Below are 129,171 nucleotides of genomic sequence, written 5' to 3'. Positions count from 1 at the left end.
CACTAATGGTACGTAAATGTAACTCGTTGTTCAAACAACTATTCAGAGTTCCTAGAGCTCCTCGTAAGGCTTGTTGGAAAACCCGTTGTTGGACTTGATTAATTGCCCTTTGCTGTTCAAAATGAATCGTTTCGTTTTTGTAATTTTCTAATTGTTCCAAAGTTTTATAAGTTGAATTAATCAAATTCAATTTTTCTCGTGCTATCTCGGAGTATCCATTCACTCGAAACTGCTCAACTGACAACAAATTAAAGGTCATGTTTATGCATTACGTCAAAAGAAAATTGCATAGACTTGCTTAAAAGTTACCTACTTTTGTTATCATTGAGATAAAAACTAAATATACCGAAAGATACACTTTTTATAAGTGCTATTGTATATTTAGAGTCCATTGACATGTTATTTCACAAGTGTTTTTTTTTGAATTTTGCGCCCCTACTTATTTTTAAAGAGCTAGACCTCATATCCTTTTATTTTAATCACGAGATATAATTTGAGAACTTGTATTATATTATATATTTTTTTAAAAGTGATATGTGCCTTAATTTATTGAACTTCTTGCAAAATAACTAAATCAACGGTTCTTTAGCTTCTCTATCTTATAATGATTGAAATAAGATACGCGTATATCACCCTCTTCGATTTTTGCCATATGAAATTATACTGAAGGGTATATTATTGTTGCTATAACAAAACAGGAAAGATACAAATAAGAGAAAAAGAAAGGTTATGGGTCAAAAAGTAGAAAAGCCCAAAGATACACCCACACTCTCGTGGTGTTATGTTCAATTTTAAAATGTTTAGGGGTCAGTAAAGACTCTTTAAGTAGTTTGGGGGCTTGATGGACAAAATCCCAATTTGACAAAGGGCCTAAGTGCAAAATATGAACCATGAGTGGCAAAGTTTGCAATTTTAAGAACAATTTCGGGCTAAACATATAAATTATCCTCCTTTCTAAATTTCAAAATTTCTCAAAAATTTGGCGCCTTTTTGCCTCCATTATCAGAAGCTTCAAACACAATCTTCAACTCAGAAACCCTAGCAGAAGAATAATGGTTCTTCCCCAGAACAAGCAAATCGGTCCACGCAAACGTCCGGCGAAATTGAAAACTGGATTCGTTACTCCGTTTGCTCCGCCCAGCAAAATTCCCAAATCCGCTGTCGCAAACGAGGAAAATGTTCCGCAAACAGCATCGGAATCGGAAGCGCCAAAGTTAAGACAGTCACAAACTGTAAATTCTATTGAGAAAATGATTTCAGTTCTAGCAGATGCCGGCTGTACATTGATCAACCCCTCGGGTCCGCCCTGTCTACCATCTGATCTACATAAGCTTCGGAACCAACTCAACAGTCTCTTCTCATCTGATTCCTCTCTAAAGTCTGAGTTCCTCCTGGGTCTCTCGTCTTACATCAACTCTCCAAGTAACCTTCGGCGGTGAGCATGAAGGACTGCTCTCTTTTCATTAATTCCCTCCTTCCCTCCCATATTACTTGTATATTGCGTTAGTAAGTAAATGTAAAGCATCTTAGAACGTCGGTGGAAACAAAGCATCAGTGGATAAGGTTTAAGCGTGTAAACTAATTTGAAATTTGCATAGATAAGAGTTTACTTTGGATTAAAATTGGACTTAAGTTGGGTCAGAAAGAGCATTATCTTATTTTGTGGGGTGAGAGAGGGGTTGTGTGGACATTTTACTTTTTCAACCTCACAGATATATGAGAGTTGAAAATCAATGAACATTCATAATATTTTGAGCAATGAAAGAGCTTTATGTTGTTTTGTTTTAATTTATGTACGTTTCCTGAGGAACATTGTATTACTTCGCCAAATATATTAGCAACTCTCTTTTTATGCACTTTTGTGTTTAGAATATCAGGAGTCTAAATCACAAGTGAACTCCTTTATCACAACCCAAAAAGATGGTATTACTCTAGCTTTTAACCGCCTACCAGACGTCTCAAGGGTGATACATGGTTTTTGGCTAGGGACTGCGAATCTTCGTATAGGAAATAATGGAAATGATAAATGTAGAATATTATTTCTTACTTGGTCACTTATAACAGATNTGACAAGTGAACTCCTTTATCACAACCCAAAAAGATGGTATTACTCTAGCTTTTAACCGCCTACCAGACGTCTCAAGGGTGATACATGGTTTTTGGCTAGGGACTGCGAATCTTCGAATAGGAAATAATGGAAATGATAAATGTAGAATATTATTTCTTACTTGGTCACTTATAACAGATGGGATTTTAGATTCATTCATGGGAAGCCCTTGTAGGTATCATTTTTATGCTTTCCAATAACTTGATCTTGAATGGTAAATAAAGGCTTTTTGTGGCATCTTGGAAACACGAGATGCAAAATACTTGTGGAACAATAAGTTTATTATTCGTTTTCCAAAATAAGAAAATAATGCTTGAGAAAGCTTCTCATCGGCATGTCTAACTGTTGCAACTATTTGGTTACAACAGCATTTTAACACCTTCAAAACGAGATGGACTTGGATCAGTACGGAGTGACAGCCTGGCAAGAGTACTGCTACTGGTTCCTGCAGTCCAGTCAGACATTCAAAACTTGCTGCTTGAAAAGCTTCCTGAGTACTTTGATGTGGACCCTGCTGGAAATATTGGAGGGAGATCATCTTCTTTATGTCTTGAAGAAGACATAGCAAGGTTGATTATTAACCAATTCAGGTGGCTTGACTTCCTTGTAGATTCAGAAGCATTTACAGAAAAACTGTTTCAAGTATTATCGATTTGCCCGGTTCATTTGAAGAAGGAGATAATTGGGTCCTTGCCCGAGATTATTGGGGAGAAAAACAACAAAACAGTTGTAGATTCGCTTCAGGAGATGCTTCAAGAGGATTCTTCAATTATTGTTCCCATGCTTGATTGTTTCTCTAACCTCCATCTGGATGATATGTTGCAAGAACAGGTTGTTTTGTTGAACATGTATTAAAATCAGTGGCCGATCTACTAAATGTTGACTTTCACCTTAATAACAATTCCTTTTCTTGTGAAACTTGTAAAAGGTCATTACAGTGGCGTTATCTTGTATCCGAACTATTGATGCGGAGCATACGCCCTACCTATTGAGATTCTTACTGCTTTTGGCTACACCAACCAATACTCGTAGGATTATTTCACACATCAGACATCAACTGAAACTTGTTGGAGCATCAAAAGTTTGGACCACACAACAAAGTAAGATGAAGGGAAAGTCAGTCGTCAACAATGCAGAAGCTTCAATACTTGATGCCTTGCGAACAAGTTTTCGATTTAATAAAGTGGGATTTACAATTTCTATTTCCTTATACTTGATAATTTCATTGAGTCATTTGTCAGTAGGCATAAATATTTACATCTGTTCTGCTCTTTATACATGGTGAATTGTTGGTAGGTAATTTGCCAAGAGACATTGAATGAACTGAAAAGCCTAGAGAAAGTTCAGGATCATAAGATCATAGACATATGGTTGCTTACGCTTATATACATGAACAACGAGCCTTTACAAAAGATTGTTGAGAAGTTACTGAAGAAAAAAATTCTTGAGGGCTGTATTGTGGAAACTATGTTTGATCAATGTGTTTCTGGGAATACAGATTTGACTCGGGTATGGTTTACACTTTGGTATCATCGCAGTGCAAAACCTTATATTCCTATTTCTTGTGCAAGCTATATTGGTGCAGTTCTTTGTACTTGACTTATTTTGCTCTATACTAGGATTATCTTCCTACCCTCCTTTCCATTTCTGATTACTTACTGGCTTGCAAAGAAGATAAAGTACGGGAATTCGGCGTTCGCATGTACACAGATCTGTTCAAAAACCTTGTGGATAGTTATTCAAGACAGGAAGTAAGATTGTCTTCTTGAAGCATTTAATAAATAGTTTCTCCTAATTTTGGAAGTAAATGCAAAAGGTTGTATTGCATGCCCCAAGTGTAATTAGCTGTTTTTTATTTGAAGGTCCTTGGAACATTAATTACTCATGTGGGCTCTGGGATAAGTCATGAAGTGAGTTCTGCTATGGATGTGATGGTCCTCCTAGCCTCGAAGTACTCACAGGAGTTGATTCCACTTTCTTCTCATATAAATGGTGTGCTTGTTGGAGCAATATTAATGCTGACTAGAAAATTTTGCCATAAATTTAGTTATATGCTTATCTTTATGCTTCTTTTCAGGCATCCTAGATTACTTGGAGACATTTAGTATTGGAAACCTGCATAAGGTTGGTGAAGACATCGCCGTGCCTCTCTTGGCATCATGACATGAGCCATTTCCTGGCTTGTCTTTGAGAAGCACTTTTTATGTTTCAGGTGTATGAAGTCTTCAGTCTTCTGGCATTTTCTGCTGAAGTGAGTACAGGGCCCTTTGGATCTCCTATTTCAAATGAACTACTAGTGATTGTGAGAAAGCAGGTAAATCTGTAAATGGATAATATGACATTCTCTAGGAATTGTGACAGTATCCTTCTCTTGAGTCACAATGACAACTTATCCTCTTTAAATCTTCTGGCAGTTGAGTCATCCCGATCTTACTTATAAGAAGATGGGCTTAATTGGAACTCTTAAAATAGTATCCTACCTTGGGGATGCAAAAACTACGAAACATCTTCCATCATCTCAGGTAGCCTGCTGATACTTGAGGCAACTTTATCTTATTCCAATTGTTCAAATTAAACAACATGATGTTGCATTATTTTTGAATTATGTATTGTTTGACCTTGTTCCAATCCTTTCATGCTGAAGTTTGTCTTTCTGACTGTTGTTAGTAGCCATATATATCAGTATACACACTAGCTAATCATTCATTTAATACTTATATTGTGTAGTCTTCTCAAAAGGGAGGACTACTAATAGAAACCAGAAGACATACTTCAAAATTATATTCAAAGCATGACCAAAACCCCTTATCTATAGTGAGGCTCAAAATTAATTTGAAATATTCCAACATATACCATTCGTTCTTAAACAGCTTTTTAGAGTTCAAATTCATTTAATTATTCAAAAAATTGAATTTCGATATTATGTTTTCTATGTCAAATTAACTTCCAGCTATTACTATAATATTTTCTTACAATAAAACTAATATAATGGACAAGTTAATTAACGTTTCAAACTTATCTAGTCAACTGGCATTATAAAATGAATCTGAGTACAACTTCTAGTGCCAATAGTAGCAATATGGTTTATGTGAATTCAGTAATGGAGGTCTAGTGGTAGCTAGGACTTATAGGAGAAAGTGGAGGAAATGAAAAGGTACTGACTACATTTGGTTCTACTCAGATACACTGTATTGTGAGATATTGTGCTTTGCTGACTATCTTAAATTTTTCTATTAGTGCTCTAGGTTATGAATGTGATTCAATATCGCTTACGGCGAAAGTCTTTTTATTGGTAGATCTCTTCTATGTTGGTATCACAGTAAATAATTTCCCAGTATGATTACTGGTGAACTTTTTTTTTCTTGAAATGGTAAGTAATATTGATATAGCACAAATGCCCGAGTGCATTCTCCAAAAATCCATACAACCAAATGAGGAAAACTTTAACCTATCTATGTAAGCTTTCTACACACCGTGATAAAGTTTCCACATCATTTACAAAACTCATATTACACCAACCAGAGGAAAATAATACAGTCAGATCTGATCTTCATTATATTGTTGACCTGTCCTTCAAAACATCTTCTGTTCCTTTACTGGTAGACATTTTTATCATCTAAAAATATCATAATCTAATTTCAACACTGTATTTTAGAGCATGACAAGTACATGTATATATCATCATTAAAGTGCTTGGTAATATTCCCTTTTGGCCTTCACAACTTCTGATGATTAATGAGAGTAACTGTGCTGATCGCATTTTAAAACAAAAAACTACTTAGCCATTTGCTATATTTGATATTTCCCTCAAATTACTAGATATCAAGCTGTGTGTTTCTTCACACAGGTTTCAAGAGTTATATGTACTAACNTTGCATTTTAAAACAAAAAACTACTTAGCCATTTGCTATATTTGATATTTCCCACAAATTACTAGATATCAAGCTGTGTGTTTCTTCACACAGGTTTCAAGAGTTATATGTACTAACTTGTCAATGTACACAAATGTTACCTTCCCTCCCAAAAAGAAGAAATTATCTTGTAAAATTTCCGAGATGTCTCCCATTGAGTTGGTTTTTCATGTTGTGTTTCCCTATTTTATTTTTCATGATACTTCAGATATTTGAGCTTCTATTTAAAAATTTCTTGCCATTGTTACTTTGTATGATGCTTCCAACTTATGAGATTTGGTATTTATTGATTTTTGAGATTTGGTTTAGGAGTCAAATCATGAGGAAGCTTTGGAGCTCTTGGAAACATCTATGNTTATGATGCTTCCAACTTATGAGATTTGGTATTTATTGATTTTGAGATTTGGTTTAGGAGTCAAATCATGAGGAAGCTTTGGAGCTCTTGGAAACATCTATGAACTCTTGCAAGCAGCTACCACTACCATTAATTATGTTTTATGATGAACTGGCTTTAACATTGAAGAAAAAAGCACTTCATCCAGCCATAGTGGAATGGTAAGCACATGATTATCCACAAAGATTTACAACACAGTACATAAAATGTGCATTACTCACAGGACAAGCAAACATGTTGGGGACTTCGAATCAAAGTTTTTGTGTGACCTCGATGGTGGGAAGCTTATGGTCAACGACTTATATTGTGGTTTGGAAGGTAAGCTCCACAGGTGCATTCCAGAAACTTACACTAGCAAATTTCCATTAACTAATCATCAATTGAAGTTTTGACCTATGTATGTATGCAGGAGACTTATGGATGAACCTTGACGGAGACATATCTCCTATATGTCTCAATATCTTGCCACTTGTATCCTCTTCTTTGCGGTAATTTTGTAATTCTTCTTCTTCATCTTACTGCTTGAAAAGCTTATACACCCCTATATACTGAATTTCAAGTATGGAAACAAACAAAAATTAAATGAGAGGACACACCTACTTTTATTACCTCACTTTTACTAAATGGCTTGATACTATGAAGCCAGAGAATCACTAACTTATCATGGGAGCTTGAAATTTTGATTATCAGGTTTAGGAATTAAAATTGACAATCTGAAAGGAATTCTTTAGTGCAGAATTATTTCCTGCTCTTAGGCTCTGCTTTACTCAGATATTATCCTGACTATCTTAGGAAAACTGTTATGCTCATCCTTCACTTTTTATGAAATATTATTAAAAGGTTCTAGGAGATATTTTGCTGCACTTCAAGGACATTTCTGAAGTTAGAGGGAACGCTGACCTTTGCAGAAATTGTGGAGCGGTTTTGACTTAACTATATACATCTAGCAGTTAGTCCCACTGCCCTCTTTTAACTTATGAAATGAATTGTGCAAGAACAATGCAGCTAGGAGATGTTTCATTGCACCTTGAAGATGTTGTATGGGCTTGAGGGAAAATTTGACATTTGCACCACACTGTAATCTTGCAGTGTCTATGATAAAAATTTCTCCTAGTATGCCTTTGCTGTTTAAAACTGAATTTCTATCAAATTTCTATCTGATTCAAAATCACCAAAGTAACCTTAGACTTATTGATATATATTTACGTTCTGGTAAGTTTCTGCCTATCAGTGTTGTTATTCTGCATAGATTGTCACATATTATACAACTCATGCAGGGCTGCTTCATCACTGCAAATTCTTCCGGCAAACTTTGTTTTGCTATCTTCAGTAAGTACATAATTCAGTTTTCAAAAAGAATTTCATCCTCTAAATCCTTGAATGTTCTATATTTGATCTCAAATCTTTTGTTAGATTGAGGGGTTGGCAAATCAAGGATCTCTTGCAGGAATTGATGCACTTCTTGGCTGTCCTATACACCTTCCTTCCTCTAAGGTGGGATTCAGTGCCTTCTCAGTTACTCTTACAAACCATCTCAATCACACTCACTGTGAAATTAGTTGGTACATTTGGCTTTACCATTTTGTTCAAGTTTGGAGTGTGGTGATCCTTCACCCTTAAGCTAGAATTATTCGAAAAACAATATTTAGTCACTTGGCAGTTGATGAAACTTGATGGTTCAAACTCTTTCTTCCCATCTGGTGGGAGAGTTGTACTCTTATACCGTGATAATGTTATGCCTGCTGCATGCCTTCCATGTGCTAATTGTGTCTATTATATTTGTATCAGTTCTTCGGTGAACCACTTTGGGGATCTTTAAGTGGAAAGCAGAAGCAAATCATTATTCTATCATTGTACTATGCTGCCAATTGGCTGCGGGAACTGGTAGGTAGTGCTGATAATCTCGCCAGTGATGTTGGTAATCTATATCTGACAACTTGATATGTTTAAGCATGCTATCTGACTTCTTGGGTATATCATGTAGCTCAATGCCTTCTGTACTCAAGCTGTTGATGAGTGTAGTGCAGTCAGTCAAGCAACAAGAGAGGAGATAACTCTTAAACTATTTAAGCGGTTGAGGAACCTTGTGTATGTCCACATGTCCTTTTCTTGTATGGATGCATGATATAACTTTTGACCCCCATAGGTTTTGAGGACCCTTTTGAATCTCCTAACTAGTTGTCAACTCTGTTCATCGTGCATCTGTCACAAACAAATTGTGAAGGATGATTATCTGTTTCTTAGATCCTATACCTAATAACATTTAATGGTAAAAGGAAATGCATTGTCCCGGTATTTTATAGGGAACACCCACTACTTCTGAATTTTCTGTGAGATATCAGAATAAGATAATCACTCTGTACATGGTAATATTTGCTCAACTTATATGGGTCTTCACTAGTTGCAAAGTGATTTGAAGCAGTTCTATAAAATCTTTATTCCTCCAGGTTACAAGGATATACAAATACATAATTATAAAAGTTTCAAATGATTAACTTTCATCTGTATTCATTCTATACTTTGGTTTTACAAATGTCAGACCTGGATGAATGTGTTATCTTGCTATAATACACTTCCTTAATGTGTGTTTTCTCTCTGGCACCTTTACTCTGCAATATGCATATGCATCAGCAACTGTATTATAAATTTGACCACAAGGCAGTTTTATTCTCAATAAAGAATCATGCTGTGACAACAGAACTTCATAAAACTAACAAGTTTACCAATTCAGANAACTTTACTCTGCAATATGCATATGCATCAGCAACTGTATTATAAATTTGACCACAAGGCAGTTTTATCCTCAATAAAGAATCATGCTGTGACAACAGAACTTCATAAAACTAACAAGTTTACCAATTCAGATTTTTGGAGAGCTTGCTAAACATTTCCCTCAAACAATGCTCTTTTTCCTTACCTGAACTCCAACCTCATCTGGAGTCCTTGTCGCCGAACCAACTTGATCATAATAGAGATCAGGAGATGAAGAATGGTAATGGTAATGGTAATGTTGGTCCATCACAAAAGAAGAAGAAAGAGAAGAAGAGCAGCCAAGCATCACTTACTGATGGACAACTTAGGCAGCCAACCATCATGGATGTTTTGAGGAAAGCAGGTGCAGTTCCAAGCCAGGAACCAAGCACCGCTCCTTCTGGAACGTGTTCTAAAGGTAGTGCGCCTGAGCCATCAGTGAACCAACCACGTAATGTTAATATGTCAGCGAATGTAGATGTTTCTACTGCTGTGGAGCATGTCGAAGCACAAAGACACAAATTCAGGCCTCTTTTGCTGGATTGTTTTGCTATTTTAGCTTTTCAGAAGGTAGTGTTTGTGTTTTAATGAGTTCCTTCTTTTCGTTGTCTCAATGGGTTTATCATTTGAACAAGTTAGTGCCTGATGTATATGGGTCTATTTGCTACTGTCACTCTTCCAAATCCTTTTTCCTCAAGTGCACAACCTTCATTTGATTTTCCTTTTCTCCTGGCCATTCTATCTGGATACTGTGGGCTGGGTATTTCTTACATCTCAGGTCTTCTGTATGTTATTTAAAAGATGGGGTAGCAAAAAAGGGTTGACATTGTCTCTCAAACACAATCTAAATCTGCATAATTTAAATTTAAAAAACACAAAATCTTCAAATAGCCACTGAGGTGTTACTTTTCTGGGGGTATCATCTTGATACATATCCTTTGTTTGATTATTGAACTGTATTTTGCTTCTTCAATCATGAGTTAGTCAAACATCTAGATAGTTAAGAAGATAATTGAGAGTTCATTACCATGAGTACACCTCTTAGGCATTTTCGTGATATTTTCCATTTCACAATTTTCTATTGAGCACAAAATGCTTTAAGTAGATAGAGTATTGAACTCTAAGATACCTTTTCAAAAGAAAATAATTAGTTATTTGATTAAAGACTTGGGGATCGTGTGATTTGAATTATTTACCTGATTTCATCAATGTTTATCAAATTCATTAATTGCTTAATATTTGGTTGTCACGCAGGAATGACACCTTATGGACTAACAGCCACAATATTACTCTGATGAAAGTAGTTAATATTGTAGTATTGTACTTATTGTTGAATCAACACATCTAAATAATCATAATTAGTTTCCTAACCAAATGCATATAGGCTTTTGTTCTGATTATGAGTTGATTGATTGTCTACTAACTCAGCCCTTGTGATCACTTGATATGTTTCATTGCTAACTTGCATCTTCCTCTTGTATTGTTTTAACCTTCCCTTGTTATAATTTTTGTAAAGGAAAAGTGACATATCTTTCTTAGGCCATTAGTTTTGAGGTACATCTCGTTCTATTCTGGCAATTTATTCAATTATATTTTCCTTCAATTAAGAGTAGTACAAAAAGAGGAGATTTTTCTGAACTGAGAGAGAGTTCTGATATTAAGTCGACACTTGATATCTTTGCAATTTTGTAAATTCATATAATAGCTGCCAGAAATCATTGCTGGGCCTGTATAGCGTTTCTAACTTGTTTCAGTATGGTTTTTCAATTGCAGACTGAGGATTCCTGCTGTGCAGATCCAGCTTCTGAGGTATTCAGTGAGCTCCTTTAGTCATGCCCTCTTCACTAGTGTATATATGAATCTCTCACACCCGTCTTCAGTTCCTTCTTCCTCTTTAATTGTTCATATTTATAATATTTGGAAATCGGTGCGTAAATTTATATGTACTCGTCTTTAGACTTTAATTTTTGAGAATATCTAACTCCCTGGTTGTACCAGTTGCCCCTTTGTCTTTATTTTCTGAGGGATCTAAACAAAAAGCTGGACTACTTCAGTCCACGAAGGCATATATTGGTTAGACGCATGAGTGTTCCTCCTGCTTTTGGTGAGATGAAAGTAATAGAGTTCATAAGCAAAATTCAGCCACTATTTCCTTCCCTTAGAAGACATTTGGATTCTGCAGTATCTGGTGTTAGAAAAGGTATTACAGCTGACTTTGTCAGATGCCTTGGAAGAAATATTGCCAAATTTTAGAATATCTTACAGGGATTTTATGCAGATACAGACACATGCCCAGATCATTGGAGAACTCATTCTGCCTTTGCTGGAAATCCTGATTTACTCAACATTACAAGCTTAAGACCATCAGTATCTAGATCTGTCATAAAAGAGACACTTCAATGCTTTGGCAAGGTAAAACATTTCAGTCTAAAAAGCAGAACGTAAGGAAATGGAGGGTGGGGAAGTACCTTTCTTTTTTCTTTCCTAGAATTTCTTATCAAATTTGTTTCTCATTGTTTTCTTTTCCTTTTGCCTCAACTGCAGACGTTAAACATACCTAATGTTCAGAGAGACAGGTCAGTACTTTCTGATCTTCTGGAGGCATTCCAGCCAATCAGCATTTCAGACTGCTTTTTCCAAGGCATGCAATTGATTCCATCACCAGGAGATATAGGTTATTTATATGCTGGTGCATATTTATTTGTTGGGATCATCTTTGATGCAGGTATGCTGCTTATGAATTTCTTCTTCTTGATCACATATTTCTTTCATTTACCATTGAAGAATATGTTAGCCCATACCACTTGACTTTTTTCCTTGCAGCATGTGCTGTCTCATTTGCTTTGGCTTCCGAAGTATTGTTAAGCTTGGAATCAGTTATTGTGTCTTTCCGGACTATCCTAGATAACGATCTCAACGATATTGGAGAAGATATTCGTACAGGTTTTTCAAAAGAGCTACTTTCTTTTCTGTCCAAGAAGCTGGGCAGTTCTGCTTACAAACTCTTGATGCAAAAGTGTGATGGTGTTAATGACATTGAAGATGGTCAGAAAGTCAGAGTAGGTTAATCTAGTGGCTACAGCAAACATCAGCATCATGTTTCTTGGATGACTGCTGACTGTTCAATATGTTCTCTTCATTTTAGGGTTGCTAGTCTGATTTATTATTTTAATTGCAGGCAGAGGTAATTCAAAAGCTTTTACGAATTCACTTGGAAAATTGCCAGTCCACTTCCGATTCCCTATGTGAGCTTGCCTGCTCTGTTTTGCCCCAGGTGCATATATTAGGTGGTTTTACATAATTATTTCTTTGACAGATCATTTGTTGTGCTTGAAGCAAAGTGAAAACTTTCCTAGATTTGTTACATATTGCATCAAATCTTTCTGCTGTGAGCTTATCTGTTAAAATTCTGCTAAAACTTTGCTATGTTTTTAACACATTGCATCAAAACCTTCTGCTGAGCTTCTATCTGTTATCCAACATGCTTCAAGTTCAAAGGTATAAATGGAGACCTTAAGGATTCGTTATAACCTCCTTTAGCTTTTTAAATAAGCTTACTACATGACTATGCAATACTTGTTTGATTGCACCTGGCCAAGTGCATTTACATTTTGATTGCTTCAAAAATATTGGAAAAATTATGAGAGCAGCTATATTTGCATATTAAGTGGCAAGATTTAAGTGAAGGTTTACATATTCTTTATATTGTAAGAATTGAAATGCAATGTCTGAAAAATGTTCTATAATTTTTTGGTCATGGGATTTCAGTCTCTAGATAATGTTAGCATATAATATGCTTAGTGGTCTGTAACCGTGATACGCTCCTAGGAAAACCCTAACTTAGTCCTATTCTGTTTAAATGCCAGGTTTCATCACACAGATCTGCATTGGAGGATCACTGTCGTTTTTCTACTCTCTGTCCTGCAACATTTTTCATTTGGTACCGGGTACTGGTAAGATTTCCACTATGCGCTTAATTCTGTGTGCATTATCTTCCCCAAATATTTTATGTGTTCTTAAAAAGACGTTGACTGATGATGAATTGATGCTGCAGCATGAAGAGAACCTTGCCATGATTAACCGCTTGGTTGGTACCAAAAATATTGCATATCATTTAGAAGCTACACATCAACAGATGGAAATTCCAAGATGAAAATAATTGTTATGTTTTTCTTTACTTGCTTAGGTAAAGGAAATTTCACTTCTGGAGAAAGCCAGGGGTGGTGAAGTGGAAGATGTCAAATGCCTTCTGAAGAAACTACAACAATCTGTTAATGTGGTTGTTTCTTTAGTCAATTTGTGCAAGACCCATGATAAGGTGGTTGGTTATCTTGCTTAAATTTCTTATTTCATTGCCTCTTAGCTTTATGCTACTGACATAATTGGTGTTGACTAATAGGTCAACCTCCGTGCAATTGCTGTCAAGTTTGGTGGGAAGTTTGTTGACTCTTTCCTCAAAGGTACCTACCTCTATCACGGGTCAGGGTACAATGACTTATTTCTTTCAGTTAAGGGAGGGTGTAGTCTTTGACCTCATCTTTGTGATTGTTACAAAATATGATGTATTGAAGTTGTTTAAATTGAGTGAAAACCAGAAAAAGAACAACAAAACACTTATGAATATGAAGAAACAAAGATAGAGAAAAGGACCGAAGAACTAGAAAGAAGAAAACTTTTGAATTTGAAGTGGCAAGTCAGTTTTATTCACTGCAATGAAGACTTACATTTATAATGCAGTAACTTCAACTACCTAAAAATCAGCACATCTGTTGAAACTAAACAAACCTAAAGACTAGAAAAATAAGTTATTTTAAGAAGACTACTTTACTGTAGTAAATAAAAAGTTGCAGTCCTAAAACATAGAAACTAAAACTCTTCCTTGCTTTAGGATCTGCAGATTTCTAGTTTCTTTATGAAAAACTCAAACTTGCTAAGGGGAACGGGCTTGGTGAAAATGTCAGCAACCTGCTCATGACTTTTGTAGTAAAGAAGCTTCNACAAGTTATTTTAAGAAGACTACTTTACTGTAGTAAATAAAAAGTTGCAGTCCTAAAACATAGAAACTAAAACTCTTCCTTGCTTTAGGATCTGCAGATTTCTAGTTTCTTTATGAAAAACTCAAACTTGCTGAGGGGAACGGGCTTGGTGAAAATGTCAGCAACCTGCTCATGACTTTTGTAGTAAAGAAGCTTCACATCTCCATCTTTCTGCACGTCTCTCAAGAAAACAACTTAACATTGAAATGCTTAGCTCTCCCATGAAAAGCTGGATTATTAGCAATAGAAATTGCAGCTTGGTTATATCAGTATAAACCTCAGTCACTTCTTTTTGCTCCATACTCAGATGACACATGATTTTCCTCAACCATAGTGCTTGATTTACAGCTGTTGTTGCAGTAATGAATTCTGCCTCAGCTGTTGATTGTGCTACTGTATCTTGTTTCTTGGAACACCAAGAGAGTTCCTGATCCAAGATTGAAACAAAAACCCGAAGTACTCCTCATATCAAATGAACCAGTCCAATCACTATCGAAAAATTCGATGTCTAAAATTCCTACTTTTGTGAAACTTAACACCATAGTTGACAGTTCCCTTGATGTATCTGACAATTTATTTAGCTGCTCTCAAGTGTAAATCACTTGCACAAGGCATGAACCAACACAAAAGACTCACTGCATAGTGCATACAGTATATCAGGCACGGGTGCAGTCAAATACATTAAGCAATCATTAAGACTTCTATAATATGCCTCATCCACCTTTTTTGCTCCATCATCTATGGACAACTTTTCTTTTGGTTCATTGGAGACTCGTAACTTACAATCTTCCATATGAAATTTCTTGAGCATACTTTCTCAAGCAAATGAACACTTCGTCTTCATTTTGTTTGATCTCCATGCCAAGAAAGTATACCATCATTCCAACATCTGTCATTTCAAAGACCTTCATCATTTCCAACTTGAAATCCTCTATAGGACAAGTCTAACTTCCAGTGACAAATAGATCGTCAACATACAAAGAAATAATAAGTATGTCCGCACCTGAACATTTAGGGGTCGTTTGGTAGGGAGTATTAGGGAAAATAGTCCAAGTATTAAGTGTGGTATTATTTAATTCTATGTTTGGTAGGAATTTTGGATCAATCCATGGATTAGTTATACACCCTACATGGTATTAGAGGGTGTATAACTAATACCTTCCATTTGGTGGTATTAATTTAATACCATGGGACTAATCTAGATAAAGACAACAATACCCCCTCAAATCCTTTTAATCATTTTGTTTACTTTCTTGATTTTATATTTTATATTTATACTAATAAATTTGTATAAATAAATTAATTTGCAAATTTTATTATTTAGATTTAACTTTTTGTTTCTAAAACATGAGTTATTTAATCTACTTATTATTAATATAACATATGGTAATCCGACTAATATGCTAATGTTGATATATGAATTTAAGAACAATTCATAAGTCAAATATTGTCTGTTAATGGAAGTTCCTTAAACATTACACAAGTAGTCTAAAACAAGAGCATATACATATAAATAAAACATCTCGATCATAAAAATAGTTTAATTAATTTTGCTATATGTATTGTTTATTTTTATTTTTATATGATAAAGAGTTTTTTAAAAGACTTATTGATACAAAACAAAGTTCAATAAATTTTCCCTATATATTATTATAGTTGTGTGACATTTTGAGATATTAACTCCAATTTATAGATGACAATTATTTACTCTCAAATAATTTAAGTGAGAACGTAGTGAATATGATAATAAAGTTTTATTCTCCTATCTAGTTAAAAATGCTATGAAAAAATAATATTATCCGTCAATTATCTACCTTGACCCAATTACATGGAAATACAAAAATCCCATAACAACTCAAGGGTATAATTGGAAAGAATTTTTTTGTAGAGCTTTAAACCACACACAAAACTAGTTAAAAAACAATGAACCAAACACTTCATAATAATAATCCCTGCATTACTAATCCTTGCATTACCAATCCCTGTATTACTAATCCCTGCATTATTGATCTTTGTACCAAACGACCCCTTAATGTAAAGTGTAGACTTAGATAGACTCTTCTTAAATCCTAAACTATATAAATGATCATCAATCTTGCTATACCAAGTTTTTGGTGCTTGCTTTAAACCATAGAGAGTTTTCTTTAGCAAATAAACCTTGTCTTCTTGTCCCTTGATGACAAAACCATCTGGTTGCTCAACATAAATCTCCTCCTGGAGAAGACCATTGAGAAAGACCGACTTAACATCAAGTTGATAATCTCTCCAACTTTTTTCCATTGCAATGGCTAGAAGTAGTCTGATTGTGTCAAGTCAAGCAACTGGTGCAAAAGTTCCTCATTAGTCTACTCCAAAAATTCGAGCAAAGCCCTTTGCCACAAGCCTCACTTTATGTTTGTTTATGGATCCATCTGCATTCAACTTTGTTCTGAAAATCCATTTTACAACAATGATCTTTCGATCTTGAGGTTTATCAACAAATTCCCATGTCTAATTTTTTTCCATCATCATCATCTCCTTTTTCATAGCAGCCACCCATTTTTCATTCCCTTCTGCTTCCTCAAACATAGCTCGCGGGCTCACAAATTGCAATATTGCATCTATGATAGATATCAGAGATCGACTTCGTGACTCTAACAGGAAGATCATCTACTAGATCTTTTGGATCTAATAGAGTGTCAATTGTTGGATTGCTATTGGGATTCTCCCAATTCCAATGTTGGTCGGTCCTCAACGAAGTGAACATCGCTACTTATGAGAATTTTCTCCGTTTGAGGTTGATAGACTTTATATGCTTTGGAAACAGTTCTGTAACCTGTAAAGATGCTAGGAACTGCCTTTTTATCAAGTTTATCTCTTTTAACCTGTGGCACATAAAAGAAACAAAAACAACCAAAAATCTAAGTAATTGTAATGAGGGTTTATGACCATACCATTCTTCATATGGTGTTTTATCCTTCACGGCTCTAGAAAGAAGTTTATTTTGCAAAAACATCACAATTCTGGCAGTCTCCGCCCAAAACGTTTTTGGTAGATTTTTCTCATGTAGCGTGCACCTTGTCAACTCCATTATACTTTTATTTTTCCTCACCTACTCCATTTTATTGTGGAGTATAAGGGACAATTAGTTGATGTTCTATACCAGCTTTGTCACAAAATATTTTGAATTGCTCTAAAGTGTACTCTTTCCCATTATCAGACCTTAAAGTCTGAATTGTGCAACTTACTTTGATTTTTTACCTTTGCTTTAAAATTGACACATCAGCAACTTCTTAGTTGAATTTTAAGAAAAATATCCAAGTCAGTCTTGTTAGGTCATCATTAAATACAATGCAGTAAAGACTGCCATTTAATGATGGTGTTCTATGAGGTCCACATAGATCTATATGAATTAGCTAAAGCCTTTTTGATGCTCTCCAAGTTATTTTGGGATAGGGCAATATGTTCATCTTGCCAAGTAAACAAGCTTGACAATCTGACCAACGATTCTGTATGAATGGTTGATCATTCACATGTTTCTTTTTTTGCATCAACATTATATACCTTTATGATGAAAATGACCCATTCTTTAATGCCAAACTTCTGTAGAGTTGTCTGAAATAAAAAAAGCCGTTTGCTTCTCTTCCATAGGATTGAGCGAGAAACATCTCTCCTCCATTTTGACCTTGAATACTTCATGGCCTGATGGATCTTCTATCACACAAACCTTTTTTAAAGAACATGTTGAATCCTTTCTCCATTAATTAACCAACACTAATCAGGTTTCGATGAAGGATTCTGGACACACAAAACATCTGTAATAAACTTAGTTCTAAAGCAACTTGTAATGGCTATGATGCCTTTGCCTTTCACAGAAAGACACTCACCATTTCCAATTCTAACTTTCTTTCTCTCTGTGTTCCTCAACTCTATNTTATCAGGTTTCGATGAAGGATTCTGGACACACAAAACATCTGTAATAAACTTAGTTCTAAAGCAACTTGTAATGGCTATGATGCCTTTGCCTTCCACAGAAAGACACTCACCATTTCCAATTCTAACTTTCTTTCTCTCTGTGTTCCTCAACTCTATGAACAACTTTTTATCAGATTTCATATAATAAGAACAACTACTGTCGATTAACCAACTTTCACTTGAATCAAGACATGTGAAACAAGTTGCAACAAAGAGTTGATCTTCTTCTTCTCGGTCAATAACTTGAGCTTCAACGAGTCTTGGATTTACAAATTACAGCTTCATGTCCGTGCTGGTTGCACTTGCTGAACTTTGCGTCAGGTCTCCTCCAACATTTGAGAGGAGGGTGACCTTTTTTCCAATTGTGCCGACAAGGGGGATAGTTAGCCTTCTTGCTTTTCGCAATATTATCACTGTTCCCTACTTGTATCTTTTTGTTCAGCTGCTTCTTGTTTCTTCCATCGTCTTGTTGTCTTATTAGTAGGGTTCCTTCAACAACTCATTTTTGTCTCATTACATGTCGTTGCTCTTGTGCTTGAAAATCACTTAAAGCGCTGCAAGTATAAATTTTAGACAAGTCTTTAGTATTTTCTAAGGTTGTAATAGTAGTCTCAAATCTTTGTACTGTTACAAGGATTTTCTCAACGATCCTTGAATCGTTAAAAGTGGTACCCAACAATCTGAACGATTTGCTATGTTAAGAAGTCGGTCAGAATACTCCTTTATAGTTTCACTTTCCTTCATCCTTTGCAGCTCAAACTCACATACCAGATTCAGCACTTGCATCCCTCGAATCATTTTATCTCCTTCATACTTAGTCTTGAGATAATCCCTTACCTCTTTTGCTAACTTTAAGGACATGATACGAGTGAAGATGGTGGATGACATTGCAATATACAAGCATGCTTTTGCCTTTGATTTTATGATTTTTCTCTCCTTGTGGTTTTTCATCTGTGCCATCGTGGGATTGTTTGGTAAGGGAACAATTTCATAATCATCTTCTACAGCCTCCCAGAGATCCAAAGCTTTTAGATATGTCTGCATTCTAACTGCTCAGATCTGATAACTTTCTCCATTGAAAGCTGGTGGTTCATTGAAGAAATACTTGCTTCTCCTTCCATAGAATGCTCGATACCAATTGTTGTTTAAATTGAGTGAAAACCGGAAAAGAACAACAAATCACTTATGAATATGAAGAAATAAAGATAGAAAAAAGGACCAAAGAACTAGAAAGAAAACTTTTGAATTTGATGTGGTAAATTAGTTCTATTCACTGCAATGAAGACTTACATTTATAATAAATCACTAACTTCAACTACATCAACACATCATCTGCTGAAAATAAACGAACTCCTAAAGACTAGGGAAACAAGTTACTTTAAAAAGACTAATTTACTGCACTAAATAAATAAAGCTGCAGTCCTAAAACTTGGAAACTAACTGGAATTAACAAATGTCTTCAGCTTTTGGCTTCTTACAGGGGCAATTTGAATTGCACCGTGAGCAAATAATTCAGATGGTAAGATGAGTGAATTACTGGCTTGAACTATAGTAGATGCGAAAACGCTGACTTTAGATTAAGGAGCCTCTCTATATTTATTACCAGGTTAGAGAGCTTCAGACAGCAACTAGAACTATCCAGACGCTTTGTTCAGACGCAAAGGTTTGTACAGAAATCCCATATGTTTTGGTCAGGTTATACTCATTGGTTGTGTCCTAGACATCTTTCTGGACTTCCATTTGTATTTTCTTTTCTTTCTGGCAGGGCATGAAACAAACAGCAATAACCAGCAAAATCCCCATCACCAAGAGATCTATGGAGCGGTTCTTATTTCGTGTTAAAGAACTTCTTCACTCAACGTCAAGTGGATGCACCTTTTGGATGGGTATTTTGACAATGCATTTACCTTATATTACTTTAATCAGATAGTTGATCAGATGGTGGTTTATAATATTATTCATTGTGCTAATCAAGTTTGCTGTGATTTAAAAGCCTAAATCTTTCCATGTTCAGTACGTGCATGGATTTGATTGATCTGATATCAATTTTATCCATTTTGAGAAAGCATGCGCCACATCTGTTACATTTATAGGAACTATACCAAACAAATTATGATGCTAGGAGAATTCTTTTTAAAGAAGAGGCCGTGATGGTCCTTTTCCAAATTTAGAACAACATAATGATCAAATTTCATTCTTCTGGTGATTCTTTCTGGTGTCCCCACACACATGAAAGTTTATTAACAGTTTGTTCCATTGATAGCTTAAGCTTTGTCTAGTTGTAGAAAATCTTGATGCATCAGGCTTAAATTTTTGTAGGCCAAACATATCTGAAATTCGTCCTCACATGTACTGATTGCCTTAACCCATTTCTTTGTTTTTGGCAGGCAATCTGAAGCATAAAAATTTGATGGGGGATGTAGTTAGCTCCCAAGCATATGTAGATGATCAAAAAGACAATATTGACAATGTTTCGACAGAAAATATGGATATAGATGAACCCACAGATATTGCTGGTGAACGAGTACCTAACTAATTCAAGCAACAAGAGCTGACCCCGAACAATATCTCTGACACAGCCACAGTCAACTGAAGATAATTATAGTGAGGTCTATTGATTTCTAACTCTTGCCTAATATGTATGTCAATGAACAGTGGGCAGGTGGATCCTTAGGAACTTGCCCAGCCTTGAGTTGTACGACTCTGCATTTGCTCTATATTCCATCCCTCACACCACATGCTTGGTATAGCCCATCTGAGAAGTGATGGGATAGACATAAATTCCGTGGTTTACTGCCTACTATGAGGCGTGAAAGAAAGAAGGTGTCATATCTTCTTTGAATGTGGCATTTCAAACATGTTCAAAAATATTTTAATGTTAAGAAAGTGTATTCATATTAATTTTTGTATAGTTCCTAAATATGTCTGATTGAGTTTTAGTTCTGTTAGAGTGGGTTAGAGTACTAATTGGTTGGGGAATAAACTGGTGGTCTACTTATATGGATTCCTCCCCTCAGGAACTAGCTTTTGGGGTTTGAGTTAAACCCTATTGTCATATCTTCAATAAACAAAATCAAGAGTCTGATATCTGAAATTAGATGAGTTCTCTTGCAATTTGAACCCTCTTTTTAGTAGGGAGTATTTAAGCTGTTTGTGTCTCTAGCCTAAATAATGGAATAATCTAATGATTCTTTTACGTATTTGCCAGTTTGCACATCTTACAGATTAAGGATGTGAAGAAATGTTATAGTTGCAGTCAGGGATTGTTAGCAATATTTGTTGCATCATTTCTCAGATGGGCAATCAAGCATGGGATTATCCTAGGTTTCACACCAGCATCTCTGTCGCATCTATTGTTGCAAAGCTTCTGCAGAGTGTCCTTCTGATACATATCCTATATGGTTTGTAAGTAGCCTCAATCTCAAAAGTTATGCTCGATACCTCCCTCTCTCCTTGTATTTCCTGAATGCCCTACCATGGATAATGTAAATACACCTTTTTTTGGAACTAGAAAATTTGCTGAAAACAATTAGCTTGTGTTGGATTCTGGTTAACTTGAATTGAGCTTGAGAATTGTACATCTATGTAGCCTCATTCAACCGATAGTCCTAATGAAGAATACTAGAAACTCAAGCTCATATTCTCCTTCTTCATCTGTCAATGTGGTAAGAGTATTTGATGAAAAAACCCATAATCTCTCTCTAAACTCTATGGTAGCGACCAAGGTGAGAGAGAGAGAGAGAGCCAATTGGTTGCTTATTTAGGATTCTCTTGTTGGAATGTACGCGTCCACTAATTACTTTAGGACGAGGTTCTCTATACGATGTCAACAACAGACAAGGAACAAATGCTAAAAGTAAAGCTTGAACACACAACTTTACGTGGAAACCTCCTTGCTCAAGGGAGTAAAACCACGACCTGTCGTAATATGAATTTTCAAAATGTTTTCACTAAACTTCACAAGCAATCGTAAAAACACAATTTACACATGAGATTAACCTACTAATCTCAAACACTAAGTAATACCTCCTATTACTTAAAACCGAGCCTAAGCAGATGCAACATTGTCCACTATACTAATTCTGACTGATTAATATAGACTTTGAGTGTAAGACACAATTATTCCTAACTATGTTCTTACAAAGATTCACACAAAGATGAAATGTTTCTATCACAAACGAAACGATTCCTACAATATATGCACAAATACAAGCTCTCGGAATAGCAGATGAAATAGGAAGCTGGAAAGCGAGTATCAGATTGCATGCAATTTCGAGGCTTGATTTTCTCTCTATGAATGAAAGAATGAATTTGTTGTTACTATGAAAAGCTATTGTCCAATGTGCAAACAACTATGCCCATTCTGATTGGTCTAGGACACTGGCGTCTCACCAACCCGCTAAAATGACAGCTTGCCACCTGTAGAGCATTATAACCTGGACGAACATACTCTGCAGAAGACCAGGTCCCAGCATTTGTGAGGAGATCATCAAAACTTTGAAAGCAGTAGAACTTATCACCTCTTCCATTTCCCTTTTCTGGATTGGGTTATCATTTTGAACCGTTGGCAACTAACAGAGACTGCTGATGGCTAAAGTTTACTACCACTTTAGTTTTCAGTTTGCGGCATAGTGGTTTATTGGTCATAACATCTGCTTTGTGGGGGTAAACTGAGCATTTTAATCATCAAGCAACAACGTAGTGATTTTGATTTACTAAACTAGTAAAAAAAATAAATTCATGTACTATTTGTGTACTTTTAAGAAGAAAACAGAGTCTTCAACTATTTGTTTCATTTGGGAGAAAAACTATATGTTCTATCAACCAAACTGACCATTTTTTGTGGTTTTATTCGTTCCCCTCAACCTAATTACCTCTTATTCGAGTCCCTATTCTTCTTACAGGAGGGAGACATACAGTGTTTGGTATTTAATGATAGACAGAAGTATAATTTTACCATTGACGGCTTCTTGAGTTGTCTTGACAGTTGACAATGATATGTTTGATTGTGCATTGTCTTATTTAGCATCCCTTATTGTAATTTGATTTGTTTGAGCAAGTCAGAGTCGTTGTAACGTCTACCAAAATGGAAATATTTTGTTAAAAGCATGACAATATTTTCGCTTAACCATGATTAATCAATATGTGATCTCACATTAATTTAATCACTTGAGCATGATAGAACTAATGTGGCTTGGTGTAAATATTTAGTAGCTTTTTCTCACCTTCATTTAATACTTAAGTACAAATTTAGTTAATGATTAAGCTAGAGTTTAGTATCTATGAATGGATGCTGTAAAAATTATTTTCACTTACATAAAATTGAAAATACATGTAACTCGATACTCCTAAGATGGTAAATGATCTTTTACAATTGATAAACTAAGGTGATAATGTGAAAATCTATTACATTATCAGTGTGTCTAAGCTTTGTTGATATTGTTGGAGAAACGACAAAGGTATAATATGATATTTCTGTTTTTCTTTACCTATATCCACTTGATATTGTTGGTGAAACGACAAATGTATAATATGCTATTTCTTTTCTTTTTCTGTAAATAAATCCATCTGCTTCAATTGGTTTATACAAGTNTGATTAAGCTAGAGTTTAGTATCTATGAATGGATGCTGTAAAAATTATTTTCACTTACATAAAATTGAAAATACATGTAACTCGATACTCCTAAGATGGTAAATGATCTTTTACAGTTGATAAACTAAGGTGATAGTGTGAAAATCTATTACATTATCAGTGTGTCTAAGCTTTGTCGATATTGTTGGAGAAACGACAAAGGTATAATATGATATTTCTGTTTTTCTTTACCTATATCCACTTGATATTGTTGGTGAAACGACAAATGTACAATATGCTATTTCTTTTCTTTTTCTGTAAATAAATCCATCTGCTTCAATTGGTTTATACAAGTTTATGGAATTTGTAACAAGCAAACTTTAGATTTCTCCTTTTTACATTGGTGAGTAACACCTTATTTATGAATTATTGTCGGTTTTTGATTTAATTGTAACCAATTTGTTCATAAGTCAATTTAGATGAGTTCCCACTGTTAAAGTGGAAAATAGAAGTTAATGAAGAAGTAACACTTCTCCATTTATTTAAAGGACTTGCTTAGTCTGATTAATTGAAAGTGACGAAGCAAAACTAGCAATAGTAACACCGAGTTTTTAATCAGTTTAAACTTTGATAAAGTAGCTTTAGATAGAGTCCACAGCTTTTAGGACAACCAAGTAGATGATCCAATTGTTTATGTTTGAAAGAGAAGGACACAGAATTGATGAAGTGGTTGCTAACGTTGTTGCTTTCCGTCCTCAATTAGGTACCTTTCTTGTAATTCCTCGTTTAATGTTGTTTGTGATTCACATTTAGATCTCTCGCAACTCACAATCAGAAAATGAATCTTCAATTTTCACGCTTTTATAAAGTATAAAAAAATAAATTAACCTGAGCAAAAAGGGTTTTTCATGAAAGGGAGAAATTTATTTTTCCCCTAAATTAGACTTGAGACGATTGGGTCTTAGGTAAGTTAAAGTGATTGCACTTTTGATTCAGAAAACTCGATATCTAAATTCTACATTTGTTACTCCGCCATGTTGGATGCACTTGATTCAGTAGCTAAATTCTACATTTGTTGCTCCGCTTAATTGGATGCAATTTTGATTCAGTAGCTAAAATCTACATTTGTTTACTTCGTCAAGTTGGATGCACTTTTGATTCAGAAAATGTGATGGCTAAATTCTACTTTTGTTACTCCGCCAAGTTGGATGCACTTTTGATTGGGAAAATGTGATAGCTAAATTCTACATTTGTTACTCTGACAAGTTAGATGCACCTTTGATTTAGAAAATGTTATAGCTAAATTCTACATTTGTTACTTTGCCAAGTTGGATGCACTTTTGATTCAGAAAATGTGATTGCTAATTTCTACATTTGTTACTCCGCCTAGTTGGTTCATTTTGCATGAGTCAAAAAACGAGTCTAATTAGTCTCACTTCTGACTTGTCCAAGGTCGCACCAACAAAGCAATAGAAGGAAGTTATTTCTATTCATATCAACTTCTAATGTGGAACTTTTTTTTTGTGTATCCTATTATTCCGCCTCAAAAAAAGTGTCTTAGGTCACATTGCCAAGATTCAAAGGTGTTGAAAATTGTTGATTTGGCTGGTCTATACAAGTATGACTACCTAGTCATTTATAAGTACCGATTACATAGTAATTTATAAGCACCCCAACTACAAACATTTTATATACAACATCCACTCCATAAAGAATGATGCTTAACAAAAACAAGTCTACGGACCTTGTTCCTCACTTTTTATTTGGACATTCATTTTATGTCATCCACATCATATTGAATAATTACAAATAGCAATAGTCACAGCCCACAAGTTTCTCCTTTTGTTGTATTCCCTTAAACTATGGGCAAAGACATGCAAGGGGTCATTTGCACTTCCGGCCTTATTTTGTCCTGCTCTTTAGTTTGTCCCTTATGTTTTCGTGTCATAATATTTTACAAGTTTTGCAAATGTTTAACTCATTATATGGGCAAAGGTTAAAGACCAGCTCATTTTAAGAGCAAATGTGCAATTTAAGCCGTCCACCCCATATCACCATGGGTCTCTTCATAGGCCACACAACAAGAAGAACGGAAAGTTAATGTAGTTTAATCAACTGACTTACATACACAGGTAGAGACGAGAGATCCACTATTTCAGTGAGAAACTAACTGGAGATTAATATTAAATATTGAGGGAATAATCTCATGAAATTTATTTTAAAATCGGTTCATACAAGTAATGGTTAAATTTATATCTCACAAATCCTTTCCTTGAACTAAATTCTCTCCTTTCATTTGAGATGAATGTGATTTTGAATGATGTACTATTATCTGCTCAAATTGTTATTTTTAGCAGGATTTTTTGTCGAAAGAAATGTCTAGAGAGTTCAAAAACTTCACGTGTAGAACCCAACAAACTTCTCGAAAGTAAGATCACAACCTTTAAAAGTTTGGAATTTGCCGAGGACTTGGGAGAAGCAGTTCAAAAGTTTGCACTTTACTAAAGTTTGTTGCATGATGAGATCTTCTGGGAGCACCTATAATGCTAAGAGAAAAGGAAAAGAGATTTACGAAGAGAACAGCAACACTATGGATTTTGCAGAATTTTATGCTCAAAGAGGAAATAAAGGTATCACCATCTGTGAGAGAAGTTCAAATTCCAGATCAGAAGAAATGGCGAGATTTTTGGGAACAAGCAATGATCATTCCAGTGGCCAAAAATTGCAGTCGCGAGATAGGACCAGTTTGAACCAAGTGAGTCCTAATAATTTCCTTAGTAAAAGTATTAAGGAAATGAGTGTATTTCCAAGACAACATCATAAGCCAAGAATAATAGTTCATCCTTCCAAGATTATTGGCCCATCAAGATTCAGCCAAAACTATGATCAAAACACTCAAAGAACATCAGTGTCTGCACCGCGTAATTTCTCTTTGCTGAAATTGTTATTGGAGGAGGACAATATCTCAACATTGACTGATGAAGAATTACTATATGCAAGAGATTTGCTTAGTGCTGATCAGGGCTTACCATTAGAAGGACAAGGGATGCAGCAATTTCCCTGCAGTCAAGTAGGAAGTAATCAGAACATAGAGAGAGCATCAGTGCCAGCGACATCAGACTTCTCTTATATGAAATTTCTAATGGATGATAATAGCTCCATATTGACTAATGACCTTTATGAAAAGCAGCTGCTTAGTGCTCTTTGCAGTTTATCATCAGAAGGACAAATGGCGCAGCAATTGCCGTGCAGCCAAGTAGGAAATTATCCGTTTGAGAACGCATTAGCTGGACAAATGGTGCAGCAATGGCCCTGTAGCCAAGTAGGAAATTATCCGTTTGACAAGGCATCAGAAGCACAAATGGTGCAGCAATGGCCCTGCAGCCAGGTAGGAAATTATCCGTTTGACAATGCATTAGTAGAACAAATGATGCAGCAATGGCGCAGTAGCCAAGTAGGAAATTTTCCATTTGACAACGCATTAGGAGGACAAATGGTGCAGCAACGGCCATGTAGCCAAGTAGGAAATTATCCGTTTGACAACGCGTCACTAGAACAAATGATGCAGCAATGGATCTGCAGCCAAGCAGGAAATTATCAGTTTGATAATTCATCGTTAGGACAAATGATGCAGCAATGGTCCTGCAGCCAAGTAGGATACAATCAATTTGAGAACGCATTGCAGCAGGTCAACTTACAAAATTATCAGAATCAAGTGTTGCAGCAACCCCAGCAAACATCCTATATGAATCTGCTGAAAAGAGATGATATATCCTACATGGATCTGCTGACAAGAGATGATATATCATGTGAAGATACGCTGACAACAGAAGAACTATCCTATAAGGATCTGCTGACTAGGGAAGATTTATAATGGACTTTCGATGCATGATTCAGATTCTGCTGGACCTGTCCTTTTATGTTTTTCTCCTTGAATCTTTTGTTATATTTAGTTCCTTATGGTGTAGTTATCCAATTATCAAAGTTAGATTCTACAGATAAACTAGCGTATGTAAGAAAAAACCGAACTTGGAAAAACTGTTGGAAATTCTTATATCAAAAGTTCTTATTCTGTACTTCATATTTTCCCATCCTTTTTTTCTTGTCTTTTCATCAATCTTTCTTTTTAAATGTTTTTCAGTCATTCACCTAATCAACCCTCATTCTTTTGATAACCTCTCTTTGTAGACAACTGCAAAAGGCTGCTGTGCAGTCATGAGTTCAGGTGTAATTTTTCTCATAACCAAGAAATTCACGAGGGCTAGTGGTAACATATGATGTGTTATTTAGGCGCACCACAGACAAAAACTTGATTGTATTTAAATGGAAAAATCAAAGTCAATTCTCGCAACCCTATTGGAGATTTATGTTGCTTGACTTTACTCTTATCTAATTCATTACTCCTGAAAATACAAAATTTGTTTAGAATATTAGTCAAATTACCTGCCTGTGTACAGATTTGTTCACCATACCAGCCAAAAACTCGTAAAGACCTTCGTTTTGCATAAACAATTTCACTCATCAAACCAATCATCCCTCGTAATACTTTGATCAGTTTATTCACCCGGACTGATTCTAGACAGCAATATGTTCATAAGACTACTTTCTGAATTCTGATTCGGTTTAATTATTAAGACTTTATAGAGAATGAGATCACTACATAGCTTTGCATTATGAAGCATTTCAAGTAATTACACATTTGATCTCATTTAGTATGCAGCCAAATAGTAAAACGGAAATAGATGGACATCCATAGAATTGCTGAACAATATTTTATGTACATTAGGTTAAATTTCTTATACAAAAAAATCTTTTATTACAAAAAATGGCTATTTGGCACTTTTGTTTTACAAATTTTGGCTAATTTCCTTCTTCTTTGTCCTTAATTTTTCGTCTTCTCTGCTCCTTTTACTGTTCTTCTCTCTATTGTTCTTCGTCTTCTTCATCGTCATTCTTCTTCTTCTTTTTAAATTTGATGTACTACAAAAACATGAATTGTTTCGAGTTGAATTATATATCAAAAGACTTGAAACATTCAGAAAATTTCATATCTAAAATTTGAGATATTTTAGAGGAGATTTTGAGTTAATCAAATTGAAATACGTACAAATAAGTTATATTCAACTTTTTGAATATATGATAATTAATGTATATATAAGTCGCAAGCTATATTGTATAGTTATAACTTTTGACAATTTTTTTTATGTAAATAAAATGTGACTATGTTTATTGTAAACTAATTACTTTATCATACATGTATATTCGAAATTGACCCAATTTTCCCCCTGTTTTGGCTGTCTGAACTAGGCATGTGCCAGAACCACATGGACAATATGAAATCTCAGAGAAGGAGGAACTAACAGAGTAACCGGGGCCTCGGGTGGTCAGACTACTAATAGAATCAACAAAGGAACTAACAGAGTAACCGGGGCCTCGTGTGGTCAGAGTACCACGGAAAGAATCAACAACCGCCACTCTCCCTGGAAAATAGTCAAATCCGAATTAGAATTAGAAATTTTACGGAGAGTATTGAAAATCAAATTTTAGCATCACAACAGCACAACAGAAAAATTAAAAGTTAGAACTGGAAAAAAGTTGTATGATCTATGTGTTGCGGAAGCCGAATATATAGAGAGTGATGGAATCACAATTGCTCTATCTAAATGTAGCTAATAAATAGTAAATGAGAGAACAACAAAAAGAACGCCAGAAATTAACGAGGTTCGGCAAACTTTTGTTTTCTTTTGCCTAGTCCTCGGACACAACCAACCAATATTTATTTCACTCCAAAAGAGTACAAGTGAAATACTACAAGAGAGAAAGAAGAACAAATGCCTTGGGAGATGAGAAGACAAGTTAGAGGTGTTTTACAAATGAATTAGGAACTACCTATTTATAGGAGTGAATTCTTCCTATTGATGTCATCCATGACATCACAATATGTCAAAATGTCAACATTTACCTTGTGAAATCAATTTATGGTTCACCTAAATTTCACCTACAAAAGTTGCTATCTTGACTTTTATACCAATGAAGAATTATCCTCCTAACTACCATATCTTCTCATTAATCCATTTTTGAATCTTGTCAAATTTAACAAATCTCCACCTTGGCAAGATTCTCCATTTTCAACTTTCTCTCAACAACAATTTTGATTGTCTCTTCAACCTTAATCTTCAATGTTCAACAACGTTGATCAAGTTCAAACAATGTTGAAACTTGACCGCAGTCACCACTTTTGTCAACATATCGGCAGGATTATCTGTAGTATGAATTTTCTGCATTATGACTCCACCATCTTCTATGATTTCTCGTATGAAATGATATCGGACGTCAATGTGCTTCGTCCTTGCATGATAAACTTGGTTCTTTGCTAAATGAATAACACTCTGACTATCACAAAATATTGTGATTTCTTCTTTTCCAATACCAAGCTCTCTAAGCAATCCTTGAAGCCAAATTGCTTCTTTCGCAGCCTCTATAATTGTCATGTACTCCGCCTCAGTGGTAGACAAAGCAACTGTTGACTGCAAAGTAGACTTCCAACTAACTGGTGCATTTGCAATAGTGAAAATATAACCAGTACTTGATCTTCGTTTGTCCAAATCACCTGCATAATCTGAGCCACAATATCCAACAAGATATTGACTATCTTTCTGCTCGAAACGGAAAACCAAACCAACATCTACAGTATCAATTGTTGAGGAATCCGAATATATAGAGAGTGATGGAATCATAACTGCTATATCTAAATGTAGCTAATAAATAGCAAATGAGACAACAACAAAAAGAACGCCAGAAATTAACGAGGTTCGGCAAACTTTTGTTTTCTTTTGCCTAGTCTTCGAACACAACCAACCAATATTTATTTCATTCCAAAAGAGTATAAGTGAAATACTACAAGAGATAAAGAAGAACAAATGCCTTAGGAGATGAGAAGACAAGTTAGAGGTGTTTTACAAATGAATTAGGAGCTACCTATTTATAGGAGTGAATTCTTCCTATTGATGTCATCCATGACATCACAATGTCAAAATGTCAAGATTTACCTTGTGAAATCAATTTATGGTTCACCTAAATTTCACCTACAAAAGGTGCTATCTTGACTTTTCTACCAATGAAGAATTATCCTCCTAACTACCATATCTTCTCATTAATCCATTTTTGAATCTTGTAAAATTTAACACTATGTTCTTCACCTATAGGTGGATTCGCATCGCAATTGACGGCAAATTATGATGCTGGGAGAATTATTATTATTATTATATTATTATTACTTTTTTTTCTTTTGCAGATTTAGAACAGTATAATGATCAAGTTTCATGCTTCTGATGTCCACAAATATATGATGTTTGGACAGAAAATATGTTTATAGATGAGCCTACAATATCCAAGACTGGACATATGGCGTGGGAAAACTATGTAAAAATAGGCTTTGAGCCAAACTCATACTCCAAAAGCTAGCTTAGACGGAGGAGGATTGCGCAAACCTCATAAAGAGAGTAGGAGACTAAACATCTCATCAACCACGATGTGAGACTTTTTCATTCTTCAACATTACAGTATGAAAAGATTGTTATGGTTTAGCCCTTATTGATATGTTGCAATCAGATTGTTGGCAATATTTGTTGCATCATTTTTCAGATAAGAAACCAAGCATGGGCTTCCCCTCGCACCAACAACCCAGTCGCATCTATTGTTGCAAGGCCTCCACGCCAAGTGACGTTTTTGATAATCACATATACAGTTCATATATATTAGTATTATACTAACAAATATATAAACAAGTATTTGTAAGAAACTAATTGCTTAGGTATTTGGAATTTGACGAAGACTTATGGTACTCCTCGTTATTTACTGTGCTTTAGTTATCACATTAGTTGGTTATTGTTATACTATGTTTTCCCTAATATTATCTATGTCCTCTCTGCTTTTGTATTTTTTTAGCGGCTCTCATGTTCTTTACTCGAGCCGAGGATCTCTCAGTAACAAACTCTCTAGTTAGGGACAAGGTCTGCATACACTCTACCCTCCCCAAACTCCGCTTTTAGGACTACACTGGGTTTATTATTGTTGTATTTGGAATTTTGACTAATTTATCTTTTACAACGGATAAACCAAGGTGATAGTGTAAAAACCTATCACATTATCAATGTGTCTAACTTCCCCTAATATTGTTAGAGAAACGACAAATGCATAATATGATATTTCTCTTTTTGATCTAAATCCATCCACATTCACTTTGTTTATAAGAGTAGCGAATTTATAAAAAAACAAACTTAAAATTTCTCTTATTTATATTTGGTTAATTAGTCACACCATTATTAATGATTCTTGTCATTTGCGATTAAATTGAAACCAATTCATTCATATCTCAATTTCCCCAAAGTTAAGCTGAAATCTAGAAGCCAAGAAGTAACATTTCTCCATCTATATAAAGGACTTGAAGCTTGTTTAACTGAAAGGTAAGAAGCAAAACTAGCTATAGAAATACCAACTTTTCAAGCAGATGTAATGTCCATGTCAAAGAAACAAGCAAACAAGACCATTGTTTATTTTCGGAAGAGAAAGACAAATGAAACCGTAAAAGAAGTTGCTAATGTTGTTGCATCCTCTGCTCAACAGGTATCGTTTTCTTTAATTTCCTTGTTTAATGTTGTATGCGATTCACATTTCAGATCTCTTATAACTCACAATCAAAAAATGAATTCCTGATTCTCATGCTCTTATGAAATATAAAAAATTAACTAAGCGGAGCGACAAGGGTTTTACATCAAAGGGAGAAATTTATTTTTTTCCCTAATTTAGGTGATAGACTGTTGGATTGTTCTTTTGATTTAGAAAACGTTACATCTAAATTTTATATTTGTTACTCTGTCAAGTTGGTTCTTGCTCATGTTGGGAATTTGACTAGGTCAAAAATCGAGTCTAATTAGTCTTCATCCTGACCTGTCAAAGGTTGTGCCTACAGATGGAGCCCTAATCCCTAGTAGAAAGTCTTTCCTACTTGTCTCGACTTCTAATGTGGAACTTTTTTGCATATCCAATTATTTTGCCTCAAAATAAGTATAGTAGGACACATTGCCAAGATTCATAGGTGTCAAAATTTATAGGTTGGATTGGTATGACCAAGTAAGACATGGGACATTTTGGCATTGAGTGGATGTATTACTTTTCGTTTTAATTATTTTTACCCCTGACCCAGACCTCAACCTTTACAAAAACTTGAGACTCAACCTCCAGCCCTACCATGACCTAGGACCCGACCCTTGACCTCGACTCGAGCTCTGATGCAGACCTTGACTGAGGAGTTGACCTTGACCCTAACCAAAACTTGGGATTCGACCTGAGACTTGACACCTTGCATGACCTCAACCTGAGACTCGACTCCTAGCCATACCCTAACTCAAGACACGATCTTCAACCGACTCGACCCTTAACTCTAAGACACGATCATAACCCTGGTCTCAACTAAGACACGATTCTAATCCTGACCCCAAGTTAAAACCCAAGACTCAACCCCTGACCCGATGTCGACTCGAGACCCCACCCCTCGACTCGAGACCTCACCTTGACTTAGTCCCGAGATCTAAACCCTCAAACCCTTATTTAGGACCCGACCACTAATCAAATGTTTGGACCCCCATCCCCAACCCTGAAGTAGAATTTGAACCTTGGCTTGACTAGAGATCTAAACCCCAAATCTTGACCTAGAACAAGGATCCAACCTAGGACCTTGACATAGGATTCAACCCCATTCCTATATCTGAAGACTTGACTCTAATCCTCAATTTAGGACTCAACCCCGACCTTGACTCAAGACTTGACCTAATACCCAACCCTAACCCAAACTTGGGAACCTACCCTTGTCCGGACTCTGACTCTAGCCTTATTCCCGACTTAACCTTGATAGATAATTGCACCTTGATCCGACCCTGACTCAAGACTTTAACCCCGACTCAACCCAACCTTGAGAATCTGTAGTATTTATGAAGACTTGTTGTGGATTTGGTTAAAAGGAAATAATAAAAGCTAAGTCAAATTGGGCAGGTTGAGTTATGACCCATCATTTAGCTTATCTTGACTCAGCCAATATCAGCCCAAGTAAGCTTTGGGCATGGTTGGACTTTCAAGGCGTGGACACCATGGGGATCTTCACGGGCCACAACAACAGAGCTACTCTCTGCCATTTTCATACTCTTCTAGGTAGCTTGATAATTCGTTATCATTTGGAAAGTAATAAAGTAAGTATGACAATATTGAGACAATAATAGAGAAAAATAGAGAAGGAGAACAGAAAGTTAATGTGGTTTGATCAATTAACTTACATTCAAAGGAAGAGACGAGAATCCACTATGTAAATGAAAAATCATATGGCAGAGGATTAAATATTTATGGGTGAAGCCGCCACAGCAAATTGCCAATATATAGTTTAGTTTTTGAATGATGTACATACAATTATCAGTTATCTCTTTTTTGCATTGTTATTTTTTAGCAGGAAGCAAAAACTATTGAGGAAGGAAGAGCATACTGTCCCGATAGCTCAATGTTGAATATTCAATCCAAAGGTAAGTGTTTTGTTTTCTTCATTTTATTTACAATGTTAATTCTGCATTTTTTTTTGCGTCCTAATTCATTATGTACGTATATAGGCGGAGGTGCTGTAAATACTAAAACTGCAAGTGATAATTTAGAGGAAGAGCGCAATACCTGGAATCCTTATGATGAGTCGACAAAGGAATCTTTATTGGTTCAACCAACACAACAGGAGACAAATGGGATCCAGCTTCCTCTTGTAAGTAATCGCATACACTCTACTTTCACGTACTTTCCGTTACCATTGAGAATTGTGGTGGGATGAATAGAATTTCAAAGTACTTGCTCCTTTGGCATCACATGGTCAAAATCTGGATATACCAGTACCAGAAACTGGGTGGTAACAAAAAAAAAAAACTTAATTTACACAACCTTATATTGTCTGTTGGATAGGTTCAACGTATTATTTTTCAAGTATTTGACAACACTTATATCATATATGCTACTATTATAAAATTAAGAATTTGGTTATGTGTAATAGTAAGTAAATTCTTTTACAACCATATTTTTCTTAATCTTATACAGTTTAGATTTATTAATTTTTTTTAAAAAAAAACATTCAAAGAAAAAATGTTTGCAGCTTACCAGACATTCAAAGAAACTCATCACATAATGTTTCTTTGAAGAATCGTCAGTTGGAAGCTAAAATATTACTACTACTAAGCTTATTATATAATGAGACAAAGAAGAAATTTTGATAATTCTTTTTTTATTTCTACCGTTAGGTTCATAAGAGGAACATTGACTATGCGATTAAGCCATTGGAGTTTGCAAAGGACTTGGGAGGAACAGCACAAAGGCTTGCAAATACAAGAGTTCGTGAGAGCACCTTGGATGCACGAGAAGGGAATGTGACTCGTAAAGAGAACAACAAGATTATGAGTATTGCAGATAATCGTGCTCAAAGAGAAAATAAAGGTATAAGTATCTCTGAGAGAAGTCAGAATTCCAGATCAGAAGAAATGGCCAAATTTTTGGGAACAAGCAATGATCATTCTAGTGGCCAAAATTTGCAGTTCCAAAACATGAACCAAGTGAGTCCTAATTATTTACTTATTAAGCCAAGAACAATAATTCATCCATCCAGGATTATTGGCCCATCAAGATTCAGTCCGAACTATGTTCAGAACATGCAGAGGGCATCAGTGTCTGCGCCACGTAATTTCTCTTCAATGAATTTACTAAAGGGGAATGAAAAAATCTCAACATTGACCGGTGAAGAATTACTAAATGACCAAGGCTTGCTTAGTACTGATCAGGGCTTATCGCCAGAAGAACAAAGGCTGCTGCAATCACCCAACAGCCAAGTTGGTAACTATCAGAGCATGCAGAGAAAGCCAGACTTTTCTTATCAGAGATTGCTAACAGAGGGTGAAGACATCTCCACCCTGACTTATGACCTATATGGAACACAGCCCCCTAGTACTCAGCTCAGTTTGTCATTAGGAGGACAAAGGGTGCAGCAATTGCCCACCAGCCAAGTAGGAAATGATCAGCCTGGGAAATTATCAGTAGGACAAAAAGTGCAGCAATTGCCCATCAGCAATTATCAGTTTGGGGATTCATCAGCCGGACAAAGGGTGAAGAAATTGCCCGTCAGCCAAGTAGGAAATGATCAGCCTGGGAACTCATCAGTAGGACAAAAAGTGCAGCAATTGCCCATCAGCAATTATCAGTTTGGGGATTCATCAGCCGGACAAAGGGTGAAGAAATTGCCCGTCAGCCAAGTAGGAAATGATCTGTTTGGGAACTCATCAGCTGGGAATATGGTGCAGCAGAGGCCCATCAGAGAAGAAGGAAATGATCAAACTAAGTTATCAGCAGGACAAATGGTGCAGCAATTGCAGATCAACTCACAAAACCATCAGAATCAAGTGTTGCCGCAACCGGAAGAAATATCCTTCAGGGAACTGCTGGCAAAAGATGACATATCCTACATGGATTTGCTCACTAGAGAAGATTTACAAATATCATGGATTTGAATTGCTTGATTTGTACTCTTCCAGACATGTCTTTTGATGCTTTTTTTCTTCTTGAATTAGTAGCTATATTTAGTTTTTGATGGTGCAGTTGGACCATTTATCAAAGACAAATTCGACAGACAATTAGCATATGAGTGAAAATTGAACTAGTTGGAAATTGTGATATCAAAAGTTTACCAGCACATTGAATGTTATTCTGAACTTTTGTATCTTGTCTTCTCTTTCAAATTATGTTCAGTCAATTCATCCAATTGATATGCTTCTGTTTCCCCTGAATTGAGGCATTTTGGACGGCAATTGAAAGTCCACTTCATACTTGCCCATGGTATTTCTGTTGATAATCAACAGCTAACATTCTTCCAGGATATAGCCCTTTAGATACAAAGCTAGGGTTCCTGTGATAGCTTTTCAGAAGCAAGCAAGACGGTGAAGGGCATTTTTAATTGAAAGGCAATTACTCCCAAGATATGCTAATATGGCTTGCTTCATATTATATGCTATTTGAATACAGTAAGGTAGCACCATAACCAGGCTGAGATGTTGGAGCACAAGAGGAGACGTAGGATAGGGTGTCTAACGGGAGGGTTGTATTACATTGAAAAATACAAATTGGTTTAGGTCATCAAAAATTCAAATTTACTTTGTTAAATTTAGGTTTAGCAAACATAAAAATTATATTTGTATTATTTTTTAGTTATAGTTTGTATAATGCGTTCCATAACAAAATTATTATGGCGCACCGGATTTGTATAAATCGTTGGCAACCTCTTATTTGTATAAATCGCCAGCAATTCCTCTCGATTCAATTTTATGTGTTTGTATATCTACATAAAATTTGAATTTGAATCGAAATAAAATATTTGTATGTCAAATCTCTCTCGCTTTGTACAATACAAATCATACATGGTAATTTGCATGATCTGTATTTGTATAAAGATAGAGAAAGAGGCGAATGACAATTGTTTGTTATAACATTTAATTTGAATATAGTTTGTTATTACAATTTAAAATCAAGTTGGGTTATGACACATTTAATCTCAATACTTTAAGTATATTATTATTTGTCTGTTATAACTATAATTTGAATCTCATCTCAAGGAAAAATAAAAAAATACAAATAGATAAATCAAAGAGTAAATTGGGTTTGTAAGAGTGAAGGCATGAATGCGCTCACAATTCAAATTATTTCGAGTTTAGTCGGGCTTTAGATCTATATGCAACACATTCTCTGCAAAATTTTGGTGGAAATATAGAACCCAAGATTCTTTATTGAAAGCATTCTTGGATGCCAAATATTGCAAAAAATTTCATCTTGTTGCTAAGAAGTGCGCTTCTGGGCAATCTCACCCTTGGAAGAGGCTCATGGATAGCAAAGAAAAGGTGGAACCTCTTATTCTATGGTGAATTGATGTATCGTTTTGGTGGGATAACTGGACTAATCTTGCTAAACTAGTGCCCCAAGAAGACCTTGTTGAAAGATTTCTACAGAAACAACAACTGGAATATTGTGAAGCTTAGAAGAATTTTGCCACAAAATGTGATCAACTCTATTGTCACTACTGAATTCAATAATACTGAACTTGACCTTCCTATTTGGACTACTGATTCTAACGAAGAAAGGGGAAAAAATGTCCAGCAGGGAGGCGTTATTAGAGACTGCAGTAGGAAATATGATTATTGCCTTTGCTGAATTTTATGGTTATTGCTCCAATAATGTTGCAGAAGCTAGGGCATTATGGAAAGGCGTTAACATATGCAAGGCTGCTGGCATGTTTAAGGTGATAGTGGAGTCGGACTCAATGTTGATTATCGATTTACTCAATGAAAAACTAAAAAAACACATTGGCAAATCAGCCAGACTATATACAAGATTTTGGGAGATTTAGTTTTGCTGACCATCTGGCTAACTTGGGTGAGGACTCAAAATGTTCTTCTATCTTCACTGAAGCCACTTCCTTACCTTCTAAATTTCAGATTTCGAACCAAGAAAAACAAGTTCATCAGTGATGATTACTGACAAAATTGATCCTTGTTTGATGAGCTCTTATAGACGTAAAATATCCTTTTGTTGTGACGTTTCTTACAGTAGAAGGATCATTCAATCTCAAATTGGTATTATTAACCATATGGGCAACAAAATGGTTATATCCAACCTACACTTTGTTTATGAGGCTAAGGTTTATGTCTTCCTCCGTCTAATTATGATTTTTGGTATATATACAGGTCGGAGTCATGCCTAAACTCCTTCATCTTTATGATGGATTTCTTGAAAGAAAAAACTACAAAATTCTGAGCGAGTTACCTATATTTGGGCTCTTTTTGACATTCTTAGAAAGATCGCTGGATGCCAGAATCAGCCTGTGCAAATCCTGATTGAGCAACCAACTGTATATAATCCTTAGGGAGCTTTACAAAATATATCAAAGTTAACATGCTTGACATGCAAAAAAACAAAAAGTGAGTCCTCAGGAGTCGGGATGCTTTCTTTCCTTTGTTACCGCTTATTTTAAAGGAAAAAAAATTAATTGCAAAGTTAAACATACTCAAGCCCCAAAGGTCGAAAATTGGAAGATTTAGAGGAAATGGGATTTCCAAACCATCACTAAACAGCAAAACAATGAAGAAAGCTGTTACATAGTGTCATATCTAACATGGAGTTCAACATTCAAAACATCAGCAAAATCCAAGATTACATATACTCATTAACTGCAACTTGAGGCTGATTCAGTACCAAAGAAGAACAAAACATCTTTTCCTAGAAAGTTGGGGTGGGTAATATTTACATCAAAATTATAGCAGTGCTTCAGATGTCATCAAAACCAAGAGGGAATCCACTTCGCACAATCACTGCTCTGGAATCAGTTGGATGAACATTCCTTGGCCCAGCAACCAGGCTTGCCACACTTGAAACAAGTTCTTGAATTGGAATACTGTACTCCTCCATCAGCAGCAGAGCGTTGAGAAGACGACTGTGGACAATCTTTAACCCAGTGCCCAGCATTGCCACATTTGAAACTAGAAACGACTGTATTGTTGATTTTGTTGGTCGACTGAAGCGACTGAGAGCTGTTAGATGAATTTGAGAAGCTAGCATTGGTCGTGTTGTCATTACACCATTTGAAGAATCCACAACCTCCCTAAGAACAGTAACAACATATTAGCAGATATAAACATAATGAATACATCGTATTTGGGCTACCTTCCTTTGATACCACAGAAAACAAAAGAAAGAAAAAAAAAAGGAAAAGAAAAATAAAAACAGTAACCTCCGCAGACATTTTTTTCTATGAATCTGCAGCAAATATACTTGCTGGTAAAGACTGGGAATTGAAATTGAATACTTAGATTGTTGTATGCACATGTGCTAGAGCACAATGCACAACATCTTTGGAGACTTCACTTTTCAGTTATTGAAATCACTGCCGAAGTTGGTCATGATCCATGATGTATACACAACATGTTTGTTAGGGTGTCCCACATTAGCTGAGGAAGTGGATTGTGCTCTCCTTTAGATAGCTTTGATCAATCCTTCAAGAACTAGCTTTCTAGATTAAGTTAAGCTAAGGTTTATTCTCTTGATATAGTATAAGAGTCAAACCCATCCCTATTGTTGTGTTTACTAATGGTTTGTAATGACCCTTCTTGTCATTTTTAGTGTTTTATCTTCTGTGCATCATTTAGAGCGTTCCTATAGCGATCCCTAGTCATTTATGACTTGCATGGACTGTCAGATCGATCACCTGGTAGTTCCTTTGGTTATTGTGTGAGCTTTAGTATTTTTTGGAGCTTATGAACCTTGAACGATCATTTTCGATCAAAAGTTCAAGAAAATGACATCAGAATCCAATTCTGACGATTCCATCAGTTCCGGAAGGGTCATTTTAGGCTAGTAGCATTGTTAACATGACTCCCGAAGTTTTCAGTGTGAGTTGGTGTGATTAGGCGTTTTAACTTTAAGTTAAAGGCTAAGTTTGACTTTAGTCAACATTCTAACTAAACGCGCTCGGATGAGAATTCTGTCAGCGCAGCTAGCTTCGGAATGTCGAGTTTGGTCTAGTTTGTTCCTTCTTTCGTGTTCTGAGGTTTTTGATATTTTTCCGTGCCCTGTTGTGGTTTTTGACTTACAATGGCTAATGGAAGTGGGACCCATATTTTATCGAGATGACCTCTGATGGAAATTTCGACTGCGCCATTGAGTCTGGAATGTCGACTTTGGTAGGGTAGCATATCTGTTTTATTTTTATCAGGTTCCGAAAGATTCCGAGCACCCGTCGGAGACTTTGAAGAAATTAGACAAAGCTGAAATCTGGTGCAGCCCTTTAACGACCAGAATTTAGGGTTTTAACGACCAGATTTTTGGGTTTATTAGCGACAAGCTTCGTCCTTATAAAAATGTTTTACTTTATAATTACACTATATTGAGCTATAGAACTCCAAATTGGCGATTCAAAAGGCTAAGTTGTGAGGTTTTTCGAGGGCAAAGCATTGGTGGGCTTGGGATCTGATTTGGGAACCCGATTTGAGGTAAATATTGTGTTTTAACTGATGTCATAGCTCATTTTCGAGCTCAACTTTTGGGAAACTTTTAGAAGGAGATTTCTTAGTCATTTTAGGTCCGAATCTAGTGATTCAAGAGCCTATATTGTGGGGTTTTTCGTGAGGATCGTCGTGGTATGATTGGTTTTGGCAGTTGGACCTTCATTTTTGGTAAGTTCTTGTAAATAACTGCTGCCATTGTTGCTGATTTTTAGCATAGAACTTGGGTTTTTGGTTGCATGTTCATGTTGGGACTGTCTTGAGTCCCGTATTGTGTTCCATTTTGGAACACAAGTTCCGAGAGTTGTTTAGGACCTTTATTTGGGGTTAATTCTGGATTTCTCAACGCGAATCCCACTTTTTCGTTTTGACCGCGATATTGACCCGTCTCCGTTTCTTGCGATTTTAGTGTTGAAATGACCGTAATAACGCTGTGACTCTATTTTTGATAGTGTATCAACGTTTCGAGGCCTTTCAGGAACGAAAAGCTCCGGGAAAGTGATTTTTAGAGCGCGCGTGATCTGCGTTCAGGTAGGCTACGGTTTCCCTTCTTAGATTGAACTCGAACATGTGAATGCATGTTGATTAGTTGATTGGGTTGGGTAGTTATTGGATCATGCATAGGTGTTAAAAATCATACTTTTGGCCTTTTTATGAGAATTATCGGGTGACAGTGAGCATGTTTATTGTTATTAATTGACCTTATGGATTACTTATATGTTTGAATACTGGTTATCAGAAGTATGTTGGGCCTTAGTTTAGGTTTGACTAGGATTTTCCTTAGAAATGCATGATTCAAAGTCGGTAGGACTTAGTTAAGCCCCGACGTCGCTCGGCCGACTTAAATCCTTGTAGACTGGTGTAGCAGACTTGAGTCTGATAATTTGGTATTTAGCCAGACGATGAGCTCGCTCCAGCGATAGTTATCTTTATTTCTTCGATGTTACGGCTTCTCGAGTTACGTCAGTGACAATGAATTTCGCTCCGCGATTCAAAGTTGAGTTTCGATTCGCCTTCAAGGACTTACATTGATTAGCTAAGTTTGGATGGTGTTCCACGGGTATTTATGATTATGGATAGATAAAGACTCTTTCAGCAACTATATCAACATCTTTGTCGGGTATCCGGATTTAAGGTCCGGCCTCAACCATCCACATACTTATGTAGAGCATCCGGTTAGAGGTCTGGCCTCAAGTATGTAGAGCATCGGGTTAGAGGTCCGGCCTCAATTACTTATATTTTGCAATTGGCTACTTATGTAATTCTGGTGAGCGTCCGGTTCAAGGCCCGACCTCCGTACTGTCAGATTCTACTATTTGGTTTGGTGTTCTTTGGCTTTGAGTTCTATTCTCCTTAAGTTATAGTTATTTTGTGTACTCGTCGGGCTTATAGGGGTCCGTTCGGGTTTTTATTTAAACTTGCGCACGAGTGTACCTTTTGGGCTTATGGGGGGTCCAGTTAGGTGTAGTTAGCTTATTTATATTAATTTAGTTAGATCTTTATACACTCGTGTGCATTCGTGTGTTACTTAGCCTTCCGTTCTTGACCTCTAGTTATTTGATTCCGTCTTTTCATATTGCTTTACTTTTCTAGTTCAGTCGGCCTATGATGCCTACTGGGTACCTGTTATTTGGTACTCATGCTACGCTCTGCAGCTATTTTCGTGATGCAGTTCTGAGCACCAATAGCCAGCGTTGATTGAGTTTGGAGCATTTTTGGTCTGGAGACAGGGGTGAGCACACGACGTTTTGTACTATTTCAGTCTCCATCTGTTTATATAAAGACTTGTCTTTTACTTTTCGAGACAGTCTAGTTTCGGTGGTCCACTGTTGGGACTTGTACTCGTTTTGTTGGTAGCTCTGTATTAGTGACTTCCAGGTTCTGGGAGGGATCCTTAATTGTATTTATGTTTTGGTTTGCTTATGTTGTTATAATAATTTTGCTTAGTCTTGTTTAGTTTCTACCCACACACCCATTTCATGTTGTTTTGGGTTACGGTTTGGCTTACCTACTGGTGGGTTATAGTAGGTGCCTTCATGGCTCAAGAAATTGGGTCGTACATGTTTGGCCTCCTCTTATGTTATCCTCACTCAAGTTTAACAATTTCTGAAGTGCATGAAGTGTTAAAAGTGACTCACGTTGGTTAAGACATAAGTTACTATCTCTTTGTAGGTCAATTTTCTTAACTGTGATTAAGAAGAACCTCAATGGTTCAATCAGTCATACTCATATTGAGTTCTCATTGAACTCTAGATGAGATCAGTGTTGTGAAGGCGCACTTAGCCCTGAAGCGATGCTCAAAATGTGTTGAGCACTTTACTTCACTTAATGTATGCTTCAGTGTTGCCAACTTGCCATCAAGGTTCTAAGGCATGCTTTTCCTTGCTAGTGAGCCTCTTCTGAAGATAGGACACTAAACATTGATATTTCACCTTATCGTTTTAAAAAAAAACAATTTATTTGTCATTCATGCATAGAATTATTAGAGTTGGACTAAAAATATATATTTGTATTTTTTTTCTCCCTTTGCGATTAAAGTTCCGACAAACCTTAGAGTTTTCTTAAACTTGAAAACACTTGATAAGATCAAGCTATTCTGCAGTACCATCAATCCTCAGTTTCTTGATATAACCTCTATTCAAAGGCAAAAGCAAAAGACTATGTGCAGTCACAAGTTCAGGTGTGATTCTGTAAATAACCAAGAAATTTACGAGGGCTGGTGGAAAGAACGCAACACGTGATATGTGTTTAGACGCACATCATGAGGCTTTGAGCCCTACTGCAGACAAAAGCATGATAATTAAATGGAAAACCAAAGTCAAGTTTTCACCTGAGATACCTAGTTCTCAATCCTCGCACCCTAATCTACTATTGAAGATTTGTGTTGTTGGACATTACTCTATTCATTACCACCTGAATACAATTAGTTTACAATATATGTCCAATTTCCATCTGGGTGGTACAAATTTGTTTACAATATTTATCCAATACAACCTGAGTACAAAACTGTTCACCTAACCTGCCAAAACCTTGCAAGTGACCACTTGAGCCTTCTTCATTTTGCACTAAACAACTTTTTTCTTTTCCTTCAAACCAATCATCCCTCAAAAGACTTGATCAGTTTATTCACCCCAACTGATTCTAGACAGCAATGAGCTCCTAGAACTACTTTCTGAATTTTGATTTTTTGTCATTATCAAGACATTATATAAAGCAGGAAATTAAGGGTAACATATCAACTGGTCTGGATGATAAAAAGGCTTTGTGCAATCAAAAGAGTCTATGTTACACAGGTACATGTCTATGCATTGTGAAGCATTTCAAGTAATTAGACATTTAATCTCATTGAGATATGTAGAGACCTGGTAAAACAGAAAAGGGAGGTGATACTAAACCTGATACAATGGGCATCGGTAGAATTGCTGACCAATATTTTTTCCTGTTTTGGCTGTTAGAACTAGGCATGTCCCAGAACCACATGGACATGAAAGTTCCGGGAAGGTGGAACTGACAGAGTAACTCGGGCCTCGGGTGGTCAGAGAATCAGTAACCGGAGGTTGGTCACACCACTGAAAGAATCCACAACCACCATTCTCCTGAGAAAGTATTCAGATCTGGATTAGAATAGAAATTTAAACAGTGCTTGAAGTCCGGATACTCAAATTCTGGCACTAACAATAGCATACCAAAAACTAATAGGTTAAAACCAGAACCTACGTTGATTGATAGACACTATTTCCCTTTATCACCTAGAAAATAAGTACAGATACAAATCTAGTAGCAAGCAAGTGTTGTACATTATGTTGAAGTGGTAGTACCTGTCTCATAGGGCATCTGTAGAACTTACGGCCGCGATTCTTCTCTGTATTGGCAGTGAGTACAAGGCAACTACCCATTCCACACGCACATATCTTCTCAGGAAAGCTCACGGAATCATCAGTCGGTGGATTAGTATCGCAATCGCGAGCCCAGTGTCCTGATTTCCCGCGCTTAAAGCACGAACCACCAGCATTTGTCGATACTTTTTGTTGGAATAAAACACTTGTATTCCCTTTCAGAACCGCTAGATAAGCTCCTTCTTCCACACTGGCATTATTATTGACATTGACTTTGAACTTTGGCGTGGTAACCGCGGTGGTGGTAGTGGTAGTGGTTACGGTGGCAGAGATTCGGCGACGCTTGGCGGCGGTGGAAAGGGCTTCTGCTTCTGCTGCGGCGACCTGAGATAGGAATTCTTCATCTTCAAAATCCGCCATTTTTTCTCTCTTCGAAAATTTTGAACCTTTGGGTCTCAACTTCAAAGTTGCTTCCACAATTTCCCGCCAAAATTTTCGTTTTTTTTAAATTTATTTTTCTTGGAAAACGCAGTTTTGATTATGAACTTCAGTTCACTTATTATTGAATATTGCACATTTAACCTTTAATTCGTCTCAGACTTAACAAATTTGGTCCCCTATCCATTATATGCTTTAGAAATATCAAATTAAATAAATCACATACTCCCTGTTTATTTTATAAATAAATCAAACTGAAAAAACGTTAGTGAGTTTCTGATGGATCTATAAAAAAAATTACTGGTTATTAGTTCGGTTTTGGTTCTTAGTATTGGTTTATTGGGTAAATCAAGAATCCAATAAGATGGCAATAATTTATTATTTTACCCTTCATAAATATCAAATATTAATAAGTAAATATATAACTAGACCCCTATAACTATATCAAATTATTAGTACTCTACCGACTTTACACTAGGCCGCTTTGCTGTTACTCAAAATCTAAATACTAAATAAGGGTTCACAATTATAGCTATTTGATTTTAGTTTTAGTTTGTAATTGTAGGTGTAGCTTTTGCAAGTTTATAAAGGTCACATAAGAAATTTCATAACATGTGTTAGCGGTGACATGTAAATTTTAATTATAGTCTTTTTATTATTTTTTCTCTTGATCGATGCAATTTTTCATTATCTTTTGTGTTTCACTATATCGAAGCATTCAGAGAAGTGAGAAGTCATATAAAATTTTATAGACATTTTCTTATTGGGTGAATCGAAAACTAAATCGATAACGATCAAAAATCAATAAATCAAAAATCGATAAAAATATTTTATTGCTTTGTTATTGAATTAGCATATAGAGAAAAAAACTGAAAACCAGTAATACATAAAACAATGCACACCCTTACTTTACACAAAGGAAAAAAAGGCTCAAGGAAAATAAAAATTTATATTCAAAGTCGAGTGAGCGACAACAACGAAGCAAAGGCTCGCGAAACTTAGAATGAAACATTTTTTATTTGTATCTAACAAATTCATATAAAGAGAACCAAACATCCCTTCATCCTCAATTCGCAACATAATTCAAAGGTCATGTAATCAAACTCCATTCACCAAAAAAAAAAAAAACTCAAAGAAACTAATATGGATATAGATTTAAACTATATATCTTTAATCATATTAGTAAGTAATTAACTTACTACAACTATACATAAACCCTAAATTAAACTTAATCATTAAGATCAAAAACTTTAAATGTTACTAAAAGCAAACTCAAAATATGTTGAGTGGAACTAAAGTTGGCAACCAGAATTTTCTTAGCATATATGATATAATACAACATGTTTAAAATGCATATTTTTCAAATATATCAATGTTATTTCCAAAAAAGGAAACTCAAACATAGCCCATCAACAATTTGATGGTTTTTGTGTGGCAAATTAAAGATTGGTTTGTAAGAGTATTTGACATCACAAATGAGTTTCACATATTACTTTTAGACACACGTGCTTAAATTAAAAGTGTACCATGTGATATGCCAACACATGTTTTGCGAGCCTAATAACATCAACAATGTAGTCGTTTAAAAAAATGTGTTTTATTTTATTTTAGCTTTTCAAATCAATTGTTAAATCATATAACAATATTATGTTTCTATATAGTTTTTGTGTCATCAGATTTATCGTCACCATAATTTATAATTATCAATTTTCACGTTAGGGTGTTAGTTATATATGATAGTGATATATCTTGTGAATGGCCTTAATGGGCAACAATCATTTTGAATTAGCTTAAATTTGAATCGATTAGTGTTAATCATATCAAATATTCCAATTAGTTTCAAAGCGTATGTAACATATATACCCTTCATTATTCATTAGCATTTTTTTTTACTGCCAATAATGATCTGATATTGATGGTGAGATGTTTATTTATATTCATATAGGCGTATTCAAGATTTTGAAATGATAGGTACACTATTACGAAAAGGTGAATCTAAGATATAAATTTGATCGGTTTAACATTTAGGTTCTTATCATTGAAAATCATTAACATTTTAAAAGTATAGGTCTAAAATAATTTTTTCTCTATCAAACCCCTTAGAGAGGCGTTACCCAATTTTAGAAAGGAAAATAAAACAAGATAAATAAAGAATTCAAGTGTGCGTTCACACATCTATATTTAAATACTTATTTAAAAAATAACACTATTATATATATTTTCAAGAGGGTAGCATAAATTAACGTGAACCTGATCGACCCCTCTTGAATACGCTGTTTTTATATAAAGTCAATTTTTCTTCTAAATCGATGAAATATCTTCAAGGATGATATAATTGACACGCCTCTTATTATTTCACGACAGCAAGATACCTAAAGGAAGTTAGTTACTAAGTAAAGTGCTTAAGATAAAACATTTAATTAGGTACATTTAATTTGTCCACATCAAAGTGAAAGTGAAAGAATTCAATTCGTTTTTCTCTTTGTAAAATGAAAGCCCAAACAAACCCATAAATTCTTGGTGTACCAAACAACTAGCTTTCCATAATAGGAAACTATTTAAAGACTAGTTGAACCTCATGACAACTCAAATTTGTCCAAGAAACATTACTAGGGTGTTAGCGGAGGCAGAGCTAGGTAGGGCCGAGGGTTTTATACAAATATTCTTTAACAAAAAAAAAATGAGTACTATTATTTATATCATTAAATTATTTTATATATTTATTCCTATGTATATATTTTGAGCTTCTTAATAAAAATCGTAACTCTGTTACTGAATGTTTGGAGAATGGTGAAATGATATATAGATGTGATGAAATAATGTCTAATCCTTTTCAAGTAAAATCATATTATTCTTTATTTATCATTAATGCAATTCATAACTTTTTGTTAAATGTGGCTTTATGTCTGTTTTTGGCAAGTAATTATGTGCCCTAATTAGTTAATTAATATATAAGATGTGAAGAATGGTTGCATCAAAAGAATAAAATCAACTAAAAAAAGAACAACTTCCCATTTCTGTTAAAGGGAATCATTTGTCTCAAGTTGATGAGAAATTATAAAGTTTGTTTTTATAATTATTGATCTTTATTAAGCTTAGAGGTTATGGAGTTTGTGCAAGTAGTTAAATGTTATACTAATAATGACAAAACTCAAAAGGTGATCATTTTGTAGGATGTTTGAGGGGATTGGTATCTTTTTTCTAAGGATATAAAGTTTGCTAATCAATAATAATTTATAATAGAGATATATTTTTAAACTATAATTAGAGATTGGTCCACAATTTAAATGAGTTTGGTTTTAAAGGGTTTTAGTATTGAATATTTAAAATTATGAAAACGGGTAATTTGAGATTATGACGATTTGTAATTGAAATTTTGTTTGAATATGCAATTTAATTTTTATAAATATTTTTTTCTTCTCATAAGTATATATTAAAGCTTCAGAATTTGTGAAAACTATCAAAACTCCCTCAACTTTTATACAACTTTACCTAATAAGCAAATCATCGTTAGAAACAACCTAAGCTATCAAAATATCACATACTCCATGTTTATTTTATAAATAAATATTTGTGATTAGATGATATTACAATAACTTTCAAACACACAAAATTCTACAAAAGTTCACTAGTCAACAATAACAAAAAAATAAATACTTTTTAACATAATTCTTCCACATAATACAAATAATATAATCTTTTTAGATCGATCATAAATTTATTTATTTCTTCCAAATTTAAATAATAATTTTTGTTTATAAAATATGAATTTATCATGAGACAAGTTTTATATTTTTTAAAAATAAAAATAAAAATTTTACGTTTGAAAAGATTTAAAATTTTAAGAAGTTTGAGATTTGAAACTGAAGTTATAATGACATAATTTAATTTATTTAAACGTGAGAGTAAGTTAGGTAGGCAGGGTCATTAGGCATGTGGACAACATGTTTCATATGACATATATATATATTATTTATATGTAGTGATGTTTCTTGACTTTGTTAGTAGCAAATTTTTTATGGATTCTAAATCTAACAATATCCTTTTAATAAATAGTACTATTATTCTATACTAGGCTTTTACTATTTTGTTTTCTTGGTATAACTTATACAATTGCTTTAGAAAAATGTCTTCAATTTATAAGCAATTGAAAATTTAAGACTTAAAAAGTGAGAAATATTTATATTTATATATAGGCATGAAGAAGAAATCCAGACTTGTCCTTCAACTTTCTCCTCCATTGGCTCATGATCACTCTATGTAAGTCTCAAAATTCCATCTCATTAAAAATTGTTATATATCTCGTATCATCATATTTTATTTTATTTTTATAATTTCTGACTACCTTCTGCACATATCAATTATTTTATTCTACTATCTAGTAAAATATGTGAATTCTATTTTAAAAATTCAACTAATTCTTAATCGAATTAAATTCATAGTACTGACCAAACATATATATTAGTTCTTACATACAAGAAAATTATTTAATGGAGAATCTGATTAGTTCAGCTGATTGGCTACATGATCTTTCACCTTATCAGTGAAGGTTCCATTTCCCAACCGTAATTAGAGATGGATCTAAGATTTGTGTGTTCATCCTATAATTTCTTCGTTGAATTCATTATATTTTTAAAGTTATGATTTCATATTTCTTATTATTTGTTACATTTTTTTTTTTGATGTTGATTCTTACACACATAGTCCCCTTCTCATGCCATTTATGTGATAAAAAAAGTTTTTTTTTAAAAAAAATAATTATGATTTTGGTTTAGTATATCTGTATGACTATATATGCAGGACGTGCTCATCAACAATAAAGCATATCACAATTTTTCATCATGCACAAGTTGAGGTTTATGATACATCTGAACTTCAGGTGATTTTTTAATTTATTCATTATATTATTGTTAATTTTATTATTGCTATTTTAATTATTATTTTTAAATTTTAAAGAAAATTTTACGTTTTTAGACTACAGGTTCATAATGTTGATCAATTGAAAATAAATAACATGAAGTGTTTTTTTTTTTGTATCCAATAATGTCTAACAAAAATAAACGAAAAAATTAGTCTTAATTATGCAAATTTGACTTGCAAAAAGCAAAAAGGCATTTAACTTAATTAAAATGAAGAGAGCTTTAAATAATACTCTATTTTTCCAAAGTAAATATTTCTCACCTTAATTATCACTGTTTTTATTGGAAGATATTTTCTTTCTAATTAATTTTCCTTAGAACTAGTTTTTTTTTAATTTGTTATAATTAAGTTTGAGATTTGTTGTGTAGGCCTTAGCCATTCTATGGCTTGCAAGAGGAGGAATAAAATCATCAAATTTGGAAATTACATCATCTTTTCGATTTCATTTGCATAGGCCATATGGATTATCACTCAAAAAATCTCTACATATATTTATGCAGAAGAGAAGAAATAGGATCAAGCAACCTATTCAAGAAAATAAAAAAGAAACCTAGCCATCAAGAATTTATGAATTTATGATGATCATGTTGATTATTATATTGATCACCATTTTTGTTTTGTAATTGATTCGAATTTCAAATTTCACAATCAAGATTGCATCAATGAGGAATTGGAAGGGTTGGATTAATATTAATGTCATTTTTTCGTTCTATTTTATTTTTCATGGATTGACTTAACAAGAGTATATTTTAGTAAATTAATTTTTATTAATTATAATTTTGAAAAATTAAGTAGACTATAATTATATATAGGTATCTAATGATAAGGGTAATTTTGAAAATAATAATTATAATAGATCTCTTGATTTGCTAATAAGTAAAAGAAATTTTTATTATTAATTTAAGGATAAGTAAAATAAAAGAGATGAAATAGTTATTTCACGTTTGATATAAACAAAAATATCTAAAGTTGACACAATTTGTCGTTTCAACATCTCATCTTAAGGCGTGACCTATTTAACACCTCATCTTTATTAAAATTTAAAATTGTGTTATCAAACACTTTTTGTTAGTATGACACCTTGCATGATCACATAACTCTTCTTATTTGGGGTCGTCATTTAACTTATATCCACTTTGTATGCTTTTTACAAGTTTAGCCACTTTAGAAATAATTTGTACACAACTAAAGTTCAAATTTCACGTTTGATATGCATTTAAAATTGTTTTAAATCTCATCAATGTGTGTCTAAATTTATTTGTCAATCTTTTTGTTCTTTGATTTCAATGATTCAACAATCAAATCTATTTCAAATAAGACTAAAAAAAAAGTTTCATATATTATAAAGAACAAACTTCAATATTATTTTTCAAAGCAACAATAAATTTAACAAATCTACCATCATTTTTTCATGTGTGCATAAGTTTCCGACTTTTAGTTATTACATGGTTGAAGCACATATTAAAATTGATTAGAATTTTAATCACCTTCATCTAAAAAATAATTCATGTATAATCGTAATATTGAAATTGACTAAAATTTCAATCTTGTGCATATGAAAATTTTAATTTGTCAAATATAATATTTTATCCTTCAAATTTCAAACACTCAAATATACTCCAAATAATCACAAATTGAAAATATAACTTTCATGTATCACAAGGAACAAATCTCAAACATTATTTTGTCATTATTAATAACAAATATAAATAAACTCATTTAGCATCATCTTAATTTTTAAAAATTGGCCAAAAATTCAGACAAAGGTTACTCAATACTAAGTACTCATACAAAATAAAATATTAAGTGAGTATTAATTAAATGAGGCAACCCCCAAAAAAGAGTTACTCTATCCGTTTAAAAAAAAAAGACCCTATTTTCTTTTTAGTCTGTTTAAAAAGGAGCGATTCTTTTTTTTTTGGCAACACTTTAACTTAAACTTTTCACGCGACATGTTTAAGACAACACGATTAAAGAACATTTTGGTACATTTGACATAACTTTAATTTAGAACCACAAGATTAAAAAATTTTCTTTCTTTTTTGGGAAAAGGGTCTGATATACCCCTCAACTTTGTCATTTGGAGCTGATATACCCCTCGTTATAAAAGTGGCTCATATATGCCCTTACCGTTATACAAACGGCTCACATATACCCCTGCCGTTACAAAATGGCTCACATATACCCTTCATTTAACGGAAGTTAAAAAATTAGTTTTAAATTTATATTTATTACTTCTAATTTTTTTTAAAATTTTTTTTAGGGGTATATATGATTCTTCTATCAAAGTTCAAGGTATATTTTAATTTTTTTCATACATAAATTATTTTTTGACTTCTTTTATTATAATTATTTGAATTTCTTATTCTTATTTTATTTTTTACTTTCATTCCTTAATATAAAGAATAAAAAATTAAACTATTTTTTTTGTGTGTATTGTAATTTAATTTCGTATTCGAAGAAAAAATTTGATCATCTACAATAAGTTTTACAAGAATATTAGTGAAACATAAATAAATTTGCTTATCAAATAATAATTATAATTTAGTCATTGAAACAAAAAAAAGTAAAAAAAAATATGTTTGACGAGGATTAAATTTACTCATATGGAATTATATTTTTTAGCAAAAAATAATAAAAATTTAGATTAAAATTATTATTTTTTTCATTTCCGTTAGAGGAAACGGGTATATGTGAGCCATTTGTTTACAAGTAGGGGTATATATGAGCCATTTTCATAACAAGGGGTATATCAGCTCTAAATGACAAATTGAGGGGTATATCAGACCCTTTTCCCTTTTTTTTTTTGAACTCTGTTCCAAGTCAAATTAGACCGTTCTTTTTTAAACAGAGGAAGTAACTAAGATTGTCCAAATTTTTTTATTTTATTTTTATATATATATATATGTAGCATGTGTTCTTAGTTATTTCTAATGAATCAATGGACAGTCTTCCTCCGTTTATATATATTCTCCAAAATGCATCTTTTTTTTTTCTAACAAAAATAGAAAAGAAGAGAATCTAAGATGATTTAGGATGATAACTAATTAGTGTTCCTAATTAGAGGGAAAACCAAAGAAATGAATGGATTAGTAGTAGGTCTAGTAAGATGCATAACCATTGTTTAATTGCTTTAATCACCAATCATTATTACTTGTTTTTTTTTTTTGTCTTAATTAACTACCAATGGATGTTTACTTGGTCAATTCAATCCTATTGAATAGGGCCTCTCTATACTTATCATTTCTTTATTTATATTTAACTCTCTCTTCTATTACTTTCCCAATATACTTTTTTTAATTTAAATTTTAAAAAGTTAACCCCAAATTTAATTGAAAAATCTTTTGTGTCACATTTATTAAGACAAATAATAATATGCCAATTGAAACAATGGCACCTGTAGCTGCACCCACACCAGCCACAGCTACACCTGCATCTACACCAGCATCTGCACCAACAAACAACAACAATGAGGCTCAGAAGAAAAGTAACAGAATTCAAGTCTCTAACACCAAAAAACCACTTTTCTTCTATGTCAATCTTGCTAAGGTATACATGCTCGATCAGAGAGGGATTCAGTATTTAAATTTTGATACGTTTAAGCAGTTGCTATCCTACCATTAGGTGGATGAATAATATATAGTACAGGTTTGACAGAATTCAATAGTTTTGTGTTACTAAATGTGAATCGGGTAGGTTATAGAGTCTTATCGGAAACAACCTCTGTATCTGTCAAAGTAGGTTTACGAGATTATATATAACAAATTTTATTTTACCAATTTGTGCAGAGGTACATGCAGCAGCATAATGAGGTTGAACTTTCTGCTTTGGGCATGGGTAATTAACAATCTTCAATCTTATTGATATATATAAATCATAAAATCATAATTAAATGTAAATAATTTCTTATTGCTAATGTATTTTACATTAAATTATCAACAGCGATCACTACGGTTGTCACAGTTGCTGAGATTTTGAAGAATGGTGGATTTGCGACGGAGAAGAGTAAGTAATTTGTGATCCCTTATCTTATTCATGTTTTGTGATTTAGTATAGATCACAATTCACATTAGCGTCATATTGATATATCTTTGTCATCCGATGAAAAGAGATTGTTTCTGATAGACGTTTTGCACAAATAAAGTATGTAGAAGATAATAGTAGCAACTACAAATGCTATGATGATTGAAATAAAGAAAACAACAGATAATAGTAAAATCGAAGAGTATGATAGCATGAGAGCTATTGATGATAATTTTGGTAAGGAAAACTAAATACTTGCTTATTTAGCTTTGAAAATGAAAGCAAAAATGAAGAGTAATTTTTTTTTTTATAAAAAAATTTGCATTTGTTGATATATAGTTGTCATTTGATGCAGAGGTTTTAACATCCACAGTTGGAATGAAAGATGAGGCCAAAGGCCGCATGGTTCAGAAAGCAAGAGTAAGCAATTTATTCTTTTTATAATTAATGTCGCTTGAATTCTCCAAAAATATTGCTGCACCTGTGTTTTGATAGTCCAATATGCATAATATTTGGAGTATAATATACGGAACGGAATAATTTTAGCAGGAATCAAGTAACATAGGCTATGCTAGATGTAATGTAGTCAACCTTCCTCCAAAAATGTTGTTGCACATGTATCAGATCCTCGAAAAATGCATAATATTTGGGGAACTCGACACAAAAGATACATCATTTTTGAAGGATTCAAGTAACATAGGCTATGCTACATGCAATGTAGCCGATCCATCCTGCAAAAATGTCATTGCACCTATGTTTGATCCTTCAAAATGCGTAATATTTGGAGAATTCAACACAGAAGTGGCATCAATTTTGAAGGCTTCAAGGACCATAGGCTATGCTAGATGCAATGTGGCCAACCCTTCCTCCAAAAATGATGTTGCACTTGTGTCGGATCCTCCAAAAATACATATTATTTGGAGAATTCGACACAAAAGTGGCATGATTTTTGAAGGATTCAATCAACATAGGCTATGCTAGATGCAATGTGGCCGACCTTCCTCCAAAAATGAAGCTGCATCTGTATCCGATCCTCCAAAAATGCATAATATTTGGAGAATTAGTAGCATCATTTTTGAAGGCTTGCACAGCAACATAGGAATGTTGTTGCACATGTATTTGATCCTCCAGAAATAACATCTTTAAACAATACATGGTTCTCCCCTTCCCCTAAATCTGCACATAGTGACAGCTTAGTGCATTGATCATGACAAATTTTGTGAATTTGCAGATTGAGATAGTGTTGACGAAGAGCGAGAAGTTTGATAAGCTGATGACACCAAGCAATACTAATAGTGATCGTGCAGTAGCACAAGATGGTGCAGCAACCAACAAGAATACTATTACTAATGACACTAAGGAGCAAACCAAGAAGTAGAAAGGATGCTACTTGTTATTGTGTCAAATCTCATTCTTACTGTATCTCAGTCTAGATATGAGGATGCTACATATCATATTATTCTGCTATTATTTCTTATTATATTTGTTATTATTATTACTACTACTATTATGTTAAAAGTTAGAGAGGCTAAATATAGGGTGACAGCAAAAGCAAACCCTCATCAAGGAGTGTTGTTTGTGAGTTGTGACTTTTTTTAGGAATTTTTTTTTTTGCCTCCATATAACTTATAGAGTTTGTCACATTTTGCAGTTCCCTTTTTCAAACTTGTATCTCCCAAAGATACAGCACATATATAATATGATTGCTGTTTAGTTTTTAGTATATGTTTATTGGTGTCTTTACACATTGCTTTCTGTCATTCTGTTTGGATACTTTATTTTCTCCTTTATGTAGTTTTTCTGGTTCAGACTCTCCGAAGATGCTTCCGCACCTGTGTTGAATCTTCCAAAACTAAAATACTTTTGAAGGATCAGATCAGAAACCCCTCGACATTTTTAAAGATTTCGAGCAATAGCTTGTGTTTGGCCCATCTTTTTGAAAATCTTCCAAGTATGTTTTTTTTCTGTAGAAAGTGTTTTTGGAGAAAAACTATTGTTTTGAGCTTCTGAAAGAACAGTTTCTACTACTCTCTCCAAACACTTACTTTTTCTCAAAAACATTATCAAAGACAAAAACTTGATCAAAAACTTACTTAAAATACGCAAATTTTGATCGCTCAAAAGCTTGATCAAACAGGCTATAAATAGAAACATAACCAAAGCTAATTTTATCACAACAAATTCATTAATCCACCAAATTAATATCATGATTCAAGCCACTCTAGCAAAACTTTACATCAAATTATAGGGATATTGAGTTTCAACTTTACAAACAATCTTTACTCAAACAAATGTAATAATGAATCGAAAAGGATGAATAAGCAAAAAAATCACTGAAAAAACCATATCACACAAAGCTAAAATGCTGTTTGTAGACTTCTACCAATGGGAGAAACCATGTTTGTGTTCACCCAAAAACTGTACACTTCATGCTCTAGGAGAAAGAGTCAGCTTTAATTTAATCTGCAAGGAAATCAAAATGAATACGTCAAATAAAAATCTTTTACATCACCTAAAACAGGAGAATTTAACAAAGATAAAAGCATAAACGCGGAAATGGTGAACAAAACTAACAGGAAATTCAACTGATATACAAAGTGTATTTGGGAGTAACGAGTCCAAACAGATGATAGTTTCATTTCCAACTTCTATTTATGACCGCATTTCCCAAGTCAGAGACTATAAATATCGACATGCAAAATCACTAATTGAAGCCGGCAGTGGCTTACAATTACCAAGACTCAAGCATCAACATTTCCATGGCGCGAGATTTCAGGAAAGGTAGTCTTAGAAGACAAGAGGTTCATAGAAAATGACCAAGGTACAGCATAAGATAACAAGTGAAATATACATGTCATGGATCTTGAATGTGAATTAAGGCCGACAGAAAATGAAAACACCAGTTTCTAATCACAAAGTTCCTAGGATGAAACAGAACAAAAAAATTTGATGCTGCATCATTGACAGAATTTTAGTTTCTCTTATGTTAAACATAGGTAATAAAGAATGTGAAACAAGAGGCAATAGCTCAGGAGGCAGGACTCATATCAATAGAGAGCAGGTTAAAGAAGTACTGAATCGAAGTGTTTGAAAGTGAGACAAGTATGATAGTCAAGTGGAGAATGGTAAAATGGGTGGACCTAAAATTCACTGATTTTCAAAAGCTGAAAACAGCAAAGTTCAAGGTTATGAACATAGCTTTATTCATAAGATGATCACCTTTATTAATGCGCAAGTTCACCACTCGATCTTTCGAAAACAAAATGCAACTGTCGCAGGTGACCAGCTATCTCCTCAATCAGTCGATGTCCATCCTTTCCATTCCTCAATGAATTTATGGACTGATCAAGAAAGCTATGTTCTATACCAAGTGCTTCCAGTCTGCTGCTCAAAACTGATAACTCATTTTTCAGACTCACTAACTCAGAATCTCCATTAGTACACTGCCCAGATTTGCTCCCATCCCTTCCTTTCTGTAGTGATTCTGGAAACTTGCTAATAGATACTTCTTCACCAGAAGGGCTTCTGTCTGTGATTGACTCTGGGGGAACATTTTCCTCTATTTTACCATTACTTCTAGAAGACTCCCTATGGTCCAATTCTTCCGGATTACCTACTTCAACCCATTCTTCTGTTGAAAACTCGCAGTTACCATTAGCAAAGTCTTGACAAGCCTCATGCTTAGAGAGCAAATGGAGTCTTTCTTCTAATTTGTTCAAACAAAGCACAAGTTGCTCCCTTTCACTCTCCAAATCAAGCAAGGGGCTCCCGTTATCTATGTTATCCACTCCCAATGGTGTCAAGACCTCACCACTTCTACTGCTGCTGGTGGGATTATGAGCAATTACGTCGCCATGAACAGCTGAACTGTCATCACTGCACATTGTATCAGCTTGCTTAGCTTTATTTGAATCATAACTTGCCTCGAGTGCATCCTCAAAGAGAGCCATATTCCCAAGTTTCTTCTTGTAAAGTTCAAGTTTAGTTTCAAAATCTTGGATCTCTTTCTCCTTTTGCGCGAGAAGATCATTTGCATTCTGCAGTGCTTCACTGTCATATTCAGCTTGTTCTTCCATCATTCTTAGGCACTGCAAAGCTTCCATGTGTAGTGCTGCCTTCTCCTCTTGCAATCTTGTAATCATTGCCATCGCCTGATTTGCAGCAACTGAGGATGCATTTCTCTCTTCCTCCAACTCTCTATAGAGAGCAGCCATTAATTTTCTATCATACTCCACCTGCCGTTTCAAACGATCAGACACACTCTCACCTTCAATTTCACTCACTGTGCTTCCCTCCAGAGATAAACCAGATTCATTTCTCTCAAGCGAGATCCTTTGATGAAGTATCTGCATTCCAATAGAGCTAGAAGCTTCAAGAGTTCTAAATTCCTCACCATTCACAGACATCCTCGGGCTCATCTCACTCAATATAGAATCGGTACCACGAGCAGCAGAGAGTTGCGTAAGTAGGACCTTTAGATCTTCACTCATTCGTGTAGAATCCTTGAATGACCTCTGCTCCAAAAACTTTTCGGATAATTGCCTCCCTTTGTTTCCAACGGCCAGCTTATAAGCATCACCTAGATCAAAAGCATCATCTGCCTGTGAACTACTCTCATTTGGCTCTGGTTTAGAATCCAATTCTGTTTCACTCTTTGGGATCTCATCACTTTTTGACCTGGAAACTTCCCCGCAATCGTTTCCAACGGCCAGCTTATAAGCATCACCTAGATCAAAAGCATCATCTGTCTTTAAAGTACTCTCAGTTGGCTCTGGTTTAGAATCCAATTCTGTTTCACTCTTTGGGATCTCATCACTTTTTGACCTGGAAACTTCCCCACAATCTTCGACAACTTGGTCGACCGTCTCACCTGCTGCTGTAGAAAGCATAGCAATATCAATAAATACGCAAGACAGTGAGGTAAGTTATTATAAACGGTAAAAGATACGCTTGATAGACCATCTTCAAATGTATTAAAGCTATTCAACAGCTCTTTTAGTGTTACATGAAAATCAACACATTGGAAGAGATTGAATTGATTGAGCTGCTGCTATAGCTTCCAAGTCAGAACAATTAACAGAAGTAGTAGTTTGAAGATCAAAAACAGAAAAATGTAAATCCATCTGTAATTACTTTTTCTCTATCTTCTTCCTATTTGGAAGTTGAAAGTAGAACATGTGGCAGTTAAAGACAGCAAAGATTCAAAAAATCATTCTCACTTGTAAAGCATTTTGATCTAGGGGAAGCAAAGAGATATGGAGCACTCACTTAAATGGTTAACAAAAAAGAGAAATGGAACAATAAGGAAACGGAACTTACAGGTCTCTCTTGCTAAATCAACAATATTTTCCTTGACATCGGACAACTGGTTGACTTCATCAAAACTTATGAGATCAGATGGGACAGATGCATCAGTCTTCCGTTCAGGTTGCTGCCAGCTAACTTCCTCTGATCCAAGCCCAACAACTGCATCCGAGGTTGTAACAGACGAAAAATCTCTAGTCATTAAGTCTATCTCTTGATCCAGAAGTGATGGTTCAGGCACTGAAGCCGAATGTATTAGTTTCTCGGTAGCAAAGTCATCAGTGACGGTAAAAATTTGAGGTTCTGGATGCAAGCATCTATCAGATAAATCGTCTATAGAATAGTCCCTTGCACGGATTAGAGGACTAGCACTATCACTATCCGAGTGTGCAGCTTCTGATTCAGAATCGGAGACAACCTTTACCTTTTTGTACTCCAAACGAGGTGAAGGAACAAAGACTGAGACTGATGTCGATGCCTCATTTTCAATCTCCTTGGGGTCACCCCTTTCTTGTCCATTAGTCACAGACAAAGGTGCATCAAGTTCAACTGTGTCAGCACACGAAGATGTAATCTTGAACAATTTTTTAGCATATCCTCCGGTAACAAATTCCTCTTCACAACAATAACATTTTCTTACTCCTGACGAACTCTTTGTTTTCTCCTCGAGTAAAGGATCCTCATCAGTTAGGTAAGGCTCTGCCCCCAATTTTCCAACCAGCAATCGGTAGGTTTCAGCATTCGACTTATTCACTGTGGCAAACGAGAATAGGCAACTCTCACACATCCCATGAACATCAACAAGGTTATTGTGATTATGACATAGAACTAATGAAGATATCCTATACTTATGATTAGGGCAGATTAATTCCCAGTAAAATCCAGCTCTTTCTTTGCCAAGAACATGATCAAGCCTCGAGCAAAGCAAACATGGAACTTGCAATTGGCAATACTGGGCAAACTTCGTGACTAAGTAGGCGAAACCACCGTCAATAAACAGAAAAATCATGAGCAACCATTCAAGAAATGCTGAAGTTAAAGCTGATGTTATACTAATAGGACCTTTAATTTTTCCTTTACCATAGTCCCCCATTACATCCATATTTTTCAATCGGTAGAATGATAATTGAACACAACTAACAGGAAATTTTTGAAACTTAGACACAACGGAATCTGTGATGCACCCTGCAATGAAACAATAAAGATATGTCAAGAAAACACAACCAGACTTTATATGCATGTGATACAATTCAACTTACACACAAAAAGAAAAGTTGGCTTTTTTTTTAAATCAACAATTCAATTACAGAACCTTATAACAATTTTCATGCATCACCCAAATTTTGTTGAACCGCAAACACTATTAATATTCATAAGCCTGCAGCATAAACTCAAAGCTTCTGCTTTTACATATTTGTCTTACTTTCCCTTTTAGTCCGTCTAAAAAAAATGTTTCTTTCCTTGTTTGGCAACTCTTCAATTTTAATTTTTCACATACTTAAAACTACAAGATACAAAAGCTTTCTGACTTTCTCAAAATTCCGTATCAATTTCAAATCAGACAAACAAATTGAAACGGAGGGAGACATTTACTTTCCAAACCCAAAAAGAAAAAGGATCAGGGAAGAACTAAACTAAAAAAAAACTTCTACTGGGGTTTATTATAACTAGCAAAGTAATCAAATCACATACTTTAAAGTCCAATATCTCCCCTAAAAAACAACTCAATTGATCAAATCAATCCAAGTCAAAACCCCAGTTCTCAAACAAGATCCAAAACCCCCAAAACATAAACAGAATATTCCCTCAGACATATAAAAAAGCTCAACAAACAGTCCAAGAAAATCCTATAAAACACATAAAAAACCAATCTTTTTTCCAAGAACTTTAACAAACAACCCAAGAAACAAGAAAAAAACAACAACATATGCACATATATAGCAGCAACTTCAAGAAACCAAAAAAAATATGAAAGCAACAGATCATAATTCACCAAAATAAGAAACAGAAAAATACCTTAGAGGAAAGTCCTTTTTTACTTTGAAACAAAATTCCAAAAAGTCTCAAAAAGAAATGGAGAGATCAGACACAGAAAATATATAAATGGGGTACATGTAATGTTTATGCTAATGCACCTATATTAATACTATATACTATAATTTATATACTTTTTTTATAAAAAAAACATATAATTTGAACGTTTCTGTCAGAAATGCACGTTGTTTTCAACTGTAAAATAAATTACAAAGAAATCCCACAAGTATTCAGTATTTCTAATTTAGTACCCATCTTTTTGTAGTATTTGGCTAGTTTACTCTCTTTTCTTGCTTATTATTTGACAAGTCAAACATGAACGAAAAGACTATTTGGTTCGTTATTTTATGATATGTAAAAGTCGCATCGTATTATATATTTATGTTAAAACTTAATTAATTGAATTCACGTTGTGTAAGCCTACTCAAGAGAAATAATGCTTATCAATATAATTTTTTTCCTTTTTAATATTTGAAACTTAATACTTTAATTAAGAAGAAAATAGTCATATTCACTGCACTATATCGTTCTAAAAGTGCAATTAAACTTAATAATCCTTCTTAGCTACTGATAGTCTACTTACACTCAATGGTTATAATTTAGTTTGCTATATGTATTTCCTTTTATATATTTCACTTGTCAATAAACAAATATTATTTTCTATATGTATATTTCGCTTACCCATATATAAACAAGGTAAGTATATACAAATGTAGTATCTATATGTTTAGGAATTTTTTAAAATTTCATTTGTATATTTTATTTGTGTACAAAAACGTAATTTATTTTGAATTTTTCATATTATGTATAAATTAAATATATCAAAAAATCGTATACAAACAGTTAGAGTAAACATATACAAATTTATACAATAAAAAACTAAACTATATAAATTCGCAATTAAATTTTAAAAAATTATAACCGTAAATCATAAATATTTAAAATTTTAACTAAATTAAATAATACACTTATTTCAGATAATTTTTCATATATATTATTAAAAAAAGTATTATAATAATAAAGGTATAAAAGATGAAACCGACAATGATAGTCATAGAAAGTTGGCTTTCCAATTGCAAGAATTACAATTGGGCGGCTACCGAAAGGTGGCCCATATTTAATCCAACCATTACAAATATGTTATACACCAAAAAAAGTAGTTTTTTTTCTTCAAACTTTTGTTTTATTGAAAAAGGAGAAAAAAAAGTAGAATTATTGGTTTTGGTTGCCAAATTGTCATAGTATTATTCATAACATGTATGAATATGATATGAAATGTTTGTATTAAGATCTAAATATTGAATCATTAAATTATTTGTTTATTTAAAAATTTTGTTTATAAATGAATTAAAAAAAAATATCAGTGCTGATGGCAGGTGATAGTGATGGTTAACGATAACATTGATAATGGAAGTTGATAGTGATTGTTACTGGTGGTGATTATTGATAGTTATAGATATTGTTATTAGTGATGATTATAAGTGACGGTTAATAATAGTGATGATTGACAATAGTGAGAATTGTACAACTAACTTAATAGCTACACATAAAAAGATAGTAAAAATGTTTATCTCACGAGAATTCCTAACATGTATTAATTTATTTATGTATAAAAATATTGTATTAATATCTTCTAATGTTTGAAGAAATAGTGCTCTTACTCATCAAATGGGTATTTAATTAACTAATAATCCGCTTAAGTAAATATTTAATTGTGGTTCTCTTCTTTACCTTTAAGGTTGGCTTTTTTACACTTAGAAATTAAGGAGAAAATTAAAAGGAAAATATTTGATGATGTCAAAGTTTTATCTATTGCAATTATAAATTATTTTTGTTATGTGTTACTAGTATATGTAAATATTTATGAACATTATTTGTTGTCATGGTGTGCAAAATGATTGATAAAACTAGTAAGAATTTTTATAGAGTGATATGAACGAGGAAGAGAAAGCACAAGACGTATTTATTGTAACAATATTTTTACAAAATATAAGTCAATCTGATGATATTTGTAAATTAAAATATATTTTTTAAATAAAGAGAGCGATTTTATTAGCTAATAATGATAAATTCTGACCATTCGACTAGCAACAAAGTTATGAACAAGACACAGTCGAAACAAAGGGTTAAATTGCTATTTTTTATGGAAAAATTATATATAATAGCAAACTAATAATCTAAAATAAATGGAGTAGCTAGAGTTTAATTTAATTATGCTCCATAACAAACGTTTGCAAAAAATTGTCAGGCGTCTCTCTCCCAAATATCTCGCTCGCCACTCTCCTCCAATCTCTCGCTCGCTTCCTCACTTTTTATACAAACACAAGTGTATAAAAATTGTTTCTAATTGTATAAAGCAAAGAAAATTGTATATATACGTATATTTTTGTTCCCCTCTTCCAGATCTCGCTCGACACTCTCCCAAATCTCGCTCGCCACCCTCGCCTTTCTCACTTATACAAACAGAAGCGAAATGTATAAATTGTGTTGCTGTTTGTAGAAAGCGTGAGAAAATTGTATATACACATGCAAATATATATATTTTCGTCCTATACACTTATAATTATACAATAAAAATACTTTCCAATTTCTTTTGTCTTTCTCTCTTTCTCGTTTTATACAATTTTCAAATTGTATCTAATTTCTCTCTTTCTCGTTTTAAACAATTCGATTCAATTGTATATTCATTGTCAAGTCTCTTTTGTCTTTCTCTCTTTCTCATTTTATACAAATTAAAATTGTATATAATCTTTCCATACACTTATAATAATACAATTCGTTTTATACACTTCATTTTTATACAGTTCTCTGCCCAAGTGTCTTTCTCTTTCATGTTTTATACACTTCGTTTTATACAATTTGCTTCAACTGTATATGTATAGCGAATTATACAGTTTCTTTGTTTGCTATGGAGCGCAATTATGCAAACTTTGATATAGTGTACAAATATGAATTTTTTATTTGCTATATGTGAAAGTTGCCCTTTTTTTATCGCATTACGGGCCCATTTGGCCATGCGATATGGTGTCATGATATGAAACTATGAGATGAAATTAAAGTTTTTTTTGGACATGCGATATGGAATGCAGGTGTTGTATATTTTCTCATAAACATAAAAATCCTATAAGTTCTAAAAATATTAAAATAGCTCCAATTGTTTATTCAATATTATCAAATAAACAAAAAAATCATGAAATTGTATAATAAATTATTACAAAGTTATTTGTTCTCAACGTAAGTAATTATTTCATCAATATATTTGAGTAAAAATGAAACACTTTTCACAGACTGTTCAAGATTTTATTACTCAACAACCGTGAAATGAGAGTTAAGTGATTATATGTCGGTGATAATAATTTTTTTTAAAAAAAAAGTAATAATGTGATTATAAATTTTATTTACATGTGGAATAAAATGATTATTAGATATAAATGTGGGGCTGTTTTAACAAAATATAAACTTATGGATCAATTTTTGTATTAAAATAACTAAAATCATGGCATGGTTTTTGGAGAATATGATATCATATCTCAGGATATGAAATCACGAGACGGAATCAGCGTGAAATCGCATGTCCAAACGCTGATTTCATCTCACGATATCATATCGTGATATGATATCGCATAGCCAAACGCCTACTAAAAGCTATATTGGGCCTTTTTTTCCTTTTATATTTGTCAATTATAATTATATTTCTATAACAATTTTAAAGAGGTTTATGACTAAAATTGAAAAAATATGTAAAACTTAAGATGAATCTTAACAAGTCAATTTGATTCAATAATACTTGTTTCAAAAGATGTCTAAGGGAAAGTATGTTTCTATATAAGTCTTTTCAATATTTTTATGTCTTAATATAGAAAAAATCAAGAAAGTGGGCAACTTCTTCATGAAAAATTACGAGTTTTTTTTAAAAATAAAATTCAAATCGTGACCCGATTTTATTGATAAGGAAATTCAATGGACTTAAAGTGAGCCCATTAAACAAAAACCAGAAAGGAAACAAATATATATATATATATAAGATCGGTCCACAAGTGATCGATCTCCGGGTGAAAAAAACAAAGCCCTATAAAGTAGGGTTTCTTAAAGTGGACTTCAGACTCATCTTCCTCTTTCTTATTTGATCTCCGCCGCTGAAGACGTTTTCAATTTCCATGGAGTCCCAACACAATCATTATCCTCTTTCGCTTCTGGTTATCAATATTCTTCATCATGGAGAGAATTATTATTACTCGATCATCTTTCAAAGGTATCAATTTCTTCGTTTTCATCATCATTTGTTCATCCCAATTTTCTTGTTTATGCCTTCTATTCAGTAGGCATACCTGTCTGTGAGGGTTTATGGATTTGTAAGAAACCCAGAGAGAGTCAAAATCGTGTGTATTCAACTTTGTAGATTCATGTAAGTTTTCTTCATCCGCTCTTTTATCACTAAGTTGTATTCTTTTGATGTCTCTTTCGCAGATAAAGTCAAGATAGAGAAATCTAAGTTATCATGCAGTATTTTCAATCAATCTCTTAGTTGTACACAAAGATATCTATGCAGATCTGGTTCCATGATTCTTTTTTTTGCTGGTAATTTTCACTTTTTATCAGTCGATACAGTTTAAGCTGGTTAGTTTTTCTTTTGTCCATAGTCTAATTTAAAGTGGACTTCAACATCATTTTTCTTTTTCTTCTCTGATCTCCGCTGCTGAAGACGTTTTTATGGAGTTCCAACATAAACTTTATCCTCATTCGTATCTGTTTATCAATTTTCTTCATCGTGGAGACGACCATTATTATTTGGTCAACTATTAACTATATTCATTTATTGTTTTCAAGTTCTTCGGTCATCATACTGTCCATGTTTAATCCTTTTATTCTATAGGTATACCATTCGATGAGGGTTTATGCGTTTGTAAGAAATCCAGGGAGAGCCAGAATCGTGTATATTCAGCTTTGTGGATTCATGTAAGTATTTTTCGTCCCTCTTATTTATCACTAAACTGCCTTTTTTCTGATTGATGTTTCTTTCGCAATTAAAGTCAAGATAAATAAAGCCAATGCAACTTTCTCTCCGATATCTTACTATCAATCTCTTAGCTATACACAAAGATGGCCATGTAGATTTGGTTTCACAACTCTCGCTTTTTGCTGATAATCACTTTTTGTTGGTCGACATAACTTAAGCTAGTAAGTTTTCACATAGATATTTTGCCCATAGTCCCACCACAAACCTTTTTTTTTTGTAAATGTAATAACTATGTAACTCTGTGAGCCTTCTCTGTTTATCATGTTAACGATGACTAGTACTAGTGATGCTCCCTGTTCTTATTTTGGTTGGTGGTAATTGTTGCTTGTCCATGTTTAGTATCTTTCTTGCCTTACTTGGTAGATCATAAAACTTTCGTACTGTTGTATTTTCTCTTGATTGATAGTTATGTTTGTGATGCAATCTATTTGTTGGTTTACTTCTCTAAATATGTGCACCACCTCAATATGCAGGATAGTCATTGTTTCATGTATCTCGTATATTCTTTCCGTTAAACTCCAAGATATTCTCCAGTTTATCTTAATCATATTCTTAAGACTTAGAGAGTCAGTCTCTGAGATGATTTGATTGATCACTTGCCTTTTACAGTGTTCTAAGGCTTTCTAAATAGCTACTATTTCTGCTTTCAAGTTTATAGCGACTCATATGCTTTGTGCCTTTGCGTATACTAGATCTCCCCTGCATATTGCACTTAAACCATCCTTCATTTGATAAAAAAAATACAAGCTTATAATGTCTTACGAATCAAAAATTTCATGAGAAACTCAGATCATAACCTAGAATTTTATAAATATTCTAATTCTAAATAGAAATATCTCAAATAACATGAAGAGGGGGAATAAAAAATGTTCAACTATCATCAATATTTATAAAAGGGTGTAGGGACCAAATGAGGAAAATATAATAAATTAAAGAAAAAAGAGGGTAATATGGTAAGTACAAACTATAAAAGGAGTAAAGGGGTGTCCCATTATGACCTAAATACCCATCGTTCTCAGCGTTAGCCCTTATTTCTGTGATTCCTCACAATCGCAAATCCCCAATTCCCTTTTGCCCCTCAATTTCTTCACCCTCCTTCCTTCCCTTCCTTGCCCTTCTACTCTTTTCCGATTTTCCCATTTCTCTCCTTCTCTCTCTCTTCATCCCTCTTTTCCCCGCCATATTCAAAATTTTTCCTCAACCTTTTTGCTTTAAACTCCACCTTTTCGTTTGTTTTTTGATCCAATTATGAGATGGGTTCTGATGGGTTTTGTGTTTCCTGGTGTTTTGGTTGGAAAAGGTGAAATCTTGGAGTGTTAGGGCTGTTCGACAAACAATCGATCGGTGATTTGAAGGAGTTGCGTGTTTTGACTTTGGCTAATTTATGGTGAGTTTTTGGTGTTGTTTTTTTTGGATTCCTGTTTACTGATTTGGTTTGTGGTTTCTTCCCCTTTTGATGAGTAGATTGATGGGATGATTCTTTGCTGTTTTGTTTTTTTTAGGGATTTGTATAGTTTATTTTGTTGGTTTGATTCGTTCTTTTATCTACTATTTCGTGGTGTTTGATCGGTGGGGTGGAGTAATATAGTGTTGGGAGNTTTGTGTTTCCTGGTGTTTTGGTTGGAAAAGGTGAAATCTTGGAGTGTTAGGGCTGTTCGACAACAATCGATCGGTGATTTGACTTTGGCTAATTTATGGTGAGTTTTTGGTGTTTTTTTTTTGGATTCCTGTTTACTGATTTGGTTTGTGGTTTCTTCCCCTTTTGATGAGTAGATTGATGGGATGATCCTTTGCTGTTTTTTTTTTTTTAGGGATTTATTTTGTTGGTTTGATTCGTTCTTTTATCTACTATTTCGTGGTGTTTGATCGGTGCGGTGGAGTAATATAGTGTTGGGAGTAGGTCAGAATGCATTCAATTAATGTTTTGCCCCGTTTCGTTTTTTTTTTTTTTTGGTTCTGGTTTTGGATACTGATAATGGGTCTAGGTTATTGTGTTTACTTCTCTCTCGTTTAATATTTCAGATCATGAATTGTCTGTGCTTTTTTGAAGCAGGTCTTAGTGAAGTCACTTGAAGCAGAAAAGTAGGTTTGGGTATTTGTTAGTCGTTTGATCTTTCGTTGGTACAGTTGCAAAGTTCTCAGTGTGGTAGAACAGTCTATTGATTGAAAGAGCTACTTTTGCAAAGAGGAATGGCGAACCATGAGTTGATCCTTGGTCAAAATAACGACTTAGCTGTTGGTGGTGAGAACCAGGAAATAGTATTTGACCACACTCATCCGATGGGCATAAGCCAGAACCATAACCATGAACTGGAACTAGCGCAGAATCATAACCATGAACTGGAACTAGCGCAGAACCATAACCATGAACTGGAACTAGCTCAGAACCATAACCATGAGCATGAGATGGGTATAGGGCAGAGCCAAGATCACGAGGGGAATCATGAGCATGAGTATGATCACGAGAATGGTTTATCTATGGAGCAGAAGCCCGAGCATGAAAACCAGGAGTTGCCTAATGAAAACAATGAGCTAGATATTTCTGAACATGATGAGTTGGGGATCGAGGAAAACCAAGAACTTGATGATAACCTGGAATTAGCTGTTGTTGAGAGTCATGATATGGGTGTTGAACCTGCACATGAATATGAACTCCATGATGGCCAGATGGTTCTTGCTTCGTCAACTCATGTGCTTCAGGCTCGAACTATGTCAACAACACCTGATTTTGAGTTACATGTGGGACAAGAATTCCCTGATGTCAAAAGCTGCAGAAGGGCCTTACGGGACACAGCCATTGCTCTTCACTTTGAGATTCAGACCATAAAATCTGATAAAACTCGTTTTACTGCTAAATGTGCCAGTGAGGAGTGCCCTTGGCGTATTCATGCTGCGAAACTTCCTGGTGTACCAACGTTCACTATCAGAACAATTCATGACCACCATACATGTGGAGGAATCGCACATCTAGGCCATCAGCAAGCCTCAGTTCAGTGGGTGGCCAACTCTGTGGAGCAACGGCTTAGGGAAAACCCAAATTGCAAGCCAAAAGAGATCCTTGAAGAAATTCACCGGGTTCATGGAATCACCCTCTCGTACAAGCAAGCTTGGCGTGGAAAGGAACGAATTATGGCTGCTATGCGCGGTTCCTTTGAAGAAGGTTATCGCCTTCTTCCTCAGTACTGTGAACAAGTTAAAAGGACGAATCCAGGGAGTATAGCATCAGTTTATGCAAGCCCTGCTGATAATTGCTTTCAGCGGCTTTTTATATCATTCCAGGCTTCTATTTTTGGTTTTCTGAATGCTTGTCGCCCTCTTCTTGGGCTTGACCGGACCTTCTTGAAAAGCAAGTACCTTGGTACTTTACTTTTAGCTACTGGTTTTGATGGTGATGGCGGTCTTTTTCCTCTAGCATTTGGTGTTGTTGATGAGGAGAATGATGATAACTGGATGTGGTTTCTCTCTGAACTTCATACCTTGCTAGAGGTCAATACAGAAAACATGCCAAGACTTACCATCTTGTCTGACAGGCAGAAGGGCATTGTGGATGGTGTTGAAGCAAATTTTCCCACTGCCTTCCATGGTTTTTGCATGCGTCATTTGAGTGAAAGCTTTCGTAAGGAGTTCAATAATACAATGCTTGTTAACCTGTTGTGGGAAGCTGCACATGCTCTTACAATCATTGAGTTCGAGGCAAAAATTCTTGAGATTGAGGAAATATCACAAGATGCTGCATACTGGATTCGGCGGATTCCTCCACGATTGTGGGCCACAGCTTATTTTGAGGGAACAAGGTTTGGGCATTTGACTGCTAACATAGTGGAACAATTGAATAATTGGATTCTAGAGGCCTCTGGACTTCCAATAATTCAGATGATGGAATGCATCAGGAGGCAGCTTATGACTTGGTTCAATGAACGACGAGAAACCAGTATGCAGTGGACGTCAATCCTGGTGCCTACAGCGGAGATGCGAGTTGCGGATGCTCTTGAGCGTGCCCGGACTTACCAGGTTCTTCGTGCTAATGAAGCTGAGTTTGAGGTGATCTCTCATGAGGGTACCAATATTGTTGATATTCGGAACCGTCGCTGCCTTTGTCAGGGCTGGCAACTCTATGGTTTGCCCTGTGCACATGCTGTGGCAGCACTACTTTCTTGCCGGCAAAATGTCCACCGGTTTACTGAGAGTTGCTTTACTGTTGCGACGTACAGGAAGACATATTCCCAAACTATTCATCCTGTTCCAGATAAGTCATCATGGAGGGAGATGACAGACGGAGATCCAGATGCTGCCCAAGCTGTTGAGGTTATTATAAACCCACCTAAGTCACTCCGGCCTCCTGGCAGGCCAAGGAAGAAGCGGGTTAGAGCAGAAGACCGTGGTAGGGTGAAGCGAGTTGTTCATTGCAGCCGCTGTAATCAGACTGGCCACTTCAGGACTACATGTGCAGCTCCAATTTGAGTTCTCTCAGCAGACTCTTCACTGGTTGTGGAAGATGTCAGTGTGCTATACCTTTTTCCTGTGCAGAATCTCTCTTATATTCTATGAAGGATATTTTCTAGTTAGTTTCTCAGTCCATAGTGATAACTTTTTATCAACTAGTCTAGTAAGCTTAAGCATGTTTTTGGATTTGTTTTAATAACTCATTGCAACAGAGGATAGATTTGGTGATTATGACCATATGATATGATGAAAGTTGGATTTCTGAAGTTGTGGATGCCCTATGCAATTTACACCCCCTTCTCAATTGGCATGCTATTTTATAGTAAAACTAACAATATGTTGAGTGCAGGTGCAGCAGTCCCTTATTTTGTTTATGTTCCAAACAAATGTTTGGTTAAAGATGCTCAGGTCTGGTATATCAAATAATGAAGTTTTCCAGTTTTCTAGCTGGCTGGCTATAAGCTTGTTGTACATAGACCAGCATTCTAGTCTATCCTAATCACTTCTTCTATGTGATTTTGATTGGTTAAGAGTCCATGTCATTGCAGTATTGCTGTTTCTTCTAGTTTGTTGTCTATATTCTTTGGCTTAGTTCTTCTTCTTTTCATTTTTATTGCGTCTAGACCACGGTGCAAGTTAGTGGTCTAGTTTTCGATGAAGTGAAAAATAAAATAGCTAACCAAACGTTCAAATCTTAGCGGAGAAAAAAAAGAAATGTTTTCTTCCGTTTTAATCACACATTGGTGGGTATTGTCTTCCAATATTTGTGTTGGTGCGAGCCTGGAGGTACTAAGTATCTTGTCCTTCGTTCTTGTATTTTGATTGTCATATTACTTTGTTAGTAGTTATTGTTTTTAATAGTTTTTGCCATACTTTATTTAGTATGTTACCATGACCTCCATTAACTTTTTCTACATACTCCTTTTCGATCGTTTTTACTTGAGTTGGATCCCATTTTCTAACTTATTTTCCGTGTCTCAAAATATTGGACTTCTCTTTTGTGATTGTCATAATAAGTAATATAGAAAGGACTTTCTTTTTTTATTTTCGGTGTTAGGTATCAATTAATTCAAATTCAAATGCGTTGTAGAATTCTTTTTGTTTTCAATAATATTTTATCATACTCAAAACTTGAACATGAAACCTCTAATTGACGGTAAAATCATTCCAACCATTCCATGTTAATACATAAAGGACGCTATCTATACATGATTTTACTATATAAAAACAAACATTATCGTTAACCTGTTTTTTAAAAATGAAAAAAAAACAAATTTAGTAGAAATTAAAGGCGAATAACAAAGTACCTTGCGTTGAGGAAATAGAAGCCCACATTAAGCCAAAATTTTGATTTACATTAATAGTGTTCTAATTTTAAATATGTATAAATAAACACTTAAATTTATATAAAGTTAATACGTAAACACATACATTCTACTTTGACCTCCTGCAGGCAATTTGTTTCCTAGTAGTATGTAGAAAAATTTATAGTTGTGTTGTGAAGTCAGAAACGTGAAGCGACGTTAGTATTTAACGGAAAATATAACGGAGGGATGTTTTTGGTTAAGTTGGGAAAACTTAAGGGACGTTATTTGTCAATTAGAAAACAATAAGGATGTAACCAATTAGAAGGCAAAACATCAAGGACCGAAAACTAAAAACCCGAATTTGAGAGGCCCATTTGATTTGGTACCTCGAACTGTGTTTTTCTTTAATTGGGATTTACAGAAAATTCGACGAGAGAGAAGCAGAAGGTGAAGAATATCGAAGATGATTCACAGAAAATGGAGCTTGTTAACCGGTCCTGTGGCTATACTCGGCGGAATCGTCGGTAGTATTGTCGTCGCTAATTTTATCTTTGTCCAAAATGTAAGCTCTCTCTGTAATTTTATCTTTTTTTTTTAATTTTTTTTTTCTATCTGTTCTACGTCCTTTTTGGATTTGTGAATCATCCTCGTGCAGTGGCGTTGCTAGTGTTTGTTCGGTTGTTGTTTACCTTAGTGGAATGGTTGTTGAAGCTCTTTCGTCGTTGATTTTTGTTGAATGTTTTAGATCGGGATTAGATTAGGGTTTTCTTGATATTTTTGAGTTGATAATCCGTATAATGAAGATTTTGTGTCTCAATATCTCAATTCAAGGGCAGAGGTGTATTGGGTTTGAGCTTTTTCGTATTAATCTCTAGTCTCAAAACTATTTTAATTTATCCGAGAAAGTGATTGTGATTGTGTTTTTTTTGATGGATCTGAATGAAGCAATCATATCCATGTCTTATGCATGTTAGACACAATCAACATATAGAAAAAATGAAGAAACACATGTAACCTACTCACACAAGGGTGTCAGAGTTTGACTTGAGTGGTCTCTCTGTATGTATATGGATAGAAGATTGATAATGAGATTGTGTTGGGAGGTGCCTACTAGAAAGTCTTGAATAATGTTGTTGCGGAGGTAAATTGGGACCCAGGGGCTCTTGATTTGCAGTTCATTTGGATTCACGTACAGTGGTTCAAGTCTATGGAGGGTCTGAACTGTAAGAAGATCTCTAAAATCATTAATCTGTAGAAGGTATTTACCGGGTGATGGGTTTTTCATCTGGTTGATAGCTTGTCTTGAGAGTGTACCAAACAATGGTACCTGGGGAGGTGGATGGTCTACATTTGGTTCCAGTTCCACAAATGAGTGGGAGTGGGTAACAAGAGAGGCATTCATAGTTTGAAGTCCCTGAATATTCAACTTTTACTTCTACTTGCTTTGTACAAGTGGAAGAGAAGTGAAAGATGTATGCTTCTTTCTATACCTCCAACTTTAGAGGGCCCCAAAAAGTTACCCAACACTCCAATTTTACTCCTTACTGAATAATGTTTATTTATTTTCCTTCCTCTTTCCAATTCTGTTCACCTCTACTAGATAATGTTACTGATGCCAGATTGAGCTTGAGCTGGTTCAAGTAGCTTTTGAGCTAAGTTTCAGCATATATATCCATGGAGATGAGCAGATTAAGCCTAGGCCATATAAATATAAGTAACATTTATTTTTATGCATGTATGATGTGTATCTAACTTATTTTTTTGGAAAAAAATACCTAGCTGTCTTACTTGATTAGGCATTTGTATGATAAAGATACGGGGAATAAAAGCGATGCCTTATCTTCGTTGCTAAACCAAGTAAGTATTTGTTCATTTCTGTAACTAGAAGGCCACAGAATAAAGGAAGAAAGTCTTGAGGAGAAGCTAAAGTTTTAGTAGGATTATGAGAAAGTCTTCATTTTTGCTTCATCTCCATATGTGCATTTTTCTTATGATTCCTTGTAAAGTTCGGCATACCCTTTTCCCTTGTCTCTACAATTCTCTCGCTGCCTCCCCTCCCCACTTCCACACAACCCCCAAACAACCCCAAGTCATTTTCTTTGGCTGTTACATCTTGAGCTACATTTGCCCTACTGGATTTTTTCTGCTGGCTCTTTCGTTTTTTTGATACATTGTACTCTTCTTTCTTTTCGTTACTTCTGTGACTGTTGTGTTCTTTGGCACTGTTAATTAACTGTCAACATCTTCATAGCCCCCAGATAAGTGATGGTGAGTTCCTCAGTTCTCCACCTTCATTCAGCAAAATCTTGCAAACATTGTTAGTTTTTAGCCCTGTGAGACTGTCCAACAGTAACTGCTGTGTTGGAGATGTAACACAAGACGCACCTTGGGTTATACGTAGGGTTTCTCTAATTAAAAAACCCATTGTTTTCTTTTATTGTGCTAAAATCATAACTTAGTCAATGCTGGAATTTTTTGGAAATGTGAGTTATAAGTATTGGATACTGATCTCTGTAAAGCTGCAGCCTGCAGTTGAAGGTATGTCTTATTTATAACCATTGAAATTTATGTGGTGTATGGAGAGGACCCTGATGAAGTCTGAAGATGTAATTTCGAAAGGGAGCAAAAACAAATCGTCATGGAGCGAGTGAATATTTAGGACCCCCTTTTCCTGGGGGCAGGGAGAGTAGATGCTTAACGGAATGAAGCTGTACTGCTGAAATGACCTTGCTTTTTGGTTGTCTTTTAGGCAGAATTTCTGAAAAAGACCTTTTTCGCGAGGTAAAATGATGTGGTAATTGTTAGGCCTTTGTTTCATTGTTGAGAACTCTATAAGAGTTAGCAGCAAGTTCCTTCTCAGTTAAAATCTCAAGTGGGCAAAGGATGACATACATCATTGCTTTCTGTGATAGAATTGTGTCACAGCACCGACTAATAGATAATAAATCAAAAATATACTGTGCTTTTTTCTTTTTGCTGCAATTTTTTGTTGTTGCCCTTTTTGGTTGCTACTAAGTTCTCTAAGAAAGTAATGTGCATTTCTGGCTGTTGATTTCTCACAAATATTACTATAAAGGTGGATTTTAGAGTTTGTCCTCTCATCTGATACATTATTCAACTGCCAACTTGCAGGATCCCTTTCTTAAGCCAGAACGAAAGCTGGAGAAGGCACCTTCAACCAAGTAGAAATAGTAGATTGTGTGAAATTCTCTGGTTTGAGGTTTTCCGCTTGTTAGGTTCATTACATTTGGGCCCAATAAAGTGAACATCTGAGCAATCAAAGCTTGAATGTAGGTTTTCATTTGTCATTTATCTTGGCTTTCTTTCTGAACTCATTCAAATCACTTTATAAAATATGAAACTATCTGCCCTCAAACAAAAGTTGGGTCTCCTGTTTTGTGATGCTTTATTCGGGTTATGAATATAATAAGAATCTGGAAATGGTGTGAGATTAATCTTGAACCCCTTCATGAACAAGAAACAAGTTGTAATGCAGTGGTAAATTGACTCTCGCGTCCTAGGATTGAATCCCATTGTGAACTCTCGGTTTCTTTAAGCTTCTCTTCGTTTAGTTTTAGGACCAATCTTCACCCAAAACAAGTGCAAAAAGAGTAGATTTAAACCCAAAAAAATCTAAACGTTAACAAGTCTTGTATTTTTTGTGATATAAACTACTACCCAAAAGTTTTTACTTTAATTTTTTTTAATCTCCCAAGTGAAATTTTCTGGGTTTATACTTTATCCCTAATGAACTGGAAATTTATAATAGTTCGTAGGTGGGTAGTTTTTTCATGAAAATCAACACAAATCAATGACAATTTTAATGCCCTTTGAAGGTCCTTAATCCAAATCCAATGTAGTAAGAAGAACAAGAGTCATAATTATCTCATTATGTAAACACACTTCCTTTCAAAATATAGACTGGGAGCTAAAATATTGTTGACATTCAAATGAACAAAATTGACAAGATATCGAAAGAGAAATGAAGGCAGGGACGCGTATAAGAGCAATTGATTTTGGATATTTCACTGCCACTGTCACTAAACAGAAATTACCCAGCTAATCTATAGCAAATATGAAATAGTTAAGAGATTATGGAAAGGCGCAGACAGAGAGGAAACAGGACAACAATAAAGTAAGCATTTTTGTAGATTGAAGATTGTAAAACGAGCCTAATGCATACATCACGCTATCTATAGTAATTCCATGTCACTAGGCCTAACTGAAGAGTACAACACAAAATACAAAACACCCTCGCGAAAGGATTATTAGTTTTGTTCGCCAAATTAAATGCAGACAGATCCAGTTCAATAACCATAATTGTTGCCATACATCGAACCATAGCCCCCAGATTGCCCCGGAACGCCTGCATTTGAAGGGGCAGATGAATACATAGAAGGAGGAGGAGCTCCATACGGGTTGTAGCCTTGGTCAGCTGGTGGACCTGTCTGTGGCTGAGGTGCCCCTGCATCTGCCATGAAATTCTGCAACACACGAATGAAGTTCAAGATAGGACACGACAAGCAAGCATAATAATCGGCTAAACATTAACGATATTTAAGGCATCTTAATATATGTACTCAATCAACTACCCCTTAAGATTTGGAGAGAAAAATAGAGAATGTCCTTGCCAACCCATCTCTATTTCCCCCTCCTCTATACTTATAGAGCAAAATAAAGGATAGATTTGGAGATGCCCTTAATAGTTAATGTCAAATTAGTTGGGATGCAATCTGCTTATTCGAGAGGCAAATCAGCTACCACTGCCCTATGAAGGTGTATGTTTTGTATGTTTAGAAAAACTTGTTAAACACATGATAACCATTTACAAAGGGGATTTCAAATAGTCAACAGATGCTATAGGTGCGATGAAGCAGAAACTACCAATCATTTATTCCAACACTGAGATACACTTCACATGTGTGGAAGATTTTTCTTAAATCTTTTTGGTTATCATATGGGCAAATACCAAGATCTGAGGCAGAACTACTGTTTTGTAGTAGCAGAGAAGGCCTATCTTAGCATCTTAAGAGAGTTTACAGGAACGAATAGATAGTGAAAGTGTGCCACAGAACTTAGTGCTGTTTTTGTCATCTATAATATTTAGCATTTGAAGAAAATGTAAGGGCTTCCACGAGCTCGGAACTTGCTCAAATACCAACAGGTCATCAGATATTATGGTCTTCTTCCAACACGTGGCAAACCAACACAAGTACCTTAAAAAATTGACGATCGACCTTATCGACTCACCAAACTGGGTTTTGGAATCCACATCATCTGAATTGTCAGCAAATAAAATTTAATTTACCATCTTCAACATATTCTTGCCCATTGTAGATGAGTATCATCTCTCCTACCTTCATCAATCTCAATAAATCCTCCACACCTGTTCTCAAATCTCTTAGAAAATATCTTTCGGCAACAGATATGCCGGAGAACCTATTAGTATTATCCAAACATGATATATTTAGCCTTTTCATGGTGGCACAAATTGATTTGACACCATATCAAAGCTATATTTTGCCCTTCCCATGACTAGTGTGGATAATTTGCCTCTCTACCTTCAACAACAAACCAAGTGTAATACTACCTCCTTTCTGGGTAGTCACTTGTCTAGTTGTCTATCTACCCCTTTGATTGCTACATCTCCCATATATCCTCTAGCTGTGATTTTTTTTTTTATATAAAAAAAATCAAGTAAAGTACTCTCATTCATAAACATAGCCAAAATGGCCGTATAAAAGGGATAAATAATCTACAAAGGAAACGATTCTCTGCAAACTCCACCCAATCACCTGTACATCAAGGAAAAGAAAACCAGGGGAATGGAGACTACTCCTCAACTGAGAGTAACTTGACTCTACTCCTACAAAAGATCTCTCATCTCTCTCAAAACAAACATTAAAACAAATGGAACCACGTTCCAGGCCTATGTCTTCTCCTCCTCCCATTTTACATCTGGACGTCAACTCTTCCACAGTTTCAGCATATAGCCCATGGAGTGTCGAACCACCAAATAACCCAACATAACCTCATGGTTAACCCGCAACGGGGAAGAAGATGATCCACGTCTTCGCCCATCTCCTTAGACATATAACACCAACTGATGCAAACAACCTTCCACTTCCTAACTTTCTAGTGTCGAAATCACCCCTCCAGTGGCTAACCAAGTGGAAAACCATACTTTCCTCCGCACCTTTGGAATCTATATTGCATTACATGAGAAAACATGCTCCTACTTAACTAAAAGCTTCTCATAGAAAGATTCCACAGAGAACACTCCGTTACTTCTCAAGCTACACCACCAAACATCGGGGTAACTGGATTGACTTGCCTTTGCAGCAAGGCTAATAATCTTTAAAAATAAAGCACGAGTAAGGCACAAATTTTGCTCATCTCCTTTACATTTTCTCTGGAGCCTTCCGGCCCAAAAATAAATACTCACAAAAAACTCATTTTTCTAACACTTCATACAACTATAAAACCCTATCAGCCTACTTTCTCGATTCAAATGACTATTCTCAACCATTTTATCTGATTAGTGACCCGAAAAAAATAATGTATAATCAGATAACTTGTTTTACATTTCTTGTCGCCACATGGGGTGCTTAACTTGCTTTGGAAATCAAATCATTAACATCGCTTTCCGAGTGAGGTGGTTCTGGCCAAAGCTATTATTGCGAAAATTTAGTGGAGAAGGATAACGTAAACAATGTTTGGTATTGAGGGTAGAAGCTGAGCTTTTCAATAGAATTAGAAGTAAAATTCTTGGGTTTAGGAGTGAAGGTTTTGACCTAGCATTGAAAAATGTTCCTTACGAGCAAGAGGCTTGAGATCTAGGAAATCCATCAGGACTTTTACATCTGATCCCCTATCAATATTATATAATATGTTTGAACTACCACGGTAATTCTGGCAGAAGCAAAACCCTAAAATTTGAGCTGTAAGGGAAAGAGGCTTATAGGCTGGGAAGAGCACTGTAGCATGTTTTACATTATTTTGCAATCATCAATAAAAAATGCAAAAGATGAATCAGAAAATATTAATGATTGATTAAAAAGCCAAGCAAGAATTTTACCTGTATCAATTGTTGTGCTGTTTGGACTTGAGAAGCAGTTCCATTGATCTCAACAGTCATCTCCCCAGGAACGCCCTTTGTTTCCTGTATGGTAACAGTAGCACCACTAACCCGTCGGATGTAGCTTATGCTTGCACCATTTGTTCCAATCACAGCATCAGCGAAGGCCAGTGGGATCTGCATCTGCTGTGTAATCTGCAAAATTATGCCACTCAAATAACACAAATCAGCACAGGAATATCTTTCTACTTCCCATTTTTGTTTACTAGCACTTCATCAAAACCATATCAGGTTTACTTAGGATGTCTGGCATTAAAATTGCCAAAAATCTAGCGAGCTAAAGGTATTTCAAAAGAGCGACTTCTTAATTCTCAGATAAGTAAACAATTTAATAAGGTACTAGTGTAAACCAAGGTCAGTCGCAACAGAAGCTGAGAGAAACAACAAACAGGGAATACAAGAGCAGGCAAAAAATAAGCCTAGAAAATCAAGCAACTAATTGAGCAGTCTTCATGGAAAAAATACAAAGAATATTTGCAACTAAAAGATTACATTTTAGAGCACAAGAAAAAGGAGATAATAGATCTCATAGTTAATATTAATAAAAAAATATTAATAGGTAAATCTATTCTCCCAACTATAAATTTTTCAAAAAATTTCGAACAATCTTAACTATATAATATTGTGATCACACTTAACATAATTCCAACAATGCAAAATTTCTTATCACAAAATTAATAGATTCATGTCCGAACTCCGATATCATACAAAATCAGATATCTTGATCCTCAAACTCCAAAAACCTGTCACTGAGTATTCCTCAAGAAATTTAGGAGCTGCCCCACTAAGTCATGGTTAGCAGAATTACCTGGGAATAAAATCCCAAAAAGGTTTGCCCTACCATTTAAGCATTTCATACCTGTTACTGAAATGCATAACGTTTTAGCAACCCCCCCCCCCCTTTTGGGTAATCCCCATCCGTCTCTTAGCACATGACAGAAAGTTGGTATAGAGAGACAAAGGGGAGATTAAAAGAACAGCTGAATCGTTTTCCTCATGTAGAACCAGTAAAAATTTAACCAAGTCCATTACCAAATAGTCCCAGCTTATTTCTCTTTAAATACCAAAACAGTGTGCTTTATTTTATAGTAAGAGAGCATACCTGAGTAATAAGAGACGGTGCTGCTGGGTTGTTGGATGATGAATGCATTGACATTGGAGCTTCTCTTCCATATGCAGAAATGCCTTGATGAGGTTGTTTTTCCATAGGAGGTGGCATGTCAGCTGGTGGGTAATAATTATCATGTTGTCTGGATGGTGGCATGAAATGAGGACTATTACCATATCCCGGACCTCCAGCAGCGCTTTGTGGGAAAGCTTGGGGAGGAGGACCCCAAGTTTGGGGAGGTGGCATGTGTTCCGCAGGTGGATTTGGTGGCATTTGCATCTAAGCAGCAAAGAAGTTCCATTAAAAGATGCTAAGCTCCTGTCCAAAATATTTAACTAAAAGGAGACTTACTTGCATCTCAAATACTGGGATTATGCCACGATCAACCAAAAATTTCCTCAGGTGAGAAGCAATTAACTCAACTGCCTTGTGTACACCAATAGGTTCCCCGACTACTTCAACTATCCTATCATCTTGAAGTGCAAACATGGGAAGGTCCTCTGCAATGATACGTAAGCATCAGAAGAAAGGAGTAAGACCACATGAACTAGTTATTCAGTCACAGTTAAAAATGCAAATTGAACATAACAGTCCTGAAAGAATAGTTCATGACGAAAGTAGAGAGGCTATAGTACCAATTAAGGACCTCGCGATCTCCAAATCCAGCTGAACAATTTAACCATGGGAATTTACCGTACTTAACTCCTCTAGTATTAAATTAGAAATAAATAATAAACATACACAACAGGTATGTGATTTTTCCACTTTATAGTTTATTGCATGTTTGAGCTTTCCTCTAACGTATTATTTTCATGTTTTAACCTTGATACAAATATGTGAAAAGTTTAGTTTAATCTCAGGTTTAAGGTTTCCAAAGAAGTATGAAACCAAATTCAGTTGGCAATAGTAAGTGCAAGTTTTGAAAAAACTTCTAAGCTTGGTGAATTTTAATTCAGTGTGCTCAAGCCTATGCATACAAACAGTGCACATACCTAGAGTACAAAAAGATTTGATGCCTCCTTGAGCTAGGAGGATCAGCACGTGCTCTTGAGCCAAAGTGTGGAACAACATAGTCCTACACGCAATGAGATGTAAGAGGTCCTGACTACAAATCCAAAATTAGACCAGAATGACCACAGAGCAAGACCACACCCTTGGCATCAAACTCATTCAGGGATGCTTCACTAATGTCTTCATATATAATGTTTGCTTTCTTTCATTTGGAAGGAAGTGAAGCGAAGATTTAAGCATGAAAACGTTGGTGAAGCATATCTGAAGGAGATGCCTTCACTTCCTGATCTTTAGGTTTGATTGTCCTCTTCCAGCATTAGTTTTGGAGGGTTAGGGAAGGTCAGGAGATAAACATACTGTAGTAAAGTAGCATAGCAAAATATTTGAAACTACATCTTCCAGAACATCCATATGATGGCAAATCTTTGTCAGGAAAGAATTTCAGAGCTGTGAATGATTTATGAAGCAACCACCTGAAGAATTTTATACTTGCTCTTTTTACAAGTACATGGTGATTCCTAGATAACCAAAGTTGGAGATCAGGAGGGAAAGCCCAAATGGTCCCATATCTTTGAGTGGAGATATAAAATCATCCTTGTTACATGGTATGTTAATAGTCTTTATTATTTAGCAATTTGGTGCACTTTTAATCTTTCACAAACAAGCTGTAAATTTTAAACATATCATAAGAAACCTTTTCTCCTCCAAAACCCACAGCTCCTCTTTGTTTCATATCTTCAAAGTTGCCAGAGATCCAGCCTTAATTGTACTCCATTTCAATTTGTTTGCCTGGTTTTGAGTTGGCGCGGAGTTAAAGAAGAAAAGAATTTTGAATCTTGTGGTTTTAAAGTAAAGATATGTCAAAATGCCCTTTAATCTTGAGGTCTTAAACATTCCATGTTGGAAGTTCGAACGGAAAAGTTAAAAAAAAAAAAAAAGGAAGGGAAGAGGCATTTTTTTTTAAAAGGGCTAAAGTAAGACAAACTGAAATGGAGGCAGTAATTAAAATCATTTTGAACAAGATTGGTGCTGAAACAAAGCTAGAAATACACATATACTTGCAGGCTCAATACAAACAACATCAACAAATCCCACAAATTGAGGTCTAAAGAGGGTAGGTGTAGGCAGACCTTACCCCTAGGTCCCCTACCTTCGAGGTAGAGCATATAGGTACAATACATAATATAAATTTTCATGAACACGGAGATAGTGATATAAAAGAAAAGTATTGAGGTGAGTTGAAGTCTTGTGTTCCTCTTTTCTTCTTTGACATCAATCCTACCAGATTATAGATATGATGGCAATTATACCCTGAATTGTACATGTTGAACCAGCAGCAGAAAGCAACATCAAGAAAGGTATGGAATAACCTAGCATGCTGTCTTAGTTTCAGAAGATTACTTAATGATAGGTTAAGTGGATAGGATAATGGAGTTCAACGAAACTCTTGAACAATTCAGAGGTTTTTCTACTAATGAGGAGAGCATGTTGTGGAATGGAAATGCTCATGGCAGATTATCAATTAATTTAGCATACAGATATTTCAATTGTTCAAAAAACAAGATTGGTTGTTGTCCTTGGAAGATGATATAGAAAGTCAAAGTTCCATACAAAGTATCATGTTTATCATGGCTACCGGCAAAAGAGGCTATTTTAACTCAAGAAAATCTCATCAAGAGGGGAATCCAGTTATGCTACACAGGTGTAATTTATGTGATGCTGAAACAAACAATCGATCATCTCTTCATACGCTGTAGAGTGACAGATCAACTATGGAAGACTTCCATTAGCCTAAGAGAATCAGGTGGTCCACACCAGGAGAGTCCAGGAAGTCTAGCTTGCTGAAATAGAGATGTCATCCGGTGGATAGTTTGGAAGGAGAGGAACCAGAGATGTTTTGGGGACACTAGCAGTTCCATTAAGAGGTTGAAGATGAATTCATCAGTCCTTTTTTTATTTTTAGTTTTTTATTTTTAGTGTGAACAAGAATACCCTCAAGAACCTCTGAAGATGAATTCATCAGTCCTTTTTTTATTTTTAGTTTTTTATTTTTAGTGTGAACAAGAATACCCTCAAGAAGCAGGATAACTTATGACTTATGAGAGTCTAGGTTATAGGAGATCAGACTGGACAACTCACTGTAATTATATAGGATCACACTATTTGGTGTAGTCCGTGCTTGTATCAATATACTAATAAGGAATATGTGTAACTTGTTTAAAGAAAAATGACACTCATAATTTTTAATAAATAAAAATAACAAATTTTCTTAAGAAGGCCTCTTGTTTAGTAATTCTTGCATTTTTCTTCAGTATATGGTGATCTTCATCTTGAGTTCCACCCAGATCTCAAACCAACTCTTTGTCGAAAAGAAGTATACGCTGTATTTCATTTGCAATGTCTCATTAAGAAGACTCCATCTTTTGAAGTGACTACAAACCGATGGAGATTGCAAAAGTCTAGTTTAGACATTCACTCTATTGTCCAAATTTATGGTCTTTATTTGATCCTTCAATTAAGATAACTCATTATTTTCCCCCCGTATTTTTATCAGATGTATGTCAATGCAAGAGTAAGTTGGAAGTTAAAAATCTAGTTTAGTCAAAAGTCCTATTTTGCATTAAAAGATAGATCTTTAGATGTATAAATGAAATGAGCCTGAATAAAGCTAAATAGATACAAAAGATTTATATAATTTGGGGAAATGTTCAAATGTAAATAACGTGTTGCAGTTTTTAGCATTTATTGACTTTAACTTTTACATAAAAGTCAATGTTATTATATAAGTTCTGGATCCACTGGATGCCTTTTAATGAGAGCATTACTTCATTATTTAAAAAAAGGTGAAATACATAGACGAACCTTTAAGTTGTCCACAATGACCAGATAGATGCCTTAACTGACCCCCAGTTACCAGATAGACACCTCCACTTGACACAGTTGTGCCTCATGCATCCCTCAGGCTGGCATGGCAAAATTTGTCTTTCACCCAAATTTGGTGTGTGAATCCTTGTAAATTATATTTTTTAAAGTTATATAGGCCCAATGTTTTCACAATCTTCCTCCTTACTCCTTCAAATTTCCATTCACCATTAATGAGTCTAAAAAGTTTCAACCTTGAAAAAAGTTTAAGAATCTAAACAACAAATTATCAAATTTTGATTATCTACTTTGCCAGCGCACCTATATTTGACCCATAAAAACTAAAAGTAAACCCAAAACTTCTTCATTCCTAATAAGAGGGGAGGGGGCATTAAAATGATTAAGAAATGAGGGGAAAAAACAACGAGAACGGAGGGAGTAGAAGCACAAGGGTAGGGGAAACCAACAGGGAAAAGGGAGGGGACCAAAGAATGGTGAAGGGGTTAATTCATGGGTTAGATGAACATGGAAAATGCTTATTTTTTAATTGTAATTTTTATTTATCTATTAAATATTATTGGAGGGGAGTTATTTTAATTTTCATTTGAACCCCACTCAGATACGTGTAGCCAAATTATGGACCACTTAAACTGCTTTTAGTTCATTTGTAATTCACACTTAAATCCTGCCACAGTTGGGCGTATATGAAGCACAATTTTGAGGGACCAGCCAGAAGTCTAGTTGGTCACTGGATTAGTTGGGGTGTCAATCTGGTTGTTGAAAACAATTTCAAGGGGTCATTTGTGTATGTCGACAAAAAAAATTAACATCGTCAATCCCAACTAGCCTGGATCAAATCAGCTCAATTAATAATAGCAGATTCTAACTTTGACCAAAAGAACTCCTAAACTTCTGGTCTTGGTTTACTACTTAATACAGGACACACAGCATCTGGATGCGACATTTACAATTTACATGAGAGCAACTTGTATAAGCCTGATTCCATTCAAGTGTAACAAACTACGACGTATTAAACATGCTATTTCTAGTAGAATGAAATCGATAATATTTTTTAAAAAAATTCTTCTGGAAAAAAAAAGATTTGATACAAATTCATCAACGGAAAGTTTGGAGAACACCCTTCTAACCCTTTAGTTCTCTTCTTTAGATGTTTGAAACACTAGCATCAATAGAACTTCAAACTCTTGCTATTATTGTTTTGAATAAATACTTCAAACTGTTATTATTTCATCCTTAAATGATTACTGGTTCAGTGTTTTAAAAAAAACTCTGTTGGGACTCGCCTCGGGGCTCGCCCTAGGGCGCGGCTTTAGCTAAACACCTCGATACTCAAGTGTGGGACTTAGTTCTGTAAGGCTTACGCCCTAAGCACGCTCAACGCTCGAGGCTCACCTATCAGATCTTGCACAAATTATGTTTTACATCTTTAGTTAAGATTGTTGACCCTCATAATTTATGAATAATTGAAAGATACATAACAATTTTTAATCTATAGAGATAAAGAAGATTGAGAATAACTCAAATAACAAGTTTTCGTACCGCATCTCTCTTATATTGTAAGACTGTGAAAGTAATTATATATTACTTAACATTTCTTTCATAAATACATCGCGAAATTTTACTTTTTCACTCATCATTGGTCTTCATGATTTTGTCATATGTCTCAAAATTATTATATTTTATTTAGCTATTTGAAAGTAATTTTATTTTTATTCATGATGGAGTGATGTTTTTATTATAATACTAGAAAGGCTATTAATTATTTTCTTTTAGGGGGGTAAATCGTATAGTATGATAAAAGAATATTTTTGAGAAATAATGATTCTTTTATTATTAAAAAGTTACACTATTAGATTATTTTTACTTATAATCATGTTAGAACTTTTATTTCCATTAGTATATTTAATTATATTTGTAATTATTTCAAACAATTGATTTATTTTTACAATTGTGTTATTATATTATTATACTATAATATAAATTAAAAATTTAAAGATCCATAAGGGTCTACGCCCCACGTCTCGAGGTTTAGGCACGCCCTTCACTAAGTAAAACACCTCACTAAGTAAAACACCTCACCTCACCTCACGCCCCTGCCTTTTAAAACACTGACCGGTTCGATTCCTTATTATATGAAATACTAAAGTAACTTCTGTTACACAAAGAAGCACACTCAACACACATAATTATCAAGGAAATCAAGGGAGTAATAGTCAATAATCAAAGCTCGGATCACCTGTTGAAAATGACTAATTGATATCAGAGTCCGGAACAAAAAAGAAGAAATAAAAGGCGGAAGAAATGTCCCTCGTACATGGGCTGGAATGGTAAAATCCTTGTTACTAAGTTGAATAACAGAGATATCGAAAAAGGAAAGGGAAGAACCTGTTCCAAGAACTCTAACAATACAACTGGATGCTTCTTGAATGGACTTGACGGTTGTCCCTTGTTTTCCAATAAGACTTCCAGCCTGTGAAGCTGGCACAAGCAGCTTTGTCGAGACCTTTCCAGCTACAGTTGGAGGAGGATGAGAAGAATCATTCTCCAGCCCATCCACAACACGTCTATGGACCCTCAGAAGACCATCTATAGCAGGTGGATGAGAGGATTCAGGCTCCTCCCTGGCAGATATCATTACCTTCAGCATCGAACCACAATACAATTAATAAATAACTTAACCATACCTAGATTAAATTTTTTTAAAACTTAACTGCAGCAATACAAGCTTCCGCATTATGAATTTGACGAATGAGTATTCTCTTCCATTACTGATATATATACATCCATATAAAGTGTGTTCTCTTTTCATTAGTACAGACCATACTCTAAGAAAGGTAAAAGACTAATATTAAATCCTTGTCAATAGAAGATGCACATAGTTAAAAAAGTGTTTTAAAAGAACATGTTAGGGGCCACTAGTCCATCACGGAGGCCTTTGGGTCTAGATGATGTGCTTTTATGTTGAATATTCATGTGCCAAATAATCTGCCTTACTTCTATGTTGGGTCATCCCAGATTGTTTCCCTTTTCAGACAATCAAGCTTTTTATTCATTATTCTTGGTAATTGTGACTAAGATTACAAAATGCACTTCCATATGTGAGCCAAACATTCCAGAGAACGTTAAACCTGTCAGTGTTTGGTTCTTTATCAACATTCAATTTCAAAGCTGGCTCATCACCACAAATTCAGTGTTAATTGCTACTAAAGGATAGCCACATGGCAGCAATCTCAATACCTACATCCTAGTGATTTGTTGAAACAGACATTACAACCTTCTTGCTTCACTTCCCATCAACTACTAAATGTCCCCATTTCACTCTCAACCAATAGCAGTCGCCTATTTTACAACTCAACTTATAGATACTTACAAACTGTGACCAACTACACAAGCAGTATTGATATGGAAATATTAGTTAGACAGGTTCACATCCATCCAAAGTTATATCATACCTTGACAACGACAAGAGAGGAAGAGAACAAGATGGGAAGGAAGACAAATAACAGAAGGAGGAAACTTTTCAGAACCCTTTGAACCAGTCTTTTTATCTGTTCTGGAAGTGTATTTTCCCATTCTATTTTTTAAAAAAAAAAATTGGTGGTGGGGAACAATACCAAGTTTTTTAATGTTGAAAAGGAAAAACATGGATTATAAGCAAGGCAACAAAAGTCACAGAAGAAAACGCAGTGGATTTTGAGAGGTATCTTGTCTACAAGAATATGTAAAATAGGTGGGACTTACTGCTCTCTCAGTAATCCCTGGAGGACCATCGAGAACCTTAATACGAGCTTTTGATTCTTCAACAATCTTTTTGATGTACTCTCCTTTGCGTCCAATAAGGCCACCTACTTTTTGTGAAGGGACCAAGATACGAAATACACTTTCTCCAGGCCACCCTGGCCACCTTTCACCACCACCTCCAGTAACAGCAACACCTTCTTGTTCTTGTTTTTGTTCCTGCACTTGTTCCTGTTTTTGATCTTGATCTTGCTCTTGCTCTTGATCTTGCTCTTGCTCTTGCTCTTGCTCTTGCTCTTCCTCTTCGTCTGGGTCTTGGTCTTGGTCTTGGTCTTGGTCTTGGTCTGGGTCTTGGTCTTGGTCTTGGTCTGGGTCTTGGTCTTGGTCTTGGTTCACCTCAACGAGTGATGGTTCTTCTTTCACCTCAAGGAGTAAGTCCTCGGGTACTACCTCATTCTCATGTTGATTAAGGCTTTCATCAAGTTCATCCATAGTCTCTTGTTTGATAAGATCAAGTTCCTCCATGATCTCTTTACTGCAAAATATATATAGATAGATAGATAATATTATCAAGGAGTGAGTCCACACGTATACAAAGAAAGGTTCCACATTAAAAATTAAAAAGTTCATTACTCAACAATCTTTTTTCTAGATAAGTTCATTACTTAACAATTTTAGTCAGCAGCAGCAAAACTAATACTAATCTTACTTTTGCTGACCATTGCCACCCAAAAAAGCTCATAAAAGGCAACTTCTTAATACAATAGTAGCAAAAAATAGGACTTCATTTTAAGCAGCAACTACTAAACTAGGAATTCATTTTTCAACTATGGAAGGAAAACTGGTTCCTCTACCAGAAAGCATTGTGCTTACTATAAAAGAAATTCCATAGTTCACCAGGGTGAGAGCAAATAAGGACTGTCTTGGAAAAAATACCTAACCAAACGCGGGACGAAATAAATCCTTACCCTCATACCAAATGACCCCTTAGAGTACAGGAAAAAACCATCGGAAAACTAGTACAAAAATACAAGCACCATGACCCAGTTTCAGCAATACCATAAAATAGAACTGAGCATAAATGACAATTAAAAAAAACATTTTTCATAATGCAGCAGTAATTAAACCAGATAGAACTTCAACATTGACACAACAAAACCCAATCACAAATTTCATACATGTAGACCAGAGAAACGAGCTAGTTCAAATATTACCGAATGTAAACCGTGCAAAAATGGGAATTAGAACACCTAACACAAAAAATACTAATTGAAAAGGAGTTATAATCACTGCCATAAAAACCCAATATCAATCAAAAAGGGCTTAAACCCTAGCTAAACCACCCCAAACAGTTCAATAACTCCCAAAACCATAACTGTCGACATGAGAATTAGAACATTAACACATAATGCAATAGCAATTAGAGAGAAAGCAAAAACATCTCAAGAAACCAGTGACTCATAAAAAATTAAGTAAAAAACAACTCAAAAAATCAGTGACCCATCAAAAATTAAGCAAAAAATATCTCAAGAAAACAGTGACCCATACAAATTTAAGCAAAAAAAAGCATCTCAAGAAAACAGCGACCCATCAAAAACCACGCAAAAACATCTCAAGAAAACAGTGCCCACCAAAAATAAAGCAAAAAGCATCTCACGAAAAGATTGACCCATCAAAAAATAAGCAAAGACGTCTCAAGAAAACAGTGACCCATCAAAATTAACCAACAATCTCTCGAATTACCAAGCAGACATTGTTATAAACAAAGAATTGAGTGTATCCATGAACAAGTACCAAGGTTTTTGGAACCAAAAAAGAAGAAACCCAAGATACCTAGAAACCCTAGAAATTTAATTGTGAATATACATGTATAGCAGTGTAATGTAGAGTTGCACAGATTTACTTACATGGGATACAGTGAGAAAGTAGCTACTTCAGATACAGAGAGAAAAAACAAGAACTTGTTGAAGAAGAGAAGACTGTTGTACTTGTTCCGCTTCGACCAAATTTAGGTTTTGAGCTGCTTTATTATCATCTTTATGTATTTTCCATATGTTCTTATATACACAAATATACAAATTGTCTTTTTGTTTCTTTTAATTGGTCTTTTTGGCCTTGTTTTTATTATCTCCTTAAGTAAAAAATATATATATTAATATAAAAAATATTATTGTTCACTTTAGCTCTTTTGTATACACCGCCCTTCATTCTTATGAATTAAACGATCCGGTGAAATAGTTGAAAATCATACATATAATAGTGATTTGTTGTCCATAATGATACGAGAAGCCCATCAAATTTTGTTATTTAGGCGAAGAAAAAAGTTATAACAAGATTTTTATAGGTGATCATGCAAATAGATTAATATCAAAATTTACAAAGTATCACGACTCGTAAATTTATTTAATATTGGGGAGCATGGGAGGGTACTTCCCCCTTCCCCTTTGTATGTCTCCGGCCTATTTTTGTCGCTTGTTTATCTATGTGATAGTTATTAACGAACTCTTTCGTTAAAAGCGCCAAGACATACTAAATGGTAGTCTGCCTCTTGCATCCCGTTTGTAGTGTATGTGAGAAGACATTTGCTTCTTAAAACAAAAATCACTCTTGAAAAAAAAAATTATACTCTCTCCGTTTTATTTTATGTGACACTTTTTGAATTTCCAAGAGGACTCGAACTCAAAACCTTTTAGCTAAGAATGAAGGAGTACTTACCATTCCACACAGCTTGTTGGTCCAGACTCTCATCTATTTAGTCATAATGGACACATAATTCTGCATGTTCAAGAGTTAAAGACAGGAAGAAGTGTTTAAAGTCTTTCTACTACCAAAAAATAGAGTTACTACATAAATGTCAAGTCCTCCTACTCCTCCAGTTTCTAACAATTTGTTTTTTCAAGTTAATACAAAACATTGGATATATAAACCAATAATTACAGAAACCATGATACCAAGAACATATGGCCTTTCATCAGCAGCACCCGCCGATACAGACCTGTGCAACATGACACCAAATTAGAATTATCAACAAAGAGATTATTACAAACATTATATTGATCGATGACTATGTCAAAATAAACTTCAGCAGCACTAAAATAAATCGAATCAGTATCTAGTGATACAATGCTGGATCATGCTGATAATTTAGAAGCAGCAGATAGGAAACAACATTTGGTGTAGACATGATTACTTTCATGTGCAGTTAAACATTATGCCTGAGCAATATGAAAACAGTTTTAATGATATCAATGTGAAATAGGGAAGTAACTAGGGATGAAGGAAGCGAATATACATACTGAGTAAAATTATTGGAAGGCTAGAAATGTTATTTAACTTAAGTATCTGGACTGAATGATTGATATTTACCTTGCTATAGTTGACTTAGATGTTGTGAGTCCAAATCCAAAGGGAAACAATGGATCATAGTGAGGGTCACCAACGTTCATTGGAAGTTGATCAACAGTTCTGAACCATGTTCTTGGAAGTTTTCCAGTAAATCCGTAGTCCCCAAAGAGAAGATCAGTGATACCTTGTCCTTCAGTTCCAGGTAACCAGGCTGCTACAAGTGCATCAATTGAAGGTAGATATGGTTCAAGAACGAGTGGTCGACCAGATATGACTATGACAACACACTTCACAGATTGGCAAACATTGTTAATGACATCAGGTCCAGGATCTGCCACTGTGAGAGTAGGACTGTCTCCTGCACTCTCAGCATAAGGGTGCTCACCGACAACCACAATAGCATAGTCAAAGCCACTAGAAGTAGCATACTTGCTGTCAGGATTCTCAAAATAGATGACTTCTGTTCTTGGATCAACTGCAGACTTTATTGCACCGAGGATGGTAGTTCCTGAAAATGGCATTCACTCTGTTCAGTCAACTTTCAATGCTAGCCAACTGAAAATAGCAAATGGTTATCTATGCATTAAAACATTAGTTACTTAGCCTGCTGCAGTTTACTATATATTTGAGTTTATAACATTTTCAAAATGATTTGTATACGGTTCAAGTATATTTTATGAGAGAAATTTCTATACTCATTCTCCTTTTCCCCCTCATCTTGTTAGGGTTGCGGGTGGGGGGATTATTCAAGAAATAATGAGGTCAAGTGATTTTAACAATTTTTCTATTTAAAGTTAGTCATTACATGTAATAGAGGTCTTGTAAAACATACCACTTGTAGCATCATTACCACTAAACCCCTGCCAAGTAATAGTCCATCCGCCACACTGATAACCTAAGTTATCAGCATGGCTACCAGCAACCAAAATTCTAGACACTTTCTTAGGAAGAGGTAACAATGGGTTATTAGCAGTTTTCCCATTTTTCAGCAGCACAAGAGATTTCCGCACAGCTTCTCTTGCTAAGTTCCTGTGTTCCTGAATGGAAACCAGGGTTTATTATAACCACAAGAGCGGAGTTTCACAATTCAAACGGTTCAAAACTTATACATCTCAAACTACGGACACATAAGCCCTAAAATGGAAGTTAAGGGGAAAGGGTCTTGAGATCACCATATCTAGTACATATCCTTCAAGCAGGGGCAAGGATTAACCCAAAACAAACAACTAAACAATGGCCATATACAATGCATGCATTAACATTGTACCTGAGGCTTGAAGTGTGAAGTATCATGCTTTAGTGACCTACCTGGCTGCCAACCTCGTTGATCAGGCTGAAATCAGTGTAGGGGTTCTCAAAAAGTCCCATGGTAAATTTAACTGACAAAATCCTCTCCACTGCATCATCAATCCGATCCGTTGGGATAAAATTGTTCTTGACGAGGTAAGTCAGATCATCGATAAACTCGGTAAAATTATATGGGACCATAACCTGCAAATGACCAATTTGGCATTTCCTGATTTAGCTTGAACACCAAAACATTTCCCAAACACAGTGCATCTGAATTAGTTGAATGTTGACACTGGTGTACGGGAAAAAATCTTACCATGTCGACACCAGCTAGAATGCTAGTCTCAACTGAATAAGTGTAGTTGGCATGAGGTGGAGAGGTAAGTCTGTCAATACCCTGCCAATCTGAGATGACAAAACCCTGGTAGATTATCAACATCAATCAGTGAAACCACCCTCAAAATTATGAAATTAATGCTTCATGAGAAACAATAAGTGATAGAACAAGTTGGCATGATACAAACACATGAAATATCAAAAATATATTTTGGAGGATGTTAATTCCACATTGCAGTAATTCTCGTGTGCTTAATAACAAGCTGCCTTTAACCAAGCTTCCGAATTGACAACTGAAGTTTATCTAATCTTTCATATCATTTTTACGAACATTACCTTGAACCTGAGTGTACCCTTGAGAAAACCAGTAACTAGATCATGGTCAGCATGCATCTTTCTGCCATTCCAGCTAGAATAAGAAGCCATAACCGTAGCAACGCCTTTGATAATTGAATCGTCATAGGCGGGCATGTGGATACTCAGCAACTCATGCTTGTCAGTCACAGTGTTATTCTCATTAACACCCTTAGTTGTGCCCCCATCACCAACAAAGTGTTTTGCACAAGCAGCCACCTTTTTCCTGAAAATTGAGTGAGTTGAGAGGTTTATGCACAGGGAATCCTTTTACGAGCAAAATATAGAATTTAATTACACTAGATCCACCATTATCAAAATGTAAATATAAGATCTATAACTAATTCATAAAAGGCTCATGAAAAAAACTGATAATAACTACAAAACAGTGGCAAAAAAAAGGGAAAACAGCATAGCATAAAAGCATTTCATATTGGACTTCATTGTGCTCTAATGATAACAAGCAACTAAAGAGCAGTCAAGGTTCTCATTACTTAAACTTAGATTTGACAGTTCTTTGCACAACGATGAGGAAAACAACTGTAAATATTTGTTCTAACTTTTAAAGAACAGCATATTAAAAAAAATAAGCATGGAATTGCTTTCAAAATTTCCATACTTTCCAGCAATATAAGGTATCCCCTTCCTTGAACCATTAGGAATCTCGCCTTGTAACCCAATTATAATATCTGTCATTTCTTGAACAATCTTGGGATCTTCACTATAACTTTCATAACAGCGACCCCACCTAGGATCTCTGCAAACCTGCTCACAAAGGTTTAAACTTTAAAGTTTAAACAAAACTTGATTTACAATTTGAAGTGAAAAATGTCATTAATTGTGAGAAGATTAATTAGAAAGGCAATCATCAATCTGATTGTATCACCTACAGCGATGCAAGGAGCAAATACATAAGGAATCCCTGTAGCTCTGACTTCAAGAGCAGTAGCATCACCAATTCGTCGCATGAGTTCAGGGTCCCTGAAGAAAAGATATTCGGTAGAACATTCAGATAAGACCAACATCATTTTTTTAATTAGCAAGTGGATAAGGTCAAAATCATGTTACCTTGAACGGGGAAAAGAATTCTGAAAACGTAAAAATAATTATAGATAATATCAAAATGAAGTTTTCTGAACATACAATACATTCATATTTCTTAGACATAACTTACATATGACACAGTTATTGGGCTTAAGCTATGTAAATTGCAATATATCTTGAAACTGTCCTCATTTAGCAGAGCAGTATATTGATACTTGATAGACAACAAATCACTTATCACAATGTTATCTTTGCAAATGAAATTATTTAACTTATTAAGAAAAAAAATATGAAGCTTGATTTAGGTAACAAAAGGTTTCTTGGTAGTACACTAGATAACAAATTAAAAGTCCAATGAGAACACATGCTCTTTAAACCAGCAAATAACAAATGATATAAACCAGTGTGTTTTGTACTTGAAATTATCCATGTAAAATTTCCTTACCTGGCAGCTCCAAGCCCGATGTTATGTGGAAATATGGTGGCATTGAAAACATTGTTGTGTCCGTGAACAGCATCAATCCCATATATCATTGGAATCCCAAGGCGAGTTGACATAGAACCATTTTGGTAGTCATTCACCATATTAACCCAATCTGCGGCAGTAGCTTTTGGAAGTGGAGTACTTCCCCCACCACTTAATACACTCCCTGAATCAGAATAACCCAACATAAACTTCAATTTTCTGTTTGCCATGCCGACAAGATATTTTAAACAGAAGTGTAGGGCCTTTGATTTGGATTAAAACCTGCATCTAAATTTGCAAAACAAGTTGTACTAACAGTCCATCTCTTTTTTCGTTTATTGTTATTAATTTTCCTTAAAAGATAATCCTGAGTTCATGTTTCATTGTTAATCACTGCTTCATTACATGCCATTTCTTCGTTGAACTATCATATCAGAATTTGACAAAAAGAAAAGTAGAATATTGTAAGATGCACGTTCATTTTTACATGTGATTTGCACATAATAATCATTTCTCCAATCACTTGATTTGCGATTAATGATCATTTCTTCCAGTTTCCTGGTTTCACTTTTCAAAATGTCCTAATCAAGGAAAGCCAAGACTGATGTATAACAAAAAGATGTTATGAAATGCTTTCGAACTCCATAGACAGCCTTATCTCTTGGCGTACTCTGGAAAATTCAAACTTGGAAGTTAAGTGAAAAAGAAGCCTGCTTTAGCTCAATTTCTTTTCATCTCTTTTGAATACTCTTTCGACTTATTCCTGTATCCATTCAATTTTGCATGTCCTGATCTTGTAGCTTTGGTGTAACCATGAATACTCACAACTATTTTTTTTTCTGCAGTGTTCATAGCTATTAAACCGACATATTAAATCTACTACTATTTAATTCAATCTCCATGATAAGTGCTGGCAACAAATATTGATCAAGAGATGCATAAAAAACAGAAAACTAGAAATTATGTAAAGGGTACTACAAACATACCTCTATATATAACAATAATTCTCTATAACCAACATTTCACTATAACAACCATGTTTTTTGTGGACCGATCTTTCATGTTAATTGTTATGTTACATATATGTTCTCTGTAATAACATTTCACTTTAGCAGCTAAAAGATATTGGACCATACGATCCTGTTATAAAAAGGTTTGACTATACTATACATTGTGAATGTTCCTTATCAAGAAAATCCAGATGTGAAATCCCAATGTATTGTTTTTATAAACAAGGGCATCATATACTCTATTTCTCGTAACTATCTACTTCACTATGTCATTATTTAATCTACAAGGAAAGTAACACACAGCAACTAACAAAAAATGCACAAAAAAAAACAAAACAATTATTCAAATGATACAACTATATAGGTGTGAGATGTAACTGAAGTAGTACTCCAAGTTAAACGGGGCTTACTGCTCCCCAAACAATCTTCTTCAGACTAACATCATCAGATCTCGAAAAACAAATACTCCATTCTTTCAATTTGTTTGTCTTACTTTCTTTTTTTACCCCATGTACAAAAGAATGTCTTTTTTACCTTTTTGGCAACTCTTCATTTCCAACTTTACCAAAACATATTTTATACGACAAGATTAAAGTGCGCTTACATTTACTATACTTATTTTTAGTTTAAAACCACAAAACCTATCAATGTTACTTTCTTTCTTGAACTCCATATGACCGTATCAAGTCAAAACAACACAAACAAATTGAAACGGAGACAGTAAACAGTAAACACCAACAACACAAGAAAAATTACAAACATGGAAACCATAATACTGTATGCAGATTTTAAAAAGTTACCAATATAGTAGTCTTTCATTATTTGAATTGTGGCAACAGTCCTGTCAATCTGAATCATCTGTCCAATCTTTTCTTGAAGGGTCATTCTACCAATAAGATCTTTAACTCTAACCCCAACTGGTTGTTCTGGGTCCTTGTACTTGATGTACTCCTCACCCATTGCAATCTTGCTCCACCATAGCACCATAGTCACAAACCACCAAACCCAACTTTTCTTACCCATTTTCAAACTCCTCAACACTATAATAACATCAAGAAAATGTGATAATTTTTTTTTTCAAGATAGTACTTGAAATTTAAGTGAATACCCAGAAAAATGTAGGGTAAAGGGTGCAAGAAAATGCAGGATCTTGAAAGTTTTTAGTGAAAAAAATACAGCAACAGAGAGTGTGCTGTGTTTTGTGGAAAAGATGAGTCTAAAAGTAGAAGTGAGAGTTGAGATATTCTTTGAAAAAGTTATATAGAGTTAAACGGTTATATATACGCCAAGAATATATATTACTAACCACCCTCCAACCCCCCTTTTAAGCAAGTTAAAAATAGTTGTTCAAATATAATTTGAAAGATCAAGAAATTGTATTATATATACATATATTTTATGTTTATTTGTTTACTGTATTAAAAATAGTTGTTCAATAATATTTGTATAATTTAAAAAGATCAAAAAATTATATTATATATACATATATTTTATGTTTATTTTATTATATTATTGTTGGACAGAGAAAATATTGTTCTTATATTTACTTTTATTTGTTTAAAATAGATATAAATTTTAAAATTTGTATATTTACTTTTCTAAAATCGAATTTATATTTATATTCTCAAAAAAAAAAAGTTTTATACTTTAATTTGATTTGAATTCAAGTTATGATGCAATTAATTATGATGAGATTAGTTAATGATGGGATAAGTTATGATGAGATTTTTTTAGTTGAGTGTTTGGTTTGTTGTATTCAAAATAATAAATTTTAAAAATAATTTATTTGTTTACAAAATGTCCTTAAATGTAAAAAGTGATGTAACAAATTGATTGAAACAAATATTTTTGTCATTTACTTATTTTATTCCGGAATTATTATACCTCCCAATGGAAGGGATAACTTGTCCCAATACTAATTAATAATTCCAGAGTAAATTATTTCTAACTTGTCAAGCAAACAACAAATTAAGTAACACTATAATTTAATCTCAGGACTATTTGATATTATCCTTCACATAAAAAAAAAACCCTATTATGTGAGAATTATAAGTTGTAACTGTCTAATGAGTGTATAATAATGAATGTGTAACTGTATAGTTAGTGATTGAATAATGATTAAACTGTCATATTCATACATGATTTTACTTACTTAATTATGTGTTATATCTATAAATTATTTAATTCGTGATAATTTTAATAGACATAGAGCCCGTTTGGCTCAGCTTAAAAGCTGGTCAAACTGACTTAAAAGCTGATTTTTGACTTATTTAGCTGTTTGGCAATACTCAAAATAACTTATTTTAAGTTAAAAAAAACTTATTTTAAGCCAAAAGTTAAAAGCTGGGGTAGGGGTGCTTTTTTTTTTTAGCTTATAAGCTGTTTTAAGTTGACCACATTTTTACCTTTTTGCCCTTAATATTTTTATACAATCTCCAAATTACCCACATAACCCTAACATCTCTTTCTTCCATTTATCCCTTTTCACGTTTGGCATAACAACTTCAGCACTTTTATCCAAACACATAACTGCTTATTTTAAAAATAAGTTTCAGCACTTTCAAAAGTACTTTTTTAAAGCTGCTTTTATTAAGCCCATCCAAACGGGCCCATAGTGTGGGTTGGGGGTTGGGTGGGTTTGAACCTTTCTTTTATAGAGATTTGAGAATTTCGAGAAAGAAAGTTCATGTGGGGAACTCAACCTTTTGTACTGATTAGTTTACATCTTCTTTCTTAGAGCAAAAAAATATCAAGAAAAAAGTAGGTGTTACATATTTATTGATTCTAACTAATTTATATGTGCTGAATTAAACACTACTGTACTATAAGACTAACTTACTTTCATATAATAGACATTTAAGAATACACTAAAAATATTCAAAATTTAAATCGAAAATATCTAATATGAACGCTAAATAATATGTTTAAGTATTCAGGTGATCAATCAAAGAAGATTATAGTTTAAATATTTAAATAAAATTTACCAATAAGTTTAAAAATATTCCACATATTTTCCATGATATATCTCATATTCACTTTATTTCGGGAGTGTCTAAATGCATGATACCTTATTATTTATTAGCAATAGACTTCTAATATGCTGATTATTGTAAAACTATAAACAACTACTTCTTTAATCTTACCTTAGGTTCGTGTGACTATTTATAAAAAGTAAAATATAAAAAAAGTGGCAGCTTAGATTTACCCAGGTTATTCTACTGTCCAGAAGAATCAAGTGGATCCTCATTTTGCTGTTAAAAATACAGATACAACTTTAGACATCACATGATTGATTCTACATGAGTTTTCCACTGAATTTATCTGTAAAACTTAACTCCCTTCTTCACCCTTACTTGAAAGTTCTTCATTTTCCTTTAACTTTGATTCATCAGACTCAAGGGACTTTGGAAGTACTGAAGAATCCTCGACCCTGTCTTTCAGTGTCTCATCGATTGGCTCGTCTTTCTGTGTCTCATCAATTGGCTCTCCTGTTGAGGCAGCTTCAGATTCGGTGTTGAATTCAAACTCAGGGGGCAGAGTTTGTTCTTCATTGTTGGGCAATGGAGGAGATGGATTGTCAATGCCTGATCCTTTAGCAAGGCAAATATACTTGATAACTAGGCGCTTGTAATTGGTTAGCAGTTCTTCAATATCACCCACTGTTAGATCACCAGCCTGGGAATATAGGTAGGGGAAACTTTGGAACACTTGGCTGATGCTATCCTCCTTGATAAGCATACTAGCCCCTCTGTTTTCTAAGTCCGACAGTGACGGGATCTTTTCCATTGATGACTGACTTTTAGAATTCTGATCCTCGTTCTTAATGTTTGTTTCTGTTGATGCAACTGAGAAATTTGGCTGCGTAGCAGGGTGTGGAGGCCTATTTGACCTAAAACTTTGTTTGGCGTCAGAAGTGTCTGCACCAGGAACAGGTCCAGCATTCTGATCACTCTGGTCCAGTACATTGTTGTCGGCTGAAAGACCAGAAAGAAGTGCTCGAGCAGACTCCATATTTGTTTCAAACTCGGTCTCATCCATAGAAAGAGCTTGTGCATCAATATTCGAAATGAAAGATTCTGCAGATAGAATGTTTGTGAAGAAGTATGCCGCTTCAGAAACCAGGCGAGTTTGCCGCCTAAACCTTTGTATATACAGCAGATTTGAGTGCAGCTGAGGGGGGTTAGCCTGATCGTGATATAAGTAAAAGGTAATTTAGAAGTGAATGCGAGGACACAATAGAAGTTAAGCAGAAAAAGTTTCAATCATTCTTCAGTATTGAAGAGAACACAGAACTAAAACAAACAAACAAGCTTTTAGTCCTCCACTTGAAGAATTTCATCTATAAAAATGATTTTGGAAGGACGGTGCGTCAAGGACTTGGGAACATTCACACAAGGTTCATCAAATCATGGATTTTGTTGAGAATCCAACAGAGATTTAAAGTAAACTTTTTTTTTGTTTCTGCGGGACAATTATAAAGTTAAAATTCATATAATTATCCCAAATCAGAAATCATATGCAAGATATTGGGGGATGAGAAGTACAAGAAATTTGGGGGATGAAGTGGGTGATGAGACGATGATAGGAAAGCGAAAGGTGCAATAATGGACTCTTTGGCCACTAATCTGGATGCCTCCCTTTCGGATGCATTCAGTGTTCATGATCTCCAACATAAAGAAATAAGAATGTTTCTTCTGTTCAGTCCTTAGAAGAGAATTAAAATTTCCCTTGTTAGTCATCTTGGGCAAAAAGATCCAAGACAATTCAGTCGTATCAGCAATCCCTTCCCTTAATCATGTAGCAAAGTTAGACTACTATCCAGGCAAACATTGTTCAGTGTTATTAGACCTCTAATTCTGCAATCAACTTCCCTACAGGTAAATCAAGACAATAGACTAGCCCATAGAAGTCAGCAAATGAGCGTAGAGTTAAGGAATCAAATATCAGAAGATATGCAGTTGGGAAATCCCCAGTCTGATAATTGTGATAGAAAGGCAGTAAATTCGTCCGAAAATGAAAAGAACTCGAGGGAATATAATAGGTAGATTCTGATAATATTCCTAAGCAAAAACATTGAGCATGTGCTGCATTGAAGTCTTAAACAGTTCCAAGTAGGACAGAAGAGAATACTCCTCCAGGATGTCCCTCGTTACAGGGAAAACATTATAATTTATAACCACTTGTGTTGTTTCACACAAAAGCAGAAAAAATTGCTGCAATATACTCACGTGTTTTGTAGATCATTGGTGTGGACAGGCAGACTATACTTTGAAATTTATTTCATGGTTCACTTAAGTTCATCTACACGAGTTATGTGGGAGCATACCAAACACCACAATTCAGAACCTAAACGATTCATCAGTTGTGAAGACTAATACATCAGAATCAGTGTAGAGCTGGCTTACCTTTATGGTGACATATATGAGAACGGGAAGAAAATCATCGGCTCCTGGAGGGTTATCCTTTGCTGAAACAGAAGTCAGGATATTATTGATAACCTTGCAACAATTAAGAATACACACAAGTTTGTCTCTTGGTGCCCTGTACATATTTATCTTTTGTAGCTCCTTCTGTGCAAGCTGTAAAAAGTGTAGCATGTAATGAAATAGTTAGACATCTCATTGAAGAATGCCATTCACAAAAGATCTATGCTTATTTATGGCAGGGTAAAAGAGCTATACTTATTGTAATCAAGATCACAACTCAAATGGACAGCCTAAAGAAGACGTTCTATAAAGGAAGAAGTGTGTGCCCCGGTACTATGAAAATATTCTCTGGATTATGCATACTGCAAGCCTTGATATGTTACTGTAATCTGACGGTCGTACCCATTAAAAACCCAGATTACAAACTTCTGCAGCAAATCTCTGAAAATCTGGGTCCACATTTAACCAACAAGTTACCATGTTAAATAAAAAATATGAAAGTAACACAATTTTTTTTTATGAAAACCAATACTAGAGGTAATTGCCAGAGTAAACAGTGTCCATCTTGTCAAGGTGTAACATATGCACAAAGACGAGAAGGTCAGCTCTTGGTTATTTTTGTGAAAATACTCTTTCTTTACCAGTTGTTAGTAAAAAAAATAGCTCTGCAAAAAGCTATTTTATTTGAAAACTACACCTGTTCCAGAAATGTGTATCTTTTCCAAAGTTCCAAAGACTGGTTGCGAGAAAAATGTTTCTTCCAACAGCAACCCATAAACCCACTAAGATACACACACACATTCACATATACTATTGTGTGTGTGTCAGTATGTGTATAATGAGTGAACACCCACGCGCACACACACACACACACACAATGCATATAAATATAAACTAACATCATGGTTAATGATAGAAGTCGAGGAATGATCAAGTACGCCTCACAAAAGATGAAATGGGTGGCTTTAGTTAAAAACCACAACCACATTCAATTAGAAAACCGTTTGCCCACAACATTTTGTTCGGAAAAATTATGTAAATGTACCAACTTCGGAACCATCAAACTGTCAAAAGACACGTGCATTTTGCTCTGAAATATAAAAACTGGTAATTTTATACCCATGCATCGTCATCCTATGAGTGACATGCCCAAATCCCAATAACAGTAATCAAGTGAGAAATCATATCCCTTCCTCCAGTAGTAAAAAAGAAGTAGCAGTTAAGAACAAAAATCCCAGCTCTTGCAACAGAATCAATGAATGATTCACCAGAAATTTACTTTTTACAGAGTTCACTTACCAACCATGACGATTCATTTTGAAATGTTGGCTTGATATCCAAATTCTCAGGCCTAACAAATTGTTGAATCAAAGCAATTTTCTCATGAAGCTGTTCATCAACTTTCACATCTTCAGGAAGTGAAGCAAATGTTCGTGTAAACAGCTTTGTCATGACATACTTCTCAAGTCCCTGTTGTTTGAAAAAATATGAACATGATCAAACAAAGTACAAACAGCACAGCAACAACTAAACTTATAATCATTTGNCCAAATTCTCAGGCCTAACAAATTGTTGAATCAAAGCAATTTTCTCATGAAGCTGTTCATCAACGTTCACATCTTCAGGAAGTGAAGCAAATGTTCGTGTAAACAGCTTTGTCATGACATACTTCTCAAGTCCCTGTTGTTTGAAAAAATATGAACATGATCAAACAAAGTACAAACAGCACAGCAACAACTAAACTTATAATCATTTTACATTCTGACATGCAGCCTACAGCCATCCACAAGCATCGAGTATAGAAAATGTGATATCCATGAATAACACAATATGTTGATTCCACATGTTGGAGTAAAATTGTACAAACATCAACCTGAGTCTTTTACAGAAAAGGTATGACATATGTAAGCATGTTGAGAAAAAAGGAAAAATGATACAGTCGGACTAGGTACTTCTAGGCACAGTACCAATAGCAACTCTAATTAAGAAACACAGTAGATTCAAGAATCCAACGTTTTTTGTTCCTTCAATGTTGAGATATCGGTTAATCTGTTTTTCTGAAGGATATCAGTGGAACTTCCTTCCGTTACTCATACTTTTAAGGTTAGATACTTGTTAATATCATGGAGCAGCCCGAATCTTCAGTGTACTAAAAAAGCAGCATGCAGATGTCATAAGTTTGAAACTTGGATGTGCATAGGCCTATTCCTCTGTCATGTTACACTTAAATTTCAGGCTTCTTGTCGGCGACAGTGTTCGAACTTGTGATGTGCACCCTAGGCTACACATCTCAAGTTGTGTCCTTAATATTGAACCAAAACCCTAGGGGCTTGTGGGGTAATGGGGTTAAATGGAAGGCTGGTAGGTTGTTGAGATTTGATATACAAATGAAAAAACAGACTGATAACATTCATGCTAAAGCCTTATTCAGCATATAGGCATACTCACTTCACCAGCACTCTCCAACTCCTCCTCAGAACATCCAGCCCAAAGTGAATGAGCTCTAAATGCTGTTTCCATATTTCCAAGGAATTCCTGCACGGCTGCACTATCCCTCTCTGCGTCTGGAGCATTGTTCAAAAATGATACAATAAAACTGCAAAAGATTCGTATTAGTAATATTATTTCTCTCAAATGATACCTACCTACAACTCTTCAGGGTCCTAGTTGACTAAAATGGCAAGCCTTGCTGTTATGTTAATTTGAACTAATCAACTATGCAAATATTCAATATGCAGCAGTATATTATAGGATTTTAGATCAGTTAGTAGAAGAAACACAAAGCCCATAAATTAATCATCTACGTGCTTTATTATTATGAAAAGCATGAGAAGAAATTATGCTAAGATGACACGCTGATTATAAGTTTCATATTACTAAGAACCATTTTTTATACACAACATCCATTAACTTCACTTTGCATAGAGAACTCCCTCCATAAAATCATTGAGGTACTTGTTTGGGACTGAGGAGTAGTTGTTGTACTACGCCAAAACCCAAGCAGGTTTGAAGAGATTTAAAGAGAAGAAAACAAGAGGTTCAGCTGAAGCATTCTTCAGTAATGATTATGGACTACTCAACTGAGGAAATGAGTATACGTCCCTTTATCACCACCATCATATACATTTTTTTCTCATTGCAATCTTCCAATATCTAGTTTAAGCAAACGTCAACGATAAGATACTACCAAACTACATATGAACAAAAATAAGTAAAAGAGCCTAATTAAGTACTCTGGTTTTCTCAGTTAATAGGCCTAAGTTGACTTGGGCAATCAAAATCATATAAATCCAATTATCCAACTAAACCTTAGCCATTTATCTTTTACCATAAATAGGTGTATTCTTTGATCTATCTGAACTTTCCTAAGTTGTTTCCGCACTCACAAATTACGAATAGGCTTTTATAAGATGAAGATTGATACCTTTTGATGGATTTGACGAACTCGGCAGCGCTTGGATCACGCATTCGCTGAAGGAAATCATGCCACGTCAATGGTGCAGTGGACGATCCTAAGACGTCGCTGTTCTCCATTTTCAGATCGACGGCCGGCGACTCTCTCTCTCTCTACGAATTTCTGAAACTGTACTGAAGAAGAAAGAAGAAAAAGAAGAAGACAGAATAAATGGGCCCCCGAAATTAAGTGGAAGTTGGGCTTGCAATTCGTTTGAAGGACTTTGGGCTTATGAGAATAGATTGGGCCTGTTTACGGGCCATAACACCTGAATTTATGAGAAAAATTGTGGCAAATAGTCACTTGTCAGATCGCTAATTAAGTTTTTAACCACGCAAAATTATTCAGTATTTAGCCGCTCGTCAATGTAGAAAATATTATCTAAACTATATATCAAAAAAAAGATAATGCGCAAGTACCCCTTCAAATCTATGTTTGAAATTTCAGACACACTTATATTATTCTAAGGCCTATTATTACTGCACTTATTTTATTAATAATTTTTTTTTTTTTTTGCCTACATGACACTATTTTGTGGGTCAACACTGGTTGACTTTTTTTCAAGCTAATGTCACGTAAGTCGAAAAGAATAGAAAAATACTTATAAAATAAGTTCAGGAAATAATAGGACTTTAGTATAATATAAGTGTGTATCTGAAATTTCGGATATAGGTTAAAAGGAATACTTGTATATTTTCTCTAAAAAATATATAAATTAGTGTATTGTGTCGAAGGATGAAACTTTTACAAGTGAAACTCCACAAACTATATTGAAACCCCAAAAGATGTTGGATTTCGAAACTCTTATAGGTAAACTCCAAGCACAGTGTATTAGAGCTTCAACCCAATCATTTCGAATAGATTTATACCACAATTTTTATAGCGACCCTTGTTCAATTACCAGATAGAATAAATTGCTCTCTTCTAAGTTGAGTGGAATATATTTTTGGTATAATTACCCATACACTAAAAAAGAAGGGAACCTGAGAATTTTGAAGCAATAAAATTGGAATAGTTTAATGTCTAAGAAACACAAAGCAATTTTCGAAACCTAACGCCTATAAAATGGAATGTATAGTATCAAAAGTCTTATAACCATTTCCAAGATAAATAAATAAAACAATGATTTGCACTTGTATTTGTTCATAAAAATTATGGCAACGGGACCAAGAGGCGGTGGAGTTGGACCCAATCGAGCTTCGCCGCCTGTTTATGAAGATTTTAGGCCTGTTTCTGAGTGGCACCAAGAGGCAGGAGCTGAAATATTACTTATTTTTCTTCCTGGTGGGTTTCTTCATTTATATTCTTATTTTAACAGAACAAATACTTATTCTAGAAATTTTTTTAAAAATACCATAACTTTGATTCCTATTTACCAATCATAGCTTCGTTAAGTAAGAAACATAGCAATAGTTTACTTAAAAATACTAGCAATTTGATTTGTTCCGTATCAGTGTATATTGAGGTGATAAATGGCTGGTTTGGATTAAATATGGGCAAATTGAAAAATGGATAATCATTCAATCCGTCCATATCTGATAAAGGTAAAAATGAATTGGGTAATAAATGGACTGGGTACTAATCCAGTACCAATTTTGTCCATATTCTATTCATATTTTTCATGAATAAATACTTCTTTCGTCCGGTATTATTTGTCATGTAATGATTTTCGAAAGTCAATTTAACTAATTTTTAAAGTTAAATTAGATCATGTTAATTCAATTTTTTTTTTAAAAAAAATAATAATATTCTAAAACTATATGAAAAGTACTATAAATTGCAATTTTTTTGCGTATTAATATGATGAAAAAATATATCTTAAAATGTTAGTCAAACTATTTATTGTGTGACCCTACAAATAAAAACCATGACAAACAATACCGGATGAGGAAATAATATTTTACTTAAGAATTCAATATGGAGAAGATATTTTAGTCTTTTTTTAGATGAAAATGTTAAACATGCTTCATTATTTTTATTGTATCATAAAAAAAAAATCCAATAATTTTTCAATATAAAATAAATTTATGTAATAACAAGATGAAAATATTTTTAATTTCAAAGTAAATGAATAGTAGCATTTTAGGACTAAAACATGCTTAATGCACTTTAAACAATGTCATACATGATTAACGTATTTTATATTATTATTGAATATTCAATATAAAATTAAATAAATAAAATAAAATGTAATTATAATTAACAAAAGAGATGTACATTTAAATTACATATTTTTGGAGTGTCAAAGATTTCACCTTTTCAATTAGAGAGAAAACAATTTCCATAGAATAACATAAAAAGGAAGAAAAGTTACACTATTTTTAGTGATATCATGAATTTTGAGTGAATAAAAGTTAGAACATTAACTCATACTTTAACCATATTTTCACTCACCCAACCCATTAAAATATGAGCGATTTAGGCGGATCACCAAAATATAAGCTTATTTGGCCGGCCCTAAGCGTATACAATGGAATAAATAAAATTTAAACCCTCACACTATGTATTGTAATTTAACCGAACTCTCACTACTTCGAATGAATATATATGTTTGCTCTTTTGAACAAAAGGATTTAAAATTCTCATCATCATATAGAAGAACTTTTATGTTATGCATTAAAGTAGAAGTTTTAAATTGTGTTTATTTGCCTGCAGGTTTCATGAAGGAGAGCATTAGAGTAAGTATTGAAGGGAAGAACACAGTGAGAGTAGGTGGAGAACTTTTTATAGGAAGCAACACATGGTGTCGCTTCCAAGAAGATTTTCAAGCACCTGATGATTGTAACATCAAAAGGATCGATGTCAAATTTGAGGATGGAATACTCACTATCACTGTGCCACGAAAAAGGCCCAGGCAATTATTAGATGAACAAACAGAACAATTTCCTCACAGAATCCCTCACAAGGATGATAATATTCCTCCCACGAATAATCATTCAACTGCTGAAACCCCAAGAACAAACACTCAAAAAGGTGATAAGTTTCCTCCCAGAACAACTTATCCAACTACTGAAGCCGCCCCAAGAAAACCAACCCCTGTAAAACCCGCAACTCAACAGCCAAAACATCAACATGCTCACAAAGATCAAGATTCTACAAGAAATGAGACATCGGGGAGTGCTGAATCATCAAACACTCAAAAAGGTGATAAGTTTCCTCCCAGAACAACTTATCCAACTACTGAAGCCCCCCCAAGAAAACCAACTCCTGTAAAACCCACAGCTCAACTGCCAAAACCTCAACATGCTCAAAAAGATCAAGATTCTTCAAGAAATGAGACATCAAGGAGTGCTGAATCATCAAATACTCAAAAGGGTGATAATGTTCCTACCAGAACAACTTATCCAACTACTGAAGCCGCCCCAAGAAAACCAACCCCTGTAAAACCCACAGCTCAACTGCCAAAACCTCAACATGCTCACAAAGATCAAGATTCTTCAAGAAATGAGACATCGAGGAGTGCTGAATCATCAAATACCCAAAAGGGTGATAATGTTCCTTCCAGAACAACTTATGCAACTACTGAAGCCGCCCCAAGAAAACCAACCCCTGTAAAACCCGCAACTCAACAGCCAAAACATCAACATGCTCACAAAGATCAAGATTCTACAAGAAATGAGACATCGGGGAGTGCTGAATCATCAAACACTCAAAAAGGTGATAAGTTTCCTCCCAGAACAACTTATCCAACTACTGAAGCCCCCCCAAGAAAACCAACTCCTGTAAAACCCACAGCTCAACTGCCAAAACCTCAACATGCTCAAAAAGATCAAGATTCTTCAAGAAATGAGACATCAAGGAGTGCTGAATCATCAAATACTCAAAAGGGTGATAATGTTCCTTCCAGAACAACTTATCCAACTACTGAAGCCGCCCCAAGAAAACCAACCCCTGTAAAACCCACAGCTCAACTGCCAAAACCTCAACATGCTCACAAAGATCAAGATTCTTCAAGAAATGAGACATCGAGGAGTGCTGAATCATCAAATACCCAAAAGGGTGATAATGTTCCTTCCAGAACAACTTATGCAACTACTGAAGCCGCCCCAAGAAAACCAACCCCTGTAAAACCCACAACTCAACAGCCAAAACATCAACATGCTCACAAAGATCAAGATTCTACAAGAAATGAGACATCGGGGAGTGCTGAATCATCAAACACTCAAAAAGGTGATAATGTTCCTCCCAGAACAACTGATCCAACTACTGAAGCCGCCCCAAGAAAACCAACCCCTGTAAAACCCACAGCTCAACTGCCAAAACCTCAACATGCTCACAAAGATCAAGATTCTACAAGAAACGAGACATCGGGGAGTGCTGAATCATCAAACACTCAAAAAGGTGATAATGTTCCTCCCAGAACAACTGATCCAACTACTGAAGCCGCCCCAAGAAAACCAACCCCTGTAAAACCCACAGCTCAACTGCCAAAACCTCAACATGCTCACAAAGATCAAGATTCTACAAGAAACGAGACATCGGGGAGTGCTGAATCATCAAACACTCAAAAAGGTGATAATGTTCCTCCCAGAACAACTGATCCAACTACTGAAGCCGCCCCAAGAAAACCAACCCCTGTAAAACCCACAGCTCAACTGCCAAAACCTCAACATGCTCACAAAGATCAAGATTCTACAAGAAACGAGACATCGGGGAGTGCTGAATCATCAAACACTCAAAAAGGTGATAATGTTCCTCCCAGAACAACTGATCCAACTACTGAAGCCGCCCCAAGAAAACCAACCCCTGTAAAACCCACAGCTCAACTGCCAAAACCTCAACATGCTCACAAAGATCAAGATTCTACAAGAAACGAGACATCGGGGAGTGCTGAATCATCAAACACTCAAAAAGGTGATAATGTTCCTCCCAGAACAACTGATCCAACTACTGAAGCCGCCCCAAGAAAACCAACCCCTGTAAAACCCACAGCTCAACTGCCAAAACCTCAACATGCTCACAAAGATCAAGATTCTACAAGAAACGAGACATCGGGGAGTGCTGAATCATCAAACACTCAAAAAGGTGATAATGTTCCTCCCAGAACAACTGATCCAACTACTGAAGCCGCCCCAAGAAAACCAACCCCTGTAAAACCCACAGCTCAACTGCCAAAACCTCAACATGCTCACAAAGATCAAGATTCTACAAGAAACGAGACATCGGGGAGTGCTGAATCATCAAACACTCAAAAAGGTGATAATGTTCCTCCCAGAACAACTGATCCAACTACTGAAGCCGCCCCAAGAAAACCAACCCCTGTAAAACCCACAGCTCAACTGCCAAAACCTCAACATGCTCACAAAGATCAAGATTCTACAAGAAACGAGACATCGGGGAGTGCTGAATCATCAAACACTCAAAAAGGTGATAATGTTCCTCCCAGAACAACTGATCCAACTACTGAAGCCGCCCCAAGAAAACCAACCCCTGTAAAACCCACAGCTCAACTGCCAAAACCTCAACATGCTCACAAAGATCAAGATTCTACAAGAAACGAGACATCGGGGAGTGCTGAATCATCAAACACTCAAAAAGGTGATAATGTTCCTCCCAGAACAACTGATCCAACTACTGAAGCCGCCCCAAGAAAACCAACCCCTGTAAAACCCACAGCTCAACTGCCAAAACCTCAACATGCTCACAAAGATCAAGATTCTACAAGAAACGAGACATCGGGGAGTGCTGAATCATCAAACACTCAAAAAGGTGATAATGTTCCTCCCAGAACAACTGATCCAACTACTGAAGCCGCCCCAAGAAAACCAACCCCTGTAAAACCCACAGCTCAACTGCCAAAACCTCAACATGCTCACAAAGATCAAGATTCTACAAGAAACGAGACATCGGGGAGTGCTGAATCATCAAACACTCAAAAAGGTGATAATGTTCCTCCCAGAACAACTGATCCAACTACTGAAGCCGCCCCAAGAAAACCAACCCCTGTAAAACCCACAGCTCAACTGCCAAAACCTCAACATGCTCACAAAGATCAAGATTCTACAAGAAATGAGACATCGGGGAGTGCTGAATCATCAAACACTCAAAAAGGTGATAATGTTCCTCCCAGAACAACTGATCCAACTACTGAAGCCGCCCCAAGAAAACCAACCCCTGTAAAACCCACAGCTCAATTGCCAAAACCTCAACATGCTCACAAAGATCAAGATTCTGGAGTGAAGGAAAATAAATCATTTGACGACCAATTGATTAATGTGGAATTATCAAAGACTCAAAAGAGTGATGAGGATATAGATTATCCAGCTCTTAGAACAACCCCATTAGATAAAACTAGTGGTGAGAGGGAAAAACCAAAAGATGAGAAGAAATTCTTCGAAAGTCTAGTAGAAAGTATTGAGTCAAAGAATCAAAAGAGTAATGAAGAAAACTTGGATCATAACATAACACAGTTTACAGAAAGTGGCAAGCAAGTTGAAATGAAGGAGAGCCATGATGCAGGTGGAAAGATTATTTCTGAAAAGAGTGAAGAGTTAAGAGAAGAGTTTCAAGAAAAGGTTGAGCAGAAAAGATCAAATGGAAGTACAAAAAAAGGTTGGGCAGACTGTTTTTGGAAATGTTTTTCATGGTTCACTTGTGAAGTAGTATATCAGATCAGTGCAAATGAGCTAGCTTACCTTTAGAGTGACATAAATGAGAACTGGAAGAAAATCATCTGCTCCTGGAGGGTTATCATTTGCTGAAATAAAAGTCAAGAGGTTTATTTATAACCTTGCAACAATCAAGAATGTACACAAGTTTGTCTCTTGGTGCCCTGTACATATTTATCTTTTGTAGCTCCTTCTGCGCAAGCTGTAAAAAGTGTAGCATGTAATGAAATAGTTAAGACATCTAATTGCAGAATGACATTCACGAAATATTTATGCTTATTTATGGCAGGGTGAAAGAGCTATACTTATTGTAATCAAGATCACAACTCAAAAGGACAGCCTAAAGAAGACGTTTCTATAAAGGAAATGTGTGTGCACTTTGGTTCTTTAAAAATATTTTCTGAATTTTGCATACTCCCGGCCTTGACATGTTACTGTAAACAGATGGCCGTACCAATTAAATGTGTGTAAACCCATACATGGTATATATATATATCCCTAAAACTCACAAAAGATGTATGGTGGTTGGCTTTATTTTTTGTTAAAAAAAATCAATTAGATAAATTGTTTTGCCCACAACATTTTGTTTGGGAAAATTATGTACATTTACTGACTACTGAACCATCAAACTGTCAAAGATACGTGCATTTTGCTCTTTTATATAAAAATTGGTAATTTTATTGCTTAGCCCATGCATCATCATTCTATGAGTGACAGGCCCAAATCCCAAAAAAAGTAATGAAGTGAGAAATCATATCCTATCCTAGTGGCAAAAATAGTAGCAGTTAAGAACCAAAATCCCTGTACTTGCATCCGTTTCATAATNAAAACCAAAAGATGAGAAGAAATTCTTCGAAAGTCTAGTAGAAAGTATTGAGTCAAAGAATCAAAAGAGTAATGAAGAAAACTTGGATCATAACATAACACAGTTTACAGAAAGTGGCAAGCAAGTTGAAATGAAGGAGAGCCATGATGCAGGTGGAAAGATTATTTCTGAAAAGAGTGAAGAGTTAAGAGAAGAGTTTCAAGAAAAGGTTGAGCAGAAAAGATCAAATGGAAGTACAAAAAAAGGTTGGGCAGACTGTTTTTGGAAATGTTTTTCATGGTTCACTTGTGAAGTAGTATATCAGATCAGTGCAAATGAGCTAGCTTACCTTTAGAGTGACATAAATGAGAACTGGAAGAAAATCATCTGCTCCTGGAGGGTTATCATTTGCTGAAATAAAAGTCAAGAGGTTTATTTATAACCTTGCAACAATCAAGAATGTACACAAGTTTGTCTCTTGGTGCCCTGTACATATTTATCTTTTGTAGCTCCTTCTGCGCAAGCTGTAAAAAGTGTAGCATGTAATGAAATAGTTAAGACATCTAATTGCAGAATGACATTCACGAAATATTTATGCTTATTTATGGCAGGGTGAAAGAGCTATACTTATTGTAATCAAGATCACAACTCAAAAGGACAGCCTAAAGAAGACGTTTCTATAAAGGAAATGTGTGTGCACTTTGGTTCTTTAAAAATATTTTCTGAATTTTGCATACTCCCGGCCTTGACATGTTACTGTAAACAGATGGCCGTACCAATTAAATGTGTGTAAACCCATACATGGTATATATATATATCCCTAAAACTCACAAAAGATGTATGGTGGTTGGCTTTATTTTTTGTTAAAAAAAATCAATTAGATAAATTGTTTTGCCCACAACATTTTGTTTGGGAAAATTATGTACATTTACTGACTACTGAACCATCAAACTGTCAAAGATACGTGCATTTTGCTCTTTTATATAAAAATTGGTAATTTTATTGCTTAGCCCATGCATCATCATTCTATGAGTGACAGGCCCAAATCCCAAAAAAAGTAATGAAGTGAGAAATCATATCCTATCCTAGTGGCAAAAATAGTAGCAGTTAAGAACCAAAATCCCTGTACTTGCATCCGTTTCATAATATCTTGAACAGAATCAATGAATGATTCACCAGAAATTTACTTTTTACAGAGTTCAGTTACCAATCATGATGATTCATTTTTATGTTGGCTAGATATCTAGATTCTCAGGCCTAACAAATTGTTGAATCACAGAAATTTTTTCATGAAGCCATTCATCATCAAATGTACGTGTAAATAGCTTTTTCATGGCATACTTCTAAAGTCCCTGTTGTTTAAAATAATATGAATATGAGCAAACAAAGTACAAACATCACAGCAACAACTTAACTTATAATCAGTCAATATGCAGCCTACAGCCATCCACAAGCATAGAGTACAGAGAATGTGATATCCATGAATAACACAATCCATTGATTCCATATGTTGGGAGTAAGTTTGTATAAACATCAACCTGAACCTTTTACTGAAAAGGTAAGACATATATAAGCATGTTGAGAAAAAGGAAAAATGAGACAATCAGACTTGGTAATTCTCGGCACAGTACCAATAGCAACTCAATTAAGACATGGGAAAATATAGATGATTCAAGAATCCGAAGTTTTTTGTCCTTCAATGTTGAGATATCTGTAGATCTGATTCTGAAGGATAGAATTTCTTTCAGTTACTTATGCTTTTATCATTTGATATTTATTAATATCATGGAGCATCCTGAATCTTCAGTATACTAAAAAAATCAGCATGTAGATATCATAGCTTTGAAACTCGGTTGAGTATAGGCCTATTTCTCTATCATGTTAAATTTCAGGGTTCCTGTTGGCGGCAGAGTTCGAACTTGTGATGTGCACCCTAGCTGCACATCTCAAGTTGTGTCCTTACTATTGAACCAAAACCCTGGAGATTCCAATTAGTATTAACATTCTTTCTCGAATGGACATACTTATACCTACCTAAACCTCTTCGGGTTCCTAGTTGAGTTAAAATGGCTAGCATAGCTGGTTATGTTAATTTCAACTGATCAAATATATGCAAATATTCAATGTGCAGTAGTATGTTATAGGACTTTAGATCAGTTAGTAGTAGAAACCCAAAGCCCATGAATTCATCCATCTGTGTTATTAGTATGGGAAGAAATTATGCTAAGATGACCAGCTGATTACAAGTTTCGTAGGCGTATTCAATGAATACATGCTCCCCTCCTGAAATCATATATAGTAGTGCTATATTTTTTAAAAAGTGTTTAAATATAGATATGTGAACACCTGTTTGAAGTAATATACAATGATGATTGAGTACACCCCTCTAACTGAGGTTAGAAATTTGAAATTTTTTTTGACAGAAGAAGATTAAACCGGTCACGTTTTCTTAATAATGCATCCATCGTCTCAAAATTCTGGAGACAACCATTCCATAGCTATTCCAGAATCCCAATATAGATAATTCATTCTCTATAATCAATATCCATTAATTTCACTTTGCATAGAGAACTCTCTCCATAAAATCATTGAGGTACTTGTTTGGGACTGAGATGTAGTTGTTGTACTACAATAAAACTCAAGCATAGAAAAAAAGGTTCAGCTGAATCATTCTTCAATTATGATTCTGTGCTACTCAACTGAGATAATGAACTATGCAGTATATATAAATTGACATAGCTACCTTGGATTTAACTAAGATGAAGACTGATACGGATTTGATGAAATCGCAGGGCTTCGGATCACGCATGCGCGGAAGGAATTCATGCTAAGCCAATAGTGCAGTTGACGATACTAACACGTCGCAATTCTCCATTTTCCGATCGACGGCGAGTCGGCGAGACGGCAACTCTCTCTCTCTTACCCAATTGTGAATGTGTGTGATATATATATCTGAACTCCTCTGCTGTATATGAAGAAAGAAGAAGACAGAATAAATGGGTCTTCAAAATCGCAATTAGGATTACGATTATTTATTTAGAAGGGCTTGGGCCTATGAGAGTAAATTGGATTCTCAATTGGGCTTTCAGGAACAACACCTCAAGTTCTCGGAGAAATTGTGGCATATAGCCACTTATCAAATTCATAATTAAATTTGTGGAACTTTCGCATATAGTCACTCAAAAATAGCATAATTACACTTCATAGCTATACTTTCCTAATTACGATTCCTAGCTACATGTTATAGGGAGAAGAGTAGAAAGCGAAATTGAGAGAGAGCAGAAAGAGCGGAAAAAAGGTAAATTGTACATGTATATCGGTTAGACAATTGTATATTATACGTATGTATCTCGTTTGTATAATTCACGGGTATATTTATTATAATTCGTGTTTTTTTGTATAATTAAGTAATAAAACTCGAAATAACAAATTCATACAAACATAAACCTATGAACTATAAACAGTTATACAAAATATATTATCTAAGTTACATTATATAAATTATATTATACAAAATCATAAAACTACATGTTTATACAAACATTAAAAAGTTATACACAAAAAAATTGAATGTATATGGCGACAAAACTGAAAACCCAAAGGAAATCATCGTCATATACAAATACAAACCATCGTATACAAATACAAATAAAACAAAGAATTTCTAATTGCAAATTATACAAGTGTAGCGAATTACACAAAAGTGGATAATTATACAAACTCAAAGTCAAACCACGTAATTAATGATTTTGATGTTAGTCGCGAATGGTCATTACAACAAACTATTTCTATGATGAATAATTTAAGTAGTATAAGTTTACGTAATTACTTAATTTTCTCATTAAGTTTTAACTACGATCGCAATTATTCAATATTTAGCCGTTATCTAAACTATAAAACTCCAAGATATTGTAGTTAAGTTCTTAAATAATAGCATATAAGTCAAATATATTTTTCGTACTATTACACTCATAAATACATTTTTTAATGTAATCGTTATATTTATTTCAAACCTCATTAAAAAATTCCAGAGTTTGAATTTTTATAAAACCCAAACTTAATGAATTGGAAAGGTTTGGGAAAGAGTAGAGCACAAAAAAAGAAGCTTTGTTGCTTTAGCTTCTCCATTTGGAGAAACCTGAGAATTTTGAAGCAATGAAATTGGAATAGTTTCATCTCTAAGAAACACAAACCAAATTTGCAATTCTTTGAAACCCAACACAATATAAAATGGAAGAAGTTGTAACCCACAAAATATTCATCAAACCTTTCAAACTCTCAACAACCATTTCAAAGATAAATAAAACCTTTCATTTGTTGTTTACTAGAAGGGGAAAAAAATGGCAATGAGACCAAGAGGCGGTGGCGTTGGACCTAATCGCCCTAACCGGAGACCTGCAGCACGGGCAGTTTACGAAGATTTTAGGCCTGTTCATGAGCGGCATCAAGATGAAGAAGCTGAAAAACTAACTATTTATCTTCCTGGTGAGTCTATTTAGAAATAGCACTATTTGAGCCATAACAATAGTACATGACAATAGCTTACTTTAAATTACTCAGAGAGAGCGCGAAACTAATAGAACTCACCTGCAGGTTTCATGAAGGAGAACATCAGAGTGAGTACAGAAGGCAAGAACACAGTGAGAGTGCGTGGAGAACGGTTTGTAGGAGGCAACAAATGGCATCGCTTTCAAGAAGATTTCCAAGCACCTGATGACTGTAACATGAGAGGCATCCATGCCAAATTTGAGAATGGAATCCTCATTATCAATATGCCATGGAAAATGCCAAAGCAGTTAGCAGATGAACACACAAAACAATCCGCTCCCATAATCCCTCATAAGGATGATAATGTTCCTCCCAGAACTACTCATCCAACTGTTGAAACCCCAAGAAAACCCACAGCTCAACGTGCTGACAAAGATCAAGATTCTACAAGAAATGAGACATCAAAGACAACTTACCCAACTACTGAAGCCACCCCAGCTCAACTGCCAAAACCTCAACATGATGACAAAGATAAAGTATCTACAAGAAATGAGACAATGGGGAGTGCTGAATCATCAAAGACTCAAAACGGCGATAATGTTCCTCCAAAAACAACTTATCCAACTACTCAAGCCGCCCCAAGAAAACCAACCCCTTTAAAACCCACAGCTCAATTGCCAAAGCCTGAAAATACTGACAATGATCAAGATTCTAGAGTAAAGGAAATGAAATTCTTTGACGACCAATTGATGAGCCCTGAATCATCAAAGACTCAAATCGGTGATGAAGATATAGATTTTCCAGCTCTTAGAGCAACAACATTAGGAAAAACTAGTGGTGAGAGGGAAAAAACAAAAGATGAAAAGAAAATCTTGGAAGGTCTAGTTGGGAGTATTGAGCCAAAGATTCAGAAGAGTAAAGAAGAAAAATTGGATCAGAACAGAACACAACTGATCAAAAGTGGCAAGGACGTTGGAAAGGAGGAGAGCCATGATGCAGGTGGAAAGATCGTTGCCGAAAAGATTAAAGATTTAAGAGAAGAGTTTCAAGAACAGGTTGGGCAGAAAGGATCAAAAGAAAAGGAAAGTACAAGTAATGTAGCTGCTGGTACCTCTTTTTATCCTGGCAGTATTGGCAACTTGAAGAAAAGCCTTGTGGAACTAAATGAAGAGAGACAACTGCTTGTTAATGCTGGAGCTGCTGTGATGGTGATTATGGCTCTTGGGGCTTATGTTTACTACTCCATCAGATCAGGGAGAACTGAGTAAAAACAACCAACACTTGAGTTACGTAAAAATGTACATAATTTACATGGATTGTAATGCCTTTAATTAATGCAAATAAAAGAAAATGGGGTTTACAAGTGCATTTAAGAAAATAAGAATAAATCATTCTTTCAAGTCTATAAGTTAATCAAAAATTTAAATCAGTCAATTACATAGAGACTCGGTGCATTTCCCTCCCAGCCTATGCCAAGGGTGAAATCCCCCTCACCGCCTAAACTTGCAGTTCAGCTTTGCCATTACATGTCGTATATACAAGTAGCCAACAAACTCCGCAACTGAAAGCAATCCAGTTCTTCAGAGTTCAGATGCTGTCCCTTTAACGGTTGTTTCCGTCAGCAGGGGATAAATATAATGCAATGTTATAATGTCGGTTCATGTTAACAGTTAGTAGTCCCTCTAAGAGTCTGGATTGATTGCTACCACTCTGCTAGAAAAACCCACTAATAGATGGAATCATTAGCTTGTTTACACTTGATACACAGCTTACTGTTGTAAATTAATGTGAACCTCTCGTGAAGCAATCTCTTTATATGCTTCGCCCAAGTCAAATATTAGCCTGCAAAATGTCACAATATGCAGTAAAAATATAAGAAAACCTAACTGAAGAGGTTTATCATAATATGGAATGATCCAAAATAACAAGGTATTCTCAGAGATGACACAAATATCAGTGCAAGGAAAAAATAAAAAAGAGAAAAATGAAGTGGAAACAGGATACACTCATTTATTAATTTGTATTTTAGGAAGGTTGAAAAGGAAACAACAATTAATATACTTATGTTGATAAAGATAAGAATAATATATATGAATATTAGTTAAGAAGATTATCTATATACATGGTACCTTCACAATAAGCAAAATATACTATTTACTAAGATTGTTGATAAATAATTAGATCATTAGTCAAGAATGTTAATTAACTCGATTCCTATTTAATAAGTTGAACAAATGGTCAATTCTTTTGTAATTACGACCTATATTTGATTTAATTATATGATCATGATTTCACTAGTCACCACTCAGCTTCTTTGGCGAGTGGTGGGATACAATTTGCATTTTTTGAAGGGCCCTACACTGAGGTGGCTACATTACTGTAGGATCCAAGCAACACGAATGAAAGAGGGAAACAACAATATTAAATGATTGATTACGTAAAAACTAAGGGACAAAATGACTTGGATGTCGATATCATTGACTTGCTAAATTGATAAAACATATGAATTATTTGTAGCTATAATAAGTATACAAACTAATTTGATCAGAATGACTATCAATGGCAAATAAAGCTTGAACTAACTGGAGTAATTATACAAGAAACTAAAAAAAAAATGAATCTGTCTTGCTGTAATACAAAACTAAATTAAACACAATAAAAATAATTGATGGAAATCTAAATGATTTACATTAAGGAAATGTACAAGGATTTCAGGAATTAGCCTCCTTTTCAAGTGAGATTTCACTAGGTATGCCGTTGTTGTTGTACACGGATAACAGGAATCAAAAAATAAGGAAAGTATATTATTCTTATGAATTGATGGAAATCTAAATTTACATTCTAAGGAAATGTATACAGATTCCAGGAATTAGCCTTCTTTTTCTAGAGGAAATTCACTAGGTAATGTTGTTGTTGTTGTACATAGACCATAGGAATCCAAAAAAAAGGGAAGTACGTTTGACGAAATTGATGGAAATCTAAATGATTTACGTTAAGTACGGATTACAAGAATTAGCCTTCTTTTTCTAGTGGAATTTCACTGGGTATGTTGTTGTTGCATACGGACCACAGGAATCCAAAAATGAGGGAAGTATATTCTTCTTATGAATTGATGGAAATATAAATGATTTATGTCAAGGAAATGCATATGGATGGCAGGAATTAGCCTCCTTTTTCTATTGAGATTTACATGGGGTATGTTGTTGTATACGGATTACGGGAATCCAAAAGTAAGGAAAGTATATTATTCTTATGAATTGCTGGAAATTTTAATGATTTACATTAAGGAATGTATACGGTTAGCCTTCTTTTTCTAGTGGAATTTCACTGGCTATGTTGTTGTATACGGACCACAGGAATCCAAAAATAAGGGAAGTATATTATTCTTATGAATAGATGGAAATCTAAATGATTTAGATTAAGGAAATGTATATGGATTTCAGGAATTAGCCTCCTTTTTCTAGTGGGTTTTACACTGGATATGTTGTTGTATACGGATTACAGGAATCCAAAAGTAAGGAAAATATATTATTCTTATGAATAGATGGAAATCTAAATGACTTACATTAAGGAAATGTATACGGAGTACAGGAATTAGCCTTCTTTTTCCACTGTGTATGTTGTTGTATATGGATCACAGGAATCCAAAAATAAGGAAAGTATAATATTCTTATGAATGATGGAAATCTAAATGATTTACATTAATTAAATGCTTATGGATTACAGGAATAGCCTCCTTTTTCTAGTGAGATTTACACGGTGTATGTTGTTGTATACGGATTACAAGAATCTAAAAGTAAGGAAAGTATATTATTCTTATGAATTGCTAGAAATCTAAATGATTTACATTAAGGAATGTATACAGGGTACAAGAATTAGCCTTCTTTTTCTAGTGGAATTTCAGTGGGTATTGTTACTATTGTATACGAACCACAGGATTCCAAAAATAAGGGAAGTATATATTATTCTTATGAATTGATGGAAATCTAAAATGAATTAAATTAAGGAAATGTATACGGATTACAGGAATTAGCCTCCATTTTCTAGTGGGTTTTACACTTGCTATGTTGTCGTATACAAATTACAGGAATCCAAATATAAGGAAAGTATATTATTCTGATGGATGGAAATCTAAATGGTTTACATTAAGGAAATGTATACGGAGCAAAGGAAATAGTATTCTTTTTCTATTGGAATTCCACTAGGTATGTTGTTGTTGTGTACGGATCACAGGAATTAAAAAATAAGGAAAGTATATTATCCTTATGAATTGATGGACATCTAAATGATTTACCTTAAGGAAATGTATACGGTGTGAGTTTAATGGGTATGTTCTTGTTGTATAATCCAAAAATAAGGAAAGTATATTACTTTTATGAATTGATGGAAATATAAATGATTTACCTTAAAGAAATGTATACAGATTACAGGAATTAGCCTTCTTTTTCTAGTGGGATTTCACTGGGTATGTTGTTGTATACGGTGTGATCCAAAAATAAGGGAAGTACATTATTCTTATGAATTGATGGAAATCTAAATAATTTACCTTAAGGAAATGTACACAGATTACAGGAATTAGCCTTCTTTTTCTAGTGGGAGTTCACTGGGTATGTTGTTGTATACGGATTACAGGAAACCAAAAATAAGGGAAGTATATTATACTTATCTTTATCAACAGAACTACAGACTTGTAAGTTGTGTCCGAACACTTGTACGGCTGTACCCATAATCTAATCTGAACAGCAAGTCATAAAATCTATGTGATAACTATAAATCCACAACCATGTCGGATACTTGCAGCCATATCCGAAAAACAAATATTTACAATTCTATAGAAAAGATATTTCTACAGGTGAAATATCTACATAGGAAATCAATTATTTTAGTAACAAAATTAATTTGTTTCCCTTACAATAAGATGAACATATATTTCCAATTCTTCTCTGCTAACTAACATTTTACAGGTAAATTACTCAATCACTTTAACAATTTACTGAATCAAGTATTCAAACAACTGATCCAATTAGCTTGTTTTCAGAAACTTTTAATTCGTTTCAATTCCTCATCTTAGTGAATAAGAGAATTTACTTATATTCCCTAAAGACAATAGAAGGTTAATGTTGGTACTTCTAATCATTTATACTTCAAAAACCATACTATATATATCTTTTACTAAAATCAAAACTTCTATTCAAAATAATGCGTGAACAATATCTAAGAAATAAAGGTAATTTCACCAGCATTGAAAGATAATTTTTGGTCTATCCTCAAAAAAAAATTAAAAAAAAAAAGATATTTTATGTTAATGTATCAACATCCATTAGAACTGAAGTTCATACTTCATAGGAACGTCTGAAGGAATGCTCATAGGCATACTAATTCTTGAGTTAAACATAGTACTCAAATAGACATAAATAAAGGTTTGAGTGATGTATCACCCATTATACCAGGAAAGATGACCACATAGGCCTTTCAACAACGACAAGGAAATAAAAACTTGAAGATGTTCAATAGCTGGAAGTTACTATCCAAAACATCATAAATGTTTTGCAGGCATTCTTTTAGTTTTGAGGTTTACCAGATGGCTTCGTCTTCTGTGGGGGTTTCTTAACCTTCTCAGCTTGCTGTTCCAATACCTTCTCTGAAGGTTTTCTTCTCCTTTTCAAGCCTGTCGTGCCTGTGTCCTCTGCAGCAGAATTATCTATGAGTTACCTTATTCGTATAGAAGTCTAACTAAAATAGCAAACAACTTTGTAAATTTAGTTTCAACTGGTGCAATGATATGAATGGAACAAATGCATGGGATAGACTATCAGTACACTGCACATAAGTACAAAAATACATCAGCAGCAGCTTCATAAGCACAGAGAATATTTTAGTCAACAATTACACAGAGGAGATGAGGAGAAACAAAGTTATAGCCTCTGAAATAGAGATGCAATAGAGAAAGACCCTTGATCTTTTCATTATCTATTATTTTGCAACAACAAGAAGTCAGAAACTTAATTTGACCTTGCAATGGAAGGAGAGTAAAATTTGATGTCTGAACCAGATCAAGTAAAGAAATTTCCATTGAAATTTGGAACAACAAGAAGACAGAAAAATTAACCTTAGAAGGCTGCCATTTAGGATTGTCAACTGGATATAGATTTTATCAACATTTTCTTTCACATGACATAACAAGGAGTTTACACTCACCAAGGATATGAAATTTGGAATCACAGAATTCATAATAGTTCGATTCATTTAAAATATAATCGTAAATGTCTTACCGCCTTCAAATGGACTGGACTCATGATTCGCTGGCCCATTTTGTCCAGCCTCTTCTGAAAGAGGAGACCCAGATTGGTTGCTCTCACCTAGCTTTGAACTACTACCAACACACTTGTCCTGTTGCTCTGGAGCATCAGGAATTGGATCAGCAGGCAGAAAGCAAATTTCATCTCCCGACAAATCTGAATCACTGAAAGCTGAATCATTCTCCAGACCATCTATATCAACATCTTCATCCTCGTTGACATCAGACCCTTTAACCTGCAGCATCATGTTCATATCAAAAACAGAAAAATGAAGTAGGAAGGATGCCTTATCTATGCTTCTTTCCTATTCAACGAGTCCAACAAATAATACTCTCACCTTCTCAATTTCAGGATTGAGATCAAATTCATCTTCCCTTTCAACATACTCCTCATTTTCTTCAAGTTCCTTGAAATCGGGAGCAAATGCACTCCAATTCTCGGTGAAGTCCTTTGCCCATATATAGACCAACCCAGACAGAGAAACAGAGACTACAACAGGGTTGACAGGATGCCAAGCTAGATCTACTATCGCTTCCTTTGGTCCTTCAAGAATTTTCACAAGATGACCGGCCCGATCCCAAATATAGATCTTGTGCTCCCCTTTGTTAGCAGAACCACCAACAACCCACTCACCATCACCACTAAAACACGGAGCTTTCCAGTGCACTCGGGTGACAGAATCCTGAAACTCCCGAAACAAAGTTAAACATAGTGCTCCAACAGCTTTCAGCTTCTCGACCCCTTCCAGATCATTCAGGTCTTTGGTTGCTTCATCTAGACCCGCAAGAGCATTTTTTACCGGAAGAAGGTTCTCATAAATCCTTATTGTACGATCAGTTGAATTTATTAAGAGATACTGTCCATTTCTGCTAAACACGATATTCTTTATAACAGCATTGCCTGGAACAAGAACTATACCACGCACTTGAACACTTCTGTAGTCAACTATTAGTATTTCCCCTTTGGAGTTCCCCACATACACCAGATCTCCATACTTGTTAAAGCAAGCAGAAGTAGGAGTAAATGGGGCAGATCCATCTGAAAATTTATTTTTTGAAGGAGGAGCAACCCCATTCCCTCCTTCAGTAGGCAAGACAGGGAGCACAGTCACACTTCCTGTCTCCAAGTCAACAATCATAGGAGCAGATGAAAGGGGGCACACCAAGCAAATAGATGGAGTAGTGGACCTAGGATATAGGCGAGCTTGTAAAGGGGTTTGCTGTAGAGTGATCCGAGTAATCTTCTCTCCTCTGACAACATCCCAGAGTGACAAGGACTTATCAGCAGCGGAGACAAGTATGCGATGACCATACTTTGACCAACAAACACTCGTAATAGAGGCAACAGAGTCATCGTCCTTGAATTCTCTTGCAATGCCTCTGGTCCCAAAATCCCAGATAATGCAAGTTCCATCAACACATCCAGCTGTAAAATCAAAGGCAGTACATAATTCCTAAAAGTTACTTTTTGTATTGGTATATCTTTCCTAAGAGTTATTAATCTAAACAACCACCAAAAAGTTCTAATCTTTTTTGCAATAATTAGATATTTGAGTTGCTTCAAGATATCAATTGACTATCATTATCACATTCAGCATGATGCTTCAGAAACAAAACAAAAAAGAACGAAAGCAAAAGAGCTACATGAATCAACACACAATTTTGATTCATGTAGCTCTTTCAATTTCATTCTTTTTTTTGTTCTTGAAGTCATGTTAGTCATGTCAAAAGCACAATCAAAAGGGAAGAGGAGTTCAGTAAAAGATTATTCACAGTACCTGCAAGAAGGGTGCCGCGACGATTAAAGGCTATGCACTTCATGATCCCACTCTCCAAATACTCCTCTATAATTTCAGGGAAAACCCCCTGCAATGGGTCTTAATCCCAGAAAAGAACCCAAAAAACAAATGCACATGTCAACAAAGCACATATCAACAGAAATTAAACAGAAGAAAAGAATCAAATTTATCCCTATTTTGCGCACCTATGTTTGAGACACCCATGTACAAAGATCTTCCTTTTCTGCTTAGTCGCGATGCGGTTTTCTTGGAGAAAGGGGTCCTTTCCTCCAAGAAAACCACAAGAACAACCCAACTAAAACAACAAAAAGAAAGATCTTTCTACATGTGTATTTTGGATTCTTTCCTCAAGAAAACAAGAACAATACAAACATTAGGTAAAAACATAACAAAATTTACCCTTTCACAAACCCACAAATGATGTAAACACAAACAAATCAACCACACTTCAAGAAAACCACACAAAAAAAAAAACAGAAAAATCAAGAATTTTGTATGAGTGTTTTCAAGAACAGAAGCTTACCAATAATAGGAGCATCCATCATGTAAACCAAAACCTAAAATTGATAAATTTGAACTATGATAGAAAAATTCAGTCTTTTTGGGCTTAATTAAACAAAACTGTTCGTACAATGAGCTTCTCCAGAAGCGGAAAAAGAGAGAAAAACGACTACTTCTGAAGTGGGGGGTTCTTGAAACTGTGAAAAAGGGTTTTAGAACAATTTATTAAGGTTGTCTTTTTTCCTTACCATTTATTAAAAGGGATAATTTCATAGTAAATTGACGAAAATAATTGCATTGTTCAAAAATTGGGGGATAATATATGGGGATGGGTTTCTCGATTATTTTTTTTATTTGGTTTGATTTGATTTTAATCAATAACCAATTCAAATTGAACCATCAATACTCTTGCCTTTAGTTATAATATATATCAAGATATCTTAATGATAATTGAATTAAATAATAATGAACAGAAAAACGACTCGAATATAAACTATTTAAAATATAAAATTAATTTTTAACATTATAAAAATAGAAGTGGCAAATCAAACTAAAATGTAAAGCAAACAATTAAAAAATGACTTCATTCATAAATTATCAACTAAAATTGGAAAAGGTTAATTTGCGCAATAAAAAAATGAAAAATTTACATACATACACATATATGTATAATTATAATTTTTGAATAAATATTTATATAGATAATTTTTTTAGTTATTTCTCATTTAACATCATAACTAAGTAAAATTATAAAATCAAAAATTAAATTTAACCAAATCACAAAGGTCATAGCATACTACTAAAATAACAAAATTTTCTTTGATATATATATATGTGTAACTTCTGAATGCCTATACGAGAAATAAATATAAAAAGTTGAAAAGAAAAATCTGACAAAATATGACAGGAATGATGGTGGAAGAAAAAATAAAAAAACAATATATTCAATTTTTGTTTTATTTGATTTATAAATACAAAAGTAACATAGTGAAAGTACTTCATAAGAAATTATTTATACGTTTAAAATTATGAATAAATTAACTTAATTATTCATAATGAACATCTTCAAGGCATTAAGAACATAAGGAGACATATATGTAATGGAAGAGTANAAATTATTTATACGTTTAAAATTATGAATAAATTAACTTAATTATTCATAATGAACATCTTCAAAGCATTAAGAACATAAGGAGACATATATGTAATGGAAGAGTATTTAAAATTTAGAGCTTATAAGAAATTATTCTCGTATATAAATAATTCAACATATAAAAAATCAATTAAAATATTAATTCTTCTAGATGAGGATTGATTTGATTGAGTTGTGAAAAAAATTAATTTGTTGGTCAACTTTCTCTTTATAAAAAAATGATAGAAGGGCAAAGTTTATTACATAGTTTTAAAAGTCAAATATTTTTAACGAGATTTGATATTTCTTTTATGATTTATCTTAAATTTGTTATAATCTATTTTAATCTTATCAATATGAAGCTCAAGAGATGTGTCGGAGTAGATCTATCCATTAAAATTTGTCCAATTTAGCCTTTTTGAATTTAATAAAATAAAATTGTTTGATATTTCAAAATTTTACTATTGTAAATCATAATTTTGCTTTGATTTATATTAATCTTATCTTCTTCTTTTTTAATTATTTTAATCTTATCAATTTAAAGTTCAGGAGAAGAATTGAATTACAGCCTATCCATTAAAATTGATCCAATTTTACCTTTTTGAATTTGATAAAAATTATTTATTTGATATTTCAAATTTTATGTTAATCGCATTACTAAAAAATGAAGTGAGACTTCACAAACAAATACAAAGGCTATTAGTTAAATTTAAAAATAATAGTGAGATTGAAATTACTCACCTTGACGAAAATGAAAAGATCTTGATGGTATTTTGCCCATATCAAAAAAGCTGCGCATTTTACGATTCAACAGAATATAAAATATTTTGATTTTGATCAAGCAATCGCTTCCAATGATGATTTCACCAAAATTCACTTCTGAAACAAAAATGAGTTTAAACTGACATTAGAATTAAGTATCAAACAAATGAATGCATACTCATAAAAATATCAACTTGAGAATTAAGAAAATAAAAATAGATAGTTATACATACAACATCTTAAAAATAATTTTTTTAAAGCTCTCTAGTTAATCGACAGTTTTGAAACCATAAGAGATTCATTTTTATAAGAACATATAAGTGATAAAATAAAATATAAACCCTTTATTGTATCTTCGTTTATAACAATATTATGTAGAAGTAGTAAGTCTGTATAAGATGATCTACTTTCGATGTGGGATTTTGGGCGGTCAATTACCAAAGAGGCCTGAATTTATTATATCTTAGATTTTAGCTCATAAGTGATTATTGTGATTGTCCATTTTTTTATTTTAGAAAAATAACTTGTAATGCAATATGAAATATTCAACGATAATAAATAAGTTTGACTACAATAGTCTTTGATGAGAAATTATATTATTACAATAAATGAACTTACTTGAGTATACTTATAACGTCTTACTATCAATTATTCGAGTCAAAACTCGAATAATAACATCTCATGATCAAAAGGTCCAGAACTTATGAAGATCAATACATATACAACATAGACTAGTATAAGAAACATATAAAATGACTAGTAAACGAATAAGGATGCTCATTTTAATCATATTACTTAAATGAAATTATAATAAGCGCACACGCACGCACGCTCACTCGCTCGCACGTAAACAAGCACACACATGTCAAATAGCTTATGATTACTCTCTCATCATTAAAATTAACCTGTATTAACTATTGTCATATAGACCTACAATAAATTGATTATACAAAAGATCATTACCCTTTTGAATTGTAATTTTTATTTGATAACCAAATCTCTTAGACTAATGATTTAGCCTTCAATTACTAGTTTTAGATTTAATTTTTATTGACTTCATTTTGTGATGAAGTACTAGAATAGGCTATATTGTGACAAATTATTCTTTTGCTTAGACAAATAATATATATACTATTTAACTTTTAAAAGTTATAATTTACTATATATACAATATGAAATATTATAAATACTTTATCTGAAAGGATAAAAATAGTTATTAGATATAAATATAATCATAATACCTTCAAATCTCAGTATATAAGACATATGCTTGTTTAAAGTGCAATTATATACCTGTTTAAAGTTAAAATCATGGATTCTATATTCAAATCCTCAATTAGTCAATTCCAATGTAAAACATACATAAACATAAATGATGATATGGCAAATTATTATCTACCTCAATGTCAAATGTTGATCTTTCATCAAATTTTCAAATAAATAGAGATTTTATTTATTTAAAAATTCATATAAAATATAAACAAAAGTGATTCCACATTGTAGAATATAAATTTTCGAATTTACGATTTTTAAAAATAAAAATTCTATAAATATATTTAAATAATAATTAGATATTATCAATGCCTGCCTCGTGATACAAATAAATTGTGGACTATGTTTTAAAATATTACTTGTTTTATCCTATTATTCACAAAATAAATATTCTAAAATCTCAAAAAAAAAAAAGTTTTTCATGTTATTTTGCCTTTTTTTTTTTACTTGGTTGCTTTTCCANAAATATTACTTGTTTTATCCTATTATTCACAAAATAAATATTCTAAAATCTCAAAAAAAAAAAAAGTTTTTCATGTTATTTTGCCTTTTTTTTTTACTTGGTTGCTTTTCCATTTTTTTTATTCATTTGGAGTTCTTCTATCCCTTTTTTTCTTTGACCATAAGTCATGCTTTTTCTCCTTTTTATGATTTTCTTTTAAGTAATTACTTTTGTTCTTACGTGTTAATCATGTCAAACTCTTTTATAAACTTCTTGTGAAATTTTGCTTTATAAAATATG

At 34.5% G+C, this 129,171-nt stretch overlaps 12 protein-coding genes and 1 long non-coding RNA gene across 23 annotated transcripts; 6 read left to right on the top strand and 7 right to left on the bottom strand.

Annotated features, from left to right (window-relative positions):
- Window positions 1–966: 966 nt before the first annotated feature.
- LOC107012651 (Fanconi anemia group D2 protein homolog) lies at window positions 967–21,806 on the top strand. 3 transcript variants are annotated; one of them, XR_003578149.1, is made up of 32 exons: window positions 967–1,435; window positions 2,476–2,938; window positions 3,036–3,290; window positions 3,404–3,616; window positions 3,727–3,858; window positions 3,970–4,099; window positions 4,185–4,231; window positions 4,320–4,421; window positions 4,522–4,629; window positions 6,431–6,573; window positions 6,636–6,730; window positions 6,822–6,900; window positions 7,690–7,741; window positions 7,826–7,906; window positions 8,201–8,296; window positions 8,397–8,500; window positions 9,277–9,733; window positions 10,937–10,972; window positions 11,162–11,363; window positions 11,448–11,575; window positions 11,708–11,888; window positions 11,987–12,222; window positions 12,342–12,437; window positions 13,030–13,116; window positions 13,218–13,250; window positions 13,350–13,481; window positions 13,563–13,623; window positions 19,617–19,672; window positions 19,760–19,816; window positions 19,919–20,039; window positions 20,541–20,762; window positions 21,362–21,806. XR_003578149.1 is itself a non-coding variant. In XM_027916806.1 (31 exons), exons 1-31 carry the CDS (start codon window positions 1,053–1,055, stop codon window positions 20,687–20,689), a joined length of 4,521 nt encoding a protein of 1,506 aa, XP_027772607.1. In that variant the 5' UTR covers window positions 967–1,052; the 3' UTR covers window positions 20,690–21,054. The 3 variants fall into 3 exon arrangements, 1 of the variants encoding a protein (XP_027772607.1); XR_003578148.1 differs by having other exon boundaries at window positions 11,442–11,575; XM_027916806.1 differs by lacking the exon at window positions 21,362–21,806 and having other exon boundaries at window positions 11,442–11,575; window positions 20,541–21,054.
- Window positions 21,807–38,875: 17,069 nt separating this feature from the next.
- LOC107012738 (DNA topoisomerase 3-alpha-like) lies at window positions 38,876–45,146 on the bottom strand. The gene is made up of 3 exons (XM_015212657.2): window positions 44,658–45,146; window positions 44,235–44,435; window positions 38,876–39,440 (listed from the first exon to the last, which is right to left on the bottom strand). Exons 1-3 carry the CDS (start codon window positions 45,093–45,095, stop codon window positions 39,162–39,164), a joined length of 918 nt encoding a protein of 305 aa, XP_015068143.1. The 5' UTR covers window positions 45,096–45,146; the 3' UTR covers window positions 38,876–39,161.
- A 3,981-nt stretch (window positions 45,147–49,127) lies between these two features.
- Window positions 49,128–50,745, top strand: LOC107012747. Its single transcript, XM_015212670.2, has 3 exons — window positions 49,128–49,373; window positions 49,914–49,992; window positions 50,402–50,745. The coding sequence occupies exons 1-3, from the start codon at window positions 49,312–49,314 to the stop codon at window positions 50,585–50,587; spliced, it is 327 nt and encodes a 108-aa protein (XP_015068156.1). The 5' UTR covers window positions 49,128–49,311; the 3' UTR covers window positions 50,588–50,745.
- Window positions 50,746–53,313: 2,568 nt separating this feature from the next.
- LOC107030892 (uncharacterized protein At2g34160) lies at window positions 53,314–55,801 on the top strand. The gene is made up of 5 exons (XM_015232112.2): window positions 53,314–53,582; window positions 53,822–53,870; window positions 53,976–54,038; window positions 54,412–54,476; window positions 55,288–55,801. The coding sequence occupies exons 1-5, from the start codon at window positions 53,409–53,411 to the stop codon at window positions 55,432–55,434; spliced, it is 498 nt and encodes a 165-aa protein (XP_015087598.1). The 5' UTR covers window positions 53,314–53,408; the 3' UTR covers window positions 55,435–55,801.
- Window positions 55,802–56,222: 421 nt separating this feature from the next.
- LOC107008252 (myosin-binding protein 1-like) lies at window positions 56,223–61,506 on the bottom strand. Of its 2 annotated transcripts, none has more exons than XM_015207200.2 (4): window positions 61,377–61,506; window positions 59,376–60,545; window positions 57,276–58,932; window positions 56,223–56,519 (listed from the first exon to the last, which is right to left on the bottom strand). In XM_015207200.2, the coding sequence occupies exons 2-3, from the start codon at window positions 60,460–60,462 to the stop codon at window positions 57,281–57,283; spliced, it is 2,739 nt and encodes a 912-aa protein (XP_015062686.1). In that variant the 5' UTR covers window positions 60,463–60,545; window positions 61,377–61,506; the 3' UTR covers window positions 56,223–56,519; window positions 57,276–57,280. The 2 variants fall into 2 exon arrangements, with proteins under 2 accessions (XP_015062686.1, XP_015062687.1); XM_015207201.2 differs by having other exon boundaries at window positions 57,276–58,929.
- Window positions 61,507–67,402: 5,896 nt separating this feature from the next.
- Window positions 67,403–71,120, top strand: LOC107008241. 6 transcript variants are annotated; one of them, XM_027916800.1, is made up of 3 exons: window positions 67,403–67,798; window positions 68,223–68,311; window positions 68,465–71,120. In XM_027916800.1, exon 3 carries the CDS (start codon window positions 68,602–68,604, stop codon window positions 70,870–70,872), a length of 2,271 nt encoding a protein of 756 aa, XP_027772601.1. In that variant the 5' UTR covers window positions 67,403–67,798; window positions 68,223–68,311; window positions 68,465–68,601; the 3' UTR covers window positions 70,873–71,120. The 6 variants fall into 6 exon arrangements, with proteins under 6 accessions (XP_027772601.1, XP_015062671.1, XP_015062674.1 ...); XM_015207187.2 differs by lacking the exon at window positions 67,403–67,798 and adding an exon at window positions 68,017–68,108; XM_015207185.2 differs by lacking the exon at window positions 68,223–68,311.
- A 1,427-nt stretch (window positions 71,121–72,547) lies between these two features.
- LOC107008613 (succinate dehydrogenase subunit 8, mitochondrial-like) lies at window positions 72,548–75,616 on the top strand. The gene is made up of 2 exons (XM_015207721.2): window positions 72,548–72,723; window positions 75,294–75,616. Exons 1-2 carry the CDS (start codon window positions 72,625–72,627, stop codon window positions 75,345–75,347), a joined length of 153 nt encoding a protein of 50 aa, XP_015063207.1. The 5' UTR covers window positions 72,548–72,624; the 3' UTR covers window positions 75,348–75,616.
- A 672-nt stretch (window positions 75,617–76,288) lies between these two features.
- LOC107005351 (flowering locus K homology domain) lies at window positions 76,289–90,100 on the bottom strand. The gene is made up of 7 exons (XM_015203927.2): window positions 89,947–90,100; window positions 88,043–88,574; window positions 86,687–86,939; window positions 80,759–80,907; window positions 80,402–80,686; window positions 79,240–79,434; window positions 76,289–76,645 (listed from the first exon to the last, which is right to left on the bottom strand). The coding sequence occupies exons 2-7, from the start codon at window positions 88,562–88,564 to the stop codon at window positions 76,469–76,471; spliced, it is 1,581 nt and encodes a 526-aa protein (XP_015059413.1). The 5' UTR covers window positions 88,565–88,574; window positions 89,947–90,100; the 3' UTR covers window positions 76,289–76,468.
- A 738-nt stretch (window positions 90,101–90,838) lies between these two features.
- LOC107008330 (beta-glucosidase BoGH3B) lies at window positions 90,839–96,907 on the bottom strand. The gene is made up of 10 exons (XM_015207316.2): window positions 96,685–96,907; window positions 94,854–95,058; window positions 94,255–94,345; window positions 93,984–94,129; window positions 93,347–93,590; window positions 92,991–93,095; window positions 92,693–92,875; window positions 92,217–92,421; window positions 91,406–91,892; window positions 90,839–91,034 (listed from the first exon to the last, which is right to left on the bottom strand). The coding sequence occupies exons 1-10, from the start codon at window positions 96,905–96,907 to the stop codon at window positions 90,935–90,937; spliced, it is 1,989 nt and encodes a 662-aa protein (XP_015062802.1). The 3' UTR covers window positions 90,839–90,934.
- A 2,136-nt stretch (window positions 96,908–99,043) lies between these two features.
- On the bottom strand, window positions 99,044–104,907 carry LOC107008563 (vacuolar protein sorting-associated protein 9A). Of its 2 annotated transcripts, XM_015207655.2 has the most exons (6): window positions 104,735–104,907; window positions 103,759–103,906; window positions 102,872–102,990; window positions 102,610–102,661; window positions 101,290–101,463; window positions 99,044–100,069 (listed from the first exon to the last, which is right to left on the bottom strand). In XM_015207655.2, exons 1-6 carry the CDS (start codon window positions 104,842–104,844, stop codon window positions 99,215–99,217), a joined length of 1,458 nt encoding a protein of 485 aa, XP_015063141.1. In that variant the 5' UTR covers window positions 104,845–104,907; the 3' UTR covers window positions 99,044–99,214. The 2 variants fall into 2 exon arrangements, with proteins under 2 accessions (XP_015063141.1, XP_015063142.1); XM_015207656.2 differs by lacking the exon at window positions 102,872–102,990 and having other exon boundaries at window positions 102,610–102,780.
- An 8,826-nt stretch (window positions 104,908–113,733) lies between these two features.
- LOC107004982 lies at window positions 113,734–116,896 on the bottom strand. Its single transcript, XR_003578073.1, has 3 exons — window positions 116,765–116,896; window positions 114,921–115,142; window positions 113,734–114,803 (listed from the first exon to the last, which is right to left on the bottom strand). It is a non-coding gene; the product is annotated as an uncharacterized LOC107004982 (long non-coding RNA).
- LOC107004971 (protein RESTRICTED TEV MOVEMENT 2) lies at window positions 116,355–118,031 on the top strand. The gene is made up of 2 exons (XM_015203412.2): window positions 116,355–116,662; window positions 116,771–118,031. The coding sequence occupies exons 1-2, from the start codon at window positions 116,518–116,520 to the stop codon at window positions 117,931–117,933; spliced, it is 1,308 nt and encodes a 435-aa protein (XP_015058898.1). The 5' UTR covers window positions 116,355–116,517; the 3' UTR covers window positions 117,934–118,031.
- On the bottom strand, window positions 117,978–125,477 carry LOC107004954 (protein RBL). Of its 2 annotated transcripts, XM_027916790.1 has the most exons (6): window positions 125,286–125,475; window positions 124,742–124,840; window positions 123,302–124,389; window positions 122,938–123,199; window positions 122,244–122,351; window positions 117,978–118,507 (listed from the first exon to the last, which is right to left on the bottom strand). In XM_027916790.1, the coding sequence occupies exons 1-6, from the start codon at window positions 125,305–125,307 to the stop codon at window positions 118,503–118,505; spliced, it is 1,584 nt and encodes a 527-aa protein (XP_027772591.1). In that variant the 5' UTR covers window positions 125,308–125,475; the 3' UTR covers window positions 117,978–118,502. The 2 variants fall into 2 exon arrangements, with proteins under 2 accessions (XP_027772591.1, XP_015058880.1); XM_015203394.2 differs by lacking the exon at window positions 117,978–118,507 and having other exon boundaries at window positions 121,986–122,351; window positions 125,286–125,477.
- Between the last annotated feature and the right edge of the window lie 3,694 nt (window positions 125,478–129,171).

Source organism: Solanum pennellii, chromosome 1 (genome assembly GCF_001406875.1).
Source record: "Solanum pennellii chromosome 1, SPENNV200".
NCBI lineage: Eukaryota > Viridiplantae > Streptophyta > Magnoliopsida > Solanales > Solanaceae > Solanum > Solanum pennellii.
Note: the sequence above shows the minus strand (reverse complement) of the source record. Positions and strands in the feature narration are given on the sequence as shown.

Bases quoted from the DNA above. Each gene is read 5' to 3' on its own strand.
- LOC107012651 (XM_027916806.1), top strand. From the start codon at position 1,053: ATGGTTCTTCCCCAGAACAAGCAAATCGGTCCACGCAAACGTCCGGCG. The intron at 1,436-2,475 runs GTGAGCATGAAG...TGGTTACAACAG, and splicing joins TCTCCAAGTAACCTTCGGCG to CATTTTAACACCTTCAAAAC. The intron at 3,291-3,403 runs GTGGGATTTACA...AATTGTTGGTAG, and splicing joins CAAGTTTTCGATTTAATAAA to GTAATTTGCCAAGAGACATT.
- LOC107012738 (XM_015212657.2), bottom strand. From the start codon at position 45,095: ATGGCGGATTTTGAAGATGAAGAATTCCTATCTCAGGTCGCCGCAGCA. The intron at 44,436-44,657 runs GTACTACCACTT...ATACTTTCTCAG, and splicing joins ACAGATGCCCTATGAGACAG to GAGAATGGTGGTTGTGGATT. The intron at 39,441-44,234 runs GTTTAGTATCAC...TACTGTTCTTAG, and splicing joins ACCGATGCCCATTGTATCAG to GGAGGTTGTGGATTCTTCAA.
- LOC107012747 (XM_015212670.2), top strand. From the start codon at position 49,312: ATGAAGAAGAAATCCAGACTTGTCCTTCAACTTTCTCCTCCATTGGCT. The intron at 49,374-49,913 runs GTAAGTCTCAAA...CTATATATGCAG, and splicing joins TTGGCTCATGATCACTCTAT to GACGTGCTCATCAACAATAA. The intron at 49,993-50,401 runs GTGATTTTTTAA...TTTGTTGTGTAG, and splicing joins ATGATACATCTGAACTTCAG to GCCTTAGCCATTCTATGGCT.
- LOC107030892 (XM_015232112.2), top strand. From the start codon at position 53,409: ATGCCAATTGAAACAATGGCACCTGTAGCTGCACCCACACCAGCCACA. The intron at 53,871-53,975 runs GTAATTAACAAT...AATTATCAACAG, and splicing joins ACTTTCTGCTTTGGGCATGG to CGATCACTACGGTTGTCACA. The intron at 54,477-55,287 runs GTAAGCAATTTA...GTGAATTTGCAG, and splicing joins GCATGGTTCAGAAAGCAAGA to ATTGAGATAGTGTTGACGAA.
- LOC107008252 (XM_015207200.2), bottom strand. From the start codon at position 60,462: ATGGATGTAATGGGGGACTATGGTAAAGGAAAAATTAAAGGTCCTATT. The intron at 58,933-59,375 runs GTAAGTTCCGTT...TGCTTTCTACAG, and splicing joins TGATTTAGCAAGAGAGACCT to CAGCAGGTGAGACGGTCGAC.
- LOC107008241 (XM_015207185.2), top strand. From the start codon at position 68,602: ATGGCGAACCATGAGTTGATCCTTGGTCAAAATAACGACTTAGCTGTT.
- LOC107008613 (XM_015207721.2), top strand. From the start codon at position 72,625: ATGATTCACAGAAAATGGAGCTTGTTAACCGGTCCTGTGGCTATACTC. The intron at 72,724-75,293 runs GTAAGCTCTCTC...GCCAACTTGCAG, and splicing joins ATTTTATCTTTGTCCAAAAT to GATCCCTTTCTTAAGCCAGA.
- LOC107005351 (XM_015203927.2), bottom strand. From the start codon at position 88,564: ATGGAGGAACTTGATCTTATCAAACAAGAGACTATGGATGAACTTGAT. The intron at 80,908-86,686 runs GTTCTTCCCTTT...GTATCATTGCAG, and splicing joins TGTTAGAGTTCTTGGAACAG to AGGACCTTCCCATGTTTGCA. The intron at 79,435-80,401 runs GTATGCTCTCTT...ATAATTTTGCAG, and splicing joins CACCGTCTCTTATTACTCAG to ATTACACAGCAGATGCAGAT.
- LOC107008330 (XM_015207316.2), bottom strand. From the start codon at position 96,907: ATGGGTAAGAAAAGTTGGGTTTGGTGGTTTGTGACTATGGTGCTATGG. The intron at 94,130-94,254 runs GTAGGTGATACA...CTTTGTGAGCAG, and splicing joins TATTTGCTCCTTGCATCGCT to GTTTGCAGAGATCCTAGGTG. The intron at 92,876-92,990 runs GTAAGATTTTTT...GGTCATTTGCAG, and splicing joins TTCTAGCTGGTGTCGACATG to GTTATGGTCCCATATAATTT.
- LOC107008563 (XM_015207655.2), bottom strand. From the start codon at position 104,844: ATGGAGAACAGCGACGTCTTAGGATCGTCCACTGCACCATTGACGTGG. The intron at 102,662-102,871 runs GCCTGAGAATTT...ACAATTTGTTAG, and splicing joins TTGATTCAACAATTTGTTAG to GCCTGAGAATTTGGATATCA. The intron at 101,464-102,609 runs GTAAGTGAACTC...CACTTTTTACAG, and splicing joins AAAATGAATCGTCATGGTTG to CTTGCACAGAAGGAGCTACA.
- LOC107004971 (XM_015203412.2), top strand. From the start codon at position 116,518: ATGGCAATGAGACCAAGAGGCGGTGGCGTTGGACCTAATCGCCCTAAC. The intron at 116,663-116,770 runs GTGAGTCTATTT...ACTCACCTGCAG, and splicing joins ACTAACTATTTATCTTCCTG to GTTTCATGAAGGAGAACATC.
- LOC107004954 (XM_015203394.2), bottom strand. From the start codon at position 125,307: ATGATGGATGCTCCTATTATTG. The intron at 124,390-124,741 runs GTACTGTGAATA...TTGATTTTACAG, and splicing joins TCGCGGCACCCTTCTTGCAG to CTGGATGTGTTGATGGAACT. The intron at 122,352-122,937 runs GTAAGACATTTA...ATTCTGCTGCAG, and splicing joins GTCCAGTCCATTTGAAGGCG to AGGACACAGGCACGACAGGC.